At 47.6% G+C, this 121896-nt stretch overlaps 1 protein-coding gene and 1 pseudogene across 1 annotated transcript; one reads left to right on the top strand and one right to left on the bottom strand.

The window, feature by feature from the left end:
* Positions 1–4891: 4891 nt before the first annotated feature.
* On the bottom strand, positions 4892–90236 carry lgi2a (leucine-rich repeat LGI family, member 2a). The gene is made up of 8 exons (XM_038791479.1): positions 89936–90236; positions 89223–89294; positions 60910–60981; positions 60750–60821; positions 60521–60592; positions 40754–40923; positions 31537–31701; positions 4892–6242 (listed from the first exon to the last, which is right to left on the bottom strand). The coding sequence occupies exons 1-8, from the start codon at positions 90115–90117 to the stop codon at positions 5425–5427; spliced, it is 1623 nt and encodes a 540-aa protein (XP_038647407.1). The 5' UTR covers positions 90118–90236; the 3' UTR covers positions 4892–5424.
* A 3784-nt stretch (positions 90237–94020) lies between these two features.
* On the top strand, positions 94021–94117 carry LOC119964006 (annotated as a pseudogene).
* Positions 94118–121896: the final 27779 nt, after the last annotated feature.

The following is a 121896-nucleotide window of genomic DNA, read 5'->3' as shown; positions in this document are numbered from 1 at the left end:
TGCCTTCAAGCCCTCAAATATTTCTTCGGCCCTAATCGGGGCCCACAGCCCATTTGCCAGCTCCCTACCCACCCTTGGGAAGGTCAGTCCGTCCAAAAAGCGTTTTAGCCCCTCAGGCCCCATGGGGGCTCCGAGCAATAGAGCCTACCATAAAAGTTCCTGAACACCCTGTTTAGCCTAACTGAGTCCCGTACCAAATTCCCATCCCCATCAACCACCCTCTCTATTTCCCTGGCCGCCTCCCTCTTCCTAAGCTGCTGTGCCAGCATTCTGCTGGCCTTCTCCCCATGTTCATAGAATGCACCCCTCACCTTCCTAAGCTGCTCCACTGCCCTACCTGTGGACAGCACCCCAAACTCCACCTGAAGCCTCCGACATTCCCTTAAGAGCTCCACCCCCGGGGTCACCGCATACCTCCTGTCTATCTGTAGGATCTCCTTAACCAGTCGGTCCGTTTCTGCCCTATCCGTCTTGTCCCTATGTGCCTGGATTGAAATCAGCTCCCCTCTCACCACTGCCTTCAGTGCCTCCCGGACCATCGCTGCTGAGACTTCCCCCCCCGTGTCATTAACCTGCAGGTAGTTCTGCATGCACTTCCTCAGCCTCTCGCGCACTGCCTCGTCTGCCAACAAGCCCACGTCCAACCTCCATTGCGGGCGCTGGAAGCTCTCCTCACTGACCTGCAGTTCCACCCAGAGTGGGGCATGATCCAAAATAGTGATGGCCGAATACCCCGTGTCCACCACTCCGCCAGTAAATCCCTGCTCAAAATGAAAAAGTCAATCCGGGAATAAACCTTGTGAACATGCGAATAAAAAGAAAAGTCCTTCCCCGTCGGCTGCCTAAACCTCTGTGGGTCGACCTCCCCCCCCCCCCCCCCCCCCCCACCCCCCATCTGCTCCATGAACCCTATCAGTTACCTTGCCATTGCTGGCACCCTCCCCGTTTTCGAACACGCCCGATCCAGGCCAGGGTCAATGACTGTATTAAATTCCCCTCCCATAACCAACTTGTGCGAGTCCAGATCAGATATCTTCCCCAGCACCCTCTTTATGAATTCCACATTGTCCCAGTTTGGCACGTACACGTTAACCAAGACTACCTTCCTCTCTTCCAGCTTACCGCTCACCATGACATAACGGCCCCCCCGTCTGAGACTATACTGTCCACCTGAAATTGCACCCGATTATTGATCAAAATCGCCAACCCTCTAGTCTTGGTGTCCAGCCCCGAATGAAAGACATGACTGACCCAGCCTGAGCCTGACTTGATCCGCCACTTTCAGGTGTGTCTCCTGTAACATTACCATGTCCGCCTTCAGAACCCTCAGATGCACGAACACACGTGCCCTCTTAACCGGCCCATTCAACCCTCTGACATTCCAGGTGATCAGCCTAGTTGGGGGGCACCATGCTGCCCCCCCCCCCCCCCTCTCTGCCGATCAGCCATCCCCTTTCCTGGGCCCCCCTCCAGACCATGCGCCGCATCTCCATCGGCCCCCCTCCTGGCAACCCCCACCCCCCGACCTCCTCTCTGTCCCAAAACCTAAGTCCCTCCCTCGTCAGCAGAGTAACTCCCCCCCCACCCCCACCCTAGCAACACCGCTTTGTAACCTAACCCCTGCCATATGTTGATCATATACAACCCCCCCCCCCCCCCCCCCCCCACTGTGCTTCCGTAGATTAGCTCACCCAGCTAGCCTGGTGACGCTCGCCTCTGGCGCCAAGACGTCTCCCACCTATTGTTCCCTACGTCCAACCCCCCACCCCCCCGCCCATTGAAACCACTTCCCTCATCAAACTCACCCCAAACAATCGCATAATTACCATAAGAGACAACCCAAAACGAAAAACCCCACTAAGAACCCCCCCCCCCCATAGTGCAAATCAAATTAATAAAAAGTAAAAGCCCCACCAGCCACCCCCACCAAAACACCGAAAACCCATAGAAACTGAATAACATTTACTTCCCCCATCTTCAACCAAACTCTCATGCAGAAGGAAAACGACAATCAAAAAGTATAAACATCACTCAGAAAAGTTACAACTTAAAAGAAAAAGTTCTCAGTTCAGTACCAGGCCTTTCTTCTTGGCAAAGTCCATCGCCTCTTCGGGCGGCTCAGAATAATGGTGCTGGTCCTCGTGCGTAACCCAAAGATGCGCCGGGTATAACAGCCCAAATTACACCTTCTTCTTGAACAGGATCGTCTTAACTTGATTGAAGCCGGACCTCCTTCTAGCCACTTCCACGCTCAGATCCTGATACACATGCAAAATGCTATTGTCCCATTTGCAGCTCCGCGTACGTTTGGCCCACTGGAGAACACACTCCTTGTCCAAAAACCTTTGGAACCGGACCACCATCGCCCTTGGGGGCGGTCCCCCGTCCACGGCTTCCCTGTCCACCCCCAACAGGCGGGGAAAAGCCCCCTCCCCAGAAGCTTCTGAAACATACTCGCTACAAACGCGCCAGCATCAGCCCCCTCAGCCACTTCAGGGAGACCGACAATTTTTGAGTTCTGCCAGCGAGCTCTATTCTCCAGGTCTTCTACCTTCTCCAGCAGCCTTTTTTGCTGATCCTTCAGCATCCCCACCTCCAGTCCAACCACCGTTTGGTGCTCCTCCTGGTCCGCCAGCGCTTTCTCCAGCTTCTGAATCGTCCGATCCTGGGCATCCAGCCTGCGCTCCAGCCGATCGATCGATTCCTTTATCGGGTCAAGACAGTCCCGTGTCTGCCTAGCCAGGCCCTCTTGGATGACCTGCATCAGCTCCTCCGTTGATGGTTGGGCCGTCGCAGCAGGGGTCCGAACATCGGCCATATTGTCTTCAGCTGCAACCTCCACCCAGCCCTTGCTTATCTTCTTATTTCTTCCTTTTCGATCCCTTGGGGCTCTTCGTTCCATACACCAATGTGTGGATCCTGTACCAAATTATCTGCGCCTTCAAAGCCAGTGCTCAAAACCGCAAAAAAGTCGGGGAAAAAGGTCCAAAAGTCCGGCCAGAGCGGGAGCCACCAAATGTGCGACTTACTCCACCGTAGTCACCACCAGAAGTTCTGGAATTCACTTCTTGAATAACTGTCCACAATCCTGTGAGAATGGATGTTGGTGGCAGGGACAGTTGTGGAGAGTAAAGTATCGAAGGTCACAACCCTTTCAAAGCCCTATTCAGCTGGAGACTGATACTGTACTCTGGGGCTGTTCAACAGAACCAAATAAAGTTAGAAATAAGTTTGAAGTAAATGAAAGCAGGGCGGAAGGAAAACTTAAAAAAAGAATGGAAGGGCTGTGTTAGGATGGAAATCAGCAGAGATTAAAGCACCAAAGAGTTTGTGGTGCATAGTCAGAGGGGTGCATAGTCAAAGGGCACGGTAAATATAGGATCATAGAATGGTCACAGCACAGAATGAATTAATTTGGACTGTTGTATTCTTTCCAGCCATTTGGCAGAGTTAGATAAATTCATGATTGATAAGGGTGTTGAGGTATTGTGAATAGAGTTGAAGTTATAATCAGATCAGCCATGATTTATCAAATTGCAGAGCCCACCCCACCCTACCATGCCCTCTCATACCTCCATGGGAACTCACCTCCATGCCCTGTCACAACACTGTGCTAACTTATACTCCGGCCACCCCTCATGCTTCTTCACATCCTCCATGCCCCCTACAACCTACTCCCCCAGTAACCACAATTGGAAGACATCAAGAACCATGTGGAGGTGGAAAAAATTCTAACAATCAAATCCAGTTTTTACTCATACATACTTAAAAGTGAAAAGCCAAGGTGACATGTGGCGCAGTGGTTAGAATTGGGACTATGGCGCTGAGGACCCGGGTTCGAATCCCGGCCCTGGGCACTGTCCGTGTGGAGTTTGCCCCATGTCTGCGTGGGTTTCACCCCACAACACAAAGATGTGCAGGTTAGGTGAATTGGCCATGCAAAATTGCTCCTTAATTGGAAAAAAAAATTGTGTACTCTAAATTTATTAACAAAATTAAAAAACAATTAAAACTTTTAAATCTTATCAAAACAAATTTCTATTCAGACTCCACATCAAAGACAGCTAATCAAATTCTGAAATAAGAATCTCCCACTGAGATAGCTGTAGCTTTTGAAACTCAGACAAACATAAGACTTCTATTAAAACTATATGAACACTTGATAACTTTTATTTTCTAACCTACACCAGATGACGTCAGTCAAAGCAGTCCAGCAGAACATTTTTTAAAGCAACCAGCAGAGCATCTTTTTCATGTTTAACTAGTGGTGGATTTAAAAAATCTTCAGAACATGACACTTAAACAAACCTTATCTGTTCTTCAATAATTAATCATAACTACCACACTGCAGGTTAAGAACAGCCAAAATAGGGCCTGTTTGAACTAGCACCAAGCACAACTGCCCTGCTGAGTTCGAGTTTCCGGCCTGTGTGAATTACACGCCACCCCTTCAGCCAAAATTTGGATCTGTAGATAATGGAGGCAAAATTTCCGCATCCAGGTTCTGCTCACCATTTTTAGATGTCCTTGGAGGTCTTCCCGTATCTGAAAATCTGGCCATGACACTGCATCTGCACTTTTACAGCAAGTGCACCCCCTAGTGGTGCAGCACAAATAAACACACATTCTGACTTTGAAAGCTAGCAGATGGACACACTTACGGAAGAATCACAACTACCATTCTGCTGCTCAGTACATTTCGCCCTTGTCCATTTGCTTCCGCCAAGCTAAATTAGAAGTTAAAATGTATCACATAAATGTTATAGTGAATATTTCAGCAGTTGGAATGACCAAATTACAAAATAAATCTAATGCAACCAGCAAAATTTGCCTCTTTAAACAAGTTAAATGATACTTAACCGTACTACCAATACAATCACAGTCAGCAGTGTTAATTCAGGAAGAGTATTTTATTTTGCTGTAAGTTACATACAACTTTGACATATTTATTGCTTAATTGACATTACATGTTAGAATTGTAATATGCATATATGCACATCCTAATCATAGAACTTATGTTAATAATGACCAAGAGCTAATTTCATAAATAGTTTTGGTACTGTGGAATAATGTACTGACTAAAAGGATTGCAAGTTTTTAAAATCATTTTGTTATAATCGATAAATACCTTTTTGGTTCTGAGTTTGGCAATTTAGAGGAAGTCAGTAAATGCAACTTCATCCTTGCCAAATATCAGGGAATGAACATCATGACCTATCTCCTGCTTCAGCTTCTCCTAAAAAGAAAGTCATCAGACACAGAAAGAAAAAGACTAACTGATTGTTCAGTTTTTGTGTTTCTGTTTTTTTCTCATTGTACATCCTGTAATTTAATACTTTACATTTACTTCAGTTCCCTTGGCTTCTAAAGATTCAATAGCTATCTAACTCGCCTTCTATTTTGATTCAGTAATTTTTCATCAAGTTACAGACTCAAATCAACAATTGCATGCTCAAAAATTTGAGTGTTGCCTTTAAAACTTGCAGCAAATAAAAAATCCATTCGATCTGTGGATACAGGAGTAAACGACCGAGGGGCCTGTACATACATTTCCTCAAATTTTGTGAAGGCTTTCTTTTGACTATCCCAAATGTAAATCTGAGAGAAAGTGTAGTCACTTCCTACAATCAAATAGTGGCGATCCTTGAATGAAAATGGCTGCAGTGTCATTGAACCTCGCGAAGGAAGATCTTGCACTTCAATAAACTGTGTTGTATTCCATTTCATTATTTTAGAATCTCCAATAAATCTCGTCAGGCAGATGAACAGGTCATTTTTAATTCTAAAACTTTTCACAGCAATAACATCCTCCATATGTTTCATTACACTTTGTTGAACAAACTGCTTTGTTTTCTGGTTCCATTCAAAGATGGCTGGATCTTGTGACCGACTTGTTAATATTAAACATGATTTTCCATCAATATTGACATACTCTGAGTCTGTGTCTCTGAACCATTCATGCAGAGTCTGATAGGAATAGAAGCCTTTGCCGCTCCATTTATATATTGTTGATAACCCAGCTTTTGAACTGTCAACTATAATAAAGAACCACTCATTATCGATCTGGAAAGCCTCAATATCATTTGGCTTTGAAATTTTGGAAACTTTGATCTCTTGAAATTTCACAAATTTGGTCCAGCTGTCGTCATATTTGTAAATGGCAGAATCACCAAAGAGTTGTGCAACTATAATAAAGATTTGCTCTTCAATTGTTACTGCTTTACATCCAATTATCGACTGACCTGTAAAAGTAGCACAATGTTGTCATTTCACATTCTATTAATTACACTCACAAATCTAAACACCTCAACAACTGTGAAAGTCATGTATAGAGGAACACGTCTCACGAAAAGGACACTTTTAAATAAAGAGGCTGTATGATCATATGAAAGAGAAAGAAAAGCAGAAGAGACTGCTCATTACAATGATGAATTGCACTTATGAATGCTTTTAATGTAGTAAACCATCCCCAAGGCCCAGCACGAGAACAAATTTGACACCAAGTCATATAAAGTGGGATTAGCATATGTGACTAAAAACACAAATGGGTAGATCCTCCAGGTCAACTTAAAAGAGAAAGGTGAGGTAGAGAGACAAAGACGTTCAGGGAGGAATTTGCAAGGTTAGTAACCTGGTGACCAGCTGAAGACACAACTACCAATGGGGGAGAATGAAAATGAGGAATGCACAAGAAATCTGAATTGGAGGAACATGGAGATCCTCTGAAGGTTGCTGAGCTGGAGGAGGTGATGGAGATAGGGAGGGATGAGCACATGGTTGTAGCACAGAGAGAAACAATGCTTTCTCATCATATTTTAGTTAATTTTTTTCAAAGTTAGCTGAATTTTGAAGCAAATAGCCTCTTATTATCTGATATCATTTTCATCTGTTTTTTTGGACAATCTGATTACTAACAGCTATCAGGAACAGTGAGGCATTGGTGGAAATAAAGACACATAAACACACGGCGAACATCCCTCTTCAGGTGAAGGTTTAGAAGTATTAGTCTTTCCCCTTCTCATTGAAAGCTATCCTAACTGTAATGCCAACCCATTTGCCTGGGTCATTACTAATGCACGATGATCTCTTGATCAGATGCATGCTATCAAGATGGATCCTGCTAGTGTCTGGCTTCAAAGTCCCAACAATGCTACCATCAAGACATTTCACCAGAAGAAGTGTTTGGCACTAAAAGGGGCAGAAGGGCCCAAAGATAATAATAATCTTTATTGTCACAAGTAGGCTTACATGAACACTGCAATGAAGTTACTGTGAAAAGCCCATAGTCGCCACATTCCATATATGGTGCCCATAGTGCACAAATTTGGGTGCACAGAGGGAGAATTCAGAATATCCAATTGTGAGGAAACCGGAACACCAGAGGAAACCCATGCAGACATGGGGAGAACGTGCAGACTCCGCACAGGCAGTGACCCAAGCCAGAAATTGAACTGGGGACTCTGGCGCTGTGAAACAACAATGCTAACCACCGTGCTACCCAACAATCGGTAAATCAGTAGACATTGGGGCTTTCAAAAGAAGAAACATAGGCACGAGATTCCTCCACTGGGGGACCAAAGTCCATTACCATCCCTTCTGATCTTTCTGCTGCTTCCCCAGGAAATAATGGTAACCTCCAACAACCAGTTACAAAATACCAGTGACTGAGGCATGAGATGCAGTCACACACATCTTCACACTCAGAGGTACAGTACCTCTAACACAAGAAACTCCAAAAGAGGCGAAATTAACTTAGAATACGTGAAAAATATAAATAATGCAGTAGAAAAAAAGAAATGTTTGTAGTAATCAACCTGTCTACATTACTTTATATTAATTTTCCACTAACATATACTTCAGGGAATGCGGAACCAGAATGTCTAAAATTGGATTGTTAATAGTGGAAGTCATCAGAATCTTCAGGAGTCATTGTACTCGTGTTACCAGCTCTCTGCATCAGAGGATAAAACATGCAATCTGAAATATAATCATAGAATCAACAGTGTAGAAGGGCGCCATTCGACTCATCGAGTCTGCGTCTGCAGTTGGAAAGCCCACACCTCAATCATAACCCCATCTAACCCTTTTGGTCACTATGGGCAATTTAGCATGGCCAATCCACCTAACCAGCACATCTTTGGACTGTGGGAGGAAACCAGAGCACCCGGAGGAAACCCACGCAGACACGGGGAGAACATGCAGACTCCGCACCGACAGTGACCCAAGCCGAGATTGGAAACTGGGACCCTGGAGCTGTGAAATGACTGTGCTAACTACTGCGCCGCCCCAAATCCTGTTGTCTTCCTGTTACTTAGAACTTTGGGTTATGGTAATAAAGTATGTAGTTTTACTAATCATATTCCTTCAGCATTCTTCCCTGCTTTTTTTAACAATATTTTTATTCAAGACATTTTACATATATGCATGAAAATCTCAGAAGATTAAACATCTGCATGAACAGAAACCACCAGCCCCACCCTCCCCCGATACCAACACCCCACTACCCCCCTCCTTCCTAATTGTTCCCCCTTATTCCCCTCTCCAGCCCCCGACCACCCCCACCCCATTGACCCCTCAATACACCTTGAAGAAATCAATGAACGATTTCCACCTCCGGGTGAACCCCTCCTCCGACCCCGGCAAAGCAAACTTGACCTTCTCCAAATGCAGGAATTCTGCCAGGTCACTTACCTTTGGTGGCTCTGAATCCCACCAGCACAACAAGATCCATCTCCGATCTATCAGGAAGGCAAAGGCCAATACATCTGCCTTTCACCCCCACCTGGACACCTTCCGACATACCGAATAGTGCCATCTCTAGACTCGGGACCACCAATAGACCTAGAATCTTGGACATCACATCCGACAACCCCCGCCAGAATCCCCTCAACCCCGGACACGCCCAGAATATGTGGATGTGATTCACAGGACACCACCACCCATACTTATCCTCCATCCACGCAAAGAACCAACTCATCCTCACAACCGTCACATTGGCCCTATGCACTACCTTAAACTGGATGAGGCTTAACTTCGCACGTGACGAGGACACGTTCACCCTCTGCGGGCCCTCTTTTCATGTCCTGGCCAGCACCTCCCCACCCAACTCCTCCCATTTATGCTAAATGTTCTCCACCGGAGCGCCCTCCTTATCCATCAACTCACTGTAGACATCCAATACCCTCCCCTCCCCAATATCATCATCCAACAACAGCTTGTCCTGTAACACTGGAGGCGACAGACCTGGGAAGGACGGCACCTCTCGCCACACAAAATCCCTCACCTGCAGGAACCTGAAACTATTTCCTTTGGGCAGCCCAGACATTTCCTCCAGCTCCTCCCGACCTGCAAACTTGCCCCCTATAAAAATGTCGCTGAAGCAATCTATCCCCGCCACCCCCGGAACCTCGCATCCAGCCCCGCCAGCACTAACCTGTGATTATCATATATCGGCAGCAACTACAACATGCCGTCTTGACCCGAAGTGCACTGGTTCCATATCCGCAACGTTGAAACCACCACTGGGCTCACGGAGTACCAGACCGGCGAGAACGGAAGGGGCACCAATAACAGTGCCTTAAGACTCGTCCCCCTTCAGAAGCCGCCTCCATCTGCCCCCTCCTCCACCGCCCATTTCCTCACCATTGCTATGTTTGCCATCCAATAATTTATCAAACTTGGTAGCACCAGCCGCTCCCACCCCTTCTCCAAAAGCACCCTCCTTACCTGCGGGGTCCTCCCAGCCCACACAAACCCCAATATTGTCCTGTTCACCATCCTAAAAAAGGACTTAGGAACAAAGATGGGGAGGTTCTGGAACAAGAACCTGGGCAGCACCATCATTTTATTCGTCTACCCCCAGCCAGTGACAGTAGCAACACATCCCCCCTCCCCTATCACCCCGGTACACAATCCTCTATCCGCGACGCTAACACCTTCGCATCAACAATAAGCAGCAAAACTGGTCAGTACGACCCACACTGTAGACTCCATCTACACCTCCCGCTGCCGGGGGAAAGCGGGCAGCATAATCAAGGATCCCTCCCACCCGGCTTACCCACTTTTCCAACTTCTTCCATTGGGCAGGAGATTCAGAAGTCTGAGAACACGCACGAACAGACTCAAAAACAGCTTCTTCCCCACTGTCACCAGACTCCTAAATGACCCTCTTATTGACTGACCTCATTAACACTACACCCTGTATGCTTCAACCGATGCCAATGCATATGTAGTTACATTGTATATCTTGTGTTGCCCTATTATGTATTCTCATGTATTTTCTTGAATTTTGTTTAATTCCCTTTTCTTCCATGTACTGAATGATCTGTTGAGCTGCTTGCAGAAAAATACTTTTCACTGTACCTTGGTACACGTGACAATAAACAAATCCAATCTGGGTCCTTATCTTTCTTCAAAATCAGGGAAATAGACACCTGCAACAATTTTCGGGGGGGGGGGGGGGGGGGGGGCTCCCCCCCTACCTGTTCAAGGAACAGCTATTGCATGTTCTTGATAAGTACGTACCAGTCAGGCAGGGAGGAAGGGGTCGAGCGAGGGAACCGTGGTTTACCAAAGAAGTGGAATCTCTTGTTAAGAGGAAGAAGGAGGCCTATGTGAAGATGAGGCATGAAGTTTCAGTTGGGGCGTTTGATAGTGACAAGGAAGCGAGGAAGGATCTAAAGAGAGAGCTGAGACGAGCAAGGAGGGGACATGAGAAGTCTTTGGCAGGTAGGATCAAGGAAAACCCAAAAGCTTTCTATAGGTATGTCAGGAATAAAAGAATGACTAGGGTAAGAGTAGGGCCAGTCAAGGACAGTGGTGGGAAGTTGTGTGTGGAGGCTGAGGAGATAAGCAAGATACTAAATGAATACTTTTCGTCAGTATTCACTCAAGAAAAAGATAATATTGTGGAGGAGAATGCTGAGACCCAGGCTATTAGAATAGATGGCATTGAGGTGCGTAGGGAAGAAGTGTTGGCAATTCTGGACAAGGTGAAAATAGATAAGTCCCCGGGGCCGAATGGAATTTATCCTAGGATTCTCTGGGAAGCCAGGGAAGAGATTGCTAAGCCTTTGGCTTTGATTTTTAGGTCATCATTGGCTACAGGAATAGTGCCAGAGGACTGGAGGATAGCAAATGTGGTCCCTTTGTTCAAGAAGGGGAGTAGAGATAACCCCGGTAACTATAGGCCGGTGAGCCTAAAGTCTGTGTTGGGTAAAGTCTTGGAGAGGATTATAAAAGATACGATTTATAATCATCTAGATAGGAATAATATGATTAGGGACAGTCAGCATGGTTTTGTGAAGGGTAGGTCATGCCTCACAAACCTTATCGAGTTCTTTGAGAAGGTGACTGAACAGGTAGACGAGGGTAGAGCAGTTGATGTGGTGTATATGGATTTCAGTAAAGCGTTTGATAAGGTTCCCCACGGTCGGCTATTGCAGAAAATACGGAGGCTGGAGATTGAGGGTGATTTAGAGATGTGGATCAGAAATTGGCTAGTTGAAAGAAGACAGAGAGTGGTAGTTGATGGGAAATGTTCAGAATGGAGTTCAGTTACGAGTGGCGTACCACAAGGATCTGTTCTGGGGCCGTTGCTGTTTGTCATTTTTATAAATGACCTAGAGGAGGGCGCAGAAGGATGGGTGAGTAAATTTGCAGACGACACTAAAGTCGGTGGAGTTGTAGACAGTGCGGAAGGATGTTGCAGGTTACAGAGGGACATAGATAAGCTGCAGAGCTGGGCTGAGAGGTGGCAAATGGAGTTTAATGTGGAGAAGTGTGAGGTGATTCACTTTGGAAAGAATAACAGGAATGCGGAATATTTGGCTAATGGTAAAATTCTTGGTAGTGTGGATGAGCAGAGGGATCTCGGTGTCCATGTACATAGATCCCTGAAAGTTGCCACCCAGGTTGATAGGGTTGTGAAGAAGGCCTATGGTGTGTTGGCCTTTATTGGTAGAGGGATTGAGTTCCGGAGCCATGAGGTCATGTTGCAGTTGTACAAAACTCTAGTACGGCCGCATTTGGAGTATTGCGTACAGTTCTGGTCGCCTCATTATAGGAAGGACGTGGAAGCCTTGGAACGGGTGCAGAGGAGATTTACCAGGATGTTGCCTGGTATGGAGGAAAAATCTTATGAGGAAAGGCTGATGGACTTGAGGTTGTTTTCGTTAGAGAGAAGAAGGTTAAGAGGTGACTTAATAGAGGCATACAAAATGATCAGAGGGTTAGATAGGGTGGACAGCGAGAGCCTTCTCCCGCGGATGGAGGTGGCTAGCACGAGGGGACATAGCCTTAAATTGAGGGGTAATAGATATAGGACAGAGGTCAGAGGTGGGTTTTTTACGCAAAGAGTGGTGAGGCCGTGGAATGCCCTACCTGCAACAGTAGTGAACTCGCCAACATTGAGGGCATTAAAAAATTTATTGGATAAGCATATGGATGATAAGGGCATAGTGTAGGTTAGATGGCCTTTAGTTTTTTTCCATGTCGGTGCAACATCGAGGGCCGAAGGGCCTGTACTGCGCTGTATCGTTCTATGTTCTACCTCTCGCCTCATTCTACATCCTCACCAGCAAAGGCCTCAACTCCTCACCAAATCTCTTTTAAAACTCCACTGGGAACCTGCCCGGCCCCGGAGCCTTACCTGCCTGTATCGCAGCAACGCTGTCCATCACCACCCTCAGCCCAATCAGGCCCCAATCCCTGCACCCTCTCTTCCTCCACCCTAGGGAACTCCAATCCATCCAGGAACCATCTCATCCCGTCCTCCCCGGGCAGAGGCTCCGACTCGTACAGCCTTCAGTAGAAGGCCTCAAATACCCCATTCATCCCCTCTGGGTCTGACACCATCTTACCCTTCTCATCATCCTCCTACCAATCTCCCTCAATGCAGCCTGCTTCCTCAGCTGGTGGGCCAGCATCCGACTCGCCTTTTCCCTGTACTCGTACACTGGCCTTCCGCAATTGCCCTACCAACTTCCCCGTGGACATCAACCCAAACTCCATCTGGAGCCTCTGCCTCCTTTAACAACCCTTCCTCTGGCGCCACTGAGTCCTTCTGATCCATGCTCAGAATCTCATCCACCAGCCTTGCTCTCTCCTCTAGTTCCATCCTCTTGCACCCAGATCAAAATAAATTTGTCCCCAACTACCATCTAAAGTGCCTACTAAAGCAAAGAGACCGTAACTTCCCCTGTGTCATTCAGCTCTATATAACCCCGGATAGCGTCCCTTATTCTCTCACACAACCCCTCATTTGCCAACACCCCCACTGCAGCCATTGGGCCTCCCCTGGACTACCCGCATATCCACCCAGTGCAATGTGTGGTCGGAAACCACGATCGCCAAATATTTTGAGTCGGCACCTTATCCATCACAAAGAAATCGATCCGGGAGTACACCAGGTGCACATGTGAGAAGTGCGAAAACTCCTTGGCCCTCGGCCTCACAAACCTCCATGGTTCTGTCCCCCCTCCATACGATGCATGAACCCCCTCAGCTCCCTAGCCCACCGCCGACACCTTTCACGACTGAGGGCTCGACCGGTCCATCCTCGCATCCAGAACCGTGTTAAAATCACCCCCATTATCAGTCGGTGCATGTCCATAGAGTCATAGAATCTACAGTCCAGGTCCAGGATATTCCTGAACACCCGCCTCATAAAGTCCACATCATCCCAATTTGGAGCATTGGCATTCACCAGGACCACCAGCATCCCCTCCACTGACCATCGCATACCTAACGCCGGAACGGCTACAATGCTCCCACCTTAAAAGGCACTTTCCTATTAAACAGCACTGCCACCCCCCCTCGTCTTTATATCCAACCCCAAATGGAACACCTGCTCCACCCATCAATTCCTGCTCTGTCCCCCATCTTCAGGTACGTCTCCTGCAAAAACATGTTGCCTTCAAACTCCTCAAATGTGGGAAAACACGTGACCACTTAACTGGCCCATTCAACATTCGCACGTTCAAAGTAACTAACCTGGTCGGGGGCTCCCCACCCCTGCCAATCAGCCAAATCCCTTTATAAGCCGCCCCCCACCCCCTCCCATCAGCCCGCATCATGCACTCTTCCAGGCCCGTCCCAAGGTGTCTGCCACCATCTCTCCCAACTGGCCACACCAACCACACCCATGTCAGTACCCCTCCTTCCCCTCCTCCCACACCCAAACACAGGACCAACCCATCTCCCCTCCCCCCACATACACACACAAATACACCTTCTTCCCTGTTGATGCTACTTTAATTCACTTTGCAAAGTTCCTCTATTAAAAACACATAAATCTCTGACATCAGGTCAGGGAAATCAGTGATTTTTTACCAGTATATTTTCTTACACATTTAGCGATTTGAAAAACCTTTCTTTTTAGTTAAATGTTCTTACTGGAATCGGAGTTTTACATTTTATACACTGTATATTCAATAAGGGTATATGCATCGGTTACAATATACATTTCCTTTGGTATCGCCCTTCGTCTCCTCCTTTTGTTGTTTCAGGATCTTTTCTTGGGTCGTATGTTATACAGTGGGCAGTTATCTTCTATTTACATGTATGCGGTGCTTTCTCCTTCCCCCACTTTGTTGTTTGGCCCCACTCCCTTCTTCCCCCCCATCTCACTTTTGGTGTTTCATTGGGGTATCGTTTCTTGTGGCCTTGCTCTGGGCCCCCTGATATCTGTTTCGGTCGTTTTCCGGCCTCATCCTCCTCTCTCTCTGCCCACCCTCCATCCCTGTGTTTCCCTGCAGTTTTGTAGGCTCCCATGTGCCCCTCCCCTCGCTCTATTGGCTGTTGGCCTCAAACATGCCCTGGAACAAGTTGGTGAAGCGTGGAAGCCATCCTCTGACCCTCGGATGGTGAATTTCATCTTCTCCAGGTGGAGAAATTCTGAGAGGTCTACCAGCCAGTCTGCAGCTGTGGGTGGTGCTGCTGATCGCCAGCCGAGCAGAATAAGAGCGGGTCAGCGGGCACCCCTGCCTTGTGCTTCTGTGCAACTGGAAGTATTCAAAGCTGGTGGCATTGGTCCATAAGATCACCTTGGGATCATTGTACAGAGTTTCACCTGTCCCCAACCCAAACCCCTTCAGTACCTCAATGAGGTACTTCCAATCAACTTTGTCGAAGGCCTTCTCTGCATCTAAGGAGATGATCGCCTCTGGTGTTCTCTCCCCAGGTGGGGTCATTATCACGTTCAGCAGTCGTCTGATGTTCATTGTTAGCTGTCCACCCTTAACAAAGCTGTCTGGGGTGGCTCGGTGGTGCAATGGTTAGCACTGTTGCTTCTCGGCGCCGAGGACCCAGGTCCAATCCCGGCCCCGGGTGACTGTCTGTGTGGAGTCTGCACATTCTCCCGTGTCTGCGTGGGTTTGAGGGTTACTGACATGGGTGTGGTTGGTGTGGCCTCCCCTCTGGCAGGCCCACTATTTCCTCGACCTTTCCTGTCAGGCTCTCCTGGGTCGCCACCAACCTCTTGATTTCAGCCTCCAGGAGGACAATTTGGTCGCTCTGGTCTGTCAATGCTTTTTCCAACTCCTTATCATGCTCCCCTGGGCCCCCAGTCTCTATCCTGTGCCATCGAGAGCCATATGTGTGGTGGCCACGCCTCCGTCACCTTAACACTGACTGCCCCTTTATTTTGGCCTCAATGTCGTCTCTCATCTCCTTCAGTTCCCTGGTGAAGAAAGCCTTCCATCTATCTCCTGGCAGGGGTTGGGGAACTCACTTTTCGGGTCGCCGGTCTCCCTCGTTCGGGGGTGGCCTGGGACCCCTCGCCTCGTGGGTCTGCTGACCCGCTTGCTGGCTTCTCTTGTCCCTTGCCACAGTTCTTGGTGCCCCTGCGGCCTCTTGAGCTGCCGCTTCCTGACATTTTTGCTGTAGTTCCTGTCATTGAGGGTGAGGGGATATTTTAGTCCGATTTTGCAGGCTAAATTTGGTCAAAAATGTCTATTATTCTGCCTTATGGAGGAGAGCCACTTGATGTGCAACTACTCAACACATCCCCGTCACATCCCCTTCACCGGAAGTCTGAAAAACCTTTCTTCAATAACTAATAAAATCACTGATTTCTTGTTTGATGTGATTTATTTACGCTTCTATTTAGATGGTAAGATGGCTCTGATATTAACTCAGACTTGGGGAGGGAATAGGTGTTCAGTTTAGCTGTCAAGACAAGTTTTCCTCAGGCCTTGTTCAGTTTAGCAGCAGGACCTGATTCTCACTTATGGAATAAAAACAGAAAACGCTGGAAATACTCAGCAAGCCTGGCAGTGCCTGCAGAGAAAGAATTTGAGTCAACCCGGTCTGCAACCTTTCAGCAGTATTTCCAGAATTTTCTGTTATTTTTCAGACTTCCAACACCTGAAACATTTTGCTTTTGCATTACTTTTGGAGTACGTTTTCCTGCTGCAGCCAGCCAGATAGCAAGGCCTGTGGCACCACGCCCCATATGGAGAAGGGAAAGGATGGAGGGGGAGATTGATGGCTGGAGAGATTAAGGGAGGGAGGAAGAAGATTCTAGGGTGCAGGAGAGATCACTGGTTGAGATTACAAGTTGTGCTGGATCAAGGTAGTGGGAAGAGGGGGCACCGCCAATCTTTGGACAGCTTAACAATGTTGCCTGCTGGGTCAGGAAATGAACACTCCTACTCCTACAGGTCCACAAGCAGTGCTGGAAAGGCACTTACCTGCTCCATCTAGCAGTCCTCATCTCCTTGGTACGCTTATGCAGAAAGTAAGGAGGCATGGGATAGTGGGAAATTTGGCCAGTTGGATAACGAACTGGCTAACCGATAGAAGACAGAGAGTGGTGGTGGATGGCAAATATTCAGCCTGGAGCCCAGTTACCAGTGGCATACCACAGGGATCAGTTCTGGGTCCTCTGCTGTTTGTGATTTTCATTAACGACTTGGATGAGGGAGTTGAAGGGTGGGTCAGTAAATTTGCAGATGATACGAAGATTGGTGGAGTTGTGGATAGTGAGGAGGGCTGTTGTCGGCTTCAAAGAGACATAGATAGGATGTAGAGCTGGGCTGAGAAGTGGCAGATGGAGTTTAACCCTGACAAGTGTGAGGTTGTCCATTTTGGAAGGACAAATATGAATGCGGAATACAGGGTTAACGGTAGGGTTCTTGGCAATGTGGAGGAGCAGAGAGATCTTGGGGTCTATGTTCATAGATCTTTGAAAGTTGCCACTCAAGTGGATAGAGCTGTGAAGAAGGCCTATGGTGTGCTAGCGTTCATTAGCAGAGGGATTGAATTTAAGAGTCGTGAGGTGATGATGCAGCTGTACAAAACCTTGGTCAGGCCACATTTGGAGTACTGTGTGCAGTTCTGATCACCTCATTTTAGGAAGGATGTGGAAGCTTTGGAAAAGGTGCAAAGGAGATTTACCAGGATGTTGCCTGGAATGGAGAGTAGGTCTTACGAGGAAAGGTTGAGGGTGCTAGGCCTTTTCTCATTAGAACGGAGAAGGATGAGGGGCGACTTGATAGAGGTTTATAAGATGATCAGGGGAATAGATAGAGTAGACAGTCAGAGACTTTTTCCCAGGTGGAACAAGGGGACATAAATTTAAGATAAATGGTGGAAGATATAGGGGGGATGTCAGAGGTAGGTTCTTTACCCAGAGAGTAGTGGGGGCATGGAATGCACTGCCTGTGGAAGTAGTTGAGTCGGAAACGTTAGGGACCTTCAAGCGGCTATTGGATAGGTACATGGATTAGGGTAGAATAATGGAGTGTAGATTAGTTTCTTCTTAAGGGCCGCACGGTAGCATTGTGGATAGGACAATTGCTTCACAGCTCCAGGGTCCCAAGTTCGATTTCGACTTGGGTCACTGTCTGTGTGGAGTCTGCACATCCTCCCCGTGTGTGCGTGGGTTTCCTCCGGGTGCTCCGGTTTCCTCCCACAGTCCAAAGATGTGCAGGTTGGGTAGATTGGCCATGCTAAATTGCCCTTAGTGTCCAAAATTCTATGATTAACCTAGGATAAAAGTTCGGCACAACATCGTGGGCCGAAGGGCCTGTTCTGTGCTGTATTTCTCTCTCTCTTTCTCTTTCCTTGCTGCCATCTGGCCAGTGTTAAAGCTGGAGCACAGGTTAAAATTTAGATGTACTGCTTCATTAAAATACTTAAATGAGGACCCACCTGATGGTGTCCTGCTCCCTCACACCACCTCTGTTGACACCAGAAGTGATTGGCTTTGAAAGAAGTTGGGTTGATGGTTTTAAATTCGTAAATGTTAATTTCCCTTCTGACCCATTAGAATTCCTCCCTATACTTGGATCGCTAATGATATAGATTCTTGGATTCTTGGTTCATAATCATTTTTTGTGATTAATTATTTATTCTTAAAACCTTAAATATATTGAAATAGTCCTTAAGACATTCCCACTCCATGGTCAAGTTTTGCTGGCTGAGTCACAGATGAATAATGCAAAGGAGACAGAATAAAATCCAATGTATTGAATGTGCTGATATAAAAAGCATATTGTTGATTTTTATAATAGATAGTTAGCCAGGAAAAGATTAATTATAGTGGTGCACAAAATCACACAACCGGTTTATAATTTGTACAAATCTACATGAAAGCATTAGCTGTGGCTAGTCTAGCGTACTGAATCAGTACAATGTATTCAAGCTCAAAAATAAATTGAACTTTAGTAAGATAGCTGGCAACATTTTGCCAAAAAATGACAAGTGTCATTTTCAGCACGAAATTGGTGTGAATCCCATTGCTACCGGTGGGGTGATCCGGATCACAATCTTTAGGCACTTGGAAAAAAAATATATTTTTTCCATGTGAAATACATCGTACTTGAGGCGCAAAGTGTCTGATTCACGCTCCCCAGGAATTATCTGTGTATTTCAATCGAGGGTGGCGCTGCATTTCGGTTTCACGGCACTCAATCTCATTCAAGCCAGGGGGATGGCAGCTAGAAAACAAGCTCCCAGATTTTCGGAGGGGCCCTCACTCGATTGCGGGATGTCGTGGAGTCATAGTGTCACAGAAGTCCACAGCACAGAAAAGGCCGTTCGGCCCATCACGTCTGCACTGGTCAAAAATTATCATCTAAGAATTCTAATCCCATTTTCTAGCACTTGGCCCACAGCCGTGTGTGCCTTGGCATCGCTAGTGCACATCTCTGGAGGAGAGCTGGGCCACAATGTACCCAAGGGTTGGCAGTACTGGCCTCCACAGACCCTTCAGCAAGGTCATCAATCCTGCCTGGGAGTCGATGGCAGCACTGGTCAGTGCCAGCAACCTGATAAAGAGGACGGGGTTCAACGTAGAAAAATAATGTAAGACCTCCTCCAATCTGCGAGGGTAAGTGCTCCCACCTCTCCTTGGCATTCCACCCTTCCGTCAACCCCCGGAATGTCACCTTGTACCCACATTACACCATCTCGCAGGATTCCAGCACCCGATCTCCCAGCATCTTCCTCAAAGCCACCCCCAGCACATCTCATCAGAACCCCTCTGTGCACAGTGCCTGCGCATGCCAGTTGTTCTCAACCTCTGACCTCCCAGGTGTGAGGTCACATTATCCCCTTTTGTGCCCCTACAGGAGAGGATTACTCAAAACTGCAGAGAGAGAGAAGACAGGCAGTTGAATGCCCGAGCTGAGGATCCTGACTTCTTTCGAGTTTGGGCCATGGAGCTCACAGGGGAGGAGCAGCAGCGAGCCAGCACAGACAGCGAGGTTGGCCTGTGAGAGAAAAGTGAGGAGCCACTGCACCTTCATTGAGATGACCAGCTCAAGTGAGTTTTTTATTTTCCAAAGCCTTGACCAGTTCATGTACTAATGCCATGACCCTTGCTTTGCAGGAACATTAACTAGTGAGCCTCGGCCTTCAACCAGCAGTGACACCACTCCCCTTTCTCGGCCATCCTCGACAGAAACGTCCCAGGGATTGGACAGTCGAAAGTCTACTGGATCCCAGGATTCAGCTGGGTGTCATTGGCTGGAAGCAGATATACAGGAGTCAGACATAAGCAAAAGCTGAGGAGCATTAGATTTCCTCACTGCAAGTCATCATCACCCTCCTGCATTGACAGGCTAAAGCAGGCACAAGGGCTCTTCAGCCTGCTGAAGACTTGGTTTTCATGCAGACCACCTCCCTTGGTCTGCGAGGGGTCATGAGACTTGGGAGGATTGTAGAGCTGTTGGACAACATGATGGTCCTATTGTGCGAAGCATAAAGGCTGTGGAGGCCAAGTCACTGAGTGTCTTTAAGACAGAGATAGATAGGTTCTTGATTGTTAGGTGGATCAGGGGTTATTGGGAGAAGGCAAGAGAATGGGGAGGAGAAACATATCAGCCGTGATCCAATGGTGGAGTAGGTTCACTGGGCTGAATGGCCTAATTCTGATCCTATATCTTATAGTCTTATGGGAAGTGACAAGGGCACCCATTGTCTTGCCGCACATGCAAACCCTCCATCCTCTGGCTCCACTTTGGCCTCTCCCTTCACTCCCTAGCTGGACATCTTCCTCATTCCGCATCTCCTGGTCATCATTCTCAAGGATGTCAGCCTGCTGCTGCGCCAAGTTATGCAGGGCTCAGCAGACCACGATGATGTGAGAGACCTTCTGAGGCTGCACTGCAGGACCCTAACCGATCTGTCGACGCAGCAGTAGCACATCTTAAGCAGCCCATGCACTGCTCAATCACAGCCCGGGTGACACTGTGAGCCTCTTTGTAATCGGCCTCTGCATCAGTCTCAGGCCTCTACATTGGTATATCAGCCAAGTGCTCAACGGGCATCACTTGTCCCCAACTAGCCAATCCTGCAGCCTGGGGTGACCCTCGACTATCCCAGGGATTTGTGATTGCCCAAGGATGCACATTCCCTGGAAAACATACACACACATGCTTGATCTTCATCTCGTTGTCATGGACCATTTGGACATTAAAGGAGTGGAACCCCTTCCTGTTAATAAACAAGACTCCCTGGTGCTACACGGCACTTAAAGCCACATGAGTGTAATCAATGACCCCCTGCATCTGTGAAAGACCATCTATAGTGCCAAATCCCGCAGTCCTCTCATCCTGATGGGCCTGGTCCAGTTTTAAAGTAATGTAGTCCGATACCCTGGCATAAAGTGCATTCATGGCTTCATGGATGTATTTGTGGGCGGATGACTGTGAGATGCCACACAGGTCATCCGTTGAGCCCTGGAACGATCCTGTAGTGTATAAATTTAAGGCTGCCATGTCCTTCGAGGCCACAGGGAAGGGGTGCCCTCCTTCGACATGTTCTTCCTTCTACACGTTCTGCCAAGTTGGCAAGAATGTCCCTCTTGAGGCTGAGTCTCCTCATGTACATGGGGCGAGATTCTCCGCACTCCCGACGGTGCGGAGAATAGCGTGGCTCGTAAAATTTTACGGCCACGCTGTTCCGACGCCCTCCCGCTATTCTCCCCCCCCCCCCCCACGCCCAACTCCCGACACGAATCGCTGCCGCCGTTTTTTTACGGCCGGCAGCGATTCACAGCTGATAGATGGGCCGAGTTCCCAGCCCTTTACGGCTGTTTTTACGAACGGCAAACACACCTGGTCTGGCCGTTCGTAAAAACGGCCGTAAACACTCGCATTTTATAACCATGGCACCGATTGGCACGGCAGTACCACGGCCGTGCCAAGGGTGCCATGGGCCCGCGATCGGTGGGCACCGATCGCGGGCAGCGGGCCCGATGCCCGCGCACTATTTCTCCTTCCGCCGCCCCGCAGTATCCATTCGCGGGGCGGCTGAGGGGCATCCCGGCCCGCGCATGCGCGGGTTTCGCGCAAATACGCGATGACGTCATCCACGCATGCGCGGGTTGGAGTCTTCCAATCCGCGCATGCGCGGCTGACGTCATATGACGCGTCAGCCGGCGCTAACTCCGGCAAGCGGGCTTAACGAAATTCGTTAAGCCCGTGATGCCGGAGCTTACGGCGTCGGGCTGCTAGCCCCGACCGGGGACCAGAATCGGTTCCCGGTCGGGAAGGGGGGGGCTGGCGTCAAACCCGCCCGGGTTTGACGCCAGCCTTACGATTTCTCCCGTTTTGGGAGAATCGCGCCCATGTTGTCTGACAGTTCCATGAAGGACACTCTCAGGCTCCTTCTTCACCTTCGAGCTCCCTGTTCGAATTGTGCTGCGTCTGACCCTTGAGCTTGCCCTGCAGCTCCCTGGTCTCTTGGCTCTGGGTTCTCCCTGGTGCAGCCGCTTGTTGCTGCTGGAATTGGAGCTCCTCCAGCACTGTTATAAACTGAATTGCCAACTGCACTGGCTCCATCCCGAGCTAAGAAAGCTGCGACAGACAGAGAGAGATTGACAGTCAGGTTGGTGCCCCAGCCAGATACTTTCAGACTCTCCCCCTCACCCTTTGTCCTCCCAGCCCTAGAAGCAGCTATTCCTGCACCTTCTCCAATAGTTAGTGCTCACTCACATGTCTGGAGCCCTTCCAAAACTTTGGCGCCTGATTGGCCTTGGTCAATTCCCTCACTCCTTCAGAGTCACCTGTGGCCTCCCGTCTGGTTGTCCCCTCGCTTAACATTTACATCGCTGAGGTCCTGATGGTCACCTATTCCTCATGGGCAGGGTCAACTGGGCGCTTATGTAAATGGATCCTCTACGGCAGGCACTGAGGTCCAACAATTATGTTGACATTCCCGCTCGATCCCATGCACCCAACCATTTATCCTTGAAACATGTTTTCACCTTGTCTTGACTTTGAGAACATGGACAGCTGACATTGTTAAGGGTTAACTCAAGAAGGCCAACTCAATGCTGAGCTTTAATGCCAGGAATATTAGATGGCACAATCAGGGATAGGCAAGACTAAGAGGCACTGTTCTTACTCAGGTTACATCATCCCGAGATGTCATTGCAGTCAGACATTTACACTTATGACTCAACTGACCTACCAGATCTTTGAGTTGAGGCCCAATTGAAATTAGCCATTTGAAGTGAAAGAATTGAGCACTTTAAAACAAACCACACAGCCTCATGGGAATTTGGACTGGCCAAGTTCGAATACACTAAAGGTCAGACAGGCTGCCACAACATGTCCGGACCTACCCCGTCAATCGGCCATCAAGAAATAATCGATCCGGTTGATATGCACCGGCCTACTGTTGAAAACCCAGGCCGGGCCAGACCCTCAGACGCCTAGAGTTCCCGCCGTCACCTTATTTGGCAAGTTGTGTGTGCAAACACGGCCACTGGAGATGGACACCTGGGTCGGGCCCAGGGTGACCTGTCACTGGGGTATCAATTGGACCATTGGACACTAAAAATCCCTTTCAATGCCCCATTGGCAAAAGGCCACGGGCAGTGGAAAAGGGCGCAAAGCCAGAGGGGGATAATCACAGGTCCTCCGGACCCCTCGGCAGCAAAGACAATTGACATGGGAGGTGATCTTGACCAGACCAGAGAAGTGAAGCAGACCAGAAGGAAGGAAGAGACTGCCAGCGAGAACCACCTTCGTGAGGACGGGTCAGAGGAACTCCAGCAATCAGACCCATTGCCTACCAAGCCATCTTTGTGTGTAGTATACACTGATTGTGGGTTCCTCTAGTATTTTGTGGGTAATATAAGGGTTCATTCTCTGCAGCGACAATTTGGGAAGCTTTGAACGCAGTGGTCAGAGGAGAATTCATCTCGATACCGTCCCACAGAGAAAACGCGGAACTGGCTAAGAGGGATAGGTTAGTGGAGAAGATACTCCAGGTGGATAGGAGATACTCGGAGGCCGCGGATGCGGGGCTACTGAGGGAGCAGCGGAAGTTCCAGCGGAGTTTGGACTGTTGACCACAGGGAAAGCGGTGGAACAGTTGAGGACGGCAAGGGATTTATGAGTACGGGAAAAAGGCAAGCAGAATGTTAGCGCACCAGCTCAGGGAAAGGGAGGCGGCCAGGGAGATAGGTAAAGTAAAGAATAGAGGCGGGAATACTGTCCTGGACCCATTGGGGGTGAATGAAGTGTCTTTACTTTTATAGTAAATTATACGAGTCGGAACCCCCGGCTGGGGTGGAGGGGATGAGGCAGTTTTTGGATGAGTTGAGGTTTCCGAGGGTAGATGAGGATCTGGTGGAAGGGCTGGGAGCCCCAATTGAGATTGAGGAAATAATCGAGGGGCTGGAGGGCACGCAGTCGGGAAAGGCCCGGGGCCTGATGGCTACCCGGTGGAATTCTATAAGACGTTTTCAGAGATATTGAGTCCACTGCTGGTGAGGACATTTAACGAAGCAAGAGAGAAGGGAGTCCTCCCCCCCAACAATGCCACAGGCCTTGATTTCATTGATCCAGAAACGGGAGAAGGATGCAGAGCTCTTGTATATTTCAGATCCATTGGAGGGGATTAGGGAAGTAATGTGAATCTTGGGGGAATTTGGCAATTTTTCGGGGTATAAATTGAACATGGGGAAAAGTGAGATGTTCGCGAGCAAGGCAAGAGGACAGGAGAAGAGACTGGGAGAGCTGTCGCTTAGAATGGTAGGAAAGAGCTTTCGATATCTGGGAATCCAGGTGGTCCGGGAATAGGAGGCACTGCACAAATTAAACCTATCCCGGCTGGTAGAACAAATGGAAGGGGACTTTAAGAGATGGGACATGCTCCCGCTATCACTGGCGGGGAGGGTACAGACCGTGAAAATGACAGTCCTCCCCAGATTTCTGTTTGTCTTTCAGTGCCTCGCCATCTTTATCCCAAAGGCCTTTTTCAAGCGGGTGAATGAGGTTATTTTGGGCTTTGTGTGGGCGGGTAAAACCCCACGAGTGAAGAAAATGTTGCCGGAGCGCAATTGGGGGGAGGGTGGGTTGGCGCTGCCGAACTTCTGCGATTACTACTGGGCGGCTAATATAGCCATGATTAGGAAGTGGAAGTGGGGGCGGGGTTGGTGTGGGAGCGGATGGAGGCGGCGTCATGGGTTGGATAGTCAGAGGTTTTTTCTCAGGGTAGGGTGGTCAATTACTAGGGGGCATAGATTTACGTGTGAGGGGCACGGTTTAGAGGAGATGTACGAGGCAAGTTTTTTTACACAGAGGGTAGTGGATGCCTGGAACTCACTGCCGGAGGAGCTGGTTGAAGCATTGAAGGGACGATAGTGACATTTAAGGGGCATCTTGACAATATATGAATAGGATGGGAATAGAGGGATACGAACCCAGGAAGTGTAGAAGATTTTAGTTTAGACGGGCAGCATGGTCGGCACATGCTTGGAGGGCCGAAGGGCCTGTTCCTGTGCTGTACTTTTCATTGTTCTTTGTTCTTTGTCATGCAAAGACACAAGTTTGGGAGTACTGATAACGGCACCTCTTCCATTCTCGCCGGCCCGATACTCCACAAGTCCAGTGGTAGTGGCAGCTCTGAGAATCTGGGGGCAATGTAGGAGATATAAGAGAGTGGAGGGAGCATCGGTTTGGACCCCGATTTATAACAACCACAGGTATGTGCATGGTGGGCTAGATGGTGGGTTCCGGAGATGGCAAAGGGCAGGAATTAGAAGGAATGGGGATCTATTTATAGATGGAGCTTTCCCAGCTTGAAAGCTTTGGAGGATAAATTTGAATTGCCAGCAGGGAACAGGCTTAGGTATTTGTAGGTGCGAGACTTCCTGAGAAAGCAGGTTCTGGCCTTTCCGCTACTGCCGCCACCGGGGATACAGGATAGAGTAGTCTCCAGTATCTGGATGGGAGAGGGGAAAGTTTCAGATATTTACCAGGAGCTTTCGGAGGTGGAGGAAACCCCGGTGGAGGAGCTTAAGGGCAAGTGGGAGGACAAGCTAGGAGGAGAGATAGAGGCGGGTCTATGGGCGGATGCCCTAAGCAGGGTTAATACCTCCTCATCATGTGCCAGTCTTAGCCTGATACAATTTAAGGTAGTCCACCGGGCATACATGACAGTGGCTAGGCTGAGCAAGTTTTCGGAGTAGAGCATAGGTGTGCGAAGTGCGCAGGAAGCCAGCAAATCATGTCCACATGTTTTGGTCATGGCCGAAGCTTGGAGGGTTTTGGCAGGGTTTTGCTAAGGCAATGTCCACGGTACTAAAAACACGGGTGGAGCCGAGTCCGGAGGTAGCGATCTTTGGAGTGTCGGAAGAGACGGGAGTTCTGGGGCGAAAGAGGCTGACATCTTGGCCTTTGCCTCCCTGGTAGCCCAGAGACGGATCTTGTTAATGTGGAGAGACCTGAAGCTCCCGAGTGTAGAGATCTGGGTCAGTGATATGGCTGGGCTTCTCACTCTCGAGAAGATAAAGTTCAGCTTAAGAGAGTCAATGGTCTATGAGGCGACGAGGGGGGGGGGGGGGGGGGGGGGATTGATGCTGGAGATGCTTTTTCAAGAGGAAATGTAGGGGGGGTTCTTGGGAGGGGGGAAGGGGTTTGATGTTAATAATGGACAGGGTAGGGGCAGGCTTATGAGGCAGGGCCCGGTGGTATGATGCTGGTGGAGAAGAAGGATGGGGGGGGTGGCAGACCCCGCCATTGAGGATAGTCACGTGGAACGTGAGAGGCTAGGAGGTCCGGTCAAGAGGTCAAGGGTGCTTGTGCATCTTAAAAGTTTGAAAACCGATGTGGCAATGCTACAGGAGAATCACTTGAGGATGAGGGACCAGGTAAAATTAAAAAAGGGCTGGGTTAGCCAAGTGTTTCACTCTGGATTTGATGGAAGGGCTCGAGGGGTAGCGGTGTTGGTCAGCAAAAGGGTACGCTTCCAGATGGAGAAGGTGGTGGTAGATTAGGGGGGTAGATATGTGATTGTGACAGGGGCACTGGAGGGGAGGTTAGAGGCGCTGTTAAGCGTATGCGGTCCCAATTGGGATGATGTGGGATTCGTGAAGAATGTGTTTGAGGCCATCCTCGACTTGGACACACAAACTGATTGTGGGGGGGGGGGGGGCTGGAACTTGGTGCACGAGCCAAGGTTGGACAGATCACGGCCGCACTCGCTGGTCCCATCCGGGGGGGGGGGGGGGGGGGGGGGGGGGGTGAAGACGCTGGCAGGGCTAATGGTGGAAATGGGAGGGGTGGACCCTTGGAGGTTCCTACACCCAAGGGAACGGGAGTACTCGTTTTTCTCAGCTGTCCATAAGGTATACTCGCGGATCAACTTCTTTGTGTTGGGGAAGGCTTTGCTGGCTGGGGTTAAGGGGTCGGAATACTTGGCAATTGCAATGTCAGATCATGCTCCACATTGGGTGGATATGGTACTGGAGAAGGGGGTAGTGCAGAGGCCGGGGTGGAAACTGGATGTGGGGCTTTTGGGGAACCAAGTGTTCTGTGAGAAAATTGAAAAGGTAATTGAGGAATATGTAGGTTTCAACTGTAACGGTGACATGTCGAAGGCAGTTGTCTGGGAGGCTATAAAGGTGGTGGTGAGGGGTGAGGTAATTTTGTGTAAGGCCAGGGTGGACAAAGAGGAGAGGTTGGAACGGCAGAGGGTAATAGATGAGATGTTGGAGGCAGATATGAGTTATGCAGAAGATGGGGACCCAGCGAAGCTGGAAAAGAGGAAGGAACTACAGGCGAGCTTCGACCAACTGTCCACCAGGAAGGCGGAGCGCCAACTGAGACAAGGGGTGCAGTTTATGAACATGGAGGTAAGGCGAGGCGAATGTTAGCAGGTCAGCTCCAGAGGAAAGCAGCGGTAAGGGAAATTCTTCAGGTAAGGGATAGGGCAGGGAAGTTGGTGGTGGCTCCGGAGCTGATTAACAAGGTTTTTGAGGAATTCTACGAGAGGTTGTACAGGTCAGAGCCACCTGGGGGAGACCGTGAGATGCAGGAATTTCTAGATGGGTTGGAGTACCCGAGGCTAGGGGAGGGAGACAAGGCTACATTAGAAGGAGCAATAGTGGAGCAGGAGATAAAGGATGGGATTGGGAGGATGCAGTTGGGGAAGGTTGCAGGGCCGGATGGGTTTCCGGTGGAATATTATAATAAATTCAAGGATAAGCCGGTGCGCCAGATGGTGGGGATGTTTGAAGAGGTGATAGGGAAGGGGATGTTGCCACAAACCTTGGGCAGGCATCTATTTCACTCTTGCTAAAAAATGATAAGGATCCAACAGAGTGTGGGTCGTATAGGCCAATATCACTTCTGAATGTGGACGCAAAAGTATTGGCAAAGATACTGCCGGGTAGGCTGGAGGGGTGCCTCCCGAAGGTGATAGGTGAGGATCAGACGGGGTTCGTGAGAGGGAGGCAGCTTGTTTTGAACATTAGGAGGGCTTTGAACGTTGTTATGGCACCGGCGGAAGGGAAGGAAACAGAGGTGGTTGTGGCATTGGACGCCGAGAAGGCATTTGCCCGGGTAGAATGGGGTACTTGATGTCAGTTCTTGAGCGGTTTGGGATTGGACCAATATTTGTGAACTGGGTAAAGCTATTATATAAGGAGCCGAAGGCGAGTGTCCGCACAAACAACATCAGCTCGAGATACTTTACTCTCCACCGTGGGACGAGGCAGGGATGTCCTATGTCCCCCCCTGCTGTTTGCACTTGTGATTGAGCCGTTAGCCATCACATTAACACGTTTGGGAGCATGGAAAGGAATAGTACGGGGGGTGGATAGAGCATAGGGTGTCCTTATATGCCGATGACTTGCTGTTAGGTGTGTTGGAACCAAGTGTGTCGACAGGGGGAATATTGGAGCTACTGCGGGTATTTGTGTCTTTCCCAGGGTACAAGCTGAACCTAGACAAGAGTAAGTATTTTGTGGTGTCTCGGCCAGGGGTGGGGGCAGGGGTGGGGGGGCTGCCATTCCGTAGGGCAGGGACTCACTTTAGGTATCTGGGGGAGCAGGTTGCCAGGGAGTGGGGAAGGCTTTGCAGATACAACATCACTAGTTTGGTGGGGAGAGTGAAAGCCGATCTGGCAAGGTCGGATGGTCTTCCTCTGTCACTGGCAGATCTGGTACAGGCGGTTAAAATGAATGTGTTGCCGCGATTTATGTTTATTTTTCAATGCCTACTGATTTTCCTGCCAAAGTCTTTTTTCAGGGAGATTGAGGGGAGGATTACCTCATTCATATGGGGAAGGAAGGTGGCCAAAGTGAGAAAGGTGCTGCCACAGAGGGGAAGGCAGGCAGGGGGTTTGGGTCTCCCGAACATGATGTACTACTACTGGGCGGCAAATGTGGAGGAGGTGCGGAGCTGGGTCAGAGGGGTTGATTCCCAGTGGGTCAGAATGGAGGAGAGTTTGTGCAGGGGGTCGGGACTGAAAGCACTAGCAACGGCCCCACTCCCGATAGCTCCGGGGAAATACTCAGGGAGTCTGGTAATAATAGCCTCATTGAAAATCTGGAGGCAGTTTCGCCAACACTTCGGGTTGGTGGCAGGGTTAAGGGAAATGCCGATTCGGGGGAACCACAGATTTAAGCCAGGGAGGTGGGATGGAAATTTCCAGAAATGGGAAGAGAAGGGGATTAAGACCCTAAAAGATTTGTTTCTTAAGGATCGGTTTGCAGGATTCAGGGAGCTGGAAGCGAAGTATGGGCTGGAGTAGGGGGAAATGTTTAGATACATGCAGGTTCGAGATTTTGCCAGAAAGGAGATACAGATACAGAGCTTCCTGGAGGAACTGGCTTCCACATTGTTGGAGGAGGTGCTGACGACAAGGGGACTGGAGAAGGGGGTAGTGTCAGCGGTGTACAGAGCTATTTTGCAAGAGGATAAGGCACCACTGGAAGGGATCAAAGCAAAGTGGGAGGAAGAGTTGGGAGAGGTTATAGAGGGGGGGGGTCTGGTGTGACGTGCTTCGGAGAGTGAATGCCTCCACCTCATGTGCGAGGTTGGGGTTGATACAGCTGAAGGTGGTATAGAGAGCACACCTCACGAGGGCGAGGATGAGCCAATTCTTTGAAGAAGTAGAAGATGTGCATGTGCGTTGCGGGGGGCGGGGGGCGCTTATCACGTTCATATGTTTTGGTCCTGTCCAAAGCTGGAGGATTACTGGAAAGAGGTGTTTAGGGTAATTTCCAAGGTGGTGCATGTGAAACTGGACCCGGGCCCCCGGGGAGGCCATATTCGGTGTGTCGGACCAGCCAGGGTTGGAAACGAATGCGGAGGCAGATATTGTAGCCTTTGCCTCATTGATTGCCTGAAGGCAGATCCTGCTGGGATGGAGAGCAGCCTCTCCACTCTGAGCCCTGGCGTGGCGGGGGGACCTGGTGGAATTCTTGACTCTTGAGAAGGTTAAGTTTGAACTGAGGGGAAGGACGGAGGGTTTCTACAAGTCATGGGCATTATTCATTATGCACTTTCATGAACTGGATAACATCGAACATTAGTTGGGGGACCCGCAGAATCGTGCCCGTCATTATTATTACTCTCTAGTCCCCTCCCCTCCTAAAGGTGGCAATCCGTTCAGAAGTTCAGTGCAGTGGATAACAGAAGCCCTTGTTACTTCACTAGCAGGATTCACTAGTAGGATTTTATGGCCCCACCCACTGGGTGTGACTTTGGCATGTGGGGAGACACATTGCCATCAATAGGTGACAAGCCCACCACTTTCCCACCCACTCCTGGGCTGTCCTCCATAATATGGTGGGTGACCAGGTGCCGAAATGGACGGCCTGCCCACCATTTTCAAATAAATAAGATCCACCTGAAAGTGTTATCAAGCCAATTGACCTAGATAACACTGCCTATGCCATAAAAGGTAGGAAAGAAGTTATGTCCTTTGGGGTATCCAGTGTGCATCTGGGGCAGTGCCCCTCACCCCCTCTCCCCCACCCTCCCCAAGATGATAGACCACTTTGTTCCTCCGGTCTCCAAACTACCTCTTCCTAAGTTGCAAGATCTTTCCCCAGGACTTACCTCACTCCTGAAGCTATTGCTCTTCCTCATGGGGTGGCTTGTCCCAGCAGTGCCCACTGCTGATTCTGCCACTGCAGGGACTGCTGGAGCTACTGGCCAATCTGTTTGGCCGGCAACCCTCTAGGCGGGATTTCCTCCCACTGAGCGGGCAGATGTCCCGCTCTCTGCTTGTTGTTGGCATTGCGTTCTGGATGAGGGTTGGGCTTTTTTTAGGTGTGTCAGTTGCGAGCTGATTCTTGCATCAGGGAATAAGCAATAGTTCTCCTGAGAAAGTTAAGCCCCAAATGTCAGAAAACCAAATCCAATTTAGTTCCCACCCAATTTTCATGTGAATACATTGTCCAACAAGGATGGATCACGATCCAGACCTGAGACACCGGCTGTTTTTTCCCCTTCCTGGAGCAAATAGCACCAGTTGTGTGATTCTCACTGGTGCCTCAGCTCAGGTCAATAACTAATTGAGCAGAAAGGATCAACTCTGAGTCCACTTATTAAAACTAGAAAGTATTCACTGCACGTGAAGTGTTTGGTATATTTCCGATAGATGTCACGAGGCAATATATAAATGCGCCTATCTGTCTTCCTTCCCTGTTTGTATGGCTGAGTACTAGAGAACATCATGTGGTGCACATAGGATGTGACAATATAAACAGGGATTCATCTTTAAAAACATTATAGAAATAGTGCACAAACATATTTAGTAACCATTAGTTAGATTCATACATACCAGTTATATTGTCGTAACTTCGAAAATTCTTCTCAATATAGTTCCATTCGAGCACTCTGCAATTTCCCACATTAGGTTGGGCAATTGCTACATATACATCATTCTTAAAAGTGAATGTGTCCACAGATATAGACTCATATGGTAAAATCTGGTACAGCACAAATTCTGCAAATAAACAGCATTTTTTAACTGATCATTAATGCATATATGTCATCCTCATCAACATAACATATCTTCTGAATCACTCAGAGGCCCCTATAGCGAGCACACATTTATCTTCACCATTTTAAAGTTAACTCCCCCACCTTCTTACAATTCCTGCTTATTGAGATGTATAGAAAACTGGTTGGTAGACAGGAAACAAAGAGTAGGAATTAACAGGTCTTTTTCCAAAATGCTGGCAGTGGCGAGTGGAGTACCGCAGGCATCGGAGCTGGGGCCCCATCTATTCACAATATATGTTAATGATTTAGATGAGGGAACAAAATGTAATATCTTCAAATTTGCAGAAGACACCACATTTGGATGGGAGGATGAGCTGCGAGAAGGATTCAGATCATTCAGTGTGAATTAGACAAGTTGAGCGAGTGGGACAATGAATGGCAGCTGCAGTATAATTTGGGGAAATGCGAGGTTATCCACTTTGGTAGCAAAAATGAGAAGGCAGACTATTATCTGAATGGCCATAAATTAGAAAAGGGGAATGTACAACGAGACCTGGGTGTCCTCGTACAGCAGTCACCGAAGATAAGCATGCAGGTGCAGCTGGCAGTGAAGAAGGCAAATTGTATGTTGGTTTTCATTGCAAGAGGATGCGAGTACAGGAGCAGGGAAATCCTGCGGCAATTATACAGGACCTTGGTGAGGTCACACCTGCAATATTTGTGCAGTTTTGGTCTCCTTATCTGAGGAAAGATGTTCTTACTTGGGAGAGAATGCAGAGAAAGTTTACCAGACTGATTCTTGGGATGGCAGGACTGACGTCTGAGGAGAGATTGAATCAGTTAGAATTGTATTTGCTGGAGTTCAGAAGAATTGAGGGGGGTTCTCACAGAAACCTATAACATTTTAAAAGGGCCAGACAAGGTGGATGCAGGAAGGATGTTCCTGATGGTGGGTATGTCCAGAACCAGAGGTCATAGTCTGAGCATACGGGGTATAGCACTTAGGATAGAGATGAGGAGAAATTTCTTCACCCAGAGAGTGGTCGGTCTGTGGAATTCATTACCACAGGAAGTAGTTGAGGGGCCTAAATATTGTATGGTTTCAAGAAGCAGTTAGATACAGCACTTAGGGTTCAGGGGATCAAAGGATATGGGGGAAAGCGGATTGGTCTATTGAGTTGGATGATCAGCCATGATCATAATGAATGGCAAGTGAACTTGAAGGGCCGAATGGCCCTTTCCTGCTCCTATTTTCTATGTTTCTGTGTGGCAAGGTCATAAAAGATAAGTTTTGCTTCATGGAAGATCTACATGATTTAGAAACTATAGTATCTCATGTTGGTTTTCTGATTTCAGGCTGCCATCATTTTGCCTGATGACTCCTCAGTTATGGTCCAGGAAAGTTATTAGCATCATTCTTTGTTATGTAAAGAACAAGATTCCCACTTGTACTTTCCTCCCCAGTATTCTGAGCAACAAAGTTTGTTTATGTGCTCAGGCATAATAAAAAAAAAACATTCAATTAATTTTACAATCTTTGGTTAACTATTCACAAACGAATAAATAAATCAAGAGAATTTTATAGTTTAGTTCAGAGGTAGAACTGCAAAATAAAATCACTTTTATCTTAAAGATTCGATCAGGACACTAACAGTTTCTGGCACTACGAGCTTTGCGCTGTCAGATAAAAAGAAAGGCAGGCAATAAAATATGCGTTCTTTTATCTCATGCAGGATTAAAATTACGCCAAAGGTGCCCTTTAAAATTAAGGTCAAACTATCCTTCTTAACAATATGTTCTTCAAATTTGTTTTTGGTAACATAACTTCAAGACGGTTGAGATGGTGGTTGAGAACTACATGAAAGGGAGCAATCACAGTCCACAGATCAATGCTAACAACCACAAAGCACAACAAAAATATTTGTGGAGTGCTAATTATTTTTACAGGCACCCGAAGATATTTGATCGACAGTCTGGGCATTTTTATGTTGTTGGTATAATTTATTTCATTTCACAATTTATTAGAGAATTGATTGGATCACTGAAAAATTAGACTACATTGTGTGGAAGCATGCACTGTTTTATAGTGCATAAATGTTCTTTCTTACGATTTTCAAAAAATGCTAGAATTTTAAGTTTCATACAAGTCTTACAGTTATGATAAGAAATCAGCTAAGGTTAATATTAAGTGTAAAATTAAACTGAGGAATGTAATAGTTTGAAGTTCTGTCCTTAGTCTCTTCCTCTTCATCTTGGCTCCCTTTGGTCACATGGTTACATCATCTTGGAAGCATAGGTTCAGGTTCCTAATGTATATCTTATATTCACAAATTAGCTACTTCTATCCATTGCAATGTGGTTAGCTCTGCTCCTACCTCTCCCCATTGCTGCCTGGATTCTAAACCAAGTCAATATTAACTCATGGCTTGCTTGTTTCCACATTCCACAAATTCTAGCTCCTTTAGAATGACACTATCCACACAAAGACACATGTTCTCCACCTCAGCCCTTGCTAGGTTCACAGGCTCATTATGCCCTTTGGAATCAACTTCACAGCAATTATCCTGACCTTCATGTCTCCTACTCTTAGCACAGTCAGCTCCATGTTCCCATTCATAACATTTAAGTCTCTGACCCTGGTCTGCTATTTGTTTTTCGTCCACTTTGGACAACCAGTGGCCAACACTTTTTCACCATCATACTTATTCCTTCAGTAAGGTGCGGAGCTGGGTCAGAGGGGTTGATTCCCAGTCGGTCAGAATGGAGGAGAGTTTGTGCAGGGAGTCGGGATTGAAAGCACTAGCAACAGCGCCGCTCCCGATGGCCCCGGGGAAATACTCAGGGAGTCCAGTAATAAAGCTTCATTGAGAATTTGGAGGCAGTTCCGCCAACGCTTCGGGTTGGGGGCAGGGTCAAGGGAAATGCTGATTCGGGGGAACCACAGATTTGATCCAGGGAAGTGAGATGGAAATTTTCCGAAATGGGAGGATAAGGCGATTAAGGGGTCGGTTTGCAGGATTGAAGGAGCTGGAAGCGAAGCGGTAGAGCAAGGGGAAATGTTTAGATACATGCAGGTTCGAAATTTTGCCAGAAAGGAGATGCAGAGCTTCCCGGTGGAGCCGGCCTCCACATTGTTGGACAAGGTACTGACGACAGGGGGACTGGAGAAGGAGGTAGTGTCAGCGGTTTACGGAGCTATTTTGGAAGAGGAGAAAGCACCACTGGAAGGGATCAAAGCAAAGTGGGAGGAAGAGTTGGGAGAGGATATGGAGGAGGGGGTCTGGTGTGAGGTGCTTCAGAGAGTGAACGCCTCCACCTCATGCGCGAGGTTGGGGCTGATACAGCTGAAGGTGGTATATACACCTCACGAGGGCGAGGATGAGCCGATTCTTTGCAGGAGTAGAAGATATGTGTGAGCGTTGTGGGGGGGTGGGGGAGGGGGGGGGGGGGGCTAATCACGTTCAAATGTTTTGGCCCTGTCCAAAGCTAGAGGATTACTGGAAGAAGGGTAATTTCTAAAGTGGTGCATGTGAAACTGGACCCGGGCCCCCGGGAGGCCATATTCAGGGTGGCGGACCAGCCAGAGTTGGAAACGGATGCGGAGTCAGATGTTGCAGCCTTCGTCTCGTTGATCGCCTGAAGGCAGATCCTGATAGGTTGGAGAGCAACCCCTCCACCCTGTGCCCTGGCGTGGCGGGGGGACCTGTTGGAATTCTTGACTCTTGAGAACGTTAAGTTTGAACTGAGGGGAAGGATGGAGGGGTTCTACAATTCATGGGCATTATTCATTATGCACTTTCAAGAACTGGATAACATCGAACATTAGTTGGGGCGGGTGGGAGGGAGGGTTGGGGGGAGGGGACTGTGTGTGCTGATGGCGACTGTGGGTGATATCCCTAATTACTTCTTGTCATTTGTTTGTGTGACCATGCGGGCTAATGTTTGGGGTTTGGTGGGAGGATGGGATTGTTGTTATTGATATGGGGATTGACATATTTGTTACTGATTATTGTTTGTTGTTGGTGGGTGTAAATTTGGGAGAAATGCGAAAAAGGAGAATAAAAATATTTTTAAAAAAATACTTATTCCCTCAGTGACTCTGCCAAATCGCTCCACTTTATCTTATCCCTCGCTGTTTTTTTAAAAACTTCAAAAAGGCTTTCTCCTCACCACTTCTTTATGTTCTGCTTCTTACCCCTCTCACTCAGTATACATTTCTTCTCTGTCAATAATCCTATATTGATGTAGATCGTTATATTTTCATTTATTTGTTAATATTAGTTAAAATGTTGATGTGAACATGAAAGTGTCTGTCCTTGTACCAAACTATCTTTAACACTAGTGAACAAAGAGAACTACATCTACTAAGAGTAACTTTTCCAGAATTTGAATAAGATGTCATTACATATAATGCATCCTTTAGAATTTTACATGTAGCATAAATTTGACATCTCTCAAATCTACGGGGGGAACTTTAACCTAAACCACCTGGTGGAAATCTTATATGAACAGATTGGCTGCATATTTTATATTCTGCTTGAGTTTAAACTTTGCATTGAAGTACATTGGTTATGTTTGAATTATTCAATCGCCTTTAATTTTAATTAAATCTTCAATTTTCAATCTCTCAGAAAGAGGGGTCCCATCTTTCCTGGGTGGCCCGAAGGAGAATGCGCGTGGAGGCCTTGCTGCACTGTGGGGCAGAGGGTTTTTTCCTTTTGGCACCATGGTGAACCAGAACTGTACACCTAGCCTGCAGTGAATTAATGTCTGTGCAGGCCTTTGACCCCATGAGGTAATGGCGAGGTGGATGAATCCCTGCCTGCCTTGCCACGATTGCATGATGCATAATTAATGAGCTGAAAAGTTCAAAATTGGCAGATAAATCAGAACTGCCGCCAAGTGGGAAACACGCTAACTTTCCCTCCTGCCACCACACTTAATCTACAGAATGAAAACTTGCACGTTACATCTTTCAGGACTTGTTCAGTCGATAGTGGTGCTTGGGGTTGGTTTAGCTCAGATGGCTGGACGCTTGGTTCATGATGCAGAGCGAGGCCAACAGCGAGGTTATTCATGAAGGCCCCATCTTCTCAATTGTGCCGCTCGCCTGAGGTGTGGTGATCCTCAGGTTAAATCACCACCAGTCAGCTCCCACCCTCAAAGGGGAAAGCAGCCTATGGTCATCTGGGACTATGGAGGCTTTACTTACTTTATTTACTTTAGTGGAATTGAGAAAACTTTTTTTTTATAAATGTTTTTTATTCAGTTTTCATGTTTTATATTGAACAAATCACAAATTGTTAGAGAGAGAAGAGAAAAAAAAAACAAACAAATAAATTTTTTTTTTTAAAAACACGCAAAAATTACAATATATATTTACAGGTAAGCATCTTCGTAATACTAACTGTGGCCTCCCCCCTTTAGCCGGCATACATGTTTTACATTCCCCAATATGGCCGAGGCACATGTTTATTGGCATTTATTTACAGTTTGGTTTTGGGCCTTAGCTAGCCATCAAACCCCCATAACGAACCCGTAGCGCCCCCCCCCCCCCCCCCCCCCCCCCCCCCCCCCCCCCCCCCCCCCCCCCCCCCCCCCCCCCCCCCCCCCCGCTACCTTCCCCCGATTCCCATCCATTTTCCCCTGATTCTTGGCCACCCGACTATTCTTCCTCTTGTACGTTGGCCACAAACAGGTCCCGGAACAATTGCATGAATGGCTCCCACGTTCTGTGGAAGCCGTCGTCCGACCCTCGGATGGTGAATTTGATTTTCTCCATTTGGAGAGATTCCGAGAGGTCGGACAGCCAGTCTGCAGCTCTGGGCGGTGCTGCTGACCGCCAGCCAAACAGGATTCTACGGCAGGCGATCAGGGAGGCAAAGGCAAGGGCGTCCGCCCTCCTCTCCAGGAATAGATCTGGCTGGTCTGAAACCCCGAAGACCGCCACTATCGGGCATAGCTCCACCCTCACCCCCACCACTTTGGACATAGCCTCGAAGAAGGCTGTCCAGTACTCCACCAGTCTGGGGCAACACCAGAACATGTGGGCGTGGTTGGCCGGGCCTCTTTGGCACCGTTCGCATCTGTCCTCCACGTCCGGGAAGAACCTGCTCATACGGTTTCTTGTTAAGTGGGCTCTATGTACCACTTTTAGTTGCGTCAGGCTGAGCCTTGCGCACGTGGAGGTGGAGTTGACCCTATGTAGTGCTTCACTCCAGAGTCCCCACCCTATCTCCATCCCCAGGTCGTCCTCCCATTTTCTTCTTGTTGCGTCCAGTACGATGTCGCCCCTTTCTACCAGTCGGTCATACAAGTCGCTACAGTTCCCTTTCTCTAGGATACTTGCGTCCAGTAGGTCTTCCAGTAGTGTCTGTCGTGGTGGTTGTGGGTACGTCCTTGTCTCCTTTCGTAGGAAGTTTTTGAGCTGGAGGTACTGCAGCTCGTTCCCCCCAGCTAGCCGAAATTTCTCTGTCAGTTCGTCCAGTGTTGCGATCCTGTCGACCGTGTATAGGTCCCTCATTGTCAGTGTCCCCCCATCCTGTCTCCACCTTTTGAAGGTGGCGTCAGTCAGTGCTGGTGTGAACCTATGGTTGTTGCAGATGGGAGCCTTGTCCGACATTTTGGTCAGGCCAAATTGCTGCCGCAGTTGGTTCCAGGATTGGAGGGTGGCTGTCACCACTGGGCTGCTGGAGTGTTTTTTTGGGTGGGGATGGGAGTGCTGCCGTGGCGAGGGCCCGGAGGGAGGTCCCCATGCAGGAGGCCTCCTCCGCACGCACCCACTCGGCTTCTGGCTCCTGGATCCATCCTCTTACTCGCTCGGCTGTTGCCGCCCAGTGGTAGAATTGTAGATTCGGGAGAGCTAGCCCCCCCCTGGATTTTGTTTTTTGTAGGACCTTCTTTGGGATCCTAGCATTTTTACCCCCCCCCCCCCCCCCCCCCCCCCCCCCCCCCCCCATACGAACGCCATGATAAGTTTGTCCAGCACTTTGAAGAAGGCCTTGGGGATGTAGATCGGAATGGATCTAAACAGGAAGAGGAACCTGGGCAGTACGTTCATTTTGATCATCTGGACTCTCCCCGCGAGGGAGAGTGGGAGTGTGTTCCATCTTTGCAGGTCCTTTTTTACTTCCTCCATCAGACTGGTGAGGTTCCATTTGTGGATCCCTTTCCAGTCATGGGCTATTTGGATCCCCAGGTAGCGGAATTTATGTCGGGCTTGTTTGAACGGCAGCCCCTTTAGTGCTGCCCCCCCCCCCCCCGGCGGGTGTACTGGGAAGATCTCGCTTTTGCTCATGTTGAGTTTGTAGCCCGAGAAGGCTCCAAACTCTTTCAGGAGCGCGATGATTCCGTCCATGCTGCTTTGTGGGTCCGAGATGTAGAGGAGCAGATCAGGAATTGAGAAAACTACTCTTGGTTATCGACATTGAAGTCCCCCATCCAGTATACATTCAGTGCCGTTGATAATCTCAGCGCTTTTTCCAAGTAGTGTTAAACATGATAAAGTACTGATTCTTCAGCTGGGAAGGTTTGGTGGAAATCAGCAGCTGGTTTACTTGCCCACGTTTGAGTTGATGCCATGAGACTTCATGGGATCTGGAGTCAGTGTTGTGTACTCCAGTAGAAACTCCTTCATAAATATTTACCTCTGTGCTGTTACCTCTGGTGGATCTGTCCTGCCAGGAATGGTGTTGGTGGTGTCTGGGACATTATAAGCTATGATGTGGTGTGTATGATGGTCAAGTGTTAGAACATAGAACATAGAACAGTACAGCACAGAACAGGCCCTTCGGCCCTCAATGTTGTGCCGAGCCATGATCACCCTACTCAAACCCACGTATCCACCCTATACCCGTAACCCAACAACCCCCCCTTAACCTTACTTTTTTTTCTTAGGACACTACGGGCAATTTAGCATGGCCAATCCACCTAACCTGCACATCTTTGGACTGTGGGAGGAAACCGGAGCACCCGGAGGAAACCCACGCAAACAGGGGGAGGACGTGCAGACTCCACACAGGAGTTGAACACATGTTGAACAGGAGTCGCTCAGAAAGTTTTCAATTTGTCTGTGAGACAGCTCTCCCAATTATGGCTCAAATTCCCAGATGCTAGTAAAGAGGACTTTGCAGGGTCGACAGGGCTGGGTGTGCTGTTATAATTTCTGGTGCCTTAGTTGGTTTGTCTGCCTTAATTTATTTTTGAATGTTCTGTAGTGGTTTGGTGTGCCTAAGAGGCTTGCTAGGCCATTTAAGAGAGTCCAATGTAAGCCAGACGGTGATGTCAGGCTAATTGACTTTAAGGGGAGGCTTTAGGGTAAACAACTCTTTCTCGGCATCTATTCACATCCACTTCCGAGCAAGAATTACTGGAAAGTGATCAGGAGCATGAGCTTTGGTTACTTAACCTCTTCACCTGTTGAGGAGCATTGAGGCCAATTGTAGAACTTGCACTGCAAACCAGCTCAGATCAGAGCTCACAGCTAAATGGTGTGTTTTAGTCATTGAACAATTTATCGGTGGTCCAAGTGTTATGTTTAACCAGAGTCAAGTTTCAGAATCAAGGCACATTCAACAAAACACATTCAGAAAATAATCAGCATTCCCTTTCTCTCTGTTGCTCACTTTATTTACATATTTAGGTTTGATTGGTTGAGATAATGGTCAGGATTCCGTGGTCGTTTTCTGGCGGTGGGATTCTCCGGCCCTGTCAGCAGCGCACCGCCGCTGTGGCTTTCCCGGTGGTGTGGGGTGACTTCAATGGGAATTCCCATTGACAACGACGGAAACTGAGAATCTGCCGCCAGCAAACAACGCGCCACCGGGAACACGTGGCATGGAGGCCGGAGAATCAAGCCCAATGAAGGATTGGATCAGTGGAAAACAATAGATCAAACCTGCGAATTTAGAAGGCCAAGTTTTGTGCCTGTTATTATTTTTATTATTTCGAATAGTTTTTATAAATATTTGCGAAGTCATTTTTTGGCGAATATACCTGAATGTAATATATTTCTACTTTCAATTTGCTTGCACATAATATGTAATACAACTTACCTGCTGACATGCAGTCAAAATCAGAAGATGTCATGTCTGTTAATTTCCTTCCCTCATGTTCTGGTGGCCCAGCGCAGAAAACATCAGTCACAGTGGCATTTATGGTCTTCAACGAAGTGGTCATCCATTTTGTTTCACAGTCACATTGGAGCTCATTCCCACGTAAATCTCTACGCGGTTAAAGAAAATACTGAATGAATATTTGCAATGGGAAGTCACTGCTTTTGATTGCCCATGAAGTGTGGCCACACCACTCGGGTAGGGCAGGAGGTTCTGCAATTGCTGCCATGTTGGGGGCAGAGAAAGGAAAGCAGTATTACTCCCCTAGCCCCACACCCTGATTATTTTGCTCCTTGTGACTTCCTTTGTGATGGAAATGATCATTTTGGAGAAAAAATAATTTTTCTCCTGATCTGTCAAAGTTGGAGTTTTTTGTCAGGGTAACGTTTCTGCACCTCAACTCGCTGGGCACATTGACCTCCAGCGTTCTGCCAGGCCTCTACAGGAGGTGGTCATGTGCATTTGCAACCTAGGGTATATCTGGGTCCCAGCGTGTGTTCCAGTCCATTCACCACATTCCCACCTATTCACGGTGGGTGTGGGTTGGAAAAGCCTAGGATTTACAGCTCCAACTGGACCCATTTCTGGCAGTTTGATTTACAAAATAATCCAATTTTCTGTCATGTGGCATGTCAGAAACTCCTTTAATGTGAAGGGTTACAACATTAAAAGGCAAAAGGAGCTAAATGTACGGAATCACAAAATAGTTTACAATAATCAATAAATTAAGGAAATGAAGGGGCAATTTTCAATTAATGCCCAATACAGACGCAATGTCAGTTTGCACCGACATGAGGACAAGGCCAGGGCCTCAGAAGGTTGATGCTGGAAACCTGCAAGTGTCCATCAGCAACTCACTGGTTCTGGGACAGTGAGAAATCGGTTAGCAGCTGCACTAGCTGACAAAGCGGGCCCTGTGATGGGTGGGAGGGGGCATGAGCAGGCAAGCAGCTGGCTGCATTATCTTGTCGGTTCGTGAAAAAAAAATTGAAAACTTTCTGAGCGACCCCTGCTCAACACTTGGCACAACTGGACGGAGAATGCACAAGGTAGAATTTAATGAGGGCAGTGGGGAGCCTGACGTCCGCCACCAGAACTGGTGGTGCCCCTGCTGATGTGATCCTCAGGAGCTCAGAGGAAACTAAGTCTCTAATTGACAGCACGAGCCCCGCTTCAGCTTCACATGGAACGTTTCATCATGGGACATTCCCCAGTCAGGTGAAAATCCCCCCCCCCCCCCCACCCCCCTTGGGGAGCTTCCAGCTAATCAGAGGCCAGTAATTCTCCTTACTGACAGCACCGTCATACTTGGGCCTTTGCCAGGATTCATTCTGAATCTCTGGAGAAGGTTAAGTGACACCAGGATGGGGTTTCTGGGAGGGGGATGGTGATAAAGGTGTGATGGCTGTTCTCAGTGGGCACTCCTCTTCAGATACATAGTCCCTCAATCAGGCACTGACCTTCCTTTGAATGGGAGAATCCCTCACCCTACCAGGCCAGAAGAAAATCCAATAGGAGAGTCCCCACTGCTGGTTTAATACCAGTCACACTGGGCTGAGGACTTTAAGTCGCCATTAATTTTCCACTCAAGGGTCTCAATTGACATGCGGGCAACAAGACTAATTACAAGCCTACCTACCCCAGACTTCCCATCACCTGATCAAATAGCTACGCTCGACTTTGGAAGTCAGGGGAGGGGGTGGGGGAGGTTGGGTATTAAATTACAGCATCTGCTTGAACTTAAAATTTCAACTTTGGTCCAGAAATGGCAGCCTCATTAAACAATTTCAGTTAGACCTTTCCAAATGAGTGCAAAATTATTTCTGAAGAATCTTACTTCATACTCCATGAAGTAAACTTTGTAATCTTGAGCATATTAACAGCAAGTCTTTATTAACAGTTCATAACAAGACACAGATATACAGTAGAGGGTATAGGTGTGGAGTTGACTCAATCCTAGATCTTTACAGATCTCTTTCCATCTCTGGGCTGACCCTGGCTCCGAGTCATGTGCCTTCTTACTGTACCCAGTCCCACATTAACCCTGTCTGTACCAGACCCCAGTGCTACATTCAAGGTGTCTGCGATCAAATACTGCGATATAATGTAGTATTTACTTGGTTCCCAGGGAGCTCTCACAATTCCTATTTTTTGTGTCACCCACAGCTGCTAGGGTTATTTGAGATGCCCATGCAAGTTCAAGTTTGGATTCTGGGTAACAAGGAATATCTACTAAGAATATAGTGTTATGGGCCAGGGTTTATAACCTCCAAAATGTATTATAGAGTTCACCCGACCTACAACTTTTTGTTGAATTTAGCTAGGATGAGCATAAGAGCCTTCCCTTCAATGTGTTTCATCAGTCTTCCCAGACACTTTAATCAAAATTAGCTTTATTCTAAGGACTGAGTTAACAGTTATATAAACACACAGCAACAATTGTCATCAATTATAAACATAAAGACACCCCACAGCTACAGTAATCTATGTACAACATTTAATTAATTCCCCCTTAACTGTTCCAATTCAGAAACAAAATTCCATAAACCAAAAACCCCTTCCAAGGGCGTGGCCCAGCACTCTGCATTCTCACTTGAATAAGACTGGCTTTCCCTGCGATTCTGACCCCGTATCACGAGGAGTTTTAAACCCTTCCGGAAAGCAAACTATATCTTGGGCAAAATTCTCCGACCCCCCCGCAGGGTCGGAGAAATGCCCGGGGCAGGCGAAAATCCCGCCCCCGCCATGGCAGAAATTCTCCGCCACCCGGGAATTGGCGGGGGCAGGAATCACGCCCCGCCGATCGGCGATTCTCTGGCCCGCGATGGGCCGAAGTCCCGCCGCTGAGACGCCAATCCCGCCGCCGTGGTTTAAACCACCCCTGGTGGCGGTGGGATCGGCGGCGCGAGCGGGCCCCCGGGGTCCTGGGGGGGGCGCAGGGCAATCGGACCCCGGGGGATTCCCCCGCGGTGGCCAGGCCTGCGACCGGGGCCCACCGTTCGGCCGGCGGGCCAGTGCCGTGGGGGCACTCTTTTTCTTCCACCGCCGCCACGGCCTCCACCATGGCGGAGGTGGAAGAGAATCCCCAGCGCGCATGCACCGGTGGTGACATCAGCGGCAGCTGACGCACCGACGCATGCGCAAACCATCGAAGGCCTTTCGGCCAGCCCCGACACCGGCCGGCGGGCATCAAAGGCCGGCGGCGGCGGTTTTGGCGCCAGTCGGCGTGGTGCCATCTGCTCTGGCGTGGTCCTAGCCCCTCAATGTGAGGGCTTGGCCCCTAAAGGTGCAGAGAATTCCGCACCTATGGGGAGGCCCGACGCCAGATTGGTTGGCACCACTCCGCTACGCCGGGACCCCCCGCCCCGCCGGGTAGGGGAGAATCCCGCCCCTTTTAAGTCACCACAGCTGCAGGTAGCTATAATCAATGGGTTATTTACTGGAACAGATATTTAAACTGAAAATAGAGAGACAGGAACAAAACACTTCTTTCTCCCTGAGTCCACAGAAGTCAAATGTGAAACCAAAACCAAAAACAGTTCACAGAGCCACAGCCCAGCTCCACCCACACAATGTCATCACTGAAACCATGTGATACGCCAAAAACCTTCCTTAAAGGGACACTCCCATGACAATAACTCATGACACCTATGCAATATTAATTAGAGGGTCTCTGTGGGGGTGGGGTTCATTTAGTTCAGGTGGCTCTTGATGGTCCCTTTATTTTGGGGGTCTCTTTAGTCAGGGCCACTCTGGTAGATACAATAGTGATCTGCGCCCACGTGATTCCCGGCCCAGAGGATCGGAGAATCGCGAGGGCCCAGAGATTCTTCTGCAGGGTCACGAAGTGGGTGAAAATGGGTCATTAGGACCTATTTGTATCCATTGGCATCCCCCCACTGGCACAGTCTGCAACTCCCTTCATAAACTTCTATGTCTCTTCCTCCTTTAAGATGCTCCTTCATACCTATCTCAGATCAACCATGATCTTATTAAATGGCTTTTTATTAAAGATGCAATACATCACCAAAAGTGGCTCAGTAACACCATTACTGACTAATCTGAAGGACATCTCTCCAGTCACTGTCAGAAGCCTAGGTTGGCCCGATTCATGGATTTGATTCTTTAACACTAGTCTTGACCTGCTGCCATAGCTCCTGCCTGCAGTCCTGCTCTCCTCCCCTCTTCATGAGGCATCTTTCCTTGTCCTCCAGCCTCAGCTTCCAGCTCAGACACCGCTCCAGCTCTCTTCAGCCTATGCTCCAGGGTTAGACTCTATTTCCAGTTTGCTGACGACTTTGGTTCTTGACCCAAGACGAGCCCCAAGGGTTCACCCACCTCCGCCAATACACTCAGATAATGAAGCAGTGCATGTCTTCAAGCAGCAAGAGCTGGACATCATTCACGTTTTGACTGATAAGTGGAGTAACATACACACCACATATGTGCCAAGCAATGATCATCTCTAACAAGAGAGAATTTAACCATCTCCTTTTGACATTGAATGGCATTTCCATCACTGAATTACCCACCACTAACATGCTGGTGGGGGCCTCACTATTAAGCTGAATTTTAACTGGACCAGCCATATAAATATTGTGGCTATGAGAGCAGGTCAGAGGCTGGGAATTCTGCAGCAAGTGACTCACCTCCTGATTCCCGAGCATCTACTGGGCACAAGTTAGAAATACTCTCCATTTGACTGGATGAGTGCAGCTCCAAAAACATTCAAGAAGCTTGACATCAACCAGGACAAATCAATACTCTTGTTTGACAGCCCATCTACCACCTTAACAATTCATTCACCACGCACTGACAGCTGTGTGTAAATTCTTAGTAAACAAGGGATAGGTGGGAGTTTACAATCATATGTATGCATGTATGCCTATTTGTTCGTATTCAGATACACTGCAGCAACTCACCAGGGTTTCTTTAATAGCATCAACGAAATCCACAACCTCTTCATCCAGAACAATAGGGCAACTATCACATGGGGGCACCACCACTTGTAAGTTCCCCTCCAAGTAAACACCATCCTGACTTGGAAATGTATCACTGTTCCTTCATTGTCACTGTGTCAAATTCCTGGAACTCCCTATCTAACAGCACTGCAAGCTTACCTTCACCAACAAACTGCAGTAGTTTCAAAAGGTGTTCCACCACCACCTTCTTCATGGCAGTAAATGCCAACCTTGCCAGCAATGCTCACACCCAATAAATTAATGAATTAAAATCTGACCTTCACGTTAAAGAACTTTGCCAGCTGCACATTGCCTTTCCACGTCATTTGAAAACCCCATCCAGAATGAAAGTGACAAACCCTCATATGTGCTTCTGCCTGTGCACCTCGCTCCCAGGCAGTAACCTTGCCTGAAATGGTTCCACATGTACGGATGTTCAAACACATCTATCCAGCTGGCATTACTAGCCAGCTGACTAGGCAACAACATCACAGAGGAAAAACCTACTCCTCCTTCCTGCTCACATTCAATTCCTTACTGTTCATTTTGTACTAATGGCTGCATTTTCTGATGGAATACCTGAAAATCTATTTTCCCACTCAAAAAAAGGAAGAACTTTTGTTTTGCAAATGTTATTGTGAGAGACTTTTAAGCATAAGACCATAAGACATAGGAGTAGAATTAGGCCACTCGGCCCATTGAGTCTGTCCGCCATTCAATCATGGCTGATATTTTCTCATCATCATTCTCCTGCCTTCTCCCCATAACCCCTGATCCCCTTATTGATCACAAACCTATCTATCTCTATCTTAAAGACACTCAGTGATTTGTCCTCCACAGACTTCTGTGACAAAGAGTTCCACAGATTCACCACCCTCTGGCTGGAGAAATTCCTCCTCATCTTTGTTTTAAAGGATTGTCCCTTTAGTCTGAGATTGTGTCTCAGGAGTATATCAGGAGTACAATTTTTGGGATGGGCAACATTTTCTGAAACAAACTGGGAACTGGAAGTTATGCTTAGTCCTTGATGAGCTGAATGAAATGCTGAGTCATGAGGATGGATGGAATATCCAACAGATGGCAGCTGTTACTTTGCATAATAGAGTTGGCTGCAGCTTCAAATTGTGCAGACACTGTAACCTGATTGCCTCATACTTAAAAGAGGAAATGCGCATTCAAGTCAATTAATGCAGGGATTCAATCAATTAGTACATCCCGACCAATATTACGCAGCATTACATCCAGTATTATTTACCGCTCCACAGCAAGAATCATTCCTCTTATCTAGATTTTGTTGTGTTTTTTTAATCACTTATAGATTGGTCAATGAGGTGGAATTGGTGTCCACCAATTATTTTGATCAAAATAAATAACCAAGTAAACTAAATCAAATAAACCGAGGGACAAATTAAAGGGACAGTCCCTTAAAGGGAAGCTGCCTTCAACAAAAAGTGAATCACAAATGAAACTTAAAACATCAAAACAAAATGTCATTAACTGTCTGAAGTACTGTGTGGCTCTCGTTTCACTTAATTGTTTCATGCTAGTCTTGCTTGTCAGCTTGAAATTTGGTGATACTTCTCTGACTTCCCATTTTTCTTTTCTTTCTCCCCCCTTGATTCTCTTGAAGTAATTGATTGCAAAAATTAAATCTAAGAGCCTAAACTGCAAATAAAAATGACTTTCAAGATCTTTAGAAGGCAGACTTTTGAAGTGTTTTCTATTGAAAGATTTTTAATGCAAAACACAGCTAAGGTGATTATTTTAAGGTATATTTTTCTGAGACGAGGCTCCCAGTTTTAAACCCAGTTCAATAACAATGTGGATTAGAGAAACCTGGCATAAAGGTTAGTGTACCCATTTCACAAGTGCTCCAGTTTTCCAGTGATAAATTGTAATTACAGGTAGATTGAGTCACACAATACACCACACATTCCTCCATTTTCAATTCTCCATACTGTGGGTCAGCTGATCTGAACCCAGCATAGAACCCTGCAAAATGTACCCACTCTTACATTTCATTTGATCAATATTTCAAATGAAGTGAGAAACAGAATGTTCTAGAATTCCATAGAAAGATCACCACTGACACCACATTTGAAATTACTTTGACTGTTGAAACAATGAAATTCTAATGGAATAAGCCCTATGGTCTACATTGTTCTAAGTGCAAACCATTGTGTGAAACTGGTGAGGAAATTGTTTTTGTGAATTCCCTTAAGAACTTACTAAACTTTTTAAACTTTATGAACTTACAAAATTAATTAATGATTACCTCCTCTTTGCACAGCAAAAAACAGACTATTTTCTCATCAGGAACATGTCTGTATTTATGTTCCACATTTCGTAAAACGCTTGCATGTAAATATAGGATTGTTATCAAATAAAGTTACATATTTACTTTGCTGAATATTTTGCACTGAATCTATTTATGAACAATTAATTGAACATGCTGTCATCTACACAGACCTCAAGTTAATTTGCAACTGGAGATGAAGCATTTGTTTCTTTATAAAGAAAAACATTAAAATAAAAAAAACATTTATTAAACATCATTTTACTGCCTCGCTCTAATATGCAGATTTGCTAAAAAGTGATCTTACACATTGTGGGCGGGATTCACATCATAAGATTGCGTTGAATCTCACTGGCATTGTGAGCTGGGTAGAACCTGTGAGCAGGTCTCCTGGCTTTCAACAGCCACTCTGCACTGCGGCGAGCTGCTTTTCCCGCACTGCGTGGTCAATGGATCGTGCCCTGTAATTCTACACACAGTGAAAGATTCCTTCACCTTTGTGAGGACCATACAGACATGCATATCAATAGCAAAGCCACGTCCACGTACTTATTAGACATTGCTAGCCTATTCACTGATGTATTGTTCAAGGAAGCCATAGACATTTCCACCACGCCACTACATCATGGTGATCTGGACATGCCACCATTATGTGAATCTGTATTAATTGAACTTATGAATTCGGTAACTCATGCAGTTGAGTTCAGCTTTGATGCCACAATGTTTGTCCAAATAGATGGTATTGCTATGGGACTCCTCTAGGCCCAGGTCTCACAAACATCTTTGTCATTTTCCACAAGAAACATGTGTTTCAGGAGGCAACGGTGTTGTTGGCAGATAGAGGGTTTTGTGACAAAGTGCGGTCAGGGATTAAAGATTATGTAGAATTGAACCAAAATGGGGAGGTCTCAGTGGCCACTTTTTGGGAAGCGCTAAAAGCGGTGTTCCGAGGGGAGATTATCTCGTTCAAGGTTTATGCGGCTAGGAAAATGAGGGAGGAATATGAACAGCTAATGAACAAGGTAGTGGAGTTAGATAGGGAGTACTCGAGGATGCCCACCACGGAGGGATTTGCGAGGAGTAAAAAGTTACAGGGGCAATTTGATAGGCTGAAAAATAGGAGGGCGCTAGGACAGCTGCATAGGGCAAGAGGGGTGAAGTACGAAATGGAGAGAAGGCGGGTCAAATGGTAGCGCATCAGCTGCAGAGGCAGGTCGCATCCAGAGAAATATCTCTATGCCGACGACCTACTATTGTGTGTTTCAAACTCGGTGGAGAGCAGGGAGAGGATCATGAGCCTGTTGGGGAAGTTTGGGACATTATAGGGATATAGGTTAAATGTAGGGAAAAGCGATGTGTTCCCGGTGAATGAGTTGGGTCGGTGAGCCAATTTAGGGGGGATGCCATTTAAGATGGCCAGAGACAGATTGAGATACCTGAGGATTCAGATAGCGAGGGAATGGGCAATGCTTCACAAATGGAATTTAACAAAACTGGTGGAGGAGGCTAGGGAGGATGTCAAAAGGTGGGATACATTGCACTTGACTTTCGCAGGGAGAGTCCAAGTGGTGAAGATGAACATTCTGCCGAGGTTCCTGGTCATATTCCAGACACTCCCGATCTTTATACCAAAGGCCTTCTTTCGGAAACTGGACACAATTGTCTCGGACTTTGTATGGGCAGGGAAGGTGGCAAAGGTTAAGAAGACCCTGTTACAGAGGCAGAGGCAGCAGGGAGGGTTGGTGTTAATGAACCTGCTACAATACTATTGGGCGGCAAATGTGGAGAAGCTGAGGTGATGGTGGGATGGAGAGAGGGTAGAATGGGATAGGATGGAGGAGGAATCCTGTAAGGGGTCCAGTGTAAGGACTATGGTGATGGTAGCATTTACAATGGCGCCAAGCAGATACTCAGGGAGCCCAGTGTGTAGTCCTCGGTGAAGGTCTGGAACTAGCTGAGGAGGCACTTTAAGATAGGGGGAACGTCGGTGTTAACGCCATTGTGTGAAAAATACGGTTATGAGCTGGGGGGTGGGAATAGATAGCGCGTATAGGAAGTACGAGAGAAGTGGGGCTGGTTAAGGTGAGGGATTTGTATTTGAAGGAAAGGTTTACCAGTAAAGATGAATTGAAGGAGAGGGTAGAGCTCCCGAGAGGAAGTGAGTTTAGGTGTCTGCAGATAAGGAACTTCTCACGGAAGGTTTGGAAAAAGTTCTCCAGGCTGCCAAGGTACACCCTGCTGGAATGACAGTTGCTTCCGGATGTGGAAGGGGAGAGTAGGATGAAGGACATATACAGGTGGCTGGGAAAGCAGGGAGGTGAGCAGGTGGTGAAGATTAAGAAGTGGGAGGGGGAGCTAGGTGGGGAGATAAATTGGGGAGTATGGAGTGAGGCCCTATGAAGGGTAAATGCAACCTCCTCGTGTGCAAGGATGAGCCTGATACAGTTCAAGGTCAATCACAGGGTACATATGATACGGGCAAGAATGAGTGGATTCTTTCAGGGGGTGGCAGACGAGTGTGAAAAGTGTGGGTGGGGACCAGCGAACCACGCACATATGTTCTGGGGCTGCGAAAAGGTGGAGAGATTCTGGGCGGGAGTATTCGCAGCGCTAGCAAGAATAGTGGGAGAGGAGGTGGAGCCGGACCCTTTGGTGGTGATATTAGGGATATCAGGGAAGCCAGAGCTGATGAAGGGGAGGAAGGCCGATATTGTGGCCTTCGGCTCTCTGATTGCCAGGCGGCTAATCTTATTGGAGTGGTAGTCAGCAACGTCAGCGGAGGTAGCGGCCTGGCTGGATGACTTATATGACTTTCTTCGGCTGGAAAAGATCAAATACGAGTTAAGAGGTTCAGCGGAGGGTTTCGAGGCAAGGTCGGGAATGTTCACGACCATATTTGAGGAGCTATTCATCGCGAGGCAGTGAGGTGGGGGGTGAAAAAGGGATAAAAAACATTTTTAAAAATAGTGTAAATAGCCTATCTCACCAGTGCAATCTGATCTAAGCCAAGAGTAATAATCCAGAATACGCTGAAGTAGAGCATCATGGACGGCATGGTAGCACAGTGGTTAGCACAGTTGCTTCACAGCTCCAGGGTCCCAGGTTCGATTCCTGGCTTGGGTCACTGTCTGTGTGGAGTCTGCACGTCCTTCCCGTGTCTGCGAGAGTTTCCTCCGGGTGCTCCGGTTTCCTCCCACAGTCCAAGGATGTGCAGGTTAGGAGGATTGGCCATGCTAAATTGCCCTTAGTGCCCAAAAAGGTTGGGTGTGGTTACTGGGTTACGGGGATAGGGTGGAAGTGTGGGCTTAGGTAAGGTGCCCTTTCCAAAGGGCCGGTGTAGACTTGATGGGCCGAATGGCCTCCTTCTGCACTGTAAATTCTATGATCTTGCAGTACGCCCTGTTAGTTTGACTTTCTTCCTAACCCTTCAGCAAAAAAAGATTGCGAGCTGCAAGTGTTGGGAGTGTGAGCTAATAATGACACAGGAAAGGCAACAGAGCATCTGGGGGTTGAGAAATTATGGGATAGAGAAAGAAATCAAGGATCAACTAAGAAGGAAATAGGGTGAATTAAAGTCAAATCCAGTACTAAATAGAAATAGAAAGAAAAGATTGAATTCTGAGAAGGAAAAATTGACAAAAAAGAAAAAGTAAATCCTTTTACATCAAAAAATAAATTGAATCTCTTAACAATTTACTGCCTGCAGTAATGAGATACTAGTTTCAATTATTCCCTTACTGGACCAAAGTGATTAAGTCATATTACAAGAATAAAAATATTATCATTAAAAAGTTAATTACTCTGTTAATTGCCAAGTCTAATTTATGTCCCCTGTTTAATTGGCAATCGCAGGTACAGTGTCTCAAAATTGGCAAACTTGGGGCTGAAAACATGCCGGATTTCAGATCTTGCCAGATTTTGGGTTGGCCAGTTCGGGCCACAAGCAGTTCGGTCAAGCCAAGTTGGGGTGGGGTCAAGGGTTGCTCAGAGAACAGGAATAGACTGGTGGACAAGTAGCAAATGAAGATAACTAGTCAGATTGCACACCACACCAATGCAACACCTAGCTGAATTATCCTGCTACATTTTGTTTTTATTTTACTTGATCTCTATTGCATGGCACCTCCTAAAAATGTCCAATTTCCGGACAACTCCAGTTTTTGGACAACCAGATCTGAAACACCGTACCGTACTGTGCAAACGCAGCAATTTCACTAAATGCAGTTTTCATTGAAAGGGTGTGCTTTTATTAATCTTTGGAACACCTAAGGTGCATTTTTGGAACTGTTGATCACTGTGGTGAACCTGCTTTTGAAGCTTCCCCTGAAAACCATTTTGCTGGCAATGAGCCCAGTCAATATCATCGCCACCGAATTGTTCTTTTCCCATTTTCTGCCTGAAGCTGTTTCAATGTGGTTCTCTTCTGCAGACACACTCATTTGTCCAAAACAGAGTAATAAATACTTTAAAAGAACATGAATCCCTCCTTAATGGATGCTTTGATGGAATTCATACAGTTACAGCGACAGTTGGCAGCACTGTCATGAACAATAATGGTTTCTCGCCAACAGCAGGTTTCTAATCAAAGATCACTTCTCCTAATTGTCCACATGCTCTTTGGTATGCAAGAAGGGTTCCAGTACCAGGAACACCAGAAACTATAGTCAGAGTGATGTCTTTTCCATTTATACTGTTGCTCATAACCATTTTCTGCCTCTTTACTCTTGGCAGAATTGCTGAGCAAAAACTTATAGCCAAGTTCCGCACGCATGAGTGTGGCCTCAGCCGGGATCTTGGATTCATGTCGCATTACATTCATCCCCCACCATCTGGCCTGGACTTGCAAAATCCTACCAACTGTCCTGGTTTGAGACAATTCACACCTCTTTAACCTGTGATTATCCCTCTCTCTGGATCTGTAACGATTTGATTACCTGCTAATGCTCGCATTCCAAGCATTGTCCAGCATCTCTGACTTTGTCTATATAAATGTTTCTGGAACATACCTCTCCATTCACCTGAGGAAGGAGCAGTGCTCCGAAAGCTTGTGTTTGAAACAAACCTGTTGGACTTTAACCTGGTGTTGTGAGACTTCTTACTGTGCTCACCCCAGTCCAAAGCTGGCGTCTCCACATCTTTACTCATCCAACACCATCATACTGTGCAATAACTAGTGTTTCCTGTAACTCCTCCCTCTTTCATAATTCCAAAGATCCTGGTCTTTATGTTGGAAGTGATAGTGGTGATGCTGAGTGTATTGAACTATTTTGCATTCCACTGCACCCCATTGATTCCAGTTTATAATCTGTGAAGAATTCAGAGGGTACATTTCTGAGTCTATTTTTTTTTTATTCGTTCATGGGATGTGGGCTGGACCAGAATTTATTGCTCATCCCTGAGGGCATTTAAGAGTCAACCACGTTGCTGTGGATCTGGGGTCACATGTAGGCCAGACCAGGTAAGGCGAACAGATTTCCTTCCCAAGGACATTTGTTTTTTTATGACAATCGACAATGGTTTCATGATCATCTTTAGGCTTACATTTCCAGATTTTTTTTATTGAATTCAAATTTCACCATCTGCCATGGTGGAATTTGAATCTGGGTCCCCAGAGCAGGACTCTGGGTCTCTGGACTACTAGTCAATACATAATACCACTATATCACTGCCTCCCCTATGAACAAACTTTGTTTAAAGCCTCATCTTTGACAGCAATATTGTGGAAAACTTTCTCACCATATGAGGGCAGTAAGCCAAAAATCAGCAGGAAGAATGAAATTGGAACATGGCAGCTGCTTCTTCTTCCACTCTATCCATGTCAAATGCAGGCCAGCATGTTCAAACGTTGTTCGGAGTTGCACTGTATTGCTGTCACTACTGGTATCACTGTAGACTATCTTGTTCACACCATCTCTTTCAGCAAAAGTGGAATTACTAGACATTATTGGTAGGGAACATTAGCCAAATTTCTGGTAGCCATGTGCAATATCAATAGACTGAAACCTCTAACTATAATATATTGCAAAGGTTGCAGCATTGTGGGGCCACTCTCTTGTTCCAAAAGGGTGGTAAATAATCAGCTGGTTAACCAGTTCATCAATGTGAAAAATGAGCTTTGGTGGAGACTGGTGCTGTTTCATCAGATTTGCTCTCTGAGATTATTGAATATGTGACGCACAAATAGAACCTGAAGAAACCAAGGTATCTGCCAGTTTGATTGACGGTGATACTAACATAAACGAGTGAACTTTAATAAGTTTCGACTATTCCTGAAATCATAGATTTCTGATATTCACCGTTCAATTTTTTCTATTAACCTTTGGCCTGCAGAAGAGATCTGTATGCAGAAGCTCAGATTAATCTAACACATTACTGAATGACACTGACCCAGCCAATATTACAGTCTTGACTCTATTTCAGTTATAGTAAATAGTGAAATCTTTTCCTTTTTCAAAAAGAAAAAAATATTTTTGATGTGCAAATCTGACTGGAATCTTCAAGGCTTAAATCATGTTTGTTGCTTTTGCCACTTTTTTTTAAAAGTGAAGTTCAGATGATTTTTTTAAACCACTTGTCATGAAATCATAAGACCTGATTTCATGTTCCCACTCGAAGTATACTTTTCACAAATGTTCTGATTTTGCTCAATCATGTTTGATTTTAAATGTGCTCACTTACACGTTCAACCTGCATGTTTGATTCTTTTTAAATGGCCTTATGCACATAATATAAGTAGCAGAGGGTGCAAGAAAAACAGTCATGTTAGCAGCATACCGATCATCCCATTCATCCCCATTTCCATGGGGCAGAGTAACAGCGTGTTCTGTCTCTGGGTATGTTTGCCGAACCTTTTGAAATACATGGTTCATATTTAACCAACTATTACATGGGAGTTGTTTGTAGCACAAACTATTGGAGCTTTGTCAGCTCAACACACTGAGTACATTTTCCTGTTTCTTTGCCCAATTACTGAGCGGAGTGATTCACTGTTGCAAAGTACACCACCACCTTAAGGAGAAGAGAAAACAAAAATAAACAGGGACTGCCTCCACATTGCAGATAATATGTGTGGTACTGCCGACAACACTCTCCTACCTGAAGGAGAGCAACCAGAAACAAGAAAGGAGTAACAGTTTGGCAGGGGGATGGGAACCAGAGCTACGGATCAGAGGATAGGGTAGCTGGTGAACAGGCAGAAATAGTATGCAGCGATTCTGTGAGGAAGGATAGACAGTTGATAGGGCAAAGTTGAACTCAGTGGGATGGGCTAAAGTGTGTCTGCTTCAATGCAAAGAGTGTCAGGAATAAGGGAGATGAACTTAGAGCATGGATCCGTACTTGGAACTACGATGTTATGGCCATTACGGAGACATGGTTTTCACAGGGGATGAAATGGTTGTTAGATGTTTTGGGGTTTAGATGTTTTAAGAAGAATAGGGAGGGAGGTAAAATAGGAGGGGGAGTGCAGAAAAGGAGGTAGTTGACTACCTGTCGACTGAGTCAGTAAGGGTGGCAGTCAAAAACAATAAAGGAGCAGTCACTTTTATTGGGAGTTTTCTATAGACCCCCCAATAGCAGCAGAGAGATGGAGGAACAGATTGGGCAGCAGATCTTGGAAAGGTGCAGAAGTAACAGAGTGGTTGTCATTGGTGACCTCAACTTCCCTAATATTGACTGGAACCTCCTTAGTGCAAATGGTTTGGATAGAGCAGATTTTGTCAGGTGTGTCCAGAAAGGATTCCTGACTCAATATGTAGATAGGCCTACAAGGGGGAAGGCCATATTGTACTTGGTGCTTGGCAACGAACCAGGGCAGGTGTCAGATGTCTCGGTGGGAGAGCATTTTCGTGACAGTGACCACAACTTCTTGACATTTACCATAGTCATGGAGAGGGATAGGAACAGACAGTATGTTTAGGTATTTAATTTGGGGAGGGGAAATTATACTGCTATTAGGCAGGAGCTGAGGAGCATAAATTGAGAACAGATTTTCTCAGGGGAATACTCAACAGTAATGTAGGGGTTGTTCAAGGAGCACTTGCTTCAAGTGCTGGATAGTTTTGCCCCACTGAGATGAGGAAGGAATGGTAAAGTGAAGGAGCCTTGGATGACAAGAGAAGTAGAGCTTGTAGTCAAGAGGAAGAAGGAAGCTTACATAAGGTTGAGGAAGCAAGGACTTGGCACAGCTCTAGAGGGTTACAAGGTAGCCAGGAAGGTACTCAAAAATGGGCTTAGGAGAGTTAGAAGGGGGCATGAAAAAGCTCTGGCGGGAAGAATTAGGGGAAACCCCAAGGCGTTCCACACTTATACGAGAAATAAGAAGCTGATCAGAATGAGAGTAGGGCCGATCAGGGATAGTGGAGGGAACTTGTGCCTAGAGTCTGAGGAGGTGGGGGAGGCCATAAATGAATATTTTGCTTCAGTATTCACTAGAGAGAGGAACCTTGTTGCTCATGAGAACAGCGTGAACCAGGTTAATAGACTCAAACAGGTTGATATTAAGAAGGAGGATGTCACCCGCAAGGGGGGGGGGGGGGGGGGGGCAGCACTAAAGGGGCTGCCGTTCAAACAAGCCCGACATAAATTCCGCTACCTGGGGATCCAAATAGCCCATGACTGGAAAGGGATCCACAAATGGAACCTCACCAGCCTGACGGAGGAAGTTAAAAAGGACCTGCAAAGATGGAACACACTCCCGCTCTCCCTCGCGGGGAGAGTTCAGACGATCAAAATGAACGTACTGCCCAGGTTCCTCTTCCTGTTTAGATCCATTCCGATCTACATCCCCAAGGCCTTTTTCAAAGCGCTGGACAAACTCATCATGGCGTTCGTATGGGGGGGTAAAAATGCTAGGATCCCAAAGAAGGTCTTACAAAAAACAAAAACCAGGGGAGGGTTAGCCCTCCCGAATCTACAATTCTACCACTGGGCAGCAACAGCCGAGCGAGTAAGGGGATGGATCCAGGAGCCAGAAGCTGAGTGGGTGCGTGCGGAGGAGGCCTCCTGCATGGGAACCTCCCTCCGGGCCCTCGCCACGGCAGCACTCCCATCCCCACCCAAAAAACACTCCAGCAGCCCAGTGGTGACAGCCACCCTCCAATCCTGGAACCAACTGCGGCAGCAACTTGGCCTGACCAAAATGTCGAACAGGGCTCCCATCTGCAACAACCATAGGTTCAAACCAGCACTGACCGACGCCACCTTCAAAAGGTGGAGGCAGGACGGGGGGACACTGACAGTCAGGGACCTATACACGGACGACAGGATCGCAACACTGGACGAACTGACAGAGAAATTTCAGCTAGCTGGGGGGAACGAGCTACGGTACCTGCAGCTCAAAAACTTCCTACGAAAGGAGACAAGGACGTACCCACAACCGCCACGACAGACACTACTGGAAGACCTACTGGACGCAAGTATCCTAGAGAAAGGGAACTGTAGTGACATGTATGACCGACTGGTAGATAGGGACGACACCGTACTGGACGCAACAAGGAGGAAATGGGAGGACGACCTGGGGATGGAGATCGGGTGGGGACTCTGGAGCGAAGCACTGCATAGGGTCAACTCCACCTCCACGTGCGCAAGGCTCAGCCTGACGCAACTAAAAGTGGTACATAGAGCCCACTTAACAAGAACCCGTATGAGTAGGTTCTTCCCGGAGGTGGAAGACAGATGTGAACGGTGCCAAAGAGGCCCGGCCAACCACGCCCACATGTTCTGGTCCTGCCCCAGACTCGTGGAGTACTGGACAGCCTTCTTCGAGGTAATGTCCAAAGTGGTGGGAGTGAGGGTGGAGCCATGCCCGATAGTGGCGGTCTTCGGGGTTTCAGAACAGCCAGATCTATTCCTGGGGAGGAGGGCGGATGCCCTTGCCTTTGCCTCCCTGATCGCCCGCCGTAGAATCCTGTTTGGCTGGCGGTCAGCAGCACCGCCCAGAGCTGCGGACTGGCTGTCCGACCTCTCGGAATCTCTCCAAATGGAGAAAATCAAATTTGCCATCCGAGGGTCGGACGACGGCTTCCACAGAACGTGGGAGCCATTCATGCAACTGTTCCGGGACCTATTTGTGGCCAATGTACAAGAGGAAGAATAGTCGGGGGAAGGTAGCGGGAGGGGGGGGGGGGGGCTACAGGTTCGTTACGGGGGTTCGATGGCTAGCTAAGGCCCAAAACCAAGCTAAATAAACATGTTGGGGGGGGGGGGGGGGGGGGGGGGCGCAGTTACTACTACGAAGATGCTTACCTGTAAATATGTATGTTAATTTTTGCGTGTTTGTTTTTGTTTGTTTTGTTTTTTTTTTCTCTCTCCTAACAATTTGTAATTTGTTCAATATAAAATACGAAAACTGAATAAAAACATTTATAAAAAAAAAAAAAGAAGGAGGATGTGCTGGAAATTTTGAAAAGCATCAGGGTAGATAAGTCCCCTGGGCCTGACGGGATATACCCAAGGTTACTACGGGAAGCGAGGGAAGAGATTGCTGCGCCTTTGGCGATGATCTTTGCGTCCTCACTCTCCACTGGAGTAGTACTGGATGATTGTAGGGAGACGAATGTTGTTCCCCTGTTCAAGAAAGGAAATAGGGAAATCCCTGGGAATTACAGACCAGTCAGTCTTATGTCTGTGGTGAGCAAAATACTGGAAAGGATTCTGAGAGATAGAATTTATGATTATTTAGAAAAACATAGTTTGATTAAAGATAGTCAGCACGGCTTTGTGAGGGGCAGGTCATGCCTCACAAGCCTCATTGAATTATTTGAGGATATGATGAGACACATTGGTGAAGGTCGGGCAGTGGATATAGTGTATATGGATTTCAGTAAGGCATTTGATAAGGTTCCCCATGGTAGGCTCATTCAGAAAGACAGGGGGCATGAGATACAGGGAAATTTGGATACAGAATTGGCTGGCCGAAAGAAGACAGCGAGTGGTAGTGGATGGAAAGCAATCCGCCTGGAGGTTGATGACCAGTGGTGTCCCACAGGGATCTGTTCTGGGACCTCTGCTCGTTGTGGTTTTTATAAATGACATGGATGAGGAAGTGAAAGGGTGGGTTAGTAAGTTTGCCGATGACACAGAGGTTGGTGGAGTTGTAGATAGTGTTGAGGGTTGTTCAAGGTTAAAACAGGACATTTACAGGATGCAGAGCTGGGCTGAGAAGTGGCAAATGGAGTTCAACCCTGATAAATGTGAAGTGATTCATTTTGGAAGGTCAAATGTGAATGCTGAATACAGGGTTAAAGGCCGGAATCTTGAAAGTGTGGAGGATCAGAGGGATCTTGGGGTCCACGTACATAGATCCCTCAAAGTTGCCACCCAGGTTGATAGGGTTGTTAAGAAGGCGCATGATGTGTTGGCTTTCATTAACAGGGGGATTGAGTTTAAGAGCCGCGAGGTTTTGCTGCAGCTTTATAAAAGCCTGGTTAGACCACACTTGGAATATTGTGTCCAGTTCTGGTTGTCTCATTATAGGAAGGATGTGGATGTTTTGGAGAGTGTGCAGAGGAGATTTACCAGGATGCTGCCTTGACTGGAGGGCATGTCTTATGAAGAATGTTTGAGGGAGCTAGGGCTTTTCTCACTGGAGCAAAGAAGGAAGAGAGGTGACTTGATAGAGGTGTATAAGGTGATGAGAGGCATGGATAGAGTGGATAGCCAGAGACTTTTCCCCAGGGTGGAAATGGCACTCACGAGGGGACATAATTTTAAGGTGATTGGAGGAAGGTATATGGGAGATGTCAGAGGTAGGTTCTTTACACAGAGAGTGGTGGGTGTGTGGAATGCACTGCCAGCAGAGGTGGTGGAGTCAGAGTCATTTGGGACATTTAAGCAACTCTTGGACAGGCACATGGGCAGCAGTAAATTGAAGGGGTGTAAGTAGGTTTATTTTAGATTAGGATAAATGGTCAGCAGATCATCGTGGGCTGAAGGGCCTGTACTGTGCTGCGCTGTTCTATGTTCTGTGTTCTAATTTATTCTTTCATGGAATGTTGGCAACAGTAGCAGAGCCAGCATTTGTTGCTCATCCCTAATTGCTCTTGAATACAGTAGCTTGTTAGGCCATTTCAGAGAGCAGTTAAGAGTTTTGGATCTGGATCTGGAATTACAGGTAAATCTGACCAGTTAAGGACCACAGATTTTCTTTTTAAAAAGGGATTAGTGAACCAGATAGAGTTTTTCAATGATAGATTCATGGTCACCGTTATTGGAACTAACTTTCAATTCCAGATTTTATTAGTTCAAATCAATTTAAATTCCACCAGCTACTGTGGTGGTATTTGAGCCCAGATCCCTAGCAGATTAGCCTTTGTCTCTGGATTATGAGCCCGACGACATTACCATTACGCCACCATCTCCCTCTTCGGTTGGTAAATTATCTAAAACAAGTGCTAATGAATAATATCGCAAATGAAATTAATTTATTGCAGAAAATAGTTGGAATCTTACAGTTCAATCAGGGAATCCAAATCACCGAAGACGTCTCTTGGTAAGGATCTGATGCCGCTGTTAGCCAAAGAACTGAAAATAAAATAATTAACTTTAAAGCCTCATTAGTTTAAATGTCTTCTGAGAAATTACTTGTTATTATAGTTGGTTTCTTTTTACAGAAACAAGAATTCAAAGGATCAGATAGCATTACAATAATTTGACAGGTGACAATAATACAAAAACTTACAGATGGATCAAACCTCTGAGCCCTCGAAATGCATGTTTTGATATAGACTCAATGTTGTTGCTCTCAATGAATCTGTAGAATTGAAGACAACTCGTTAGTTCAAATAGATGATCAGTAGTATGATGAAGGAAATGTAAAATGCAAAACAAAAATAACTCACAAATACTCTAGATGTGGAAGCCCAGCAAAGGCATCATCTTTTATTGACGTAACTGAATTTGAATTCAGGAGTCTGAAAAATAAAATCAACTCTTTTGAAGATCTTGGCATTTTAAATGTTATGTTACTAAAAATTATAAAATTATTGGCAAAAGATTTAATGTAAACTTGATATAAGCATTACATCTTGACAAATGCAGGAGAGCTTTCTTTCAAAGCTGTATGGTTTGGGGAGGAAAGCAGCCTCAGAGCTAGGGTGTGAGGGGGAATGTGGGAGACCTTGTTTGGGGGTCAGTAGAACAGGAACAGAATCAGAGGCAATTGGACATAGTCTCCTTCATGATGAAGAAGAAATCCACACCCTCCATATGACTGGTGTTAGAGGTGAGGATGGAGTGGACAAGAGAGAGGGCTTTAATGAGAAAGTTGCTCGTAAAGAAAGGGCATCTTTAAATAATTAAAACATCAGATTGATCATCTTTCTTCGGAATAGAGTGAACATGAGCAAATACCCAAGCAAAAAGAAGGTAGCTTGGACATTGGAGAGATAATGCTGCATGCTACTAACAGGAGTTAATGCAAAGATAAATCCTTTGAAAATGGTGGGAAGGATACCAACAGGACCAAGTCTAGTTGAAGTCCAGAGTAGTGTGTTTACTCTTGATACTCAGTGTAGAATCAAGTTCCCACACTGAAACTTGATGTAGGTCTGCATAGAAGAACAGATTGAAGTGATGGAGAGAGTTTCTTTACTCATACCATCAACTTTAATAGTGGAAGAAAAAAGTGATTCAAATTATACAATCAAGAAGTGGGAAGGAAAGTTTACAAAATTGCAGAGAGAGGTTTAGCAAGGAATGAATGGGAGTGTTGAGGGGCAAGAGTCAATACATCCCTGAAGTTCAGTTGTGTGTTCTGCAATTTTTAAAAAAGTCTATAAAAAGGATCAGTACGGGCAGCATGGTGGTGCAGTGGTTAGCCCTGCTGCCTCACGGCTCCGAGGTCACAGGTTCGATCCCGGCTCTGGATCACTGTCTGTATGGAGTTTGCACATTCTCCCCATGTCCGCGTGGATTTCACACCCACAACCCAAAGATGTGCAGGGTAGGTGAATTGGCCACGCTAAATTGCCCCTTAATTGGAAAAAAAATAATTGGGTACTCTACATTTTAAGAAAGAAAAGAATCAGCACGTAACATTAACCGTTAAACACTGGTGTGAAACACGTAATTATTACTGAGTGTGATACTGTACAGGAATGCACTTCTTCAAAACTTAAGATGTCTAGCAAAGTACAAAAGATACTTCTGCAATCTAATCCACATGTGTTTTCTGAATACAAAGTAATGGAGTGAGAATTAAAATATGGTCCATTACTCCAAAAATAATAATGTTTTTTGGGCTTTCAACTTGCAAGTACAGAAATCATTTTGCATAGCTTAATGCAGCAGTGTGTCTGTTAACAGTAGTACTCTTGTAAATAAGATAATTTATTTTCAGGAATGAATTTACAGAAATTACAGGAAGAGATAAAGTTGACTCAAGATTTGTCATCAATCAAGAGACTTGCACCAAACTGTCTTTTGAGTCCAGTGTTAGTGCTTAGAATTGCCCACTGAGAACAACTACCTCTGACTTGTCTACAGTGCTCAGAGTCAGCGGCCGACAAGATGATTAGGTAGATTTGATTTTGCTTGATTAGAATTTGAAAAGTTCTCGGGATATATATTTTGGACGACAAGGATTTGAAGTCAGTTGTTTTAAGAAAAGGCATTTGAGCTGCAAGATGCCATAATTAACATAAGCATGCTCATCTTCTTTAAATGGAAAGCTGGAGTGGAAAGTAAAAGATGGTTTGGAAAGAGTGAAAGTGAAATTTTGAGTTACGGTTGGAAATGATAGTTGAGCACAGTATGGTTAGAGTTGAAAATGGGCAGAATCAAGGACGGCATTTAATGGCAGAGACGGGGCTCTCATCACCAGCTGGAGGGTTGGCTGGAGCCCTGTGGCACCTCTTTTCAGGAAAGCACGCAGAATGAAGTGCCAATCAGGGGCTTAACTGGGCAACAATGGGCCTTCCCCACATCAAGAACCCAAGGGCAGAAATATGCATGCCACTGTTGCTGAGCAATCAGAGGAGGGTTGGCAACAAGGGCAGAGGCATGGCTCTCCCACCATAATCAGGTTCTTCAATCAGGCACTGAGTGCTTGCTGGGAACACTTAAGGCGCAATTCAGCAGAAATAATTCTAAGTCCACTTTTGGGAGGGAGGATTGGCAGCGTGTTTCGCCATTCTTGGCTCTCTCGCCCTCTGATTCGCCCGACTCACGCTTCAGTGTTGCACCGCAACAAGGGGAGCAGCTTTTAAACGCTCCCTCACCATTCACTGGGCTAAATCGCTGGCTAAAAGCAGACCAAGGCAGGCCAGCAGCACGGTTCGATTCCCGTACAGCCTCCCCGAACAGGCGCCGGAATGTGGCAACTAGGGGCTTTTCACAGTAACTTCATTGAAGCCTACTCGTGACAATAAGTGATTTTCATTTCATTTCATTCATTCACTCCCAGTCAACACACAAGCATGGCAGCACACAGACCTGCTTCTCGCGTTGGGGATGCCGACCTGATCAGGCTTCTCGATGCAGTCGATCCAGGCGGACCATCCTGTTCCCCTGAGGGGGTCAGAGAACCAGCAGCAGGGTGTGCAAGGCTGCCTGGGATGCAGTGGCAGCTGCAGTGAGTGCATGCAGTATCAGCAGCAGGACCGCCATCCAATGTCAGAAGAAGTCAAATGACCTCCAACGAGCTGCAAGGGTAAGTTGCCACCTCTCTCCTGGCATCAGTTCCAATTGCCATCCCTCAAATTTCAAGCCCGCCTCCCTCCCAATGGACTGGCTGGCACTTCACGCCCTCTCCACATCCCATCTTCAAACTTGTTTCTCAGAACCCTCTGGCACCCCCAGCACAGCCCTGTTATGTCTAGGTGGTGCCCACACACCACCCTGACCCATCAAACATGCAGCGCACAATGTCCTCTCTTTGTCCCTGCAGGAGAAGACCTGGAACACCCCAGCAACCGTCCCCCCCCCCCTCCCCCCGAACATCCCCAAGCCCGCTGAAGGGCTCCTCACCACCCCTCCCCACCCTCACCCCACCCCACCCCTGGGGCAGCAGCTCCGGTGCCCTTAAGGTGCATGCCGGAAAATGGAACTGGCTACACACCTCTTCAATTCCCGTCAGCAGCCATTTTGCCAGCTTCCTGTTTTTGAAAAGGAGTTATAAACAATGCCTGCATTATATCCCGCTGGGGAGCCGAGTAATTCCCGGGAAGCTGCTGCATTCAATTTCAGTCTCGTTAATGAGATTGAAATGAGCGCAAATTAGGGTTAATGATACTCTCACTATTTTTGGGGGAGATCCGGAACTTGCCATTAAGAGCAGGCTGGGTAAATCGCAAAATGGTTCGTGCCTGGGCGAATCTCGATTTTACCCTCTCCCACTAGTCACCCAGCACACTGGGTGAAGCAAGGTCACTGAATCACTCCTTTTGTCTCCCAAATGGAGAATTGAGCCCTGTATTTCATTTCTTTTTGGAACTTGTTCTTTTTTCCTTGAGTACGAGCATTTATAGATATAACTGTAATAAGTACAGAACCTTTATTGCATTGGATGTTTTAATTAATTAATATCAAAGAGGTAAGGGAAAACATTTAACATTTGTATCGTTTTACTCAATGTTAAATTAGATACTGAGTGGAATAACTGTCCTTCAGGGCCATGAAATTATGCCTTACATTAGTAGTGTATGAATGTTTAAGATATTCATATGAAATTATTATATCTGCTATTTTAACAGAAGTTTTAATCCATTAATGTAAAATAAGATTAATATTGCCATTAAACTAGCAGGAAATTCATATGAATGTGTTCGCTATCCTTTTGTTAATATTGGACAGTATTGTTTCAAGGCTCTTGTATCAATATACTCCAAATCATTTTCAGGAAGGAGTGTGTATGTGCATTGATTATATAAACTTGACTTCCAGTGGCGGCCATGCACTGGGTAGTCACATGAAAGGTGGTTCTCTCTTGGGAAGTTCTTACCCAGCCCTTTTAATCCGTCATACAGATACAACAATACCGCAAAAATCCCCCCCCCCCCCCCCCCCCCCCCCCCCCCCCCGCCAGCGGCGCTCCCAACCAATACCCAATCGAACCAAAATGCCATTGAAGCAGCCACAGAGCCAAAAAAACAGCAAATGTCAGGAAAGGAAGGCCCCACCCCTAGGTCAAAGGGACACATGGGCCTAAACAGAACAGAGCATGGCGGACCCAGCAGTGTTGGAAACACAGTGCCAGCCCACCCATAAATGAAGGAGCTGATGGAGCTTCTCTCGATAGAGCACCAGAAACACAGAGACTCAATAAAACAGGACCTTATGCCGCCATGAGCTCAGCAACAGAAACCACACTGACCCCATAAAGGAGGTGATAGGTAGAACGGAGCAGAGACTGGAGACCCAGGAAGCGACAGTGCGGGACCTGGAGAAAGCGGCCACCGACCAGGACGAGTGGATTGTCTCGTTCAAATCCGAGCTGGCAAGGTTGGTAATGACTCAGAAAGTGCTCAAGGGGTAAGTCGGTGATCAGGAAAACAGGTCCCATTGATAGAACCTGGGAATTGGCGGGCTACCAGAGGGTGCAAAGGGCAGGAAGCCGACGGACAATGTCACAAGGATGCTTGGCAAACTGATCGGAGAGGAAGGCTTTGCCAAACCTCCAGAGATTAATCCAGCCCACGGGTAGCTCCAGCAAAAGCCCAGATCACCACCAACAGCCTCAATATGCTGATACCAAAAAAAGACAAAGACCCGACAGAGTGCGGGTCACATAGACCCATTTCATTCCCGAATACCGATACGCTAAAGTTCTGGCGAACGCTCTGGTGAGGCAACTGGAGAGTTGTGTGCCAGAGGTAGTCATGGAAGATCAGATGGGGTTTGTCAAGGGCAAACAGCTAACAGCGAACATCCAATTCCTGCTGAACCTGATTATGACCCCATGTGGAGAGGAGACACCAGAAGTGACATTTCCATAGACGCAGAGTTGAATGGAGGTACCTCATGGAGGTGCTGGAACGGTTTGGGTTTGGGCTAGAGTTCACCTCGGGGATGAAACTACTGTATAGAGCTTCCATGGCGAGTGTATGGATAAACACCACCAACTCTGAATACTTCCAGCTGCACAGAGGCATGAGGTAGAAATGCCCATTGTGCCCGCTGTTAATTGCTCTTGCAATCGAGCCCCTGGCTATTGCCCTCAGGTCATCGAAGAGGTGGAAAGGCATCTAAAGGGGAAACAGCGTGCACAGAGTCTCACTCTCTGCAGATGACCTCCTCCTCTATGTCTCAAACCCCCGAGCCAGCACGGGAGGAATAATGGATCTGCTGAGGGAGTTCGAAGCCTTCTCAGGTTACAAACCTAACCTGAGCAAGAGGGGAATCTTCCCTGTGAACCCCCGGTGGGGGTTGGGTTGGGGGGGGGGGGATTAGAGCTGGAGATTTTGCCATTAAAACTGGCCTAAACCAAGTTCCGATACTTGAGGATCTAAATAGCCCACGACTGGACACAGATCCATAAGTGGAACCTGTTGAGCCTAGTGGAAGAGGTAAAGAGAGACCTGCGGAGGTGGGACTTTCTCCCGCTCTCCCGAGCAGGAAGAATGCAGTCAATAAAAATGAACGTGCTGCCAAGATTCCTCTTTCTATTCAGATCGCCCTCGATCTTCAAGATCCGTAATACGGTCTTACAATTAAGGAGGAATATGGGAGGGCTGGCCCTGCTGAACCACCTATTCTACCACAGAAAGGGTATGGGGTGGATGAAAGAGGAGACGGAATGGGCACAAATGGAGGAGATCTCCTGCATGGGACATCCCTCCAAGCACTGGCCACGGCCCCATCCCATTTCTCCCAGCCTTTTACTCGAGGAATCCAGTATTGTGGCCACGCTAAGGTCCTGGAATCAGCTCGGGCACCATTTCAATCTTGGTGCAATGTCTGCTATGCCCCCTATCTGCAAAAATCATAAATTGATCCCGGCAATAATAGACGCCTCCTTCAAAACGTGCAGACAGGCTGAAGGGGTTCTGACAGTAGGGGACCTGTACGTAGACGGTACAGTAGTGATCCTTGGGGAACTAACAGAAAAGCTCCAGTTCCCGAAAGGGAACGAGCTCCGATACCTGCAACTGAGGAACTTCCTCCGCCAGGAGAACGCAACGTTCCTCCAGCTACCCGGACACACTCGACTAGACAGACTCCTGGTATCGGGCAAATTGTACGGACGAAAGTTAGAGGCGGTATGGGCCCCGCTGGACGAGACACAGGAAAGGTGGGAGGAAGAGCTAAGCGTAGAGATTGGGGTTGGACTCTGGATCGAAGCACTTCAAAGTACCAACTCCACATCCTTATGCACAGGGCTGAGCCTAACGCAGCTAAAGTGTACAGGATACACTTGATCAGAATATGCATGAGCGGGTTCTGTCCAAAGGTGGAGGACAAATGTGAATGGTGTCAGCGAGGCCTGACCAACCACACCCACATGTTCTGGTCCTGCCCCATAACCTGTTGGATACTGAACTGCCTTTTTCAAAGCCATGTCCAGGGTTGTGGGAGTGAGAGTGGAATCATGTCCACTGGTGGCAGTCTTGGGGTGTCACAACAGCCAGTGCGCTTTACGGGGAGAAAGGCAGACGCCCTAGCCTTTGCCTCCCTGATCGCCCGCCGGAGACTCCTGCTCGGCTAGAGATCAGCAGCGCCATCCAAAGCAGTGTGGACTGGCTGTCCGACCTGGCGGAATTCATCAAATTGGGGAAAATAAATTTGGCATCAGGGGATCGGAAGAAGGCTTCACAATACACGGAGGCAATTCATCAGCCCCTTTGAGGACCTGTTTGTGACCAGCAGCTAAATAAGGGAGGGGGTTGTGTGTGGCAGGGAGGAGGTTTTGACGGGAGGGGAGCCGAGCTAGACAGGGGAAAAGGAGGGGGGAGGGGGGGTGAGTGTGAGGGGGGAGAGGAGAAGAAACAACACCCAGAATACAGAGGAAGCAAGTAGAGAGGCATTAAAGAGGGCTGAAGGAGAGAGGAAAAAAACATTGATGCTGCCACGGAAACTAATAGGTTACACCTTTGTTGCCTCGATCACAACCCTAGTATATTTTCTTAAATATACTTTTATTCAAATTTTCAACATTTTTAAATTTTTACAAAAATAAGCACAAAACCCAGCACAAATCGCACCCCCCCCCCCCCCCCCCCCAACTATTTGAAACTACCCTGCCCTTGACAGCAGCCAGATCTCCGAAGTGTAAGATAAACAAACCCCATCTCTTGTGGAACCCCTCATCCGCCCCTGTCAGAGCAAATTTCACCTTTTCCAGGTATAGGAATTCCATTAGATCTCCCAGCCACAATGAGGCACAGGGAGGGGAAGCTGACCTCCACCCCAACAGGACTCGCCTGTGAGAGATCAACGAGGTGAAGGCTTAGACATCAGCCCCTGCTCCCATCTGCAACTCCGGCAGGTCTGACATGCCAAATATGGCCTCCAGGGGACCCGGTTCAAAATCCACATGTAGGACCTCTGACATGGGACTGAAAAATGACCCCCCCAAAATGTCTCCAACTTTGGGCGGGACCAGAACATATGAACATGATTAGCTGGATCCCTCCCTCACTTGCAGCAATACTCCACCCCCCCCCCCCCCCCCCCCCCAAAATAGCCGGCTCATCCTCACCTTTGTTAAGTGCGCCCTGTGCGCCACTTTTAATTGAACCAACCCCAGCCTTAAGCACGAGGTTGAGGCATAAACCCTCCATGCACCTCGCATCATTATTCCTCCTCCAACGCCATCCCTAGTTCTTCCCACTTAGCCTTAATCACTTCCATGAATCCTTATCTTCTTCCATGATCCTATCTCAAATCGCTGAAATGACCCCACCCTCCAACCCTATCACCAACAGCACCTCCTCCAGCAATGAAGAGGACGGAGCCACTGGGAAGCTTGTGAACACCTTTCTCGCGACGTTCTGCACCTACATGTATCTAAAGCCCTCCTCACGCTGGAGCCCAAAAATTCCCCCAACTCCTCAAAGCTTGCAAACCGCCCCTCCAAAATCAAATCCTTCATCTCCTTCACTCTTCTCTCCTCGAATCCCCGGAACCTTGCATTCATCCTCCCCAGCTCAAACTCATGGTTCCCTCTTATCAGCATCATGCTCGAGCCCGCCCTCAACCTAAAGTGTTGCCGAAATTGCCTTTGCCGTGGGTGCCACCACAAGACTCCTGAATACTTCCCGAGGGTGAACTATAGCGGCGTCGTTGCCAGCGCCTGCAACCCCGAACCCTTACAGGAACCACTGTCTCTCTACTCCAGCCCCACACCTTCTCTGCACTCACCACCCAATAATAGTATAACCCCCCTCCCTAACCCCCCCCACCCCCAACTGCTGCCCCCTTTGGGGTACTGTTTTTCTTATTCTAGCCACTGCAAACAGCAAGACCAGCCAATCCACCCCCCTGAAAAACTGACTTTGGTAAAAAGGCCAGCAGACACTGAAACAGGAACTGTGGCAGAATGTTCATCTTCGTGGGGGGACTACCACCACAACAAGTCCTCCTTCACCCTCCCAACCAAGCCTGTGAAATTGAGCTTGCAAAGTTGTGCTCAGTCCCACGCCACCTGCACCCCCAAATACCTAAATGAGTCATTGCTACCCGGAATGGCAAACCCCTCACTCTCACTCCCACACCTGCGCCTGGAGAAGACACCACAAAATATTTGCTTTTCACGAGATTCAACTTGCACTCTGAAAATGCCCCGAATCTCCTAAGCAACCGCATTATATCCCTCACTGACGAGCTTAGGTCCGAAATCTACAGCAGCAGATCGTCCTCATACACAGACACCCTATATCTACCCCTGCCCGCTACTCCCCTGCCCCATCACTCAACCCTTCCATAAGTCCAACTACCTCAGCACAATGGCCAAGGACTCAACTGCCAGCAGGAACAGAAGGCAAGACATGGGGCATCCCCCACCTCGTTCCCCGAAATAGTGGAAAGTACCCCAAATTCATATTGTTCGCTCGTACACATGCTGTTGGATCCTTGTGCAACAATTTCACCCATGCCACAAACTTAGGCCCGATCCCAAATTTCTCCAGCACCGCAAACAGATAGCTCCACTCCACTTTGTCAAACGCCTTATCCGCATCTAATGCCACCACCGCCTCCAGCTCCCTTCCCTCTGCCGGAGAAAGTAACACATTCAGCAGCCGGCGCACATTCGATGACATCTGCGTGCCCTTATTGAACCCTGACTGATCCTGCCCAACCACCTTCAGGAGGCATCCTCCAACCTCACTGCCATCACCTTTGACAATATCTTAGCATCATATTCAGCAGCGAAATAGGCCTGTATGGCCCACACTCTATCGGATCCTTTTCCTCTTTCAGTAATAATGAGATGGGTGGCTGCCCCATCGTCTCTGGCAATACTCCCCGAACCATCACATCCTCAAACATTTCTACCATCAGCGCGGCCAACTTGAATTTTTTGTAAACTTCCACCAGGAACCCATCTGCATCTTCCCTCTTGCTCACTGCACTTCTTCCACCCCCACTGGTTCCTCCAGTCACACCCTCTGCTCCTCCGCCACCTCCGGGCACTCCAGTTGCTCTGGAAACTCCCTCATATCCGACATATCCTTCGGCGGCTCCGACTTATACAAGTCCCAATAAAAGTCTTCAAACGCCTTATTCACCTGCTCCGGTGCCACTACCAACCTGCCCGTCCCTTCTCTAATCCGCACAATCTCCTTCACTGCTACCTGCCAACGGAGGTAGCCTACCAGCAATCGACTGGCCTCCTCTCCATACTCATAGACATCCCCCCTCACTCGCCTCAGCTGCCAAACCGTCCTCCCCGTGGATAGGAGATCAAACTTCGCAAACTCCTTCCTCCTCACCAAATGTCCTGGCCCCAGGTCTTCCCCATATCTCCCACCTACCTCCAAAATCTCCTCTACCAACCGTTGCCACTCCTCCCACACCTCCCTATTCACCTTTGCCTTGAATGAAATGACCTCGCCCCTCACTACTGCCTTCAGTGCCTCCCAGACCACCACTAGCGCAACCTCCCCATTCTGGTTAAACCCCACATACTCCTCATTCATCTTCCGCACTTTAGTGCAAAAATTTGGGTTTGGCATCAAACCCACATCTAGCCACCACGCCGGCCTGTGTGCTGGCCCCTTCTCCACATCCAGCCAGTGTGGAGCATGGTCCGATATCACGATCATGAATACTCTGCCTCCCTCACCCCAGCTAGCACCGCCCTCCCCTCCACGAGAAAATCGATCCTCGAATACACCTTATGTACCGGCATAAAAAAACAAGTATTCCTGTCCCACGGATGTAAAAACCTCCACAGGTCCACCATCTCATCTCCTTCATAAACCCAACCTGCGCCTTCGACCCCCCCTCCCCCTCCCCATCCTCGAAATGGGCCAACGAACGAGGCCGGGCCTTTTAGGGTCCAAAACTGCAACACTATTCCAGTCCCCCCCCCCCAATATCAACTGGTGAGTATCCAAATCTGGAATGGCAGCCACCATTTTCTTCACAAACCCAGCATCGTCCCAGTTTGGGGTGTACACACTCACTAGCACCACCAGCCTCCAATGCACCCATTAATATCAAGTACCTGACCCCCTGTCTGCCACTACCTTCTCCATCTGGAACCTCACTCGTTTGCCCACCAGTATCGCCATGCCCCAGGCTCTGCTGTCGAAGCACGAGTGAAACATCTGGCTCACCCAGCCCTTCCTCAGCCTCATCTGCTCCTTCACCCTCAGATGTGTCTCCTACAACAGCAGCATTCCCACTTTCAGGCCCTTCAAGTGCGTGAAAACTAGCGATCACTTCACCGGTTCCCCCTGCCCTTCCTACCTGCTGTGCCCTGCCAGACTGGTGAGACCTGGCCCAGCCCTATTCACGTCACCCCCACCCTCCCCCTTCCCAAAGTCACCCCAACCACTTTGCCTTGAAAACACCTCACCCAGCATCGCCCCCATCCCCTACCATTCACATCCCAGGCCCATTGAAACCTATCCATGCAGGTCCCAATAACTGGCCCCTCCCCCACCTCACCCCCATTCACTAGCCAACGTTGTGTTTGCTAAAGCACTGCCCTGCCAGAGCCTTCTCCCCCACATCACAAAAAAAACTACCAACTCCAAAGCCCCCCGCACCCACTCTCTCCAAACTCCAACACCCTACAACTCAACAAGCCCCCAAACCCAACAAACCACAAATCCCAACCGTCCTCCTCAAACTACCCCAGTCCAAACACCTCTTACACAAAACAGTTAATGATAAACATCCATAAAGGGAACAAACAACTTAAAGGAAGAACCTGATCAAAAACCGTCAAAGTGAAATCTCAGTCCAATCCCAGGTCTTCTATCTTCACAAACGCCTCCATCGCTGTCTTGAAATAGTAGTCCTGCCATTATGTGTAACCCTCATCTTGATCGGGTAGACTACACCAAACAGTACGTTGTGTTCATACAGTGCCGCCTTCTCCTGACCGAAGGAAGCCCGTCTCCTCGCCAGCTCCATCGTAAGACCTTGGCATATACATATACTGTTCCCATCCCACTCCACCTCCCACTTCTGCTTCGCCCACCTCAACACCTTCTCCTTTATCTGATAATTGTGAAAGCCGACTATCACTGCTCTCGGCGCTTCATTCATTTTTGGTTTCGGCCGGAGTGACCGGTGGGCCTTGTCCAAATCGCAGTGGGTGAGGTTCCCCCCTCCCCCATCAACTTTGCAAGCATCTCAGCAAAGTACTCTGTAGGCCTATGGCCCTCCAACCCCTCAGGCACACCCACGATCCTCAAGTTCTGCCTTTGTGACCTGTTCTCCAGATCCTCTACTTTGACTCACAGCCATCTGTTGATCTGCGCCACCCTCCGCAGCTTCTCAACCATCGAGATGAACTGGTCGCGATGTTGTGACACTGCCTCCTCCATCCCCTTCATCTTAGCTCCTCGCTCTCACACCACCATAAAAGTCTTCACCAACACATCTCTCATCGGCGCAAGCATCTCATCCACCTACTCCTTAAGTGAGGCCATCATCTCTGTGCGATGCATGTTGAAATGTTTTGAGAACAGCTGCTCCATCTCCCCAGCCATCATTTTGGCCATCTTTTCCACTGTGATCGGCGTGGCCCCATCCGGCGAGCTCCCTCCCGCCATCTTTTCTCCCACTGAACCCCTCACCATGTTCGACGGCGGACTTCACTCACTCCCTTTTTCCCTGGGTTCTTTTTCCTGGTTTTTGACATCCTTGAAATGTCTTAGACCTTTCCATAACTTCTCACACAACGAGTTTTCCTAAAAAACTGTGCGTAAAGAGGCTAAAGAGACAACTCTGGCAGGAGCCATCAAACAGCCCACTCATAATTTTGAACATCTCTATCAAATCTCCTCTTAGGCTTCTCCTCTCCAAGGAGAACAGTCCCAACCTCTCCAATCTATCCTCCTCACTGAAGTTTCTCATCCCTGTAACCATTCTTGCAAACCTCTTCTGCGCTCTCTCCAATGTATTCTGTCTCTTCCAAGTGTAGCTCCCAGAACAGTACACAATATTCCAGCTGAGGTCTAATTAGTGTCTTGCATAATTTCAGCGTAACCTCCTTGCTCTTGTATTCTATGTGTCATGTGAGGGTCCCTTTAAGAAGTGTGTGTTTTATCAAATGGCTGCAGTGATGTCATTGTGTGAGTGGAGCTGGAGTGTGATTCTGTCTTTTACTTTCGTTTTGAGCTGAAAGCTGCTTTGTGGCTCTGGGATTTTTGTTTTGCTTTCAGTTGGGAGCTGCATTCAAACAAAGAAGGTGTATTTCTGGTCCCTCTCTCTGCATGCTAAAGAATGTCTCCAGACCACTTGATAACTTCAAAGTAATACCTGTTTTCTGCAATGAATTCAAATCTACTGTTTTGTAGAAAAGGGTGTTTGGCTTATGGATATTGTCAGGAAGTTATTAAGGGTTATCTAGAGAGTACTGTATCTCGGGGGGGGGGGGTATTTGTGTTGGTAGTTGATAAGATGTTTACTCTGTGTTTATAAAATGTTAACTGGATTCATAGAATAAACATTGTTTTGTTTAAAAATACTTAAGATCTCTGTTACATAACACCCAGAAAGTGGGCCCTTGTGAACCAAAATCTATTAAATGTTGTAGGTCAGGTGAACACCATGATATATATTGGTGTTCTCAAAACCCTGGCCCATAACAAATTGGGGGCTCATGGGATAAAAATCTATCTTTCGTGATTGGGTTGGCTTAGTGAACTTAAAGACAGTGAGGGGTGAGCATATGTGTGCTTGCTTTTCAGGTGTGGTATTCCAGTTTAAGTAGGGAGTGTGTTGTGGACAATGGCTCTTTCAGAGGCTCGGAGGATTTTTGGGGGTGGAGAAGTACCTTACGAACAGAGACAAAAAAAGGCTTTTAGATTTGGCAAAAACATTGCAGTTAACGTTACCTGCTGGCATACAAAAAGAAGAGGTACTTACGGTGGTAACTGAGCATTTAAAATTGCATGAGATACAGTCAGATTATTTGGAAATGGCAAAAATTCAGTTACAGATCAAACAACTTGAACATGAAAAAGAATTAAAGCAGCTTGAATACAAAATGAGGGGAAAAGAGAGAGCAATCAGTGTTAGATAGGGTGGACAGCGAGAGCCTTCTCCCGCGGATGGAGGTGGCTAGCACGAGGGGACATAGCCTTAAACTGAAGGGTAATAGATATAGGACAGAGGTCAGAGGTGGGTTTTTTACGCAAAGAGTGGTGAGGCCGTGGAATGCCCTACCTGCAACAGTAGTGAACTCGCCAACATTGAGGGCATTTAAAAGTTTTTTGGATGAGCATATGGATGATAAGGGCATAGTGTAGGTTAGATGGCCTTTAGTTTTTTTTCCATGTCGGTGCAACATCGAGGGCCGAAGGGCCTGTACTGCGCTGTATCGTTCTATGTTCTAAAGGGAGATACAGATCAGAGAAAAAGAAAAGGAGAGAGAAGAAAGAAAAATTGAAAGAATAGCCCGAGCAGAACAAAAAGAAAGAGAAAGGGAGGTACAGATAAGGGAAAAATAAAAAGAGGGAGCAAGAAATAGAGAGGAAAAAGAAAAAGAGAGAGAAAGGGATAGAGAGAAAATAGAAAAAGAGAGAGGAAAAGGAAAAAGAGAGAGAGGAAAGGGAAAAAGAGGGAGAGTTTGAACTTCAGAAAATGGCCACGAAACATGACAGTCAGTTAAAATTGTCAGATGTAAAGGGAAATGTACAGTTGGAGGATATTGATGAGGATAAACAGAAAGAGCGTCATAGTCGCAAGCTTGGTGGGGATCTATTAAAATATGTCCAAGTATTACCAAGGTTTGATGAGAGGGAGGTAGAAGCCATTTTCATTTCATTTGAGAAGGTAGCTAAACAAATGAAATGGCCACAGGACATGTGGATATTACTGATTCAAACAAAGCTGGTAGGAAGAGCTAATGAAGTGTTTGCATCACTATCAGAGGAGGTATCTTGGACGTATGAGGAGGTGAAAAAATCCATCTTAGGTGCATATGAACTAGTGCCTGAAGCCTACAGACAAAGGTTTAGAAATTTAAGGAAAGAACCTGGTCAAACATACATGGACTTTGAAAGGATCAAATAGAATAATTTTGATAGGTGGATAAGGGCTTTGTAAATAGACCAAACGTATGAAGCTCTCAGAGAAATTATACTTTTGGAGGAGTTTAAAAATTCAATTCCTGATGTAGTGAGAAGTCATGTGGAAGAGCAGAGGGTTAAAACTGCTAGATTAGCAGCAGAAATGGCAGATGATTATGAATTAGTTCATAAATCAAAGTTTGGTTTCCGACGTCAGTTTCAGCCTGTGAGGGATACAAACTGGGGAAAGGAGGAATATTCAAGTGGTAACGGTAAAGGTGATCTGATGGGAGACAACAAAGAGAGTGTACCTCAGATTAAAAAAGAAATCCAGGAGGGTGGAAAAGAAATGAAAAGTTTCAAATGTTTTAATTGTAATAAACTAGGCCATGTAAAGTCAGAGGGTTGGCGGTTGAAGAAAAGCACTGGGAAGGCTGATGTGGTAAAATAGGATAAGCCAGTGGGATTTGTTAAAGTGGTAAAGGAAAGCCCAAGTGAAGCGAAGGAGGTGCAAAAGATTGTACGGCCTGATCAAGAGGTGATTGATAAGAAGGTGCCAGATCTCTTTAAATAATTTACTTGTGTGGGTAAAGTTTACTCATGTGTATCAGGAGGAGCAGGTAAAGAAGTAACAATTTTAAGAGATACGGGAGCTAGTCAATCTTTAATGGTAAGAGATGAGGAGTTATGTAGTTTGGAAGGAATATTTCCAGAAAAGGTGGTGATATGTGGAATTTAGGGTAAGAGGAGTAGCGTTCCGTTATATAAGGTAAGGTTGGAAAGTCCAGTGAAGAGTGGTGAAGTGGTAGTCGGAGTAATCAAGAAACTATCTTGTCCAGGAATACAGTTTATCTTGGGTAATGATATAGTTGGATCGCAGATGGGAGTGATGCCTACTATGGTTGATACGCCAGTGGAAAATCAGACATCTGAAGTGTTGAAGGATGAGTATACTGGGCTTTTTCTAGATTGTGTTGTAACAAGGTCGCAAAGTCATAGGTTAAGACAAGAGGAGAAATCAAAGAGTGAAAATAAAGTTGAAGTTCAATTATCAGAAAAGAACAAGAACAGATGGACGATGAGGCGGATATTTTTAGTTCAGGAAAAGTGGCGGAGTTACAACTGAAAGATATGGAAATAAAACAGATTTATCAGAAAGCATACAAGGAAGAGGAATCTGAGTGTATGCCAGAATGTTATTACAGTAAAAGTGATGTCTTGATGAGAAGGCATATGCAGGCGGATGAAAAGTGGGCATAAGTTCATCAAGTAGTATTGCCGGGAGGGTATAGAAAGGAGGTGTTGCGAGTGGCACAGTGGGAGGTCATTTGGGAGTAAGGAAAACTCAAGTTAAAGTACAAAAACATTTTTATTGCCCTGGACTACATAAGGATGTAGTTAAATTTTGTCGATCATGTCACACATGTCAAGTGATAGGAAAACCTCAAGCAGTGATAAAACCAGCACCCTTAATACCCATTCCAGCATTTGAGGAAAAGTGGGAATCGATATCTTTTGACTATAATGGATGTGTCTACTAGGTTTCCAGAGGCCATTCCAGTACGCAACATTACAGCTAAGCAGATTGTGGAGGAGTTACTTCAATTCTTTACGAGATATGGACTACCCACAGAAATACAATCAGATCAATGATCAAATTTTACCTCAAGGTTATTCAAAGAAGTTATGGATAGCTTAGGAATGAAACAATTTAAATCAACTGCATACCATCCAGAATCGCAGGGAGCATTAGAAATGTAGCATCAGACATTAAAGACAATTTGAGGGCTTATTGTCAAGATTATACAGAGGATTGGGATAAAGGAATTCCATTCATACTGTTTGCAATTAGGGATACACCTTAGGAGTCAACCAAATTTAGTCCTTTTGAACTGATTTTTGTTCATGAGGTAAGAGGACCACTTAAATTGATTAAGGAAAAATTGGTGAGTGAACAGTTGGAACTTATATTATTAGATTACATGTCAAATTTCAGGGAACAATTAAATAGAGCAGGGGAATTGGCTTAGACAACATTTAAAAGTTGCACAACATGTGATGAACCAGGTAGAAGACAAGAAAGCTAAATTTTGTTGTTTTGCCAGTAGAGATAAAGTTTTAGTATTGTTACCAGTGGTAGGTGAACCTTTGAAAGCAAGTTTTTCTGGGCCTTATCAGATTGAAAGGAAATTAAGTGAGGTGAATTATGTGGTAAGGTCGCCGGATAGAAGGAAACCTCACCGAGTGTGTCATGTGAATATGCTTAAAAGGTACTTTGAAAGGGAAGGAGAGCAAAAGGAGGAAGTTTTAATAATTCTACCTCAAAGTGAAGAACCAAATCCAGATGACGTTGAATTTGACATCCCTCAAATTAAACTGGAAAGCGAGGATGTTCTTAAAAATTGGGATAAATTGTTGAGTTACCTTTCAGAGGAAAGAGTTACTGTTATCACATGGGCAAGTTTGTGGAGATAAATTGGGATGCACTAAAATGACTATACATGATGTAGATGTGGGAAATGCTGTTCCAATTAAATAATATTGTCATGTGAGAGTACCTTTAAGAAATGGGTGTTTAAGAAATGCACCTGTAAGAAATGGGTGTTTAAGAAATCTACCTTTAAGAAATGGGTGTTTATCAGTGATGCCAGAGTGTGGGTGGAGCTGGGCTTTCTGTCAGCCTTTTACTTTCGTTTTAGGTTGTTTGCTGCAGGGTGTGTTTTAGTTTCGATTTCAGTGTTGGATGGTATATATCAATATACCATCTGGTAATTGATATATACCAGATGGTATATATCAATTCAAAGTTATGCCATTTGGCACGAAAAACGCCCCAGCCACATTTCAACGGTTAACTAACAAAGTTGTTTCAGGATTACCCAATTGTGCAGTATACATCGACGATCAGGCAAATTTTAGACAGACATGGAAAGAATATTTGAAGCATCTGATGTAGTTATTCGATCGACTTCAGGAGGCGGGTTTGGTGGTAAACCTCGCCAAAAGTGAATTTGGAAAAGCCCAAGTCACTTTCCTTGGCTATACAATGAGTCAGGGTCGAATAGTCCTACAGGATGTTAAAACAAAAGTTATTGGGGAGTTTCCAATACCCTCGACACAAAGGGAAATAATGCGATTTCTTGGCATGAGTGGATTTTACCGGAAATTTGTGTTACATTTTTGCAGCGTGGTCGCTCCACTGACGGACTTGCTGAAGAAGCATAGCAAATCTCAGTGGACAGCAAAGTGTCAACAGGCATTTAAAGGCCTAAAGGCTGTGTTAACCACTGCTCCTGTATTGGAGAATTACAAGAGACTCAGTGATCAGTGGAAATAAAGTACCAGGAGTGGGATTCTCCGCGAACCGGTGGGGCGAGCAACTCCGACTCGAAGGAGTGGCGTGAACCACTCCGGCGTCGGGCCGCCCCAAAGGTGCGGAATCCTCCGAACCTTCAGGGGCTAGGCCGGCGCTGGAGTGGTTTGCGCCATGCCGGCTGGCATGTAAAGGGCTTGGCGCCACGCCAACCAGCGCCGAAGGGGCTCCGCTGGCCGACACGAGTTGGCGCATGCGTGGGAGTGCCAGCGTGTGCTGGCATCATCCCAATGCAGGCGCAATGGGGTTCATCTCTGTGTTGGCCATCGCGGACTGTTATAGTGGCCGACGCGGAGGAATAGGGTGCCCCCATGGCACAGGCCCGCCTGCGGATCATGGGCTCCGATAGCAGGCCAGGCCACTGTGGGGGCACCGCCCAGGGCCAGATCCCCCCCGCGTCACCCCGAGGACCCTGGAGCTGCCCACGGAGCCAGGTCCTGCCAGTAAGTACCTGTTGTAATTTACGCCGGCAGTATCGGCCGTAAACGGGCGGCCACTCGGGCCATCGCGTGCCGGAGAATCGCCGGGGAGGGGGGCGCGGCCAGCGGCCAGCGACTGGCGCGGTGCGATTCTCACCCCCGCCAAATCCAGTGATGTCACTGTGTGGGTGGAGCTGGGCTGTGATTCTGTCTTTTACTTCCGTTTTGAGCTGGAGGCTGCTTTGTGGCGCCGAGTTTTTTGGTTTCGATTTCAGTTTGGAGCTGCATTCAAACAAGGAAGGTGTATTTTTGGTCTCTCTCTCTGCATGCTAAAGAATGTTTCCAGACCACTTGATAACTTGATACCTGCTTTCTGTAAGGAATTCAAACCTACTTTTTTGTAGAAAAGTGTGTTTGGCTTTTGGATGTTGTTTGGAAAGTTATTAAGGGTTACCTATAGAATACTGTATCTTTGGGGGGGGGGTATTTGTGCTGGTAGTTGATAAGATGTTTACTGTGTGTTTATAAATTGTTAATTGGATTCAAAAAATATTTAAGATCTCTGTTGCATAACACCTGGAAAGTGGGCCCTTGTGCTCCTCATTACCAAAATCTATTAAAAGTTGTAGGTCAGGTGATTTCCATGATACACTTTGGTGTTCTCAAAATCCTGGCCCATAACATATGTCCTATTAATAAAGCCCAGGATACTGCTCTCTCCACCTGCCCTGCCACCTTCAATGATCTATGCACATGGACACTCAGGTCCCTCTGCTCCTGCACTCCTTTCAGAGTTTTGCCCCTTATTTTATATTGTCTCTCCATGTTCTTCCTGTCAAAATGCATCTTACACTTCAATAATTAAATATTAATTATTCACCAATGGTTCCTTAAGGGCCCCCTCATTTTGCTATATTGATTTGGAGCTTTAATATACAAATCAAACCTAAAAATAATTATCATGAGTAGAAAATGTGGCCAGATTTGGAATAATGTACTTTTTCTGGCCAATTGCATTATCTTTTGGGCATTTATTTTACAATTCCCAAGTAGTTATAAATTCAGTTTCTTTGAGAGTTGCTTGTTTTGTTTATTTCTTCATTTCAATGGTCTGTGTACTATTTATAACTGACATGCACATTTTGCCCAGATTGATTTACTGCTTTCGAATGAGAATAAAGTTTGAATTAAAAATTCACAGCACTCAGTGCAGATCATCAACATATTATACTATGCCAACAGTACATTTCAATTAGTGAGAGAATGCAAAGCTTTCCAGTCACTTATCCTGGAGAAAGATTGAGTCACTGGCATGCATACATCAAAGGTTCGACTGGTGACCCCTCTCTAAGTTTTTACTGGTATTGATTGGATTGAAAGATCCATAGTCATAAACTTGCTCCAGTGTCTGCTTTGATGTCCCAATTACTTGTATAAACTGCAAGAGAATTATGTACCATTTGTTGAGGTGGCAATAAACATTTACTGTATTACATCTATGAACAAAATGTATTTACTTTCAAATTACGGCTTGTGTTCCTGATTTGAGTGGTTATATGATTCATTGTCTATCATTCAGTAAAATCAGTGTTGCTGCAATATCCATCAGTAAGTAATGATAACAACTATTTTCCACATGTAACAGTTTTCCTGTTTAGTACTTTGGTATAAGGACAATGTCATTCAGACACCTAACATTTGCCTTCCTGCAAATAAATATAAGAGTATCACTTTTTTCCCCCCAAAAGTATGTCACAGTAATAAAATAAAAACTGAACAGAAAATAGGACTTGGTTGCTAAATAATGAATCCTATGATTAAAGTCTTTTTCATAGAATTTACAGTGCAGAAGGAGGCCATTCGGCCCATCGAGTCTGCACAGGCTCTTGGAAAGAGCATCCTACCCAAGCCCACACCTCCACCCTATCCCCATAACCCAGTCACCCCACCCAACACTAAGGGCAATTTTGTACACTAAGGGCAATTTATCATGGCCAATCCACCTAACTTGCACATCTTTGGACTGTGGGAGGAAAGCGGAGCACCCGGAGGAAACCCACGCACACACGGGGAGGATGTGCAGACTCCGCACAGACAGTGACCCAAGCCGGAATCGAACCTGGGACCCTGGAGCTGTGAAGCAATTCGGCTATCCACAATGCTACCGTGTTTTGATGTGGACTAATCAACAATTAAGAGCTATAAAGCAATCTTGTAAAAATAATAAACAAAACAGTAACAATTTGATGTTTAAGAAAGTTTCATTGTCAAATGATGCCTCCTTAGATTACCTTGCTGTTTCTGAAAGATAAAACTGTAAAACATCTCTAAACTTATCTGGGTGAGTGCAGCTCCTAACAAAACTCAACAAGCTTGACACTATTAGGGACAATGCAACCCACTTGATTTGCACCTTAAACATTCATCCCCTCCACCACCGATGTACAGTGGCAGCTGTGACACAAGATGCACTGCACCAACACATCAAGGTTCCTTCGACAGCACCTTCCCAAACTAGCAACTTCTACCACATTGAACAACAAGGCTAGCTAGCGGATGCATAGGAACGCATGAGAACGCTGACACCTGCAAGTTTCCCGAAAAGCCACATACCATCCTGGTTTAGAACTGTATTGTCATTCCTTTACTGTCGCTGGGTCAAAATCCTGGAACTCCCTTCCTCATAGTGCTGTGCGTATACCTACACCACCTGCACTGCAGTCATTCAAAAAGGGCAGCTAGGGACAAGCAATAAATGCTGTCATAAAAAATTAACATCCCTTACAACCTTTAGCAAGTTACACTCTACATGGAACAGAGGCTTAATCTTTTCATTACTTGGATCTAGTTTTAAATCCAACTTGACGGATAGAACGAAAATTAACTCTGGCTTCAAGGATTCTTTATGAAATAATTTCAGATCATTAGACTTCAGCCCCGAATAGGCATGGACCTACGCACAAACTGGCCCAAAATTAGCAAGTTTACTCAAATATATCTCAGGATAAATGATGTGGAAAATGGAAAAAATGTCATTCTGGTGTGCGAGGGGTGGGGTGGGGGGTGGTTGATAATAGCGGGTTGCTTTTCTCAGGCTGAAGTTGCTGTCACAAAGTACAGGGGGGGCGGAATTCTCCGTTCCTGAAACTAAGGCCGGGAGGCGCCGAAATCCCGGCCAAGTGTTGACGCCGGCGTCAAAACCGGCGTGAGCGACGCCGGCATCAAAGGGCTTCCTGGCCCAGTCATTCTCCTCTTCACCGTGGGCTAGAACGGCGCCAGAGTGCTGGGCGCTGCTCCGGCGCCAAAAGCTGGGCCTACACGGCTGGCATGGGTTCATGCATGCGCGGACCCGCGCCGGCCATGGCGCGCATTCATGGACCGACTCCGCGCCGGCGCATGCGCATGGATGCCGTCTCCGCGCCGGCCCCCAGGCAGCATGGCGGAGCTCTACAGGGGCCGGGCGCAGAGGAACACAGGCCCCCTTCGAAATGAACGCACTCGCCGATTGATAGCCCCCGATCGCGGGCCTGGCCACCGTGGAGGCCCCCCCTGGAATCGGAGAATTGGCCGGCCGGAATCAGAGTGGCGTGGCGGGATTCTCGCACCCCACCTCCCCGGCGATTCTCCGACCCGGTGCGGGCTGCATACCTGGCACCATACCTGGAACGATTCAATGACTATTAAGGGGCTAGCACTGGCGCCACGTGGAACACAATTGATTCCAATGAGAAACGGTGCGGAAATCACTGGGACTGAGATTGACACTCACTAGGCTAACAAGCTGTAGCTGCATTTACACGTTTCATTCCGACCCACATCATCCCAGCCAACAAAATGGCAGCTCAATGGAAAGAGCGGCACCCCGTTTCACAGACACCAAGCCGGAGATCCTCCTGGACGCAGTGGAGAAGAGGCGGTGTATTCTGTACCCCGGCCTGGGAAGGAGGCTGCCAACCACCGCCGTTTCCATGCCTGGGCATAGTTGGCAGAGGCGGTCAGCGCCGTGAGCAACACCGTCCGGATCGGTCAAGAGTGCCAGAAGAAACTGCACAATCTCCTCAGGGCGGCCAGGGTGAGTTGGCAACACTGTGACCTTGACACTAACCCACATCTTACCCACCTGTAACCCGATCCTCCCTCCAAACCCAGAGAGAGGCCGAACCCCCACCCTGCACAACATGCGGCAGCCATACCGGCCTCCGTAGCCTGGTGCTCTGGCCACTGAGACCACCAGCTACCCACCCCCTGGATTGCATGGGTAACACTGCGTTTCTGTTTCCTCCCCGAGAGCATGAGAAAACAGGAGGGGGACCGCCGGACCTGCAGCCCCTCACCATGGCACAACAGAGGGCCCTGGACATGGTCGGCAGCCCGGAGGAAAGGATGGAGGTCGACCGCGGGCAAGGAAGTGAGACCCTGCTGAGTTGCAGTTCCCGTGACCCGTTTGCCAACCACCACCACACCACCCTCACCCCCACACCACCTCACCCACACAACACCCCCACCCTCACCCTCAGCATCACCCTCATCCTCACCCCCACCACCCTCCGGCCCACAGTCTAATTATGCGTCTTGTCTTCTGTCTTGCAGGACCTACTGGTGATGTACATCTGGGTCCATCTGTACATCCGGGTCCATCTGGTGACCCCGCCTCCAGCCAGTGCCACAGCCAGAGCCCCCCCCCCCCCACCCATGTGAGCCAAGCAGTGACGAGGAGAGCATCTCGGATGGCAGACCCAGATCCGAGACCCAGGAGACCCTGGAGCTCGAGTGAGGGGATGACACTGATTTCCCGTCACAGCTGTCTCCAACACCCTCCACCATCCCAGAGACACTCACCTCGGTTGGAAACGTTCGTGAAGAGGCTCCTGGGCACTATCTGGATGTGCACCACACAGCTGATTGGGTACAGCGGGTGGAGGTCAGACGGTCAGACGGTCGGAGGGCGGCCGACCCCAGGGGCTAGCTGCCGCCCCGACGTGTTTCGGGCTTCTGGAAGGGACAGTCCCATCGATTGTGATGATGCAGTTGCAGAGCCAGGGACTACATGAAGGATTGTCGGCGAGCATCCAGCACCTGCAGGATGGAGGAATCCAACCGCCTGCAGGAGCAGGAGGTGGTCCCAACTGTGTGTGTCACCCAGGCCAACACCACACGGATGGTGTCTGCGGTGAAGGTATTAGGCGCAAGGCACTGGGCAGCATGGTAGTACAAGTGGATAGCACTGTGGCTTCACAGCACCAGGGTCCCAAGTTCAATTCCCCGCTGGGTTACTGTCTGCACGTTCTCCCCATGTCTGCGTGGGTTTTCTCCGGGTGCTCCGGTTTCCTCCCACAGTCCAAAGACGTGCAGGTTAAGTGGATTGGCTATGATAAATTGCCCTTCGTGTCCAAAAAGGATAGGAGGGGTTATTTGGTTATGGGGATAGGGTGAAGGTGAGGGCTTAAGTGGGTTGGTGCAGACTCGATGGGCCAAATGGCCTCCTTCTGCACTGTATGTTCAATGAAAGTTTTGGCTATGGATCAGCATGTCCAAGGCCTGGGGCATTCTGTGCAGGCGCTGGCTTAGGCCCAGGGCAGGGTTGCCACCTCACAGGTAGCCATGTGTGAGAGCCACCTGTAAAGTTCAGCAGTGCTTCTGAGTGTGGCCCAGTCACAGCAGGTCATGGCTGAGAACGTTGGCGGCATTGTCCAGGTGCTGGCAGACATGGCACCGACACAGATGAGGGTGGCCCAGTCCCAGAGGGAGGTGGTGCTGTCACTGGCTGATATAACACAAACCCAGAAGGTGGTGGCTGAGTCAATGAGTGATGTGGCACAGTCCCAGACATCGATGGTCCACTCCCTGTGCTCGATGGCTGTGAGCATGCAGACCCTGGTCAAGACCAGAGCAGGCTTCCGGGACTGGCAGCGCAAGGTGGGTGTGGAGCCTCAGGGGATGCCTCTGTTCGCATTCCCATCCCATGGAATAACCCAGGGGCCACCAGGCACCCCGAAGGGAGGAGGAGGTGATGGGGCCTGTGCCGGTGAGTCCCGCAGGAGGGTTCTGGAATACCGCAGCAACTCAGACTCCACCCCTCCTCCCCCTCTCCTGTTCCTGCTGCATCTGGTGGGCAGCGGGCAGAACAGGGCAGCACCAGAACAGCAGCTGGACCCATCCAGTCCTGGTCGCCCCAGAAGACGACCCCAGGTCGCAGGGTTGGAATCACAGCAAGCTGCCTCCACTCTCGATCTACCATCTGGGGATCCACCTAGATCCATTCCATCACACGGCAGAGCCCGTGAGGCCCGAACATTAGACACCAGTTAATTTAGCATGGGTGCAGTGCACAGTTTAGCTCACAAATCTGTGAGGCTTGGCCTTCATGTTGTCACATTAAACACCCGTTCAGTGTTACAACCTATCTCGGTGCTCTGTCAGATGTGTGTGAGGGGTTGGCTGGTCTGGGCTGGCCAGAGTTGGGGTGCAGGGGAGCGGTTGGGGGGAATGGGGGAAGTTGTGGCTGACCTGGGCTCTCCACCCTTCCTGCCCGACCGTTCACACCACTGTCACCCCAGGGGTTCGATGGCACCGTCTGATGGAATGACCAGCTCGCACGCAGGGATCATCCAAGTGGATGGTGGAAAGTGCAACCCTGGGCAGGTGTCAGACGTTGTCATATGATACGGAGCAACATAGCCCATCACAGAGTGGGCTGTCATCATCCTCCACCCCACGGACCAAACCCGGTTTTACCCTTCTACTGAGGGGGTTGCATGTGGGGGGGGGGGGAGTTTAGGTCAGGCGGGGGAGGGGATGCAGTTTCCATCCCCCTAGCCAGTACCCCCCACCGCCCCCCGCCCCCCCCCCCCCCCCCTCACCGCCCCCCAAGCAGTGAACCTGGATGCGATTAGAGCTAGGATTTTGACCCAGAAACAGTGAAGGGTGAACAATATATTTCCAAGCCAGGATGATGGGTGGATTGAAGGGGAACTTTCAGGTGATGCCGTTCCCATTGTTGAAGCTGCACTCATCCGGGGGGGGGGGGATATTGTCCAGGCCTTGCTGCATTTGGACATGGATAGCTTCAGTATCTGAGGATTTGTGAATAGTACTGAACACTGCAATCATCAGCAAACATCTTATGATGAAAGGAAGGTCACTGATGAAACAGCTGAAGGTGGTTGAGCCTAGGACACTACTCTGAGGAACTCCTGCAGTGATGTCCTAGAGCTGAGATGACTGACGTCCAACACCCCCCACCATCTTCCCTTGTGCCAGGTACTGACTCCAATCAGCAGTGAGTTGGCTTCTGATTCTCATTGACTCCAGTTTTGGTGGGGCTCCTTAATGCTACAGTCAGCCAAATGAGGCCTTGATGTCAAGCGCTGTTACTCTTACCTCACCTCTTGAGTATTGCTCTTTTATCCATGGGTGAAGCAAGTCTGTAATAAGGTCAGGGCTGATTGGCCAGTAATGTCCTGAAACTGAGGTGACTGACATCCAGCTGTCACTCACATCTTCCTTTGTGCCAAATACGATTCCAACCAGCAGAGATTCCCCCCTGATTCCTACTGAGTTTTGCTAAGGCACCTTAATACCATACTCAGTCAAATGATGTCTTGATGTTAAGGGCAGTCTTACCTCTTGAGTTCAGCTCTTTTGTCCATGTTTGAACCAAGGCTGAAATGAGTTCAGGAGCACAGTGACCCTGGCAGAACCCAAACTGAGCAGGTTATTGCTAAGCAAGTGCCAGTTGACAGCACTCTTGATACTTGACATTTCCACACTTCCACCACTTCAGTCATGATCGAGAGTAGACTAATGAGACCATAATTGGACAGGTTGGATTTGTCCTGCTTTTTGTGTACAGGACATACCTGGGCAAATTTTCACATTGCCAGGTAGATACCAATGTTGTTACAATTATTGGAACAACTTGGCTAGGGAGGTGGCATATTTGGAGCACATTTATAGGTATGCCAGAATCTTATCAGGGTCTTTACCTTTATAGTATCCAATCATCTCATGGAATATATCACATGGAATAAATCGAATTGGCTGAAGTCGGGCATCTGGGATGCTGGGAACCTTAAGGAGAGGCCAAGATGGATCATCCACTTGGCACTTTTGGTTGAAGATTGTTGCAAATGCTTCAGCCTTATCTTTTGTGTTGGTATGCTGGACGACAGCTGGTTGCCACCCTGTATCCACTGAAACCTGCTGGTTCCTCATGTGACTATCTGATTACCGTCATCAAGAGGCTGTCACTACATTCTTACTATATACTGGGATTGTACTTGTGATAAATATCACTCTATTTACAGTTACTAATGACATAAATGGGGAGCCTCAACCAGATTCAATAAAGATAGCCTATTTTTGACACAGAAGTGCTATGTTATTCCTCAAAGTTCGATAGTAAGAATTTAGTTTTGTTTGATTTATTATTTTCTTTATGATTCTCAGATTTATTTACAATCTGGCACAATCCATAAGCTTCCTGCAGTGATTACCTATTTTCCAATTTTGCCTTTACTTATCTTCTGAATGATAGTGACTCATGCAGGATTCTGTGGAACGTGGACTTTTTTCAATTGTTCATTCTTCATCTGTGAGTGTGAGCAGCCAATTGGCAGCAGCTATCTGCGGGCAAACATAATAGGGATATTGCAAAGCATCATTAGCAATGACCCTCCCAGCACTAACTAGGACAAATCCATTCAGTTGGGATTGGTTCATTCAACATGGCTACCTTGGGGGTTTTCTGTGTAAGTTAGCACTAGTCATTCAGACATTTGAGGAACAGAGGATGTTCAGTTGCTTTTCATTTGAAACACACTTATCTTTAGGTTCTCCTTACCCTGTCTGAAACTCCATTTGCCTCAAATCATCTTGTGTCACACTTACAGGGGTGGGTAATAGGGAAAATATCCATGGCCAATGGAAATTGACTTCACAATCATCCCAATGTCGCAATGAGGTTAAGGATAAAGTCATTGGTAAGATCCTCATTTTGAACTGTACATATATCACTGGGAAATGGGTACTTCACATGAGATAGTGGTGTAGTGGTATTTTCACAGGACTAGTAATCTGGGGACAGAAACAGAAAATGCTGGACAATGTCAGCAGTTCTGACAGCATCTGTGGAGAAAGAACTGAGCTAATATTTTGAGTCCACAACGTTTTGTCAAAGAGTCATTCAGTCATCCAGCCATCCTGACTTGAAATATTAGTGCCTTTCTCTCTCCACAGATGCTGACAGACCTGCTAAGATTATCCAATATTTTCTGTTTCAAATTCTGGGCACCTGGGTTCAAATCCGGTCACAGCAGATTCAATAAAAATCTGATATTAAAAAATCGAAGGATGACCACAAAATCATTGCTGATTGTACTAAAAACCCATCCGGTTCACTAATGCCCTTTGGGGAAGGGAATCTACTGTCCTTACCTACATGTGGTCTACATATGCCTCCAGACCCACAGCAATATGGTTGACACTCAAATGCCCTCTGAAACAGAGGGCAGTTATGGATGGGCAATAAATGCTGGTCCAACTTCACGTCCAGTAAAATGAATTCAAAAAACATTCACAACATCTATGAACACAGCAGTTTTGACATCTTGACAAATGTTTTGCTTTTTTATATCTTAGCATTTTGCACGAGAAACTAACCGGCCCACCGAGAGAGAAGAGAGAATGTTTAACAGTCCGTCCGTCCCGTTAAAAAGCAAAGCAATACTCACAGAAGTTGCAAAAATGGTATGTTTGTAAACATCCCTTCTGTTATTTCGCGGTAACTTCCGTTCACCAAACTCCTGGGAGCGGAATAAAACAAAAACATTAAGAAGATGCAATTATTCCATTATTGATTTGCCATGACGCACTTTATCCAGTTTTGTTCAACGATTTCCCTTTCCAGAGGCTGTTCTTTACACTTTCTCTTGAACATAGAGCCCTTGCAACATAAATTATTCTGTAAATGTGTAGCAGAGAAATGTTTAAAAACCTGCTCGAAGGGATGCACTATTCTATTCTCTTTCACAAAGCCTGACCTACTCCCTTTTATTATGTTGCTGAAGGAGTAAAAATTAAAGTAAAAGTGCAGTTGAAAAAAAGGAGTGACCTGAGTAATATCATGTCACCGCATTACAGAACCACTGTTCAATCGCAAATTGGCAGAAAGTTCAATATTCTGCATTGCCAACGCTGCAAATTGCTGCCTAGAGAATGGGTCTAACGCGTACCTTTCATTTGTAAGTTATCTTCTTATGTTGCACCATGCAGTGAGATAGAGTTACACAATAATATAAACAACCTGACTTCTATTACAATTTAAACTTAATTTCCCTCCGTGCAGTGAGGTTTTATTTTGAAGCGGCGAAGTAATAAGAAGTGTCACTTCGTGAGGAACAAATGAAAACATATATATAGATTGTAGTCGGTTCTGGTTACTTACAGGGAAATGATATCATTGGGGGGGATCCTTGGGACAGATGAAGTTCCAACACACATGACAGAGTCCCTTGTACAACTGCAGCGCCGTGGACATTTCGCTAGTGCTCTAACCTCAGCACCGGATAACAAGCTGATTCCAATTGCAACAGAAAGAAAGGCCAAACTCTTATTCAAAGTGCACATTTTGGGTCTTTGACATGTTCGTGCACACGACCATTAAAAAGAAGCCAGCCCCTGCCACACTCCTGCGGCTTTCCCTTTCTGCACCGTCCGCCGTTTAACACAAAGCGCTGACATCAGCCAGAACCCGCAGCCCTGGCGCCATGAATTATTTATTGGCTGTTCCCTCCCACTCCAGAGAGTTTAAAAATATCCACTTCTCCCACAACACGGTTCGACGTGCCCTTGCCCGCTGCTTTACCTTTCCCCCTCCCCGCCCGCCCAGTGAGTGTGCAACTCAAGTGCTGAACCGTCACATTGTAAAAACCTTTAAAAATAAAACCGAATTGATTATTGCAACTTAGGAAGGCAAATATGAATAGACTCTCGATGGGATTTTTTTTAAAAACAAGAAATACTTCCTTTCTCCTTCACCTGAGCGATTTGCAAATAACCCCACAATTTTCAAACCAAAAAGGGTGAAACTTAAAGCGTGCTTACTTTTATTATCAATTTGAATTTGTTTTATTCTCGCAGTTAACACACAACTTCCCCCGCTCACCCCTTCCTCTTAATATTCCCTTGGAGAGATGACAGTAATTATAAATAGCACCAAGGTGGGTTGTAAATCTTTAATCCATTTGTAATTTATATGTGCATTCCATTTAAACTGATGAACTTCAAATGTATGTGGAGGACTCGAAAGACGATGTTTTGTCTGCAAGTACGGCTGATGTCGAGTTGGGTGCTGCCACTGATCTCAATCAGCACCTTGGACAAGGACACTGACTGACTGTCAGCATCTTTGTGAAGGAGGCCTGTAGCCACACACCAAAAATAAAACAACACGCAAAACGACAGTAATCCAGGGACAAAGAATCATGAGGTAATCACCAGGACTGTTCATACTGGGTGGCGACTGACACTTTCAGGATTGATGTTTGTTCTAAAAATAGCTTGCGTGTCACCTCGGTAGCCCTGGAGGGCTTGACGGGCACTGCAAGTCAACACAGGCTATTGAAATAGACACGTCAGATGTGTTTGAAAAATAATAGAATACTGGCAAAAAATATCACGACAAAATCCCATTACAACCATGACTTCATCATTTAACATAATAGCAATACATGAAACAATTAATGATCGAGATAACAGCGTCAATTTGTGGCTGACTTTACAGGAGGGTAATGTCCCCTGTAAACAAGATGAACCATGATTTGGGAGAAAGGGAATAATAATTTTAACCAGAGGTACATGTAAACTGATGTAACTTCATGTACGGGTTGAATCGGTTCAAAGGTGGTCATTAAATGGGGCACAGTGGGGAGGAAAAGCTGGATTTTTTGTTGCCTCTCCATTTATGACATTAGGTGAACATTTTCTTGGATGTGCAATTTTTTCTGTGGTGATGGACTAAGAGCCATGTGAGTAAGTCTGAAGGGCTGCAAATGTGGATATATTAAAAACTGATCGGATTCTCTCTAACTGATGGTTATGCATTTGTATAAATTGATGATAATTATTTTCTACACATGGGGAACAAGGTTCCATTTCTTGACTAATACTAATTTAGCGCGAGGAAGAATAAATCAATCTTACATTTGATTTGAAGGGCAATGACATTATCTATATCTAGTGAGATAACACAATGAATGGTCATGACTCTGGAAGCTGCATTTTCAATTGACTGATTCAGAAGCAGATCTCTGTCAGCTGTGACTTGAGTTTCACAGCAGAAAATCGAGCAACCTTCAGAAAGTATTAGTCAGAATTACAACATTTCTGTTTGTTTCTGAATTTTGGGACAGATTGGTGGAGGACAATTTTAAGTTTAAAAAAAAAAATTTTTATTGAGGTATTTATATATCATACATCGAACACAACCATACGGCAGCACGGTAGCACAAGTGGCTAGCACTGTGGCTTCACAGCGCCAGGGTCCCAGGTTTGATTCCCCGCTGAGACACTGTCTATGCGGAGTTCTTCCCGTGTCTCCATCGGTTTCCTCCGGGTGCTCCGGTTTCCTCCCATAGTCCAAAGACGTGCAAGTTAGATGGATTGGCCATGCTAAATTGCCCTTCGTGTCCAAAAAGGTTAGGAGGGGTTATTGGGTTACGGGGATAGGGTGGAAGTGAGGGCTTAAGTGGGTCGGTGCAGAGTCGATGGGCCGAATGGCCTCCTTCTGCACTGTGTGTTCCATGTTCTATACCAAAAAGAATGCAAACAGGAATAAACATAACAAATACTTAAATATCTAACACTCCAATATTCTTCTACCCTGCCACTGCCTTCCACCTCCATGACATCCTTTTTAACCCCCAACACCACCCCCCCCCCCCCCACCCCCCCCCCCCCCCCCCCCCCCCCCCCCCCCCGCCTCCCATCCCCACTGTTGACAGCTTAACTGTTTTCAAAGTAGTCGATGAACGGCTGCCATCTCCGGGCAAACCCCTCCACAGTCCCTCACAAGGCAAATGTGATCTTTTCCAACCTGAGGAATTCCGCGAGGTCGCTCGCCCAAACCCCCTGATTTCGGGGGCTCCGAGTACCTCCATTGCAATAAGATCGTCTCCAAGCTACCAGGGAGGCAAAGGCCAAAACATCAGCCTCTCTCGCCCCCTAGACTCCCAGGTCTTCTGACACTCCAAAAATTGCCACTTCTGGACTCGGGACCACCTTCACCCCCAACACCTCAGACATAGCCCTGCAAACCCCCACCAGAATCCCTCCAACTTTGAACAGGCCCAAAACATATGGACATGGTTCACAGTGAGTGCTGGATAATTGATAAAGCAACCCACTTCAATGGAGTTACTTTCACAATTACTATAACACTCTTTCTGCAGCTATTACAGGATTCTTCTGGAGGAAAGTCATCAATGCAGGTTAGACCATCAAGGCACAAATTCATTGCAGTTTATTTGCCAAAATGACTGGTTTCAAGATCTAGTTTTGCTTTTTGTTTGTTCTTCTTCAGCAAATCTGAACAATCATTTACCACAATGGACAATTTTGCTAATATCCATATGTTCCTAATGGTAGAAAATGCACCTCAATTATTTTAATGAGAAAACAGCTTACAGCTACAACATCATCTTCTGGTATATAGATGTGATTGAGGGCAGAATAACCTTATTTCAAAATCTCTGAGTTAGGTGGAAATTCACATTGCAACTGGCAATCTTTTCAAACTATTTTTGTCCATAATCATATTGTGATATCCAATTATGTTTCTGAGCTAGAAAGGTAGAACAGAAAGATAATGAGGTTCTGCTTAAAAGGATTCAGCTTCAATTTAATGATGCACAATGAAAGAAACATTGCTGAAAATAGCCAAGTGATAATAGGAAATGTGTATCATACACAGATTATTGATTCAATAAAATGCACTGTGATGTATTCATTGGCAGTGCTGATATAGCAACATCCATCAATGCGTTGACTGCAAATGTAATGCTTGAGAATGAACAAGAACATTAATTAACTAACTAAAACACTTCTTAAAAAGATTGCATTGATTGTAAAATGCTTTCCGGTTTATTCAGTTTATGGTTGGTGATTGCAATGGACTTTGTCACATCGTAAACAAGATAATAAAGTCAACTCTGAAACGCTAAATATGAGCTAATTGTAGGCAGAGGTGGGAGTGTAATGGTATTGTCGCTGGGCTAGCAATCCAGAGACCCAGGGTAACCCTCTGGACACTGGGGATCGAAACACATCACAACAGATGGTGAAAGTTGATTTTTTTTTAGAAATCCTGAATCAAAAGTCTAATGATCACCATTAAATCACTGTCGATTGTCGTAACAACCAATCTGGTTCATTAATGTCCTTTAGGGAAGGAAATCTGCCATCCTTACCTGGTCTGGCCGACATGTGACTCCAGATCCAAAGCAATGTGGCCGACTCTTAAATGGCCCAGCACTGCTCACTTCGGCAGCACATATACTAAAATTAGAGCAATACAGAGAAGATTAGCATGGCCCCTGGCAGGCAAATTCGTGAAGCGGTAAATAGCCCAGCAAGCCACATCTTTGTATCAAACTGCTAAAAAGTCTAAAACGAATGAAACCAGACAGACCACCCAGTATCGACCTTGGCACCGGAAATGAAAACAGCAAACTCAGCCTTGTTGATCATGCAAAGTCCTCCTTACTAACATCTGGGGGCTAGTGCCAAAGTTTGTAGAGCTGTCTCACAGTCTAGTCTATCAACAGCCCAACATAGTCATACTCAGAGAATCAAACTTTACAGATAATGTCCCAGACATGACCATCACTGACCCTGAATATGACCTGTCCCACTGGCAGGACATGCCCAACAGAGGTGGTGGCACAATGGTGGGAGGGAGTTTCCCTGGGAGTACTCAACATCAACTCTGGATCCCATGAAGCTTCATGGTATGAGTTCCAATGTGGGGAATGAAACATCATGCTGATTCCCCAGTACGCCCTCCACCTCAACCCTAGCAGATGAATTAGAAATCCTCTATGTTGTAAACCACTTGGAGGCAGCACTGAGGGTGACAAGGACACAGAATATAATCTGGGTGGGGGACTTCAATGTCCATGACCAAGAGTGGTTCAGTAGCACTACCACAGACTGAGCTGAATGGGTCCTAAAGGACATAGCTGCTAGACTGGGGCTGCAGCAGGTGTTGAGGTAACATCAAGAGGGAAAAACATACTTGACCTCATCCTCACCAACCTATCTGCTGCAGATGCTTCTGTCCATAACAGTGTCAGTAGAAGTGATTATTACACAGTCCCTATGGAGACAAAGTCCAGTCTTCACATGAGGATACCCTCCATTGTGTTTGGTGGCACTCCAACCAGGCTAAATGGGATAGATTTCAAACAGATCCAGCAACTCAAAACTGGGCATCCATGAAGCACTGTGGACCATCAGCAGCAGAATTGTATACAACCACAATCTGTAAACTCATGGCCCAGCATATCCTCCACTCTACCATTACCACCAAGCCAGGGGACCAACCCTGGTTCAATGAAGAGTGCAGGAGGGCATGCCAGGAGCAGCACCAGACATACCTAAAATGAGGTGCCAACTTGGTGAAGCTACAGCACAGGACTATCTGCAATCAAAACCACGTAAGTAGCAGTGATAAATAGAGCTAAGCAATTTCACACCTAACAGATCAGACCTAAGCTCTGCAGTCCTGGCACAGGCAGTTGTGAAGGGTGGTGGACAATTAAACAACCCTGGAGGAGAAGGCTCCACAAATTTCCAGAAGGCATTTGATAAGGTGCCATATCAAAGGCTATTGTGTAAAGTAAGAGCTTGTGTTGTAGGGGCCAGCATATTGGCACAGGAAGCAGAGAGTTGGCATAATGGGGTCTTTTTCTGCTTGGCAGGATGTAACGAGTGCTGTTATTGTTATTAAGAAAAATATTCCAGTAGGACACTGTAAAAACCATATTACACAACTAGAGCAATTATAATTCTAGACTGAAGCACCCCACCTCAAGCCAAAAGCAAAAGTAAATCCCAAACCGTCCGCCTCCCCTGACCAACTTCCTGAAATAGGAAATAAAGGGCTGCCACATTGATTAGAACCCTACTGCTGAAGCCCTTGTGATGTGCTTGACCTTTTCTAAGTGCAAGAACTCCATAAGGTCACTTAACCATGACGAAGCACTGGATGGAACCCGAGCCCTTCACCCAAACGGAACTTGCCTTTGGGCTATCAGCGTGGCAAAGGCCAGAACATCTGCCTTCGCCTCCATCAGCAGTTCTGGTGAGTCCAAGGATAGCCACCAAAGGGCAAGGCTCCACCTCACCTCTTTTTTTATCCAGAGGGGATGGCAGGGAAGGCAGTACAATGTTCCTCCTGCAGAATGTTTTAGGTGAGGGGCGCCATAAGTATCCCTGCTGATTTCACCTGTGAGAAGTGCACCCATCTCCAGCTCCTCAGAAACCGTGTTAGGGAACTGGAGCTGGAGCCGGATGAACTTCGGATCATTCGGGAGGCAGAAGTGGTCATAGATAGTAGCTTCAGGGATGTAGTTACTCCGAAGAATCAAGATAGATGGGTGACGGTGAGAGGGGCTGGGAGGAAGCAGTCAGTGCAGGGATCCTCTGTGGTCGTTCCCCTCAGTAACAAGTATACAGTTTTGGATACTGTTGAGGGGGACGACCTAGCAGGGGTAAGCCATGGTGAACGGATCTCCAGCACTGAGTCTGTCCCTGTGGCTCAGAAGGGAAGGAGGGAGAGCAGGAGAGCAATAGTTATTGGGGACTCGATAATTAGAGGGACAGATAGACGGTTCTGTGGCAGCAAAAGAGACTCACGGATGGGATGTTGCCTTCAGGGTGCCAAGGTCCGTGACGTCTCGGACCGTGTTTTCAGAATCCTTAAGCGGGAAAGGGAACAGTCACAAGTCGTGGTACACATCGGTACCAACGACATATGTAAGAGAAGGGACGGGGATTTAAAACAGGAATTTAGGGAGCTACAGTGCAAGCTCAGAGCCAGGACAAACCATGTTGTCATCTCTGGTTTGTTGCCGGTGCCATGTGCTAGTGAGGTGAGGAACAGGGAGAGAGTGCAGATAAACACCTGGCTGCAGGGATGGTGTAGGAGGGAGGGTTTCAGGGGCGTGGATAATTGGAGCACATTCTGGGGCAGGTGGGACCTGTACAGACAGGATAGTTTGCACCTGAACTAGAGGGGCACCAATATTCTGGGAGGGAAATTTCCTACGGCTCTTCGGGGGGGTTTAAACTAATTTGTCAGGGGGCTGGGAAAATGAGCTGTAGTCCAGAAGCCAGTGTTGAGAATAGTGAGGTACTGAGGACGGTATCAAGGTTGCAGGAGTGTACCGCCTACAGAAAGGTGGGTTGAAGTGTGTCTACTTCAATGCAAGGAGCATCCGGAATAAGGTAGGTGAATTTAGAGCGTGGATTGGTACTTGGGATTACGATGTTGTGGCCATTACGGAGACATGGTTAAAACATGGACAGGAATGGTTATTGGAAGTTCCAGGGTATAGATGTTTCAGTAAGAGTAGGGAAGGTGGTAAAAGAGGTGGAGGAGTAGCATTGTTAATCAAGGATAGTTTAATGACTGCAGAAAGGCAGTTCGAAGGGAATCTGACTACTGAGGTAATATTGGCCGAAGTTAGAAATAGGAAAGGAGCGGCCATATTGTTAGGAGTTTTCTATAGGCCCCCAAATAGTAATTGAGATGTGGAGGAAGAAATTGCAAAACAGATTATGGATAGGTGTGGAGGTCTCAGGGTAGTTGTCATGGGTGACTTCCAAATATTGATTGGAACCTCTATAGGTCGAACAGCTCGGATGGGGCAGTTTTTGTACAGTGTGTGCAGGAGGGTTTCCTGACACAATATGTGGATAGGCCGACAAGAGGTGGGGCCACATTGGATTTGGTACTGGGTAACGAACCGGGCCAAGTGTTAGATTTGTTTGTGGGACAGCACTTTGGAGATAGTGACCACAATTCGGTGTCTTTCACTATTGCAATGGAGAGGGATAGGGCCATACAGCAGGGCAAGGTTTATAATTGGGGGAGGGGTAATTATGATGCAATTAGGCAAGAATTAGGGAGCCTAAGATGGGAACAGAAACTGTCAGGGAAAGGCACAAATGAAAAGTGGAGCTTGTTCAAGGAACAAATACTGCATGTCCTTGATAGGTATGTCCCTGTCAGGCAAGGAGGAAATGGCCGTGTGAGAGAACCATGGTTCACAAAAGAGGTTGAATGTCTTGTCAAGAGGATAAAAGGAAGAGTATGTAAGGATGAGAAAACAAGGTTCAGTTGGGTCGCTTGAGGATTACAAGGTAGCAAGGAATGAGCTAAAAAAAAGGGCTGAGGAGAGCTAGAAGGGGGCATGAGAAGTCCTTGGTGAGTCGGATCAAGGAAAACCCCAAGGCATTTTACTCTTATGTGAGAAATCAAAGAATGACCAGGGGGAGGGTAGGGCCAGTCAAGGACAGTAGTGGGATATTGTGCATGGAGTCAGAAGAAATAGGAGAGATGTTGAATGAATACTTTTCTTCAGTATTCACCAAGGAGAGGGGCCATGTTTTTGAGGATACAAGCGGGTAGGCTGGAGGAGGTAGATGTTCTGAGGAAAGATGTATTAGCAATTTTAAAAACCTGAGGGTCGACAAGTCCCCTGGACCAGATGGGATATATCCAATGATTCTTTGGGAGGCAGGGGATGAGATTGCAGAGCCTTTGGCTTTGATCTTTGGGTCCTCACTGTCCAAGGGGATAGTGCCAGAGGACTAGAGAGTAGTGAATGTTGTTCCTCTGTTCAAGAAAGGGAATAGGAATGACCCTGGTAATTATAGGCCAGTTAGTCTTACTTCGGTGGTCGGTAAGTTAATGGAAAAGGTCCTGAAGAATAAGATTTATGACCATTTGGAAAGATGCAGCTTAATCCGGGATAGTCAACACGGATTTGTGAAGGGTAAGTCTTGCCTCACAAATTTGATTGAATTCTTTGAGGAGATAACTAAGTGTGTAGATGAAGGTAGAGCAGTTGATGTCGTATACATGGATTTTAGTAAGGTTTGATAAGGTTCCCCATGGGCGGCTCATGAAGAAAGTAAGGAGGTATGGGACAGAGGGAAATTTGGCCAATTGGATAAGTAACTGGCTATCACATAGAAGACAGAGGGTGGTCGTGGATGGAAAATTTTCAGACTGGAGACCAGTTACCAGTGGTGTACCACAGGGATCAGTGCTGGGTCCTCTACTATTTGTGATTTTTATCAGTGACTTGGAGGAGGCTGGGCTGAATGGGGGGTCAGTAAATTTGCTGATGACACCAAGATTGTTGAAGTAGTGGATGAGGTGGAGGGCTGTTGTAGGCTGCAAAGAGACATTGATGGGATGCAGAGCTGGGCCGAAAAATGGCAGATGGAGTTTAGCCCTGATAAGTGCGAGGTGATTCATTTTGGTAGAAAAAAATTGAATGCGGATTACAGGGTCAACGGCAGGGTTCTGAGGAATGTGGAGGAACAGCGAGATCTTGGGACTCATGTCCACAGATCTCTGAAGGTTGCCACTCAAGTGGATAGAGCCATGAAGAAGGCCTATAGTGTGTTAGCGTTTATTAACAGGGAGCTTGAGTTTAAGAGCCGCGGGGTTATGCTGCAACTATACATGACCCTGGTGAGACCACATTTGGAGTTCTGGTCACCTAATTATAGGAAGGATGAGGAAGCTTTGGAAAGGGTGAAAAGGAGATTTACCAGGATGCTGCCTGGTTTGCAGGATATGTCTTATGAGGAAAGGTTGAGGGAGCTAGGGCTTTTCTCTTTGGAGCGGAGGAGGATGAGAGGCGACTTAATAGAGATTTATAAAATGATGAGGGGGATAGATAGAGTGGACGTTCAGAGATTATTTCCTCGGGTGGATGTAGCTGTTACAAGGGGGCATAACTATAAGATTCAGGGTGGGAGATATCGGAGGGATGTCCAAGATAGGTTCTTTACTCAGAGAGTTGTTAGGGTGTTGAATAGACTGCCTGCTGTGATAGTGGAGTCGGACACTTTAGAAACTTTCAAGCGGTTATTGGATAGGCACGTGGAGCACACTAGAATGACAGGGAGTGGGATAGCTTGATCTTGGTTTCGGACAATGCTCGGCACAACATCGAGGGCCGAAGGGCCTGTTCGGTGCTGTTCTATGTTCTATGTTCAATCCTAAGAATTCATGGCATGGTGCTGAAGAAGGTGTCCCAAAAGCTCACCAGTTTAGGGCAAAACTAGAACATATGCTTATGATTCACTGGATCCCATGAACAACGCTCGCACCTGCCATCTACCTCCAGAAAAAAAAAACTCATCCGTGCCCTGGTCAGAAGTGCCAAATGCACCAGCTTGAATGGAATCAAGCTGAGCCTAGCACATGTGATGAAGTTAACTCTGTGTAGAGATCCACTCCACCTCCACCCCCCTCAAAAGTCTGACCCAGGTCCCCCTCCCACTTTCTTTTAGCCTCTTCCAATGGAACTTGTTCCACCGACAAAAGCTGACTTTAAATGTCTGATATCTTTCCTTCCCCCAGTTTAACCATCAAAAGCACTCCATCCAACAACGAGGGAGAGGATGCTAAGGGGAAGTAAGAAATGTCCCTATGCAAAACGTTACGGACCTAATGATATCCAAACAGGTTAGTTCTTGGAAACTGGAACTTGTCCAACCATTCCTCAAAACCCGCATCTTCCCTTCTATAAACATGTCCCCGAATCACTCCAACCCCTCCTCCCCCATGCCCCAAATGATGAGTCCAAAATCGCAGGAACAAAATGATGGTTACTGCAGAATGGGACTTACAACGACATGGCACCGAGCTTGAAATAAAGGCTAAACTGTCTCCACATTCTCAGAGTGACCACAACCACTGGATTTGAAGTCCACTTTGCTGGGGAAAACGGAAGAGGAGCCGTAACCAAGGTCCTAAAACTAGTGCTTCTACAAGCACCCCTCTCCATCCGTCTACACACGGACTCTCTACCCATAAACCACCCCTGCATCTTCTCAATATTCACTGCCCAGTAATAAAATAACAAATTGGGCAACACTAAACCACCCAAATGCCTTTTCCTCTGCAAAACCACCCTGCGAATCCATGGGGTCTTCCCTGCCCAAATAAAAGAAGATATAATTTTATTCACTTACACTAAGGAAGATTTGGGAAGGAAAACTGGAAGCCATTGAAACAAAAATAGAAACCATGGGAGAATATTCATGTCTACTGACTGGATCCTGCCCACCAAGGCCAGAGGGAGATGACCCCACTTCTGCAAGTTCGACTTGACCCTGATGTGGGCAGGCTGGGTCTATGTGGACTGCGTTTGATGCAGTGTCGAGAGAGAGACAGGCTTCCAACACTTGATGAGATGCAACACAATTTTATTTAACATCTAACTATATTCAGCAGCGGCCCTAGGGTTGCTGGCGCCCTGGGCAAGCTGAACTTCGGTGCCCTTACAAGTGCCAATTTTAAAGGCCTCCAGCGCTGCACTCCATCACCTTTCCCCGCTGTGGATAGCCTTTTCCTGCTCCCCTCGGCGGCCCTCCTCCCGCCGAGGACCCTCCATGCAGCCACTGCCTCACACAGACACTGAGCAGCCGCCAGCGGCTGAACCAGACCGGCAGGCGGCCGAGGCCAATCAACATGGTGGCCGCACGGGGGCGGGGCCGGGGCTGAAGGAGCACCCCACGTGACTCCGGGCTGCGCGTGGGCAGCTACTGAGCATGCGTAGCTGCCATCAAGCGGAGGCAACATGTTGCAAATGCGCAGATCGTCCTTAGAATCTTACAACCTCAGTACTGATGGCGCCCCCTAGCACATGGTGCCCCGGGCGACTGCCCGAGTTGCCGGTACCTTGAGCCGGCCCTGACTATATTACATGCTTAACTGTAGTTTGACACTATGCTGACTTGACTGGAGACCTGAGGCTAGCCTGACCAGACTAACTGACTACTACATGGTGTTTGTACTAGCTGCTGCTCACGAGCTCTGACTGTCTCAGAGGCTGGATCCCAAGAGAGCGGGAAAACTAGTGCCCTCTGGCTTTATAGAAGTTGTGTCCTGTCTGCTGATTGGCTGCTGGGTTCTGTGTGCTCACTGATCATCCTGAACGTCAATCACTGCCTGTCTGCACTCCATCATATACATGGATGTATATTATGACAGACCCCATTTAACAAACCCACAAAATTTAGTTCATGGAGCGAGGCCAAATCATGAGCACCCGGATTCCCAGATAACAGAGGCTAGACCTGGCCAGGCAAAAAGGCACCTCCTCAGATAGGCTCCCCTCCCTGGGCGATTGGGCCGCATGGTAGCACAAGTGAACAGCACTGTGGCTTCACAGCGCCAGGGTCCCAGGTTTGATTCCCCGCTGGGTCACTGTCTGTGCGGAATCTGCATGTTCTCCCTGTGTCTGCGTGGGTTTCCTCCGGGTGCTCCGGTTTCCTCCCACAGTCCAAAGATCTGCAGGTTAGGTGGATTGGCCTTGATAAATAGCCCTGAGTGACCAAAAAGGTTAGGGGGGTTATTGAGTAGCGGGGATAGGGTGGAAGTGAGGACTCGATGGGCTGAGTGTCCTCCTTCTGCACTGTATGTTCTATGCCTATGTATTAACTGGAAAGCATTCACTTTTGCCTAGGTTCAATTTATCTCCCACGATGGAGCGAAAACTCCGAAGCAGCTGCATTATCTCCTGTACACTGGAGAGGACCCATCACGTACAACTACAAATGATCTGCTTACAGGGACACCCTATGGCCCCTCCCACCCCCCTCTATTCCCCTCCACCTCATAGATAACCTTAATGCTACTGTCAATGGCTCAAAACCAAGGTAAACAATAGCAGGGACAATGGAATCCATGTCTCAAGCTTCTCTTCAGCTGGAAATATTTTGAGTTCAAGGCATTCATATAAATGCTTGCAGTGGGGACCCTGGATAGGAGCTGGATCCAAACCTAGGTCCAAAACCAAACCTTCCCCGGATCTCAATCAGATATCCCACTCCACCCTGTCAAACAGCTTTCCAGCATCCAATGCAATAATTACCTCCGGCTCAGGGACTGAGGAAGGGGTCAGAATAACATTAAGCAATCATTGAATATTGGGCGACAACTGTCTGCTATTCACAAACCAGTCTGTTCCTTCGACATAACCCCTGGAAAGAAAGGCTCAAGCGCATTGCCAAAACCTTTGTCAGCAACTTTGCATCCGCATTCAATAATGAACTAGGGCGACACTCTGTCGGATCCTTATCCTTCTTTAAAATCAGAGAAATCGGTGCCTGCGACAATATGGCTGGCAACATCCCCCAGACATGGATTTGCTAAACATCTCCAACAACAATAGGGCCAGCTGACCGCAAAATTTCCTATAAAGCCTGATCGGAAATTGTGGAAGGGAAATTAATGAGTTGCCAACTTGGAAGCATGCTGGGAAATTCTTGACTATATAGCTTAACACTGCTTTTGAACGAAAATACGTGGGTGAGGTAACATAAACAAAATACTGCTTAATATTTTGGTCTTGGCCTTATTATGATAACACATTGTCCTCCGAAAGATAACAAAATGTGTACTCGAGTTGTTTTTAGCCAAGGGAAAGAACATACATACTACGTATTTCATCTTATGCACTTTCCAAGGTCTATTTAATATAGACATGGCTGTTTACTTCAAGCTGTTATTTCAGACTATAAAGATATGCTTTCTTCAATTGAATCTCAGAGTGCTGTGGACTGGCTTTGCAGCCAGAACACTCTGTCTCCGCAAATATATTTGTGTCAATAAATTTCCTTAAATCGAACATCGAAGAATTTGGCTGTATTATAATTTCCACAACAGAAATCCATTCGGGCCCAGCATTCTACCCAACTGCATCAAGTCCCTGCATTTCATGACTTCCTCCGGGATCAGCAGGGGCTCCAATTCCTACTTTCGCTCTCCTTCTAAAACCAGGATAAACAAACCATTCATAAACTCCAACATAGACAACCCATCCTCAGGGGTTTATAAGACCACAATAGAAAACCTTGAAAGCGTCATTGACCTTACCTGGGACAGAGACCAAACTGCCATTTGAGTCCTTTACCTGTACTATTTCCCAAGAGGTCGGTCACCTGTCACCTCAGCTAACAGATGACCAGTCTTTTCCTCATGTTCATTTAAAACCCCCCTTGAGCGCTGCAGCTGGTGCACTACCCTACCCATTGACAGTACACCCAAATTCTACCTGCAGTTTCTTTCTGCTTGCCAACAGCTCTGGCATTGGGGCAAGTGAGTATTGGTGATCCACCTCCAGGATGGCATCCACAAACTTCTGCCTCTCCACCCTTTCACTCTTCTCTTTACGGGCCCTATAGGAGATTATCTCCCCTCTAATGAGCACCTTCAGAGCCTCCCACAACATGGAAGGTGAGATAGTCTCACTCCTATTAAAGTCAATGTATTCCCCAATGGCAGAGGAAATCCTCTCTCAGAATTCCTTATCTGCCAACAACTTTGTTCCCAACCTCCAAGGGGGTCAATGAATGGGGCCTGACCCTACTTGTTAGGAAGAAAGATGTGTTGGGCATTTTGAAAAACTTGAGGATAGACAAGTCCCCCGGGCCTGACGGGATATATCCAAGGATTCTATGGGAAGCAAGAGATGAAATTGCAGAGCTGTTGGCAATGATCTTTTTGTCCTCACTGTCAACAGGGGTGGGGATTGGAGAGTGGTGAATGTCGTGCCCCTGTTCAAAAAAGGGAATAGGGATAACCCTGGGAATTACAGGCCAGTTAGTCTTACTTCGGTGGTAGGCAAAGTAATGGAAAGGGTACTGACGGATAGGATTTCTGAGCATCTGGAAAGACACTGCTTGATTAGGGATAGTCAGCACGGATTTGTGAGGGGTAGGTTTTGCCTCACAAGTCTTATTGAATTCTTTGAGGAGGTGACTAAGCACGTGGATGAGGGTAAAGCAGTGGATGTGGTGTACACGGATTTTAGTAAGGCTTGATAATTTTCCCCATAGTAGGCTTATGCAGAAAGTAAGGAGGCATGGGATAGAGGGAAATTTGGCCAGTTGGATAACGAACTGGCTAACCAATAGAAGACAGAGAGTGGTGGCGAATGGCAAATATTCAGCCTGGAGCCCAGTTACCAGTTGCGTACCGATGGGATCATTCTGGGTCCTCTGCTGTTTGTGATTTTCATTAATGACTTGGATGAGGGAGTTGAAGGGTGAGTCAGTAAATTTGCACACGATACGAAGATTGGTGGAGTTGTGGATAGTGAGGAGGGCTGTTGTCAGCTGCAAAGAGACATAGATAGGGTGCAAATCTGGGCTGAGAAGTGGCAGATGGAGTTTAACCCTGAAAAGTGTGAGGTTCTCCATTTTGGAAGGACAAATATGAAGGCGGAATACAGGGTTAATGGTAGGGTTCTTGGCAATGTAGAGGTGCAGAGAGATCTAGGGGTCTATGTTCATAGATCTTTGAAAGTTGCCACTCAAGTGGATAGAGCTGTGAAGAAGGCTTATGGTGTGCTAGCGTTCATTAGTAGAGGGATTGAATTTAAGAGCCGTGAGGTGATGATGCAGCTGTACAAAACCTTGGTAAGGCCACATTTGGAGTACTGTGTGCAGTTCTGGTCGCCTCATTTTAGGAAGGATGTGGAAGCTTTGGAAAAGGTGCAAAGGAAATTTACCAGGATGTTGCCTGGAATGGAGAGTATGTCTTACGAGGAAAGATTGAGGATTGTCGGCCTTTTCTCATTAGAATGGAGAAGGATGAGGGGCGACTTGATAGAGGTTCATAAGATGATCGGGGGAATAGATAGAGTAGACAGACAGAGACTTTTTCCCCGGGTGGAACAAACCATTACAAGGGGACATAAATTTAAGGTGAATGGTGGAAGATATGGGGGGGGGGGGGGGGGGGGGGGGGGATGTCAGAGGTGGGTTCTTTACCCAGAGAGTAGTAGGGGCATGGAATGCACTGCCTGTGGAAGTAGTTGAGTTGGAAACATTAGGGACCTTCAAGCGGCTATTGGATAGGTGCATGGACTATGGTAGAATGATGGGGAGTAGATTAATTTGTTCTTAATCTAGGACAAAAGATCGGCACAACATTGTTGGCCGAAGGGCCTGTTCGGTGCTGTATTTTTCTATGTTCTGTGTTCTAAAATGCAGAGCATGATCCAAAATTACTATTGCTGAATACCCCGTCCCCACCACCCCCGGAAGCAGAGATCTACCCACCACAAATAAGTCGATCAGAGAGTAGATCTGATGTACCTGAGAGAAAAAGAAAAATCCTTCTCATTTGGATGCAAAAATCTCCATGGATCTTCCCCCCACCTGCTTCATAAAGGTCAAGAGTGCCTTTGACACCACTGAAGGTTTCAAAGACTTAGGTCTTGATCTATCCAGCCGAGGGTCCATTACTCGGTTAAAGTCCCCTCCCAGGATTAGTGTTGGTACGAGTCCAGTTCAGGAACAGAAGCCAGCAACTTGTTGAGAAAATCTGTATCATCCCAGTTTGGTGCATATACATTGATGAAGACCACCGGGGTACCCACCAAAGACCCACTGACCATTACGTACCTCCCATTCGGATCTATCAGAATCTTAGCTCCCAAAAAGAGATACTTTCTTCTTAATCAAAATTGAAACCCCCCGGGCCCTCCTGTCAAATCCCAAATGAACACTTGCCCCACCCAGCCCTTCAGTAACCTTGTCTGATCTTTAATCCTCAAATGGGTCTCCTGCAACAGCACTATATCAGCCTTCAAACCCCGAAGTTATGAAAACCCCCTAGATCTCTTTACCGAGCTATTTAACCCCCTCACATTCCATGGGACTAGCCAAATAGGGGGTCATTGACCCCTGCCCCCTCCCCCGACCCTGTGTCAGCTATTCCCACCAGATGGAGTAGTTCGGCAATCACTCAAAGAGAGCCGACACCAGGCCCACCCAAGTTGCCCGCCAAATCCCCCATCAGAACAGAACAAAGAAAAGTTTACAACCAGAGAACTACCTCCCCACCCTCCATCAATACCACACCCAGCAATAACAAGGCAAACAAGACTCCCAACCAAAACAAAAACAAAACATCGATGCTCCTGGTAAAAAAAGCCCCACAGGTCTTCCAGTGACATGGATGTGCTGAGTATTGGCACATCAGATGGCTCTCCTCCAGAACGCAATAAAATAGGCACTTTTGGATTAATTTAGCCTAAAAACAGGGACTCATTATACCCATAAACAGAAAAGGAAGGGAAAAAGAGCAATATGCCAGCAAGTGGGATCTCACGAGGCCGCAGGGAAGGCAGAAGCAGTGGAAAAGGACAGGATGAAAAGAGACCGATGACTCGAACAAAGGTTGATGGCCAATCAAGGGAACCTGAAGGGGAAAGTCAAGGATCAGGAGAACTGGCCTCGGTACCAGAATATTTGAATAGTGGGCAAGACGCTAGGCAACTTGGTCGGAAGGGACAGTTTCCCCACGCCGCTGGAGATTGACAAGGCACACAGGTCACTCTGACTGAAGCCCAAGGCCGGGAGCAGCTAAGGGCGATAATCGGCAAACTACACAGGTATCAGGATTGCTTTGAGCAAGAGCACCAGCTGACTGGAGGAAGGGGCGAAGAAAGACAGCGGAGCGCAGGAAAGGGGGAAGAGGAGACAGAAAGGACGGCAATTGATCTGACACAAGGAGGGGTAAGACCAGCTCCCAGAAGGGCGCCGCCTCACCAATGGGGAAAGCAAGTAGCAGCAGGTATGAAAGCAAGGAGGGACCACTGTGCATCCAGCAGGGAGGGCGCATTTGGCGGGGGGGGGGGGGGGGGGGGGGGGGGAGGGGAGGTGAGATGGGACACCACAGGGGCAGGCATGGGGGCAAAGAGGGAATGGGGGCATGGGGGGATGGGGAGGGTAGAAAGGGGGACTGCGGGGGAGCATAATGATAAGGGAGGGAAGGGTTTTAGATTAGCTCCAGCAGGTCCGGTTCGGTTGAAGGAACAAAATGGCAGCATTAGAAGCCACTTTGGAGGGTGCTGAAACAAAGGGAAACCCCGGAGTGCAGGGGCACACCCACGTGCCAAACACACAGTTGGCAGCCAGGACAAAGGGGAAACCTTTAGTGAGAACAGTGAGCGTGACCATTTTCGATGGCCCCTAACAGGATGGCAGAGGTCCATCCACCAGGTAAGTATGGTTGATCCGGCAGGAAGGGGGAGATAGAAACTCCCCACCAGGATAGTTACCTGGATCGGTAGAAGACTTAACAGCCCACTGAAAAGATCCAGAGTCTTCGTCCATCTGAAAAGTTTGAAAGCCAACATAGTCTTCCTCCAAGAGACCCACGTTAGGGAGAAGGACCGACTGGGGGTGAGGCAGGGCTGGGTGGGACAGACCTACCATTCCTGCTATGGGATGAGGGTTGGGGGGGGGGGGGGGGGGTAGTTATTTTGATAAACAAGAGGACAGTGTTTACGGCAACAAAGATGGTTATGGACCAAGTACATCATGGTCATCGGTGTCCTAGACGGGCCAGGGTAGGCCTGATAAACGTGTACGCGCCCAACTGGAACAACACGGTATTTATAAAGAAGACCATGGCGGAAAGCCCCAATATAGGTACGCACTGACAAATCATGGGGGAGGAATTTAACTGCGTACAGAACCCATTGACAAACCAATCAAACCCCAGAACGGGTAAACAACAGGCATGGCTAGGGAACTGCGAACGTTTATGGAACAGATGAGGGCAGTGGACACATGCCGGTTCCTGCAGACAGGTGAGAAGGAATTCCCGTTCATCTCACCAATACACAAGGTCTACACCCACATCGACTTCTTTGTAGTGGGGAAATCGGTGCTTCCAGAAATTGAGTGGAATACTCCGTGATCGTCATCTCCAACCACGCTCCACATTACATCGATGTGAGTTTGGAGAAGGGCTTCTGCCAGAAAACATCACAAGCCATAGGCGAGTACGTTATGAACACCTTCCACATTCTGGGAGGCACTGAAGGTGGTGACGAGAGGATAAATTATAGCCTACAAGGCTCATAGAGACAGGGAAGAGAGGGCTGCAAGGCAACAACTGATCAACTCTATCCTGGAGGTCGACAGAAGATACCCCGACCATAGAGTTTCTAGCGGAAAGGAAAAAGCTTCAAATGGACTTTAACCTGCTATCCATCAGGAAGGCAGTGCACCAACTCCGTCAGACACGGGGAACCTTTTATGAACAGGGAGAGAAGGCAAGGCTAGCCGCCTGCTAGCTCACCAGCTGAGAAAGCAGGCAGCCACGAGGAAAACAGCCCAGGTAAAGGGCAGCAGAGGCGGTCTGGTAGCCGAAACAACAAAGGACAACAAAGCTTTTGAGGTCTTCTACCGGGGACTGTACACCTCCAAGCCCCCCGACTGAGACTCGAGGATGAAGCAGTTTCTCGATGGATTGGACATGCCGGCTGTGGGGGAATGACAGATGGGGGGAGCTGGAAGCACCAGTAGAACTGGGAGAGGTCATGGAGGGTATCAACTCCATGTAGGCGGGGAGGGCCCTGGGACCTGACAGGTTCCCAGCGGACCTCTACAAAAAATTTACACTGGCTCTCACCCCGCACCTACAGGAGACGTTCACAGACCCACTCGCGAGGGCCACCATATGGCTTATGTGCAAAAAAGACAAAGACCTTATGGAATTCAGATCATACAGACCTATTTCACTGCTCAACGCGAAAATACTCACAAAATTCCTGGCCAAGAGACTGGTGAACTGCTTAACAGAGGTGGTTGCAGAAGACCAAGCGGGCTTTGTCACAGCTAACTGCGAACATCACACGGCTGCAGAATGTGATACTGACCCCATCTGGGGCGAGAACACCAGAGGTGATCATCTCCTTAGACGCAGAAAAGGCCTTCAACAGAGTCGAATGGAAGGACCTTTTTGAGGTACTCAAGTGGTTTGGGCTAGGGGCAGGGTTCACCTCATGGATGAAACTCCTGTAAATGCTCTGAAGGCGAGCGTTCGGACCAACACAACCAGCTCAGAATATTTCCAATTGCACAGAGGCACAAGGCAGGGATGCCCGCTGTCCTCGTTCCTGTTTGCCCTGGCAATTGAACCACTGGCAATTGCCCTGTGAGACGCGGGAGGCTGGAAGGGTATCCGAAGAGGAGGCAGAGAACACAGAGCCTTACCATGTTGATGATCTGCTCCATTTCAGAACCACAGAATGGCATGAAAGAAATCATAAAGCGCCTGGAAGAGTTTGGGGCCTTCTCGGGCTACAAACTCGACCCGGGCAAAAGTGAGGTTTTCGCAGTGAACCCGAACAGGGGGGGGGGAACAGAGCTGAAAGGACTCCCATTTAAAATAGCCCAAAACAAATTCTGCTACCTGGGGAACCAGATAGACCATGACTGGACATGGATCCACAAGTGGAAAGATACATGAACAACAACAACACCCATCACACAAATCCACAGTAAAAATTCAGGTACAAAGCTCTAAAACGCCCACAAAACACAACAAAACCCCAAAATTCACACTCCTATCCCCAGACACACATCTCCCAATCAGTATAATTCACCGATATCATGATCCCAGTCCATGTTTCAGCACAAACGCCTCAGCCTCCTGCGAAGTTAATCTTTCAAATCCCTCAGTGGCGCGCAGACTTGGCCTTATTGAATGCTGCTTGCCTCTTGACTGGCTCTGCTCCGACATCTTGATAGATCCTCAAACGTGGCACTCCCATCTGGAGTCCCAAGGATCTTTGCCCACCACAGACCACTTTCTTTGTCTTGAAAACTGTGAATGTTAAGGATGATCGCACTCAGTGGCTCACCAGCATGGAGTTTCTGCCCCAACGACTTGTGGGCCCGATCCAACTCAGGAGGAGATGCCATTTCCCTCTCCCACCATCTTCCAAAACAGCTGCGACATGAACTTTGTTGGACACGGACCCTCCAAGCTCTCCAGCAACCCAACCACCCTCAAATTCTGACTTCTGGACCGGTTTTCCAAATCGTCCACCTTGGTTCTCGGTGCCTTGCTGTCAGCTGCCATCCACACTATCTCCACTTCCAGAGAGGTGGTCTGGCCACTTTGCTTTGAAATAGAATTTACAGTGCAGAAGGAGGTCATTCGGCCCATCGAGTCTGCACCTGCTCTTGGAAAGAGCATCCTACTTCAGCCCACGACTCCACCCTATCCCCGTGGCCAATCCACCTAACCTGCATATCTTTGGGCTGTGAGAGGAAACCGGAGCACCAGTAGGAAACCGACGCAGGCACGGGGAGAACGTGCAGACTCCGCACAGACAGTGACCCAAGCCGGGAATCAAACCTGAGACCCTGGAGCTGTGAAGCAACTGTGCTAACCACTCTGCTACCGTGCTGCCCTCAAAGAGCCATCACCACCTCTTTTAGCTCCACGCCCTGCGACTTTATCACTTCATCAACTTTTGCTAAGGGCACTCAGATAGAGGACATTGCCCATCAATCATTGTTTCATGATCCTCAGAGACCTCCCGCCATAGTTTCTGAAGTCATGTCAGCATCTCAACAGCTAGTACAGTGGCCACCGATGCTGCAGGAGTCTCCGCCATTTTCCTCACCGACAGAGTTCTCGAGGCTTCCATGTTTAATGACGTTTCCTTATTTTTCTGCTGTCTGGCTTTGTATTTATTGGGCATCCCTTTAACGTGGGAATCGTAACCCATTGATCTAACCAAACTCCAGGCCAAATCTCCTCCAACAATCGGGCAAAAAGGATTTAAATAAAAGTTCTCTGGCGGGAGACACTTCATGTGCGATTGCTCTCCACATATCGCCACCGGAAGTCCACTGACGACACAAAGATAGGTAGGAAAGTAAATTATGATGAGGACAAAGGGACATAGATGTGTTAAGTAACTGGGCACAAATCTGGCAAACAGAGTATAATCTGGACAAATGTGAAATTGTCCATTTTGGTGGGGAGAATAAAAAGAAGCTTATTATCTAAATGGTGGGTAATTGCAGAGCTCGGAGGTGCACAGGGATCTGGGTGCCCTGGTGCATGAATCACAAAAGGCTAGTGTACAGGAACAGCAAGTAATTTGGAAAGCTAATAGGTTGTTATTATTTATTGTGAGGGGAATTGATTACAAAAATAGGTGGGGTTATGTTTCAGTTGGTGAACCACATCTGGAGTATTGTGTACAGTATTAGTCTCCTTATTTAAGGATTCATGTTAATGTGTTTGAAGCAGTTCAGAGAATGTTTACTAGACTAATACCAGGAATGGGTGGGTTAGCTTATGAGGAAAGGTTAGGTTAGGTTTCTATCCACTCGAGTTTGGAAGAGTAAAAGGTGACTTGATCAAAACCTTAAGATCCTGAGGGGTATTGATAGAGTTAATGTGAAGAAGATGTTTCTTCTTGTTGGAGAATTTAGAACTAGGGGACACTCTTTAAAATCAAGGAGTCACTCACTTACGACAGAGATAAGACCTTTCTCTCTCTCAGAGGGTCAAGAGTCTCTGGAACTCACTTCCTCAAAAGGCAGTGGAGCAGAGAGCGCAATTCTCACAAACAATTTCCACCCCAAAAAACCTGCTCATCAAGACCACCGTCATGTGTGCCCGGTGAACCACCTTGAATTGTATCAGGCTGAGCCTGGCACAAGATGAGGACGTGTTGACTCTGCTCAGTACATATTTCCACAGACCCGCTCTAACACCTGACACAACTCATCTTCCCAGTTACGCTTTAGCTCTGGGTTTCCTCCCACTCCACGAGCGGGAGCTACCAATTAAGTGACCTCTCACTCCATGGCCGCCACCGGAGGTCTTCCAAGTTCATTTGTGATGGATATTTCAGTGACTTACCCCGGCGAGTTCCCCAACGCTATTCAATGACACTTGGTCACTTTTTTTGGACCCTGGGTAGTTTCTCACCTGTTTAGCCCACACTTAGAATGCCCTAACTGTAGCGAGCAGTGTGGCAGTCACCACTGTTGTATTGTATATACTGCATACGAAGGTATTACGGTAAGGCCCCTGTACTACAGGTACGGGGGTAGATCCCTGCCTGCTGGCTCCGCCCAGTAGGCGAGGTATAAATGTGTGGGCTCTCCGAGCTGCAGCCATTTCGGCAGCAGCTGCGAGAGGCTCCACATCTCTGCTTAATAAAGTCTCGATTACTCTCTACTCTCATCGTAATTGATAATGCATCAAGCGGGAACTGCCGCAAGCTTCCCGAAGCTCGGCCCAGCAAGGCCAGCAATGCTATTCAACATTAATTGGTCCATGTAACGAGGCTTCACAGGCTTCTCACCGTGAATGAAAGCTCGCCAGCTGATTCACCGCACCGCGCTCATCAATCCCCACTAACAAGGTCAAGCAGCACTTAAACAGCATTAGCACTGCCAACCCCAGTGAGGACGCACAATGGCGCCCAGGAGACCAGCCCCAAAATTTGGGGATGTAGATCTCGCCAGGTACGTGGATGCAGTGCAGGCCAGGAGGGATGTCCTGTTTCCCCAAGAGCCCTGGAGCTTCAGCCATGGGGCAGCCACTGCTGCCTGGGATGAGGTAGCACCGGCTGTGAGCACCGGGGGTGTGACCAAGAGGGCTAGTCTCTAGTGCCGGAAATAGGTCAAAGATTACAGCGAGACCTTTCGCCCCCCAAGCAAGCATCCACGCCCCCCCCCCCCCAACGCTATGCAACCCCCAATCCTCCCACCACCCTCTCCTTTCAACACCTCCAACCCTTTTTCACCTCCCACTTTCCACCACTGTGATTCCCTCTCTGTGTCTCCTCAGGAAAAGCTCTCCCACAACTATTGGGAGAAGGCTCAGACTGGCGGTGGGGCGGCAGACATAAGAATCCTCACCACCTTCGAGGAGTGGGCCCTGGAAGTGACTAGGGTGGCTGAGGACAGAGCGTTCACCAGCGAAGAAGCTGGCGGATGTCACAGAGGTGAGGAATCACCATGCCCCAGCCAAAGGGTCTGTCAAAAGTGAGCCGTTATTGCCTTACTGACTGACCCATCCCTCCCACTGACCACATGTCCATTCTCCTGCAGGTCCTCCAGCCAATGGCGCGGCCCATCCCAGGTGGCCCCCTCTCCAGCCACCCAAGAGAACACCTCGGAAGGGAGCTCCAGGCAACACACAATCGAGGTGTCACAACTGTCTTCCCAACCGTCCACCAGCGCAGCTACTCGCACCTCAGTGGGAAACATGAGTGGACAGGCTTCTGATGCACAATCTGGTGAGTACCACACAGCTGCTGATGCACATCTGGTGGAGGCAGGAACCCCCAGGCGAGACAGCAGTCGGAGGTCTGCTGGATCCCAGGACCCAACTGGGTCCCAGCCTGATGCTGAGCCTATAGAAGAGGTATTCCCGGGGCTGATGGAGATGATAGGGAGCGGTCAGGACATTCAGAGGGAGAAGTCAGTGACACTCCAGAAGACCCATGGCTGATCAGAGGAGTCCCAGAGGCTATGGGTGCAGGAGATGTCATCGACAATGCATGGCAGGGAGGCCAACACTGCTGGGATGGCAACCGCAGTGGAGAGCTTTGTGCATGATGTCGGCAGCATTAGTGTCGGTGTCCAAGACGTGGCGTAGTCAGTGACAGTCATGTCTGATGGTCTAGACAGAACGTCCGCCTTGATGGGGGATGTCACCCAGTCCCAGGGTTCTGCAGGACATGTCCCGCTCTCAGACGGGCTTGGCCAAGGCGCTGTGAAGCTTATCCCAGTCGCAGGTGGGCATTTCAGAGACACTGGAGAGCATGTCCCTGTCACTGAGGAGCATCGCCGAGGGCACCGACACTGTGCTACAGACATTGGGGAACCGCCAGGGCTGGCAGAGCCAGATGATGCAGGGACAGCCAGGGCTCGAATCATCGGGAGAGTGGAGAATTGTACAACACAATAAACACCTTTGTGCACAACCAGTATGATGCCTCTGTCACTTTCTTCCACAATGCGGGCCGGTCCCTAGCCCATCTCCCCAGGCATCTGCACCTCCACGTGGCACTTGCCCACCCTCCGACCGGTGGTCGGTGGAGCAGGGGGGCAGGGACAAGGGTTGCTCCCAGAACAGGTACACATGATCCAGGGACATAGTGGTACAGTACATAGTGGTACTACACTGTACATAGTGGTACAGCACGTAGTTGGCCCCCAGTTGCCTCCCCAGCCCCTCCCCCCAACCCTCCATTGGCGGCCCGCCACTGCAGGGGGTCCCCCACCCCCAGCTGAGGGTCCCCCACTCCCCCACTGAGCACTGGGTTGGCAAGCCCAGCGCCCCAGGGCTCTTTACCTGTGAGCAAAGATGGCTACTCACCTCCTCAGCTCCCCACAGAAGGCCTTCGGCCAGCTTCACGTTTTGAAAAAGGAGTACTAATTGGCGCCATGCTGGGGAGGACACTGAATCACAAGAGGCCATTGGATATAGGGTCACTCCCGTTAATTGTATAGAAATAGGGTTAAGTGGTGATAATTGGTTTCTCGCCACGCTACGCCGAGATCCTGATTTTGCCAAGGGGAGTGGGCCGGCTGCATCGCCTACTTACCTGCCGTGCACATCCCCACCCTTCAAACTCCCTCCACCCTCCTTTCATGGGCATGGTCTCCCTTGGGCCCTAACGCTTGGCAGTGCCACTCTTGCACTAGGGAACCCTTGCACAGGCACCCAGGCAGTGCCATGTGGGCACCTTGGCAGTGCCAGGGTTGCAGTGCCAATGTTACAGCTGGGCAGTGCCAAGGTTCCCACGTTCCAGTGGAGGGCCAGGGGGCCACCATGCACTGATCCTTGCCACCTAGGGGCCTCTATTGGCCTAGGAGACTGCCCAGGTGCCGTTCCGCCCGGTCCAGGTTTGTATGGACCAGCACTGATCAGCACCCGACTGCAGCCTCCCTGGTGAATCGAGTGAAGCCGGTGTAACCGGGGAAATATGTCTTAAGAAGGTTTATAACCTACTTCCGGGAGCACATGTTTGGTCCCGCCCCTTTTCATTCGAGTTCCGACTCCGATGTCTCGCGTGTATCCCAGGTAGTATCCCAGGCCCAACCATCTGCAGTTGCTTCATCAATAACTTTACTTCCACCATAATGTAAGAAGTGGGGATGGTCACAGATGACTGCACTATTTCCAGCAACATTCGCAACTCCTCAGATACTGAAGCAGTCCAAGTCCAAATCCAGCAAGCTCTGGGAAATATCCAGGCGTGGGCTGGCAAGTGGCAAGTTACATTCATACCACAAGCGCAAGGCAATAACTATCTCCTACAAGAGAACCATCACCCCTTGACATTGACATTGGGCAGCACGGTGGCGCAGTGGTTAGCACTGCTGCCTATGGTGCTGAGGACCCAGGTTTGATCCCAGCCCCGGGTCACTGTCTGTGTGGAGTTTGCACATTCTCCCCGTGTCTGCATGCGTTTCACCACCACAACCTAAAGATGTGCAGGGTAGGTGAATTGGTCACACTTAAATTGCCCCTTAATTTGAAAAAAAAAATAATTGGGTACTGTAAATTTATTTAAAAAAAACATGCTGGAGTTACCATTGATAAAAGACTGAATTTGGACTAGCCATATAAATACTGTGGCCACAAGAGCAGGTCAGCAGTGAGGAATCCTGTGGTGAACAACTCACTTCCGTACTCCCCAAAGCCTGTCCACCATCTACAGGTGCTGGTAAACCAGCAGCTGGTTTAGCACAGTGGGCTAAACAGCTGGCTTGTAATGCAGAACAATGCCAGCAGCACAGGTTCAATTCTCGTACCGGCCTCCCTGAACAGGTGCCAGAATGTGGCGACGAGGGACTTTTCACAGCAACTTCATTGAAGCCTACTTGTGACAATGAGCGATTATTATTACTATGACAAGGCACAAGTCAGGAGTGTGATCGAATACTTTCCCCTTATCTGAATGAGTGCAGCTCAAAAAACACTCAAGAAGCTTGACACCATCCAGGAAAGCAGCCCATCCACAAACATTCACTCCCCTCCACCACTGACACACAGTGGCAGCAGTGTGTACCATCTACAAGATGCACTGCAGCAACTCACCAAGGCTTGTTAAAGAGTACCTTCCAAACACACGTCTGTTACCACCTAGAAGGACAAGGATAGCAAACACATGGGAACACCACCATTTGGAAGATCCCCTCCCAGTCACTTGGAAATATAACGTCGTCCCTACATTGTCACTGGGTCAAAATCCTGGAGCTAGCAGTTCAAGAAGGCAGCTCAGCACCTCCAGGGATGCAATAAACTCTGACCTAGCCAAGTGACGCCCACATCCCATCATTTAATTTAAAAAGTAACAATTTTTAAGCTTAACAGGGAAGGAAGAAACATCTGTGATGGGGTGAAAGGCAGGAGAGATTTAACAACAAAGGGATGATGGTGCAAGGCAAAAATAGTTGGAATGTGACAAATAAAGAGAGTAAATATGTGCCTGGATGAGGTATAAATGTGAAAACCAGAATAAACACCAACAGCTACCACCAACCCCCCCCCCCCCCCCCCCCCCCCCCTCAAAATTGGGCAGAGGCTATGATCTGAAATTGTTGAACTGAATGTTAAGTCCGGAAGTCTGTAAACTGGCTGTAATCTATAGCTGACTGTTGAGATAGTGCTTCTTGATCTTATGGTAAGCTTCATTGGAATAGTGTAGGAAATCAAGGACAGAGAGGTCAGAGTGCAAGTGAAGCAGAAGGTCAAAATGACAACTGACCACAAAACTGAGGTCAAGTTTGAAGACTGATTGAGGCACTCTGAAAAGTGGTTACCCTATCTTAATTTGGCCTCCACAGCGTAGAGGAGACTATCGTCAGCAGTAAATACAGTTTACTAAACTGAAGACAGCGCAAGTAAATTGCCACTTCATTGGGAGGGTGAATTGTGTCATTCAGTCATTCGGTCTATTTTTTTCAGCAGGCCATGAACAATTTGCAGAATTGTGGTTTTGTCCAACCTATTTAACTTGCGAGTCACTTAGAGGAGGTGAATAAGCCAACGGCACTTCAGTGAAGATGCAAGACATCAATCAGTCCTGATTGTTCCTGAGATGAGTTTTTTTGGACCTATCGTATTCTCTAAAGTATTGAATAATCGTAATCAATTCCCATCCTGCCAAACTTCAAACTTTTTTATCCACCCCCTGTTCAAAGGAATTAACTACTTATATTAGTTGTATCCTGATATGTTTAAAAGTGATCAATATGATTGTAGGCTAGGTTCTGAATTACAAGGTCAAAAACACCTTAACAGGAAAGTTTCAATTATAGATACATGCTCTTCAATGCAATGCTTCACAATGAAGGAAAAATGACTGAAGCAACAGCATACAAAAATGGATTGTCTCCAGCATTAAACAAATGATGGCCAAATGGCACTATTACAAACAGAGCATGATGTTCTTCTAGCGTTTAGACCAACATTTCTGCCTCAACCAACACAAATAAAAATAAACTACCATACCTGTCATGTGGCTCATTTGGTGTCTATGGGATCTTGTCATGTGCAAATTGCTGCTCTTTTTGACTAAGTGACAACAATAATTCATTGGCTGTGAAGTACATGAGAACATGATAAGGGGGCTAAGTAAATATAAATTATTTATATCTATCATCTATTCAGCGAATAATAGTTCTCCACCATTCAGTGAATCGAAAACAAGAATTCTGTTATCAAAAGAAACCATTCTTTCACAATATGAACTACTTTACATAAAAATTACATTTTTGACAGATTTCCTATCAGTTTGGATAATATTTGAAATAAAACAGTGCAGGAATAATTTTGTACTGGGGAAATGGGAAGGACAAACAATAGATAAACGTGCTTATTGAAGAAATATTAATATAATTAATACTACAGATTTTAATTCGTTAAGCAGTAAATGGTTCCTCAAAGAATTTAAGCAACATGGTGGATTAAATCAGATGAATAATAACATCTTGGCATTTCAAAATGCCACAGCATTTCATTTAGAAACTAATGGGCCCAATGATTGATAATTAAATCCAATTATCCATTCAGCAATAGAGGAGATTTGCGAGCACTGTCCTGTTTATTTCACAAAATCAGACACATCACGAAAAGAAAAACATTAGGTTTGTTAGCCTTATATTTTATGCAATAAACATAATAAACATCAATATTTAAAATATACTTATGATGCCTGTCCGGGAATAGGAACAGTAATCCATTTAGCATTCAATGTACTAGAAAAGCTCACTTCTTTAAGAAACCATATGCATGTGCCATAAATAATAGAAGACGTGAGCTGATTACACGGTTACTGAGGTGCAGGAGGTGGGGAAGTGGTAGGTTGGGTTGAGTGGGGGTTACATAAGGAAATGTTCAGTCATGATGCTCTTCCAGCTCTCATGGCGTGAGACCAGTTTGAAGGTCCGGCTGCTTTTTTCCTGACTGCCAATTTTCTATGTTCGCACCTTCTCTTTTTTGGGCATCACCTTACCGCCCAGACTTGGGAATTGGACAAACAATCTATCTATGGGATTGTCCGTTTGCCGTGCCCGGGCACAGGTGGGAGAGGTGGTCAGCACCGTGCAGTATCGTCTGGACTGGCATGCAGGGCCGGAAGAAACTGCACGATCTTCTCAGGGCAGCCAGGGTGAGTTGGCTGCTCTGTGCCCCTAGTACTAACCCTGCATCACCCCACACACCCGTAACCCCCCCCCCCCCCCCCCCGCCCCAGGGGTGGTCAAACAAACCTCCAGTCCCCCTGCCCCACATGCTAGCACCCATGCCATCCGCCATGACCGGGTGCCCTGGCCACAGATGTCATCCTCGACCCAGCCCCTGGGCTCCATGCACCGGACTGTCTAATGGTGTTGTTGTTTGTGTTTGCAGCCCCCCCCCCCCCCACCCCCCCAGGAGAAGACCACACACAATCGCCGGGAGCGCGAGAAAATCGGAGGGGAACCAGCAGAACTGCAGCCCGTCACCATGCCCGAGCAGAGGGCACTGGATGTGACTGGGGAGGAATTCAGTTACGGGCGAGCAAGTGAGACCCTGCTCAGTTGCAGTTGCCCATGACACATGTGTGGGCACTCCCGACCTCACCCCCCCACCCCCCTCACCCAACCATCCACACCCCCCCACCCCCTTCACCTGCTACATCCCCTCGCCCACTCATCCCCTCACCCCCACACACCCTTGCCCCATGCCCCCATCGCACCCTCACCCCCACCCCTTCACCCGCCACACCACCCACACACACTCACCCCCTCGCCCCCACCCCTTCACCCCCCCTCCCTCACCCAGTCACCCCCTCACACCCCCAGTCAACCCCCTCACCCCCTCAACCCCTCACTCTGTCACACCACACCCTTCTCATCCCCCTGAACCCCCACACCCCCCAATCCCTTCACTCCCCCACCCGCTTAAGTTAGCAGAGTCGAACTCACAGAGAACTGTGCTATTAGTTCAATAAATCTGATTGAACTAACTTCATGGTCTGATGTTTCTTTCTGATCTAAGCTGCATCCAGATGCAGCCAGTGTTAGATCAGTGTACCTAACACGACAAACAAGAGGGGATGTCAGCAGGGCTCCAGCGGTGGAGGAGTCCATCTGCGTGCAGGTGCAGGGTGTGGTGCTGGCCATGTGTGCCACCCAGGCCAACACCACATGGGTGGCATCCACAGTGAAGGCATTGTGGCGACGGTTTCAGCTATGGGTCAGCATGTCCAGGGCCTGGAGCATTCTGTGGAGGCAGTGGCCGAGGCCCAGGACAGGGCTGCCCTCTGACTGGCAGCCATGCGCCAGAGCCACCAGGATGTTGCAGCGACGTTCCTCAGCATGGGCCAGTCCCAGCAGGCCATGACCCGGAACATCGGTGGCATTGCCCAGGCACTGGTCAGCGTTGCACAGACACAGAGGGAGGTGGCCCAGTCACGGGCTGATGTGGCACAGTCGCAGTGTGATGTGGTGCAGTTCCAGACGGTGATGGTCCACTTCCTGTGCTCCATGGCCACGAGCAGGCAGATCCTGGTCAAGACCAGAGCGGACCTCCAGGTCTGGCAGCGCCATGTGGCGGGGGGGGGGGGGGGGGACCTCAGGGGATGGCTCCGCTCGCACCCCCATCCAATGGAGCAGGCTGAATAATCAAAGACCCCTCCCACCCAGTTTACTCACTCTTCCAATTTCTTCCATCGGGCAGGAGATAAAAAAAGTCTGAGAACACACACGAACAGACTCATAAACAGCTTCTTCCCTGCTGTTACCAAACTCCTAAACGACCCTCTTATGGACTGACCTCATTAATACTACACCCATATATGCTTCCCCCGTGCTGGTCCCTATGTATTTACATTGTGTACCTTGTGTTGCCCTATTATGTATTTTCTTTTTCTATTATTTTATTTCCATGTACTAAATGATCTGGTTGAGCTGTTCGCAGAAAAATACTTTTCACTGTACCAGGAGTCACAGCAGTTCCCCTCCACTCCTGCTGTACCATCTGGGGAACCACCTCGGCGTAGTGTTCGGGCCCATAAGCCAGAAAGTTAGAAACCAGTTAGGTTGGCACGGGTACAAGGCACAGTTCAGTTATAGGGGTTAGGGCACAGACTATCTATTTCTTCACAATGAACACCTGCTAACAGCGTTAAATCCTGTCTCGGTGCTCTGTCTGATGGGTGTGAGGGTGGGCTGGCCCAGGCTGGCCGGGGCGAGTGGGGTGGTGGGGGACCAGTGCATGCACTGTGGCATGACCATGCCCACTTACCCATCTCCCCCCCCCGCCCTGCACCCCAACCATCCCCAGCACCCCCACCCCTGGGATTCGACAGGACTGCCAGCTCGCATGCAGGGCTCACCCAGATGAAAGGTGCTACTGTGGGCATGAGTCAGACGTTGTCATAAGATGTGGAGCACCAGAGCTCGTCACAGAGCGAGTTGTCATCATCCTCCGTCCCATGGACCAGACTCGCTGTCACTGCCAATCCAGGACCCCCAGCACGTTGCGCTGCAGGTAGGTATAATGGAGGGGTGTGCAAGTGGGCCGTCTGGCAGGGTGGGGAGTGAGGGGGTGTGGGGAGTGAGGTGGTGTGGGGAGTGAGGGGGTGTGAGGGCGGAGGGGGTGTGGGTCTGGGATGTGGTGTCCGTGCCCCTGGCCAGTAACAACCCCCCCCCCCCCACCCTCTCTCCTAGTCGGTGAACCTGGAGGCGATCAGAGGATCCCGCGTGCGCGTGGGCCTGGTGATAACGTTGTGCAGCCTCCTGTGCCTGCCTGGGCCCCAC

Source organism: Scyliorhinus canicula, chromosome 3, assembly GCF_902713615.1.
Source record: "Scyliorhinus canicula chromosome 3, sScyCan1.1, whole genome shotgun sequence".
Lineage (NCBI taxonomy): Eukaryota > Metazoa > Chordata > Chondrichthyes > Carcharhiniformes > Scyliorhinidae > Scyliorhinus > Scyliorhinus canicula.
This window is presented reverse-complemented; position numbering and strand designations above follow the sequence as displayed.

Excerpts from the sequence above, each read along its gene's own strand:
- lgi2a (XM_038791479.1), bottom strand. The coding sequence starts at position 90,117 with ATGTGCACTTTGAATAAGAGTTTGGCCTTTCTTTCTGTTGCAATTGGA. Across the intron at positions 31,702-40,753 it reads TTTTGACTGCATGTCAGCAG|AATTTGTGCTGTACCAGATT; the intron begins GTAAGTTGTATT and ends GTTTATTTGCAG. Across the intron at positions 6,243-31,536 it reads AAGTTACGACAATATAACTG|GTCAGTCGATAATTGGATGT; the intron begins GTATGTATGAAT and ends CTACTTTTACAG.